Raw genomic sequence first — 144,179 nt, 5'->3', positions numbered from 1 at the left:
GGAGGCCAGGGACAGTCTGAAGAACTGGTCAGTGTCTTTCCTCATTATCCGTTCATTCACTCGGTCTGATTGAAATTCAGACGCTTCACTGGCGCTGTTGCCTCTAGTTCGGTTGCATTCCAAAATTTAGCATTTTAAATCATGTTGTTGTGATTTTACAATTGAGTATTTATTTATTTATTCTCCCCTCAAACATTTTACAGCCTTTCGAGATCCAGATGTGATCTGTAGCTAATCTGAATTGACTTTGTTTTGTGTTGACAGGTATGCAGCTAGCATCGAGAAGATCGACTATGACGACGAGAAGGTTTTGATCCACTACAGGCAGTGGAGTCACCGTTATGATGAGTGGTTTGACTGGAGCAGTCCGTACCTCAGACCCGTGGAGCGAATCCAGCTGAGGAAACAAGGTCTCTCTGAACGCCAGAGCGCTCCGGTAAGCACTTCCTGTCAAACTGTGCTGAGTCACTCACAGGCTGCATGGGCTCATAAAAGTGCATTATATATAGGTATGTTTCTCTTCTCAGGGCTTTCATGTCAACCAGAAAGTTCTTGCCAGCTGGTCAGACTGTCGGTACTACCCTGCTAAGATCCTGTCCCGGGACAAAGATGGTGTGTACTCGCAACACTCACATCATTAATGCGAAGTTTATCTTCTGAATGATCCAGAGGAAAACGGCAGCCGAAACATAATCGTGTACCACTGTTTTTGGCTGATGTTTAAAAATTAAATAATAATACTATATTATATTATGATTATAATTTCATAAAAAAAAAAAAAAAAAATATATATATATATATATATATATATATATATATATATATATATATATATATAATATTTTTAAAATAATTACTATCATACATATTAATTAATTAATAAACAATAATTATACTTCATTTTTTTAATGAAAGAATGGATACTTTTGAGTATTACATTGATCCATTTACATAAAAATACTAAGAAGCTAAATTTTTTCAACATTGATAATAATAAATGTTTAAATGATTGTGAAACTCAAGTAAATTACTGAAATAATTTTCACAAAATTAGAATAAAATAAAAACATTTTAAAATAATAATAAAACGTGTTAAATATTTAATTGTAGTTATATTTCACAGTATAACTTGTTTTTACTGTATTTTTAACCTTAAACTTTTGTACAGTAATACACACGTATGAATATGTAACATTGCATATGTAATTGTGCTGCTCATTTCACATATTTTTACATTGTAACCTTAGCTGTGACTACAACTTAACGAAACGCTAATAATTGAATAAGTTTTTAGGTTAAAAGATTAGAATTTTGAATCTCACTCTCCAAATAAATGTCTGTTTTTCATAATGTTTTTTATAATGTTGTGATTCCTACATTCACTTGTAGCATTTAAAACACTTGATTTAAGTTATGTTTTGTTTACAATATCATTTAATTTCAATATCCGACATATATCAGCATCGGTGCATCTGTTTGTAGCTATGTATTATACATGAACACACATGCCATTAAGAAAGTGTTGAGCAGTACAAATATCTGTGCTTCTGTGGTGTCCCAGGTTTCTACACAGTGAAGTTTTTTGATGGAGTTGTAAAGACAGTGAAGGGGATTAAGGTGAAGCCATTCCGCAAGGTATGAGAAGTGATTGCCTCGTCTCTAATTATTAAACCAGGCCATTAAAATGCAGGATTAATGAGTCTGTCTTTATCTACAGAGCTCTGATGACAAGACCAATCGGCAGACTCGAAAGCGGGGCGATCAAAACAGGAAAAAGTGGAAGGCCAAGGAGAACGGCACCAGCAGAAGTAACGACTCGAGACACAGCACGTCTGACCAGGATGGAGACAGCAAATCAGAGGAGGATGAAGAAGATGAGTCCAGAGATCTCCAGAATGGTGGAGAGAGTGAAAGCGCAGCAGCTCAGACATTGAACGAGTCAGAATCGAGTTCTGCAGAGCACAACCAAAAACAGCAGAGTGAAGAAAACAGGACAGAACCGCTTGAGAATGGAGACGCGAACAACCCAGAGGAGAAAGAGATGAATGGAGGACAGGAGGAGTCCCAAGCACTTCAAAATGGCATTGACCGTAACGACAGAGACCAGAAAGAGAAGGAAGAAGCAACAGATGAAAGCCCCAGTCTGCCCAGAAGGACACGGAGTAAGGTGGCAGATGGTGAGTCTGGTTTAGAGGAACATGGTAACTCTGAATATTTGATTTTGTTTTGATTCAAATCCGAGCTAGATTCAAGCTCACACACTCCAGAGGACAGCATTTGCTGAGTAGCTAATAGAGAGACAGTATCAAGAGAAGAGATATAAATATGATATAAATCTGTAAGACAAGGAGTTTCAGTTAAAGAGCAAATTGTTTTGTTGATAGAACATGTCAGTTTGTTAGCTGGACCAGTGTTTTGAGCTATGGAAGCTGATTTGTGATCCCATTGTTGTCAGTCTATTGTTGGTTTGACGTGGAGATTTGGTCTTAATGTTACAAAAGATTTCTGTTTCAAATAAATGTTGTTCTTTGGAACTCTCCATTCATTGAAGAATCCTTAAAATAATGTATTGCAGTTTCCATCAAGATACCATCTAAACTGAAAATAACCGGAGGGGGAAAAGACCAAAATTGCCACTAAGTTACTTATTTTTGCTGGTGGCAATGCATTTTTAACCAGGCCAAGAGTTAATTTAGTAGTTTGGTAAGTTTTTCCAGTAAAGACTGAAATTAGAGGATTGTTGGGTGATGTATCTTGTGTGTTAGACTCAGACTAGATGGTTCAATTTCTTGGCTTGTGTCTCTCACAGGAAAAGATGTGGAAAAGTCCAACGGTCCAGAACTGAGGAAGAGACGTGCATCAACGGGACAGATGCCACCGTCCAAAAGGAGCAGAGCCAACTCAAGCACAGGTTCACTCTCTTTTATTATTCTTCATTTTTGTTGTTCCAGCTGCTGTTCTTTATGCTAGTTGGTAATTAAACCATCTGACAGGACACTGTGCCTCTGATCCCCCCATAGACAGAAACAGTCGATCCCAAATCAAACCGGACTCTGTCCCGGAGACTTCAGAAAGTAAGGATGGCTCAACCAGTCCTGCAGAAAATACAGCACCCAAAGAGGAGGCAGGATCCACACCTGATCCCGGTAAACATCCTCCTTTGTTTCAATTTGATCATCAAATGTGTTTGCTTAGACTGAATCGTTATTGCTTTTGGGATTTATTGCATGAGGCACCACTTCCCTTTTCTTCAGAATATGTAAAAATCTTGTTGATTTGATGTGATGTGCTAACTGATGCATTGCTTTCTCAGCTGCAGCAGTCAAACAGCCGCAAACAATCCACCTTCCAACCACAAACAAGTATAGCAGAGAACCATGTGAGTACACCACCCTCACTTTCACTCTCTCTCACCGATACAGTACAAAGACCTGGCGGTATGTGACCTCATTTCCCGTTTTCCTCCCTCAGTGTACAGGGTCATCAAAAACCAGCCGCCCCCTATCCTGTCCATCGAGCTGGACCACAACCCGTTCAAATGCACGATCGCAGGCTGCCTCAAGTCTTTCCGCAAGGCGTCTCTGCTGCACTACCACATGAAGTACTATCACGCACAGAGCGACCCAAGCCCCCCTGACTGCACCCAGACGTGCTTCTCTGACAAACAGAACCAAAGCCAGGAGACCCCTCGCAGGCGCCGGACCGTCTCGTCTCCCCACCGTTAGTGCACACACTTCATCTATCAGTATTTACTTCAGCTGTTTGTGTGGGTGCTTGTTTTTGTTTGGGTTGCTGGTGAAGTCCGTTCACATTTTGTCCACATTTATGTGCATTTTTGTGCAAAACTCAGCATTATAAACATACCCATATAATGCTCATTTACAAGTTCATCACCTTGTTTTGGGGTCTGCTAGGAGGCATTTACATGCTTAAAAAAATATATATATATATTAGGGGTGTAACGGTTCACAAAATTCACGGTTCGGTTCGATACAATACACTGGTGTCACGGTTCGGTACGTTTTAGATACAGCAAAAAGAAAAAATTGGCAGATAAATTCCCTTGATTTTTAAAAAATGTTTTATTAAAACTAACAAAGTATGTTTTTTTTTTTTTACATTGAACATTGATGGAGCTATTCTTTACCCATCTTCTATGGTGTTTTCTTAGCAGCATACTGTATAAAACAAAAACAGCTCCTTATAAATAAAAAATGAAAATGTTATATTAGTTATGAACAAATACAAAGATGTAACTTTTTATATGGAACTCTATAACTCTATATCGAGTGTGTTTTTACTCAATTGGTTCTCTATAGGGCTTATGTTTTTTGGAACAAAGCAGGAATTACGGTCTGTCTGAAATGGGCTCGTGAAGGAATATTGTAACGGGGCTCAATTACATTAAGCATGTTCTTAAAACCTATGCGCTCGCTCACTCAGTACGCGCTGAAGGCTCGTTGCAAAATGGCTAATGTGTTTAACAAACCAGAAATAGAAGATCCTCCAATAACCAACAGGTCTGGTGTTTGGGTGCACTTTGGATTCCCTGTAAGCTATAATGGTGATGATAGAATGAATGGTAAATAGTAAGGTCTCATATCCGCGGCTATAACATAAATGTAGCCTACCAATCGCCGTGGTGATGTCTTTTGCCCTGTTTGAATCTGTTGGAAATGTCTGTCTAAATGCTGCGGGGATAGTTTGTTGCGTGTATGTTTCTCCTTTTTTCCGTCTTTTCCCAGATACTGACACACTAAGGTGATGTCGGCGTAAATGAGTTGACATGTTTCAAGTATTCCCGCCTGTTTTTTTTTTTTTTTTTTGTATTCCCGCTGGTGTACCCTAGATGCGACATATCGTTGTTGTTTTTATCCACCGCTCTCTTGCCATCACCATTATAGCTTACAGGGAATCCAAAGTGCACCCAAACACCAGACCTGTTGGTTATTGGAGGATCTTCTATTTCTGGTCTGTTAAACGCATTGGCCATTTTGCAACGAATCTTCAGCGCGTACTGAGTGAGCGAGCGGCTGACTGAGTAGCCTAATATAAACATATAAGTTGGTGTTTTTTTCTTCTTCGGGGGTGTCAGGGGCGTTGCCTGTTACGTCGTTTGGGTTATTGGGCTACCTTGTTGAACGCATATCATTTTATATTTCACAATTTTTTTTATTTTCCAAATATAATTAATTAGTCAAACGAACCGAACGGTTCAATACGAATACGCGTATCGTTACACCCCTAATATATATATATATATATATATATATATATATATATATATATATATACACATACAGTACAGACCAAAAGTTTGGAAACATTACTATTTTTAATGTTTTCGAAAGAACTTCTTCTGCTCGTCAAGCCTGCATTTATTTGATCAAAAATACAGAAAAAACTGTAATATTGTGAAATATTATTACAACTTAAAATAATAGTTTTCTATTTGAATATATTTTTAAAAAATTATTTATTCCTGTGATGCAAAGCTGAATTTTCAGCATCATTACTCCAGCCTTGTCACATACAACATCCAGTCTATCACATGATCATTTAGAAATCATTCTAATATTCTGATTTATTATGAGTGTTAGAAACAGTTCTGCTGTCTAATATATTTGATGAATAAAAGGTTAAAAAGAACTGCATTTATTCAAAATAAAAACAAAATTCTAATACTATATATTCTAATAATATATTTTCTTTACTATCACTTTTTATCAATTTAACACATCCTTGCTGAATAAAAGTATTGATTTTATTTTAAAAAAAAGAAAGAAAAAAAATTACTGACCCCAAATTACTGACCAGTAGTGTATATTGTTATTACAATATATTTATATTTTAAAAACATAGCTTCTTTTTTTTTTATTCATCAAAGTATCCTAAAAAAGTATCACATGTTCTGAAAAAATATTAAGCAGCAGAACTGTTTCCAACTTTGATAATGAATCATCATATTAGAATGATTTCTAAAGGATCATGTGATAATGATCCTAAAAATTCAGCTTTGCATCACAGAAATAAATGATAAGTTAAAGTATAATAAATTTAAAAACTATTATTTTAAGTTGTAATAATATATCACAATATTAAAAAAAAAATCTGTATTTTTGATCAAATAAATGCAGGCTTGATGAGCAGAAGAAACTTCTTTCAAAAACATTACAAATAGTAATGTACTGTATATATATATATATATATATAATATTTTTTCTCATAATGTGCATCACTGCAGCTCCTCTCTTTCACTCTTGACCTCAAATGCACTGTTTTAGTTCCAGACTCTTTGAAGCCAGCGTTTCCAAAAAGCCCAGTCTGTGATGCATGGCAAATATGAACTAAAAATGTAAAAGTTTGAAAACTTTTGTGTATGGATGACAACCTACTCAAAACAATTCCTGTCCACACAAATCTGTGAAAATGACTAAAAATGTTGCATTATTTATGCCACGTTACTAGTTGATGTAGTTCTTTGTAAAGAAACACTACACACCTGTGCACTCAACCTATAATACACATGCACATGATATTACTGTTATCAAAGGTTAATAACTCTTTTGTCGATAATGGTATCATTTTCAAAAATGTTCACTTTGAAACCCGTTTTCAAACGTTTGCATTTTCAGACTCTCAAAAATGCCATTGTCATGAGAATGAAATGCATGCAAAATGCATAAAAAGTTTTGGGGTTGTCTTAACTCCCTGAAGAGAAAAAATAGTAACCTTTATTTATTTGTGTATTTCTGTGGAAAAACAAGAAAAACAGAACTATGAGATGTAAACTCAGGATTCAGAGAAATTGAGGAAATTAAGATACAGAACAGTGAAATATAATTGTGAGTTAAAATCATAATTTCACATTTACAAGTAAAAAAAAAAATTAATTGTGAGATAAAAAGTGTGTGGGGAGGGGGATTGTGAGATCCAAACTCAGAATACAGAGGAAAAAAAAAACAGAATTGTCAGATGTAAACTTACAATTTTGAGTTCATAAGTCCATTTTCAGACAAAAGAAAAAAAATATATTAAAATAAACTCAAAATTACAAGAAAAACAATAAGTGACAGCTACCTTATTTATTTTGGAAATGTAAACTCAGAATTCTGAGATATTGAAAGATGTTAACTTTCAGAGAGATTGTGCGTTAAAGTCATAATTGCATATTTACATGAAAAATCTGAATTAACTGTGAGACAAGTGAATTGTGAGATGTAGACCCACAGTTGTTTGAATTGTGTGAAAATTTAGATTTGAACTGAATTCTGAATTCTGTTTTGATTTATAACTCGCATTGCAGTGGATTTTGTGCTTTGTAACTTTGCAAATTGTTTACATAGGGTGACCATACGTCCTCTTTTCATGTCCTGTTTTTGGACCTAAAAAATGTGTCTGGCCAGGATTTCTAAATCGCCCAAAATGTCCTGGATTCGGCTTTTGCTTTTTACAGTCACCATTCATTGTGTGCGCTGTTTTCTTAATCCCGCTCCGGCTGAATTTCTGACCATTACTGTGTGCTCCTGCAAACATTATCATATTGCACATAATTTTCGTTCTTCAGGGAACCTCTATCAATATGCTGAGTATTAAATCACTTTGGATGCAGGGTTGCCAAATGTTCATGTTTTGCACTGAATTGGAGAAACTGTTGTGGCAGGTTGATTTTCTCCCCTGGGTTAAATGTTTGAAATATTTTCCAAATTTATATTTGAGTGAAATGCTTGTTTTGAAACATTTTGCATTCTACCAATGATAAATTTGTGGTAGATGTCGCGTTTTGTGAAGGATGGCCACTGGTAGGAAGCCTTGCAGCTGGGTTTATGATCAATCTGTGACTAAAATAGTTATTTTATGTATGGAAATCCCATGTTTTGAGTTTTGATATTTGGGATATGGCCATTGTGCTACTAAGGCCCCCTCAATCCCGTCTGCATCCTGCCCCCACTTTCCTCTTTTTTTTTTTTTAAACTACAATATGGTGACCCTAGTTCACATGCACAAACAGCTATGTTAGACATGACAGGAAAAAAAGCATCAATAAGTGTGGGTTAAATGAACTTCCTCCCGCAGGTCACGCTCTGTCGCCCCCTGCTGTCGCCCTGCACCGGCAGCGCTCGGCCACTCTGGGCGCACAGAGGAGCAAAGAGAACCAGCACTTCAACCGCTCGCTGCATGACTACACAGACTTGCTTGACAAGGAAACAGGTATTGGAGAACATCCGGATCATTCCATGCATTTCTGAGCACATGCTCTCGCTGATTCAGGACATGACCGTAATAGAGATTGATTTTCTCATCTGAAGGAGTGAAAGAACGGGAGAGGCTGAGGGAGAAGCGGCAGAGGGATTTCTTCCGCATCAAACTGAAGAAAAAGAAGAAGAAAAGGAAGTCGAAGTCAGGTGAGACGGCTGTTATAGTGCAGTGATGTCTCTGTGTGTCTTCGGCTCTCTGCTGTCCCCTCTGTTTGTCTGCTCGAGCTGCAAACTTTCAAGTATTTCTCATTTCTGTAAAATTACTGCGGACCAGTAATGATGTCATGCTCTAGGGTTTCTGTTTGGCATAATAATAAACTATTTATGACAAGGTAAGTGTTTAAAAGTAAAAAAGTATATTTTAATGCCATGCTAAAAACATCCAGCTTTTTAAACGTAAGGTATTTTTTAAATAATTCTTTAAAGTTGGATTGATGAGAAGTTTCTTATATTTAATTTTTAGTTGGTGTTAGTTTAGTTTAGTTAGTTTGGATCCTGTTTGTCAAATGTCTCATGCTATGTGAATTTGCAGGTCTGAGATCACCTTCTGTAGCCTGGTTAAAACCAGACCCTTTTCAGTCGAAACTGAGTTAGGGTCTGGCAAAGCCTATTAGACGTCTCGTTTCTAAAGGGGCGTCACCGACGGACCTCGTTCAAATGCCTCTGGGCGCAATTGGATAGACCTAAAACCAATCAGAGCGATGAAGGAGATGACGTATGCAGACTTGAAGGCTTCAAGTGTTGTTCTTTGCTCGGGTTTTAATGCAAAGTTAAAGTTTAAATCACTTAAAACAGAACCTGTAAACTGTTAAACTGTACCACTGGCTGTAAATGTATTACTAAATGTATGAAGCCTTAAAAGACTACCCTTTGTAATTTTAGAATGAATTTACTTTAACAAGAATTAAATAGTTCAACAATACTTTGAAAACATAAATCCTTTTTTTAATGAACAAATTAATGAACATATTTAAGACGGTTTATTTAATTCATGATTTAAAATGTTAAAATAATAGTAACATTTTTAATGTGTTTAAATAAATAATAAAAAAAAATTCTATAAGTGTTTTAAATGCACATTTTAAGTAGCATTTTATGGAACATTTGCTAGTTGTTTTTGTTGTTGTTTATCATTTACCATTTGTGATAAAAAAAAATAAAAAAATTCACTGATGGGGGCAACCAATCAGCTTTTGATTCATTTAAGAGCCACTCCCTCTCCCACACGCAGACCTGCCAACATGTACGCATTTTTCGTACTTTGCACGCATTTTGACCCATAAGTACGCTTGTACGATTCTCTGCTCTCTAGGTACGCATTTTGTTGCATTTCGCCGATTTCAGTTTCTATGCAATCTATGACGCTTATTCTGCCGCTGAGCCACAGCGTGTAAGTGGAGTGAAAAGCTTTCGGCCAATCTGAGCGGTGCATGTTAACCCGCCGCCCACCTGCCCCTCCTATCCAAACGCTTAGTTGGCAGTTAGTAAAGTGGTGGAATGGCTTGAAATTTAGAAGGTTTTAGACAGGCCAGGTGCTTATTAACGTAAGATAAAGGTAACAGATAGGCTATGTTTAGCCTAATTGAATTTATGAATATTAAAAGTGACCTTGACCAATGATTATGGGCTCAAGTCCTTTCAGATTCTAAAAGATGAATTCTCTCTCCCAGGATTCTCCTTTTTCTTGTATTTAAGATTGACATCTGCATTGAAAGCATATGGTGTACCCTGGTCGACTAAACTATGTCCTCATCCTATGATAAACTGGATAGATTCTAGTATGGATTCTAGAGGTATTGTGAGTATAATTTATAAATCGCTTGTGGTGCGACAGTACTCAAATATTCCGATTGAGAGCTCCTGGGAGAGAGAACTTAACACTCTGATTGACTGGGACATTGTCTGGAGAAATTGTTTTGCTACCTCAAAGAACCCAGCACATCAAATGATTCATTATAAGTTAATCTATAAGGCGTATGCCACCCCCTGTTTATTACAACCCGAATTCCGGAAAAGTTGGGACGTTTTTTAAATTTTAATAAAATGAAAACTAAAAGACTTTCAAATCACATGAGACAATATTTTATTCACAATAGAACATAGATAACATAGCAAATGTTTAAACTGAGAAAGTTTACAATTTTATGCACAAAATGAGCTCATTTCAATTTTGATTTCTGCTACAGGTCTCAAAATAGTTGGGACGGGGCATGTTTACCATGGTGTAGCATCTCCTTTTCTTTTCAAAACAGTTTGAAGACGTCTGGGCATTGAGGCTATGAGTTGCTGGAGTTTTGCTGTTGGAATTTGGTCCCATTCTTGCCTTATATAGATTTCCAGCTGCTGAAGAGTTCGTGGTCGTCTTTGACGTATTTTTCGTTTAATGATGCGCCAAATGTTCTCTATAGGTGAAAGATCTGGACTGCAGGCAGGCCAGGTTAGCACCCGGACTCTTCTACGACGAAGCCATGCTGTTGTTATAGCTGCAGTATGTGGTTTTGCACTGTCCTGCTGAAATAAACAAGGCCTTCCCTGAAATAGACGTTGTTTGGAGGGAAGCATATGTTGCTCTAAAACCTTTATATACCTTTCAGCATTCACAGAGCCTTCCAAAACATGCAAGCTGCCCATACCGTATGCACTTATGCACCCCCATACCATCAGAGATGCTGGCTTTTGAACTGAACGCTGATAACATGCTGGAAGGTCTCCCTCCTCTTTGGCCCGGAGGACACGGCGTCCGTGATTTCCAACAAGAATGTCAAATTTGGACTCGTCTGACCATAAAACACTATTCCACTTTGAAATAGTCCATTTTAAATGAGCCTTGGCCCACAGGACACGACGGCGCTTCTGGACCATGTTCACATATAGCTTCCTTTTTGCATGATAGAGCTTTAGTTGGCATCTGCTGATGGCACGGCGGATTGTGTTTACCGACAGTGGTTTCTAAAAGTATTCCTGGGCCCATTTAGTAATGTCATTGACACAATCATGCCGATGAGTGATGCAGTGTCGTCTGAGAGCCCGAAGACCACGGGCATCCAATAAAGGTCTCCGGCCTTGTCCCTTACGCACAGAGATTTCTCCAGTTTCTCTGAATCTTTTGATGATGTTATGCACTGTAGATGATGAGATTTGCAAAGCCTTTGCAATTTGACGTTGAGGAACATTGTTTTTAAAGTTTTCCACAATTTTTTTACGCAGTCTTTCACAGATTGGAGAGCCTCTGCCCATCTTTACTTCTGAGAGACTCTGCTTCTCTAAGACAAAGCTTTTATAGCTAATCATGTTACAGACCTGATATCAATTAACTTAATTAATCACTAGATGTTCTCCCAGCTGAATCTTTTCAAAACTGCTTGCTTTTTTAGCCATTTGTTGCCCCCGTGCCAACTTTTTTGAGACCTGTAGCAGGCATTAAATTTTAAATGAGCTAATTAAGTGGATAAGTGTAAAATTTCTCAGTTTAAACATTTGCTACGTTATCTATGTTCTATTGTGAATAAAATATTGGCTCATGTGATTTGAAATTCCTTTAGTTTTCATTTTATTAAAGTTTAAAAAACGTCCCAACTTTTCCGGAATTCGGGTGGTATATAAAATGAAAAGAAAGCCTGACCCCTTATGTCACCTATGCAGCAGTGCAAGTCAAGGTACATAAATGCATATGTTCTGGGACTGTTCTAGAATTGAGATGTTTTGGTCCTATCTGCTGGACATTGCTCTTTTGGAGTGTACCACAGCTAAAGTGCATGGAGCCACCAGAAGGACAATAGTTTTGGTTGGACCTTGTTGAGACTTTATCAGACCTCTTGAAATCTTGAGAGGTATTGGTTATATCTCTAAACAATGATTCCCCTCTCTCTCTCTCTCTCTCTTTTTTTTTTTTTTTTTAATTTTTTTGTAAAAAAATTTTTTTATTATTTTTTCATTTTTTTTATTTTTTTTCTACTTATCTCTGTATCTTATGAATGTGGGCGGATCTTGGGCTTTGTTGTAAAGTTATAAATCTAAATTGTTTAAGAAAAAAAGTGACCTTGACATCATAACAAGCAGTCCATCTGTGACGAGCTCAGTTCAGTTCACGCGTTCTTGTAGGCTAACAAGGGGGGCGCTGCCAATAACGCACCTAAAAGCTGTCACAAAGAACCGGCAAAAGTAATGATTATGAATATTTTATGAATATAATTATTAATAAACAAGTGTTTTCTGTATCAATGTCGTGTTGACTGCAAAGATAAAGTTGACGATGCTGTCTCGCGATCTTCGCAGTAGTGAACGTGCCAGAGAAATGCACATTTCATACGGATTAACGTTACATACGCAGAGAGCAGTCTGTTTTCTTTCGTTTTGAATTGTTCTGTTCAACCCTCTTGAGTCGGTTAACGCGGATACGCGTTATGAGTCATTTTCATTAAAATGAACTGTAACTCCGTGAATACTCAACGAAGAGACATGAGAGAGATCTATAGAAAGCTTGACATGTCTACTTTTAAACCAAACAAGTGCTGCCGAAAACAAATAGTCTGTGATAAAGTAATCCATATGAAAACAACGCGATGTCTGTTTTTCATGTCTCCCTTCATTATCTTCTATTGTGACCACGCCCCCGCGCTGAACGCCCTATACAGATTCTAATGTTAAATAGTTTTTATTTTTATTTTACTGTTTGCTTCGCGATGAGAGGAATAAGATATAATTCACCCCAAAATGTGATTTGGTTGAGTATTTGAGATTTGGATTTCCTCAGAAAAAAAAGAATGAAGCACTTTATTCAGCAGAGATAATAAACATGAGTAAGTCTCTTTTTATTTATTTATATACTTGTACTAGTTTTCACATAACGTGTAAACATTTTACTAGTTAGACTTTTTCCAAACTATAATTCCTGACTAAATATATAATCAAGTGAAACATTATGAAGTTTCAATAACAATATACAATACTATACCATTCAAAAGCTTGATGTAAATAATATAAATGTAATAAATAAATGTAACTGTAACAAATGTAGCAAACAATGCAGTTCTTTCAATTTATTTCCCCGAAAAAACCTGAAGAAAAAAAATATATTCTCCGCTCTTTTCAACATTAATAATAATCTATTAATATGAGCACAGAGATGTTTAGTTCTCTGGTGACAAGAAAAGTCATGATTGTCTCCAAAGGCAGCTTTTGTTACAAAGAGACTTTCACTGATGCACTTCTTAAAAAAGCCAAATCTGCAACCTTTAACAACTTAAACAATGCAAAAGTTTGAACACTATGCATGGAAAATGATAAAAAAAAATTGTTGTTTGTTTTTAGCAAACTGATTTTGATATTGATAACTGCTGGTTTTGCACATTTATTTAATGTTTTGATTCATTTATTTAGAAAGAATGTCCTCAGTTTACTTTTATTTCTGACAAGATTTTCAGGTGGAAGAAGTTTCCATGGGCTATGCCTCCTGTACAAAATGTTTGGAGGGATTGCAGTAATTGTATAACATTTATGGTCTACTTGTATGATATGGAGTAACTAATAAATCTAAATTGGTGAAAGGATATTATGTGTATAATATGTATTATAGTGTTAGGTATCTCATACGTTTCTCACAGGTGTGTGTGCAACGGTGGAGCATACATTGGCATAACATTTAAATCACAGCAGTGTGTCAGCATTGGGACACCAACTCTGTGTCATTCGTCTTGAGTTATTAATAGACTCCTAAATTGCAGAGCTGCCCACACAATGAGCGTAATGTTTGCCAATCCCTCTTGACAACATCAAGAACTGAATCAGATCTAGAAGCTGCCTCGTCGGTGAGGAACAACTGTGTTTAACCCTGTGTGGCGTCTGCTCTTCCTCCTCTGACAGACTGTTACAGCACTGAGGAGAGCATTGGCCTAAAGCCTCTCCCCTGCAATCTGAATTCGGCCCACAAATTGCCCCTCTCCCTCACACACCAGTCCTACACGGGACACTGCCCCGAAAAGATGCTCAGCCAGGGTGGGTACCACAGAGCACAGGTCCTCCAAACTCACAGCTGCCTGCTTTGTTTTTCACCTGCTTGGATGTCTTTCAGTGTTTTGACTAATTGTCTCCGTCAGATGTGTCTAGTCATTGCCGCTCTGTAGATGTTTTTCTAGTGTGTGTTTAATGTGTGTGCATGTGTGATTAGAGTAGCTGATTGTCTTGCATGGATCCCTGTGTTATAAAATCAGCTCAAATCTGCTGCCTAAGTGTGTGTATTGTGGTCTACTTGTTTCCTCCAGGTGAAGACCGCAGCAGTGATTTGTCCTCGGACAGTCCTGTATGGAGTGAGGAGGAGTCTGACACGGAGCTGGATCTGAACGTGCCCCTCTCAGAGCAGGGTGTGGAAACACTCCCTCACAGCTCTGAAATCGTACGCTGTATTTGTGAAGTGCGAGAGGATAACGACTTCATGATACAGGTGAACTAGCAGCCTCTGCAATCTGACCAGACCTCCATTTGATGCATTTGTTGACCAAACTCAAATTATAAAATCTGTTTTGACCATAAACTCAAAAGTATTGCCTATAAAACATTGCCCTATGAAGTGTTTTATTTTTTCTTCACCATATGTTTTATTTACTTATTTGAATGCATAAAAACAACTTAATTTGTAAAAAAAAAAAAATCTTAAAATAGCCTTATGAAATGTTTTGTCCCCCTCTGAAATTGTGTATTTACATTTTTCTGGTTATCAAATGAAGGCATAAAACATCCATTTAATTTATCTTTTAATTATTGAAAATTAAGCCAGTTTATTTTTTGGTAAACAAAGGGGATTTACTATTAAAAATAAAACATGGAAGAAATATTGTGTGATTATTCCTTAAATTATGTTCATTTCATTAAGTAGTAGCAGGCTATGTACATTCTGCCGAACAATAGTAATAGATTTCTGGCAAATACTTTTATTTTGACTGGTTTACCTTTACAGTTCTGTGTATGTGATATTACAGTCTATGATGTGATATATGACGCTAGTTTTACTCAAATCAAACGGTCAGATGCTCATGAAGTGACTCTCAGAGCAGTTCTGGAGATGTTCTTCATGTGTTTACTACTTATTTAGTGAGACGACAGAAGCTGAAATCACCGCGAGCGTCACGCACGCTTCCGTGTGTTTAATGAATGAAGATGCGCTTCTGCGCCATTCATTAACACAGACACACAGAACATGCAGAATTCATATTTAAATAGACTTTTCCGGCTTAATATTTACAGATATTAGTTCATATCGCGATTTGATGTAAGTGCAATGACCTACTTTCGATTACCGTATTTTCCGGACTATAAGTCGCACTGTTTTCATAGTTTGGCTGGGCCTGCGACTTATAGTCAGGTGCGACTTATTTATCAAAATTTATTTGACATGAACCGAGAGAAATGAACCAAGAGAAAACATTACCGTCTACAGCCGCGAGAGGGCGCTCTAATGCTGCTCAGTGCTCCTGTAGTCTACACTGAAGACATAGAGCGCCCTCTCGCGGCTGTAGACGGTAATGTTTTCTCTTGGTTCTAAATAAATGCGACTTATAGTCCAGTGCAACTTGTTTTTTTTTCCATATGACGTATTTTTGGACTGATGCGACTTATACTCAGGTGCGACTTATAGTCCGAAAAATACGGTACTTCATTCAAAATTTGGCAAATTCTTTGCCATTCCGCGTTAAACTGTAAAATCCGTTTTTATGACTGGATTCCGCGATTACGTCCGTGCTTTCTGCATCGCGGAAATCATAGGGCCCTACAGTAGAAATCTGCCTGCTGTTCGTACAACGTCTTAAAACCGAGGTATATATATTTTAAATATCAAGATATCGCCCACCCCTAATATATATATATATATATATATATATATATATATATATATATATACATACAGAGGTGGGTAGTAACGAGTTACATTTACTTGAGTAATTTTTTGGGGTAACATACTTTTTGGAGTATATTTAAAGATGGGTACGTTTACTCTTACTTGAGTAAATTTTTTGGGAAAAATCTGTACTTTTACTTCGTTACTGTGGGCGACGCTCCTCTCGTTACTTTATCTTAATGCAATAAATGTTATAAATGTTTCAGTTTATTCCAAATGCCCCGTCTACTTTTCTCTGGGCAATGAGCGATGCCCATTCGCGAATGATTCATTCTTTTGAGTCAATTCTGTTCAAAGGCTTGATCAAACCAATTGGCAAACGAGTGAATTGGTTCATGAATCAGTTTGAATGATTCGTTCAGTTCCCTGTCGCACGCGCTGAGCGTCTGAAGTGGTTCACTCAGAGTTGTAAGGTTTAACATCAGCAGCGTTGAAAACTGCACTGAATAGAAAGCAAATCTGCAAAGGCTATTATTTGCTTGCGATGGAGATCCGTATTAGATGAACACCGCATGTGCTGTCTACTGTTTAACAGGTAATAACTTGGGCAACATTCGATTGCAGTAAACGATACCTGTGACATTAGTTTGTTGTACGTGTGGCTTATAACAGATGGGAGTCAAGTTGAATGCAGCTTCCAAAAGACAAAAAATAGCCAATTAAGATTTTATTAATTTTAATACAATAACACCGGTGCGAGTACGTTCAGAAAGTCATATCATCAGCTGCTAAATTCAGATCTGTGTTCGCTTGCTGGCGCTGAGCCAGAGATAGATGCGTTTATACAGTGCTGCGCATTATAACCAATCACACACTATTCTGTTGAGCTCTTGAAAGCATTGGCCAATCAGAGGCGTTCAGATGAGTCATCGCTAAAATGCCGGTGCTTCCTTCACTCGCTCACTGACTGAATACCTCTTTGTGGTGAATTCTCTCGTCAGAAACAACAAAGTGCAGATGTGTGTGTACGAATCTTTAAATAAGATATTGATTTCACAGTGTTAACAGTTTCAGTGATTTTAATGGGAGTTTCTGAGAGTGATTGAACTCTAGACCAGGGGTTGGCAACCTACGGCACGCGTGCCAACAGTGGCACGCAGAGGGATAATCGCTGGCACGCAAGCAATAAGGAAAACTGTATAATGACGTACAGTTTGATGTAATAACTTCTCATAGTCACACAGCCTGTTAGGAGCTACAAATACTATTAAAGTGTGAGAATTAACTTGCATGGATGCACGTGCAAACACTGCACATACTAGGTGCTTCAGATCAAAGCCTCGGTCTAACAGCACTCTTCAATGTCAAAATGACTGAGATGGCCAATCAGATCAAAGTAGCGTCAGTTTAACGTTAAAGAGAGTGAGGTAAGATGAAGCTGCAAATCAATTAACATTAGTCAACTTTTAATAATACGTTTTACCATAGAAATGTTAAATGACCTAAAGCTATATCCAGTGATGAAAAATTTTCTGAAATATGGCCATTTTGAGAGAAAGAAAGTGGGGGGGGGGGTAAATTGTCTCTCTCTGCAGACAATGAAGCGATTTTGCCCCTTTGTTGTTGAGAAATATAATGTAGCGATTCAGTATCGATTAATAAAAGTAGCGTGACAACACTCTGAATGCTACTTTTTGCACAGCACGATCTCAGATCTCTGTGTGCGAGTGGTGTGTGTTGTGTGTGTGTCTGTGTGTGCACGTTCATCAATTAAAGCAGTGCATTAACGTTGATTAAACGTTAAAAAACGTTTTTTTTAATCGTATAATAAAAAATGGTGTATGTACCGTTTAAATACAGAATTATATCGGGGTGTTGGGGGGGGGGGGGGGGCGGGGGCTGTGTTGGCACAGTGGTTAACCATAAAAATAAAAAATGGCACGTCATGCCGAAAAGGTTGCTGATCCCTGCTCTAGACTGTCAGTGAAAATGATCTTTAATAATGTAAATGTTATTTGCTTTCTGAACAACGAAAGATTAGTAGCAATTTATATATCACATTAAATTTCAATGTTAAATTCAAATTTAATATAAAGTCAGTCGTATTAAAAATGTTATGGCATGACACCTATATCTGTTACTTAAGTAAACAGTTTTATAATAAATTACATAAATTGGAGTAAAGGCTGATGAAATATATACATTTATACACACACACATTACATACATTTTATCTATATATCTAAATAAAAATAGGCTCAGTATATATGACCCAAAGTAACTAGTAACTAACTACTTGAGTAAAAGAGTATAGGATAAAAAATCTACTCAAGTAACTATTCAGACTAGAACGTTTACTTTTACTTGAGTAAATATTTCTAGAAGAACTTTTACTTGAGTACAGTTTTTGGGTACTCTACCCACCTCTGTGTGTATATGTCTGTGTGCGTGTAATATATATATATATATATATATATATATATATATATATATATATATATATATATATATATATATATATATATATATATATATATATATATATATATATATAATATACACACACATTCAATATTACATTACATATTTAGCATCATTGCTCAGGTCAGTTCAGTGATAATTCAGTTCAGAAACTAGTTAATTTCAGTTATAAGCAGTTCCAAACAAGGCAGCAATGTTGTCAAAGAACAACAGCTCAGGTCAGATTAATGTTGGTTCAGTTCAGTATCAGTGTTGATACAAGATGCAAATCAGCGGTAAATATTGAGCTCTGCAGAGAACAATAATCATACAGCTTAACAGGATAGTTCACCCCAAAATTAAATTTCTGTCATTAATTACTCACCTCCATGTCGTTCCAAACCTGTCCGATGTTGTCAGTTTTATGTTTCCTGGAAGCCATTATAGTATAACAACAAAAAAATCAGAGCACCGGCACAATGACTTGACTTATGTTGTGAATTATTAATTATTTAATGTGGTGATACAAGTTCAGCAATTGTGTGGGAGACTGAATGATGTGTCCTGTGCTCTCTGCAGTGTGATGAGTGTTTGTGCTGGCAGCATGGGACGTGTATGGGACTGTATGAGGACAGTGTGCCAGACAGCTACAGCTGCTACATCTGCAGAGACCCACCAGGTGAGACACCACAACTTCCCCAAACCATCTCCGCTTAGCATAATAGTAGCTTTGTTATCCATCTGTCTGGTCTGCGTGTGTGTGTTGGCAAAAAAGAACAAGAACTAAAATATAGCAACCACTTCTCAATACATTTTGTTGTCTGGCTTTGGGTTAATATTTAAATTTGCGTGTTTCTGTATGCAGCCCAGAGACAGAGTCAAAGGTACTGGTATGATAAAGACTGGCTGAGCAGCGGTCACATGTATGGCTTGTCTTTCCTGGAGGAGAACTACTCCCACCAGAACAGTAAGAAAGTGGTAACTGCCCATCAGCTCCTGGGGGACGTCCACCATGTGTTTGAGGTCCTGAACGGCCTGCAGCTGAAGATGAGCATCTTACAGTAAGTAATTCTTGTATGCTCTCGATGCGACCAGCTGTTTGATGAATAAAGTGAAAGATTGAGATATGAAGCAAAGCTGCACTCTTTTTAGGACACAAGCCCATCCAGACCTGAAGTTCTGGCGGCAGCCCTGGACACCTGCAGACAGCCTGCGGAGGAAGACAGCAGGTGACTCAGGCATAGCTACTCCTTTCCCCTCCTCACCCATTGGAATGGGAGCGAATGAGTTTGAGACATTGAAGAGCGAAGTCCCATCACCTGTGGAGAGGCATTGCTCTTTCCAGGACTCGTACATTAGCAGCGAGCACTGCTACCAGAAGCCCCGTACATACTACCCTGCGGTGGAGAGAAGACTTGTGGTGGAGACACGGTGCGGTTCTGAGCTGGAGGACAGTCTGAGGAGCACAGAGGACCTACTAGAGATGGCCGAGCAGAGGTACGGCACGCAGCTGGACCACAACCAGCACAAGCTTCAGCTGGCCGACCGCTCCTTTAGTAAGGTTAGTTACAAGCAACTTGTTAACTTTTCTGCCAAATGCACACTACAAGAAAGAAGCTTGTTGGCTAGTGTACATTTAAAGACTCACAGTTGTTTTGTTAGTGCACACTGTACACAACCAATCTGAGAATTCATGTTGCAGCATTGTCAGAATTAAAATGTTTTCAAGTCAGTTTGAGAAAGTTTTATTTTTACTGTTTGAAATCCATTTTCATACCAGTTGATGATCTATTTTGAAAGCAGTTTGAGGACTGTTTTAAAACCAATTAATCACCAATTCTATTTTCAAATCAATTTGTTTCGTTTAACCAGTTCAAAGTCTTTTTTTAAAATGGTTTGAAATGCTTTTAAACCAGTTAGAGATCCGTTTTCAAATCAGTTTGATATGTAGTCAAGGCAGTTCAAGGTCTTTTTCAGAATGGTTAAAAATATTTTTAAACCAATTTGTTGTCTGTTATCAAATCAGCTCAAAGTATGTTTTCAAACCAGTTCAAAATCTGTCATAGGGCCTGTTTACATCTGGTCACTACATGCATATTTTGTGGTTGGATAGCTATCTGATTTGTTAAAACAGTTCAATTTACTCACTTAAAAATGTTGGGTTAAAAATAACCCAACAAATAACCCAACTGTGGATTGGTATAGCACCTTCCCAACTGTGGGTTATTTTAACCCAATGCATTGGGTTAAATACCAGTTGGGTTAAAATAACCCAACAGTTGGGTAAATGTTTATTTTATTTTATTTATGACCTTTTTTATAATAAATAAAATAGACATTGTTTTCAAATAGATTTTTTTTTATTGGAGTATAAACACAATAAATGTTTTAACATGTTTTAAGTATTAAATTATTATTTTAATAAATATACATGTGTAAATAGAACAATTATGTGCAAATATTAAAATATGCATATTAAATTTAAAACATGCGTGCACATACAGTACATAAATCAAAAACATACACAGATGTGCCACCACAATAAAAATAAATAAACATACTTGTTAAAAAAGCTATACTGTTCATTAATTAAAAACATACACAGATGTGCTACAATGAAAATAAATAAACATACTTATTAAAAAGTTATACTGTTCATAAATTAAAAACATACACAGATGTGCTACAATGAAAATAAATAAACATACTTATTAAAAAAGTTATACTGTTCATAAATTAAAAACATACACAGATGTGCTACAATGAAAATAAATAAACATACTTATTAAAAAAGGCTATTATCTAAATAAATTAAAAACATAACATAGATGTGCCTACACAAAAAAATACCTGTACATACAGTACAAAAATTTAATAAAAAATAACCATGCTTATCAACCTTAAAAGATAAATATACATTAGTTGGCATATATAGTGACGAACATTCCATGGATACAATATATTTTATTTACAAATGAATCGCAGAAAAATTCAGCAGCGTTTACTGTGTAAAAGTAACACTGAAGCAGTATTGTAGTTAAAGGGTTAGTTCACCCATAAATAAAATTGAGGGTGAGGAATTAATGATTTTTGGGTGAACTAAGCCTATAAGTAGGTTAACTCATGGTTAGTCATGACACCTGTGGATAACCAGAATCACTGAAGGAAAGAGTAATACAGAGCAATGCAATTTAATGGGCCTATTTGGATTTTAAGTAATTACGTATTGTGTATATTATTAACATAAGCTGTTTGTGCACGTAAACTATTTGTAAAGTTACAAAGTATAAAGTCCATGTCAAAGGACTTTCTATTTAACAGAAAACACTGTTCCTGAACCACCTGCAACACCACATTTATAGTCCTGTCATTAGTGTGACTTTACTATGTTACTATGTCACATATTCTGTGCACCTGCCAGCAAACAGCTCAGACCTCAGAGGGTTAACTTACTGGTTTAATGTCAATGAAGCTGCGCTTTATTTCAGCATAAGTTGGACGGACCATTTTCCCATCTGTGCGGTATGGCGATGATGGCAGAACAGCAGGAAGGGTTTTAAAGGCAACTTCACCACGAACATCTTGAACGACAAGTTTACAGAAAGAATGCTTACAGTTTTTAAAAACCAATGGATCAAATCAAGTCTCACCCTACTTTTTTCTTGTTTAAATAATTACAGTATTCCTGAAGAAATGTAACTTTTTTATTCAATAACATGCCATAAAGAGAGTGCTTACCATAGATATTTAGATATTAAAAGTAATTTTGGAAATTTCATAAAGTGATCTGAAACTACATGTGCAGAGACTAGAAATGGTATACTTTGTGATTTTAATAGGATGTCCTACCATTTGACAATGTTTCCAGACTTTCTAGAAGGACATCAGCAGCCCTGGGTTCTTTTCTTGCAAAAAGTAAAATCCGGTCAGTGAAGACAGGAACCCAAAACTCATAAAGGCGGTTTGCATTGTCAGGGAATAAAACTCCAAAGTCCTGTGATATCTAAACAAAAACAAAACATTTAAATTGAAGCATTTTACTTTTCTAAATAATGTAGGATTTCTACTACAGGCCAAGACAACCCTTCAGTAAATTCCCTAAAATGCATATAATTATACTCACCATTCCAGGAAAATCATAAAGTCTGGGATATTCTCTGTTTATTTCCTCAACAGTTTTTGTACCAGAGGATCGAATCCACGCAGCACGATGAGGTGCTGTACGTATCATTAACTCCTCGACTTGGCTGTGAGGGCTTCTGTTGTTCTTTAGCCACTCAGTCATTGTGTGAAGTTCAGTCAAAGATGACTCAGAATCTACAGCAGATAAAACACACTAAAATTAGGGAAAACATCTAAAAAAAACTTGAGTGATAATAATCTATCTTAGTGTTTCCCAAACCTGGTTCTGGGGTACCCCTAGCAGTGCAAATGGTTTCTCTCTCTGATCAAAAACACCCGATTCAAATGATCAGCTTTTTAGGCACACACCAATTAAATTAATAATTTACAAAAAAAAATTTTTAATCATGTTTATCATTTACTAACCTAAAATAACAGTTCTGGCCCTTGTTTATGATTGACAGAACCACGTTTAAAGTTGTTGTAAACATATAGGCAAGTAATTTAGGAAGCTAAAATTTAGGATGTAAATTACTGAATTTGCTTATTTGAGTAATCCATCCCATTCAAGCACGTGTAGCCATAAGAGCATTGCTTCAGTTTTGAGGATTTTATTAGATAATCATCAAGTGTTCTAAAATAGAAGCAAATAAAGTGAGAGACTATACATGTAATATAGGCCTACATTTATGTAATTTTAATGCTCTGGTCTTTGCAGATATTTAAAGATGGCCATCTTTAAGCATGACTCTTTGGATTTATATGAAATGATAACACTTGCGTATGAATCAGCTGTCCTCAGCATCACCGAGCAGTCCTTCTTGCTGAGTCCTGTACTGGCTACTTGTCCAGTTGCAAGTTAAAATCTCACTCACTTGTTCCTTCAAAAATGCACTTGATTCGGACAATCATGACACATCCCTAGTTCTTACCTGGCAGTGGAAAACTTGGTCGGGAAGAGGAATTCTGTGATGGCTGTGGATGGCTGTGCTGTCTCTGACTGTGTGGGGCTCTAAGACGTTTCCTCACATTGCGTAGTCTTTCTTCCAGGTAACCTGTTGCAGGGTGACGATAACGACCAGGTGTATACCATGACTCCTGCAGCAAAGAAATATAAATAAATCACTCTTAAAAAAAAAAGTGGGGACGGATACTCTTTATCAGCTCTCAATTATCTTCTGATCAGAATCAGCACAACTTACATATCCATGTCCCTCATTGTTCTTCAGGCAAGGAAACTGGGCAGTTAGTGCCAAAGCCATCTCCTTTTTGATCTCAGCTGATTGGCTTTACAAATAAACAATAATTTAAATAGGCTAGTTTATTTATATAAATGTATTGGTCAAGTGATTTTAATTGTACTCACGTTTCCCCAAAACTTTCCATCAAATGAGAAACCAATAACCGCACCATCTGACGTCGCTCCTTGAGGCTTGAGGTGCCCGTCTCGGTCTAAGGATGTTATTAATGTTAATCCTCCAGATTTTCTGAGTATTTCTCGTATATCCTGTGAAAAGGAGAATGCATGAACAAAAACATTCCATTCAATTCATTCTTAAAAATATATATCATAAAATAATTGCCAAAAACTCAAGTTCGGGTGTATTAAAAGACATGTTATTACAAAGGTTGAGTTGCTTGTTGTTCTTGTCTGGCAGCTTTCCACTATTGTCTGAGTTGGGGTTATTGGGTTTATCCTTATAGGTGACTGATTGTGACATGACTGATTGTTAACAGGGCTTTGACCCAGAGACTGTAAAAAAAAAAAAAAATAGAGGTAAATATCAGATGGTATCAGCAAGTATCCTTTACCTGACAATTAACTTTTACCTGTATTGAAGATTCTATGGGTGCAGCTATGCAGAATTGGTCTCACCCTTTCTAATTCCCATACATGTGTATTTAAAGAAAAGAAAAGATCATAATAAAAATAAAAAAAACCCTCATTTAAAGGGCATGGAACACTTAAAAACGGCGATAACGTAGAGGAATATAGTAATGGTCATCATCACAGTCAAATGACCTGACTGCGTGTAATGGGTGAAAATCAAACAGTTCACTGACACTAAGTGCTTCCAAAACTTGGTCAGGAACAACAACATAGACAAAGTAATGATGACTGAAACAAACTGTTGTCCATCTCTGAACTATTAGCTTCATTTTCTCATCAAGAGTGACTATTTTCTTAATACACCCAAACTGAGCATCTCCATCTGTATTGCAGGACATGAAAACAGTCATACCTGGCCTATATACAGTGCCATTAACCTTGACCCATGAGGAGATATAAACCTCACTGGAATGAGGAAAATCTTCCAAGCTACCAGTAATATCTTGAACACCCTCGACTGACTGAAGAACCGACTTTTGACCTGAACCAATCTCGATTTCCTTCTTGAACAACCTGCCTGTCATCAGCTGAAAACACAGCATCATTTGGTGCCTGTATGCCATGGTTTTTGTGACATTTTTAAAATTACAAGTGACATGGCTTAATCTTTTAAAAAAGCTATGTTTAGCTTCAAATCGCATTGCCCAGAAGTTGACAAGTGGGCCTATCTTTCTGAAAGCAGATGGATAGTGAACCATGAAATGGTGTTTTGGTCGTAAATGCAAGTGAGGGAACAACTCTAGGAATAGTGTATGATGGTCTTGAATGAGACTTCGGAGGTATATTGTGGCCTTAGCAGTCATGGATGGGGAAAATATCATTTCCATACAAGACAACAGTAGAAGCAGCAGTTCCCAGTTCTTGTTGCCATGTGGTATTAAGTCACCTATTAGAAGGGGAAGAAATCGCAAAAGACACCACATTTGTGCTGCAGTCTGACGCATGGCACTGCTGTGGTTCTTAAGTTCATGACTTGACAGGACTGATGGTTTATTGCACCTATCAACAAAACCATAATCAAAGCTTGTTAACCTGTAGTTTACAGTATCCAGGCTAATGTGGCCTTCAGCTATAAGTTCAGACAGCACTAGTTTCACCTCCAGAGGGCCAACACCCTCCAAAATATCATGCATGATATCAGGTGTAACATTGTCAACGACACTGAAAAATGCAAGCTCGTCTAGGATACATCTCCGTTTTAAGCCAGTTTCTGTAGGATTGTTAGTCTGTAAATCCTGACTATAATTCAGTGCATTGCGCAGCAAATTTGGATCCTCTGTTGTCTGGCTGTGGAGAACTGGTTTGTGAATTTTGCACAAACGACAGACACTATTTGCTACAAAACTTTCTGAAAAACCAAGAAGAGAATTCAGGGCAAGATTGTCCCCACACACCTGTGCAACACCAACTTTTATGGTACCACTGAATTGTTCAGTCTCAATTTGAATGCCATTTTGTTCTAAATCCCTCAAATCTTTAACTATGCATTCAAGAACTGCATCAATGCCATATGTCTTGACGTCATCTGACTTGTACACCGCTAACAGAAAGCATGCTGACAATGAAGACAGCAGCTCAGGTGGTAGACATCTCATTTGGAAGTAAATTAGCCCCAGTTTGTCAATTGAAGTCTTGGAACCGATGGGATTTACAATTTCACAATCATCGTTATACAGGGACAGCGGAATGGAGAGATCTTTTGAAAACAAGTGGCTGGTTTTGTACTGCTCACCATCAATGTAATCAATGAGGGCACCATCTTTATGTTGCTTCTGAAAAAGGATTTTTTCCATGGTACCAGGACTTTCTAGTATTTTTTTAAGGACAGGCTGCAAAGGAACATATTGAAAGGTGTCCTGCACTGCTATCTGTCTCACACTGCCAGTCAGTGCATCCAAACGCTGGACATATGAATTGCCTGGAAAATGCTTAGTCTCTGGATTAATGAAAAACCCCGTTTGAGAAAAATATTTCATCTGTTTAAAGTCTGAATCCAGGTCCAACAATGGTTCAGCAGCTCTCTCAAAGTGATTACTCAAGGTACTAACATCAGGGTGATCTGAGTGACCAAGTCGATGCAAAAGAGCCATTGTCTTGGTCTGCAAGTTAACTACAATATCAGTGATCAAAGAAGATGTTTGCTTCACCATATAATAGGGATGGGACGGTATGAAAATTTCATATCACGATTATAGTGACCAAAGTTATCACGATTATCAATATTATCACGGTTTTGTTAAAATGAGATGGAAATGTTCAAAAAGAACTGATACACACTGAAAACATTTGAACAAGTTTTATTTTTTGAAAATCAACAAACAACAAATATAATTAGCAGCTATATGAACTTGTTTTAAGCATAAACATTAAATTAACATTAACATGGATCCCTGAGAGGTATAAGTTTTCCTAGTGCAGGTTTTAATGAACAGTACCTTAAATAAGAACATCAAATGCACACATAAAAACAACACAAGTAAAGCAATCTGTGCATCATGTAACAACAATACAACCATATGTAAACGAATCAAATGAACAGCAATGATTGGTTGTATGTCTGTTCTCATCTTCTAAAGAAAAAAGTACAGCTGAGCTGACCTAACATTAGTGTTATATATGCATCTTCGTTCACTTGAGATTGAAATGCAAAAATGTCAGCATATTTACTTTGTCTGGTTTAAGAAGTGCTCTTTGAGGAGAGACAATATGCCCGCTGGCACTGAACACTCTCTCTGATGGAACGCTGGTTGCTGGGATGCACAAAAGCTTCCTGGCAACCCTGGCAAGGTGAGGCAGCTCTGATGCATGACCCCTCCACCACACCAGTGGATCCTCTTCTGCTGGAACTGGGGGCAGAGACAGGTAGACTTTGATTTCTCCTTTCACACGGTCTTCTAGAGTGGTTGGAATCTGACCCTCTTCACCTCTTTGCTGCCTTGTTGAAGTTATCCTACTCAGCAACCCGGCTAGGCCTTTCCCCTCCGATGCTGCTGGTGGAGTGCTGGTGGAGGTGCTTTGTGGTTCTTCCCTGACTTGTGCAGCCAGCTTCACAGCTTCCTGGACACAGTCAGTTTCAATTTTTGAAGCCTCAGACTCATCTAAAGCGCTCCTTTTGAAGCGGGGGTCAATGAAACAAGCCATGTTCATGACTCTCTTAGCCTTCTCTGGGTATCTGCTTTTGAGGTCTTCTCTCATTAAATTTTTCATCTCCTTGGTCAGGGATGTATCTGTGTCCTTTTCCTCCAAAACATCAGAATTAATGTGGTCCAGGACAGGCTTGATTGCTGACAGCGTTACTCGTGTTTCTGAGGCAAGTGCATCTGTTAACTTGCTCAGAGGTTCGAGGAGCTGGCAAAGTTGCTCCATGACAGTTATTTCGGTATCCTTGGGCATTAAATGCCATGTTCCTCTTTCTCCAGCCAGTGTTGCACAGACTGGTTGCTGCTGACTAAGAAAACGCTCAACCATCTTGTGTGTAGATCCCCATCGAGTCACCACATCATGAATTAGAGCCTTCTGTGGCATGTTGAGGGTAGCTTGTTTTTCCCTCAGTTCTCGCCTTCTCTTCCAGCTCCTTGAAAAGCCCTGGACCAGATGACGGCAGGCCTTGACTGCTTTTTCAACTCTCTGAATTTTCAAAGCCTTTGAAATGGCCAGATTCAAATTATGGCCAAAGCACCCAAGCCACACTTCTGAGAAATCTTCAAATGCCTTTATCATGTTTGTTGCATTGTCTGTGGTTATGCAGACCAGGTCTTTTTTGTTGATCCCCCATTCTTCCAGCATGTTCTCAAAAAACTCGCTGATGTTTTGAGCTGAGTGATCTTCTGGGAAGAATTGAGTTTCGAGGCAGTTTGATTCCAGTTGCCAGTCTGGGGTGAGGTAATGGATAGTGACGTTTATGTAGGGTTGACCACCACCGCTTTCACTAGTCCAGAGGTCAGTAGTTGCAGCAAACCATGTTCCTTGAGCTATTTTTTTTACAACAGCAGCTTTGACCTGGTTGTACAGGTTTGGTATTTCAGTTTTGGAAAAATATTTTCGTGATGGCACTTTGTAGTGTGGTACAGCAACTTTCATCAGCCTCAGAAAACCAGGCCTCTCAACAATTTGAAATGGCATCATGTCCTTTGCAATGAAAAATGAAATGGCTGCAGTGAGGTCTTGTGCATTTTTTGATGTGGGTGCATAAGCAGTCTGCCTTTTAAATGCTTGTTCAAGTGTCTGTGTCACAACTGTAGATGAGGAGGGAGTCGAGGGACCAGAAGCATCACTAGGTTTGCCTGCTGCACGCCCACTCTGTAAACAAAGAAATAGCAAATGTATTCTTATTATTAATGATAATATTATTCACTCATGCATATGTGTTTGCATGACCGAATATTATTAATATAAATAATATTAATAATAAATACATTTCACACACACACACACACACATTAAATGAACAAATATGTTGGTTGGGTGACTAAACTATTAAAATACTTATTATGACCGTTATATATAAATAGCAACGCATTATAACACAGCGCGCCTGCATGTCTAGAATCACCGCGGGCACGACCTCTGGTTTCATTCATATGTACGTCTTGCGTATCAGTTTTTGATTGTATTGAAAATCAAATCAGAGTAATTTAATAATACTACAATAATAAATGTTGAAGTGATCATATTGTCTCGACGATTGTTTCTTACACTCACTGTAACGTGCATAACTTAATGGATTTAGAAACCGGTAAGATTTAAAAACATTCATCACAATTCAATATGTCCCTGAATATATTTCTGTGGTAATGTTTGTCCGTTATGGATCAAAGCCACTTGCTGTAACGTTAAACCTTTTTCACGGAAGCTTTGCGTTGAATAACAAGTGAGATAATGAAATAATATTTAATCTCTAATCATTATTTTTTGTCCGCTTATTTGCCCAAGTTAGTTTTGGTACTAAGGTAAAAGTTAACTCACCTTGCATTCGCTATATAAGAGTGGGTGGTTGTCACGAAGATGACTTAGCAGATTCGACGTATTTCCCCCTTTTGCAGCGATTTTCCTCTTGCAAGATCTGCAGACAGGGTGCCCATCCTCGATTAAATTGCCGTCAGGGCTCTTGTAATATCCAAAATACGACCACAACTCAGATTTTGTCCTCTTGGATGGCTGAAAAATCTCCCGTGCGCTGTCACTGCCTTCCGCCATGTCTTCTCATGCAAAACTCAATGTTGCTTGCGCGCTGCAGCGCGCGCCTGCGTCAAACTGATTCTGGCTGGACAGGATTTATCGCGAGTTTTCAAAATCACGATAATCAAACACGGTTGTTATGATAATTAAATTTGAAACGATAATACTAACCGTCAGGACATTTTATCGTGGTTAATCGTAAAACCGGTAATCGTCCCATCCCTACCATATAATTAATTGCAGAGTAGGTTTGATTTGATTGGGCTTTAAGCTTTGCAAGGAAGCATGCCACTCTGAAGGTTATATCTTCCTCTGCTAAATCATCCCAGTCCTCGGTTTCCTCATCACCCCCAGAATCATCAAGTGTTGTTGATATAGTCATGTTTTCTGATGGTGAGAGTGTTGGAATATGTTGGTTGTGCAAATCTGTATCTGTTGTAGATGATACTGTTTGACAAATGTGTTCTTTTAATATGTGTCTCTTATATGACCATAAGTAACTGAATGTTCTGTTACAGCCATTTCCACTACATCTGAAGTAGGAGCTAGCATTGTTAATGCCATGAATCAATCTAAGATGTGCAAAAAGATCTTTTGTTTTCCCTGAAATTGCCTTATTGCACTTAAAACATGTCAGAAAACACGCAGTCATTGTTTAGCTAGTGTAAACTTACTCCCAAAAATTCCGAATTTAATTTGAATTTAACACTGAGACCAATTCGCGGAATTAGCGCAGCAATGCTTGCGTCATCCAGTAGCATAAAGCTATCTTCATCGACTTCTTCCTCTGTGTTAAAATGAAGCAGAAAAATAATCATTTAGTCCATGAAAAGTAAACTAGTCTTTAATTCTCTTTTTTTATATTAAATCAAATTAATTTAATTTATATAGTGCTTTTTCATAATATATATTGTTTCAATGCAGATTTGCAGAAAGTCATAGACTCAGTTTCACAGACACAGATTAAGATTTTAGTCTGGGACTAGGCTTAATCCATGTCTCTGAGCAATAATGTTATGTTAATAATGATTTACAATAGAGCAGGATTTTAAGGCTGGGCAATATGACAATATCTTCTGAATTTAGATCAAGCCATATGAGTGTTGTTTAGAACATATATCAGTGACTTGGGCAAATGTCCGAGCAAGAGGGAACCAGTTCATTACCATTAACAAACAAAAACTTATATATATATATATATATATATATATATATATATATATATATATATATATACATATATATATAAATCAAGCATCACTGAATTAAATAGATTAACTTACCTTGAAATGTTTCTATTAAATTGCAGAGGTTCCACTGTTGTAGTTTGTCCCTAACAAATGAATCCATTTATCTAAAACAAGTATAAACACGTTTAGTACAAAACATTTAATACAAATGCAAAATTGTCATAACATATACTATAATTAGATGCTATTCCATTAACTTACTCCTTTATTACATTTAATACAACATGCATTAATATATTAAAGCAGCTGTACCTTGAAACATCCGTTTCAAACTCATTCTGATGGTAAACTGACTAACTTAACTTAACTAACTTATACAAACATGATGGTTAACTGACCTGACCCCACAAACGTCTGTTATAGCTAACATAATGTAAGTTATATGTTAATGTTATGTTTGAGTGGTGTGGCGTTGGTACGAAAATCCGCAGAAAGAGCAGATTGCTTTACAGCAGCGCCGCTTTCGAGTGGGTTTTTTGCAACTTACTTTTATAACAGCGAATTCAGTGTATCAAACGTTTCTCACTGAATCTCACAGCATTGTTGTGGTGTCCGTCATGTGATAATTTGAGGTGTGAGCTGCGCTATGTGCCGGTCCGAGCTGATAAATCGTCCGTGCAGCGTAATAACTGATTAACGTTAACTTACCTAACGTTACTTTAGTTTATCTGTATATTTCACCAGGCATTTTTATTAACGTTAGGTTAATACATTTCTGAACGGTTTCGCTAATTTTTCGGCTAATGTTTCAATGGTAACTTAGCCTAATAAACTGGGATAGCTAACAACAATCGCTCTGATCCGGAGAATAGGAAAAAAAGACAAAAGTAACGTTAAACAAAAACATAAAAAAATAGTTCTAAGATATATTTAACGTTTCAGTACACATTATTTCATATAAAAGTTACATATATACATCATAAAACCTCAAATTACTCACCTTTCACAATCAGGCTGTCGCTGATGTCCGTTGACTGTCCGTCACTGACTGATCCGTTAATATTTGAACCATCCAAGCGGCGCGAACTTTAACCCAACGGTTAGGTTATCACTAAAAATAACCCAACGGCATAAACAAATAACCCAACAAATTTTAATATAACCCAACATAATGACCCAACATGCATAAACCAACGGTTGGGTTACACAAATAACCCAACGTTTTTTACTGTGTACACTTGGCCACAAATGCTTCTTCACAAAACGGATATAAAACGCTCTCACACATTTATTATATGTATATTTTGGGAGGAGTGGTGCATTTACACTTGTTTGTTTTCATCTGGAATATGTCCTCCTGAAGTGGTTTGATCGGATTTTAATCCATCTCGACAGTGTTTTGGAGGACATTTACTACTGGTATTTGCACACACAGATAGCTAGCTATTTAATCAGAGAAAGCGCTAGGGGTGCACGATAAATATCGGCCGATAATTAATGTGCATTTCATCAGTAAAGCCGGTTCTCTAATCAGCGGTAAATTCCATCAGGTGTGTGATTTCACATAGAGCAGCTGTTACTACACAGAGCCGTTAACATAGCTGCTCTATGCTCTACTGCTGATTAGAAAACCAGCTTTACTGACGAGATGCGCATTAATTAAAGGCCCATATTTATCGTGCACCCCTAGAAAGCACATAAAATAACCAGGTGTAAACGGGTCTATATTGTCAGCAAATAGTTGCAGCATGCACACATTTCTACTTAGAAGATCACCATATTTTCTGCATTGTTTTGCTGCGCATTTAAAAAACTGAACTAATTTGTTTTGGACTGCAAACAAATGTCTCATTGATAACACATTTAGATTAATTAATTACTATCATGCTTCATTCAATCAATCATTCTTCATTATCAGTGACATGGGAACATCAGTGCACACCAAACATGCATCTCATTGGTTTCTGTTTTCAGGAGCTGGAGTGTCGTATGAAAAGACTGGTTTGCCCAGAGCAGGAAAAGAGTTGTGTGGGAGAAATCAAGGAAGAGGAGCCTGACCCTGTGACCCCTGACCCAAAGCCTGACCCTGACCTTGTGCTGCACCAGCAGTGGCAGCTGAACCTGCTGGAGCACATTGAAGCAGTGCAGGACGAGGTGACGCACAGGATGGACCTTATCGAGCGAGAACTAGACGGTGAGACAAACAGATTTCCTGGTTTAAAAATCAATAAACTGAAAACATAATTTCCGATTGATTTATTTGTAATAACATGTGAATATCATTCTGCAGTGCTGGAGAGTTGGCTAGACTACACAGGTGAGCTAGAGCCTCCAGATCCTCTTGCGCGCCTCCCTCAACTGAAACATCGCATCAGACAGCTCCTGACTGACCTGGGAACTGTCCAACAGATCGCACTCTGCTCCTCGTCCTCTTGAGGGCGACAGAGAACATACAAACAGTTCACACTCAACTGAGTTCCTTAAAACTGCTGAAATACTTACATGTGCCTGTGTTTTGAGAGGAACCCCTTCAATGATTCAAGCTAACGTCAGTGTGACAGTTTCTGTGGCACATACATGTTGGAGTGATGGGTCTGGTCAGCAGTATAACAGTAGTCACCGGCTAGACAACACTCATGATTGAGGGTAATGATACCTAATGCAAACAACCGGTTTTTTGTTTTGTTTTTTGTGGAATATAATGCTTCATTGTAGCACTTATCATAAATATCATAGCCTTAGGAGGTTTTTTGTTGTTGTTGTTGTTTTTTCATGTAATTTTCTCTGTATTCTTCACATGCCAAATAATTGTTTTATGTTAATTCATAAGTGTTTAAGTAATAATTTTGGACTCTTTGCTCTTTGGCACTTATTTGCTCTGGGTGAAGAGCTTAAGGACCCTAGTGGTATTTTACTGTAGTTAAAAGAAAAAACGTTAAATAGGAGTACAACAATATGAAAAAATATATTTTAATCTGAAAAGTGTGCATTTTACTTTTATATTTGTACTAAGAAATCATGTAAACTTGTAAATAACCCAACCAATTGCTTAAACTGTTGCACTTACAGTAAAGACTTCCTGTAAACTTTGATCTGATGTGAATACTGTAGTTGTGGGCCTATAACCCTCTAATTTTTTGACAATTGATGTTGCTTTCATTTCAAAGCAGTGAACTTTGTTTCCACTGGTACAAAAAACAAGCACAGAATGTTGTTCTCTTGCATACTGAATCTTTGTATATTTCTTTTTCTCCAAGGTTTCACTGTTTCTGATACCGTTTTGTTAGTTTCTTTCTGTTGTTTAAGTCTACAAGACTGATTTTGATTAAGACATTAGATGCATTTAAGTTATTGTAAATGTGAATTTAAGTTATTGATTCTGCCACCCTTTTACATCTGACTGAGCCTGATCTATTATTTCAGGCCAATCTGAGTGTCATTCACCCTCAAATACGCAAACTACATTTGTTATAAAATCCTGCCAACAGGTATTTAGAGGGCTTGTGTTTTATTGTTAACTTTCTCTGTACAGCTAGTGCGCAACTGACAGTCCATTGATTGTTTTTCAGTATTGTGTATTATATTTTTACATCTGCCCTGTTGCTTTCCAGGCATTGGATATCTAGTTATGATTCACATGTATTGCAGTCCTTTTATTTTTACATTAAATTTTTCCATCACTGGCATCTTTTAACGGTGGGGTCCCTAGGAATTATAATAGGTTTTGAAAAATATACACGTAATCCAACTGCAAGAAAATAAATGCAAACATTTAAACTCCCAAGTTGTTTGTTTTTACTCTGCTCATTCCTAGATTTTTTTTAATGATTTATTGCAAAGTTGTGGACAAACAGAATTATAGTTAACATTTAAATAATGTTTAAGTGATTGATTTTTAATTGTATACATCTACAACAATCCCTTATGAAAATTAACCATGGTTTTACTACAAAAAAACACATGGTTACTCTAGTTAAACTTTGGTAACCACAAATTAACCATGGTTTTGCTAAACTTTTTTTGTAGTAAAACTGGTTATACAAAAAGTAATCAATATGCCAAAAAACTAAAACAAACATGGTGACCATGCTTTTACTACAACAAAACCATGGTTAATAATCATAAATCAAATGTTTTTGTTTTTTGCTTAACCCTCTGGTGATCTTCGGTCATTTGGACAGATTTTTCTGTTTTGAATTTTTTTAAATCACAGCTTCATCGGAAATATATGAAACTTGGTGACTTATGGCAGACACAAAATGGGGGCATGATATGAGCAAGTTAAGGGGTCTTAAAAAAATAGTCACCCTTGTGGTCTTCAGTCAAAAATATGGAAGCCCGTTTCCGCCACAGTTGAGAAAAATATGATTTGTTAAGTCATAATAATGAGAACCTTTCTCATAATTATGACTTAGTATGTCATTATATTGAGAAACTTTCTCGTAATTTTGACTTAAATTCTCGTTCATGGCTTCTGATATAGAGAAACATATTCCAACAAAAATCATACGCATTTTATGAATGAAGCATCCCACACCTCTTCCTGCAGGACATGTGAATGTAAAAAAAATGTGGCTTATAGTACAATGACAAATTCAGGATACAATATTATTGATCATGCATATAGGCAAGAACAAAAGCCCAGAATTTGAACACCCAAAGTTGCACATTAAGCATTTTCCTATAGAAAACCGTTACAGAAAATGCATAAGCGTTGCTGTTTTGTGTTGCATTCATATTTTGGGTCCTCCTGAATGCCTGTATATACAATATGGATGTTCATTAATTTCTGTACTGAATTTGGTTCAATCTGTCTTTGTACTTCAAGTCACGTTAAGCATTCTTCACGTTAAGAGTTTGTCCTGCAAGAAGTGGGACGCTGAAGACCAAGAGATTGCCGTTTTAATGTACAACAATGCTTTGTGCTTTTGAAATGAGATGACTTACTGTATGATTGGGATCTATGTGGCCATGGGCTGAAGATGGGCAATTTATGTGGGTCCCATACGTTTGAACATATGGGACCTGCATGGGATCTATGTGGCCATGGGCTGAAGATGGGCAATTTATGTGGGTCCCATACGTTTGAACATATGGGACCTGCATGGGATCTATGTGGGCAAATGATTTCAAACTTAAAATACATCTTTAAACTAAGACACTTTTTAAACAAAGAATATAACAGTTTAATATTTTATGGATCTGATCAAAATAACTACTTTTTAAATGAAAATGTGTGAAATATTTCAATGTTACCCTGCCTATGCATTTATTAAAATGCATTTTTCTTTAACTGCACACATTTTAACAGGGACAATCACAAACTCTAGACTTTTTTTTTTTTTTTTTTCAAACTCTAGAGGGTCTCACACGGGGCCTACCCTCTCAAATTATCTTCTGACAACACCTTCCACTTGACCAAGTAGTCCTGTTGCATTCAAATTTTTGTTAGATTTTTTTTTTTTTCACATAATATTATATCAAAATATGTCATCAACGTTGTCAAAACAGTAGCTTTTTACGCTAGCACACAGATCTGTACAACAGGTTAGATTGAAATGAAATACGCAAACACTAGCCATGAAGAGGTCTATACTATGAAAGTTTCTCATAATTATGACTTACAGAATCATATTTTCCTCAACTGTGGTGGAAATGAATGGGAAATCGACAAAAATCTACAAATCTGCCACAATGCAGAAAGAAGTACACAGCAATAACAGAGTGAAACACTAAAACATCAAGAGTGCAAAACCACTCACACACAAGCGCACACATACACCTGTGAACTGGTGTGACTGTAACACAGCAAATATTTCAAATAAAAGCAATAATTCAACTACAATGCAGTAAAAAAAGTGGACAGCAAGGAAGGGGTTACACTTTAAAACATCAAACTTTAAAACATGTGCAGGGCTCCGTACAATCCTGTTCATTTTTGTTAAATTTTTATAGAATTGTAATGTTTTGTGTAAAAAAATGTTTCCCTGTGTTCAGGTTGTTTGTTGACTGTAGCAATAATAGTTCAAAAACTGATGCTTCAAATCAACATTTCAAACCAAAAAATTAAAATCTAAACCTTGTCTCTGAGAATGTCTAAATATATATCTAACTTAATAAAACATCTCTACATACAATTTAATAAAAATAAGTAAAATCAATTAGAGAATATTTTGGTCTTTTATATAGAGCATTATATGAATCTATGGGCAGCTAAACCATGGAATTGCAGGTGTTTTTTCTTATTTTACTCCCACCAGATGGCAGGATCTTGCTTAAAAAAAGATTTTAAAGGCATTGGCTCTATTTTCGCATGAAATACTGAATTAATTGAAAAGTAATTTTTAATACCATAAAATGATATTTTCTTGTGGCAAGAAATGTATCATAATTAATGCATAAATATTAATTAGTACCATTAAATTATCTCAAAATACAAAATAAAAAAAAGAATAAATATTATAGAACAAAAAACGTTTCAAATAATTTTATCGGGGGGGGGGGGGGGGGTCACCTTTGACCATGCAGATCACAAGCGTTACTCACAAATGAGGAGCACCAGAGGGTTAAACACATTTAAATACGAGGTTAGTTACATCTAGACACAGTAGCATATTACTAAAATGTAAAGTTATATGTTTCTTGTAAGTCGTAACGTCACCTGTCCAGAGGCTGCGCGCGCGTGAGCTCCTCCTCCGTCAGCGCCACTGTCTCGCGCTCTCTCCAGTGACCACAACACGCCGCACAAACAAGTCTCTCCGGCTGCGATCAGTGCCTATCCAGACAAGCACATTTTGATCTTCTTGAACGGTGAGTGGTGATATCTTTTCGTTTTTAAGTCCTGGTGTTTGAATGTATTTCCTGAAGTTGTCGAGTTCATCAGTTCTTGCGCGAGCGCTCCGTGCTGAACGCGAGCTAACAGCAGGCTAGCGTGAGAAAACGACCGAATGAGACATAACGGGACGCGCAGTCCAAAATACTTAAAAATAGAGCTGTTTCGTCGAGAACAGACGTGGAGGAAAGTAACTATTTCTTTGTCGCCTCTTTCCCCATTAACGTTTACATTAACGTTACTGCTTGATGCGTGGATGAGCAAAGTGAGTCTGATAAACGTCATGTAACGTTAATGGTTGAAAAAAACATACTAACTTATTCGATAAACTGGGTACATGTGATGTATGGTTTGGATGTTTTGTTTTGTTTGAACGTGTTAACAGCTGTTCAGCACTCTGAGGTTAGACTTATTTAGTCTCTTCAGACACGGACACACTGTATGTTGCTGAACATAAATCTTTATTCTATCTGAAACGAGTCCCTAGAAGATAAAACTGGGATCCGTTTTAAATAAATGATTGTGTTGCCGCGTTTGGCATCGCTGCACTTGTTTTATAAAAGGGGTTCTAACCCAGTTTCCCAAAATACTTCAAGTGAAACAACACAGCACCAGCAGAGCCATCTGATAAGTGAGGGTGCAGATGCTCTAATGCAGGGCTGTTCACAAACAACTGGGCCAAAATCACATTCCTCGGGTGGTGTTGGTCGAGCTACAGGTTTTTTTTTAAACCCACTGAGGGTTTGTATGTATGATATATTTAAGCAATAATACTATGTTGATATGTTCCTGTTGCTCAGTGATAGATCATTGTGTTAGCAGTGCAAAAGGTTATGGGTTTGATTCCCAGGGAACATACTGGTAAAAAAATTTAACTTGAGAACTGAACCTCTTTCCTTGAAGTTCTTGATGATCCTATAAATTGTTCATTTAGGTGCAATCTTAGTAGCCACAATATCCTTGCTTGTGAAGCCATTTTTATGCAACGCAATGATGGCTGCACGCGTTTCTTTGCAGGTCACCATGATTAACAATGGAAGAACAATGATTACAAGCATCACCCTCCTTTTAACATGTCAAGTCTGCCATTCTAACCCAATCAGCCTGACATAATGATCTCCAGCCTTGTGCTCGTCAACATTCTCACCTGAGTTAACAAGACGATTACTGAAATGATCTCAGCATGTCCTTTAAGGACAGCAATGAAATGCAGTGAAAAGGTTTTTTTGGGATTAAGTTAATTTTCATGGCAAAGAAGAACTATGCAATTCATCTGATCACTCTTCATAACATTCTGGAGTATATGCAAATTGCTATTATAAAAACTTAAGCAGCAATTTTTCCAATTTTCGATATTTATGTAATTCTCAAAACTTTTGGCCACGACTTGTACGTCATCAAGCTCAGTTTGAGTCTGCACAGTATGCTCGACCCCCAGGAAGTGCGTGCTTCTAATTGACTTCATTTGTCTCCGTTGAATCCAATGGGGTCGCTGTGTTCATTTCTTTTACGGTCTATGACCTATCCACACCCTGCACACATGTAGACAGTGAAGGGATCTTCAGGTCAACTTCTCGCGTGTTGGATGAGAAACGGAATGGACTAAACTGTGACAAAACTGAAATGCTTTTTTTTTTTTGTAAAGTAGACCTTGCATACACGTTTGAAAAGACAGAAGTAAACGTCAGTTCTGTATAGGATGATTATTTTTAACCTGCTGTAGCACACTGAAAAAAAAGTTTCATTCATCCAATTAAAAAATTTGAGGGTAATGATTCACATCTGTATTTTTTTAACTTGAGACAATAGTTATTTATTTTTCATTGGCTCAAGTAAAAAAAATATAGATGTGAATCATTACCCTATTTTTTTTTTAATTGGATGAATGAAACACTTTGCATCTTTGTTTTATTCACACCAACATTAATTGTTTTTAACATTTTCGAATAATGTATTTATATAGCATACTTTTATTTAGTATCACTGGTAAAGACCAGTTTTTTTATTTAAAACCAAATTTAAAAACTAAAACAAATACTGAATGCTGATTAAGAAACATCTTATTGAATGTGTTGATTGTGTTGTTTGGACTGTAGAACTATGCAGTTGTTGCCTTTAATTTCACATGGTTACAGTTAATCTTTTCATTTAAGGCCAGTTCTATGTAGTTTCAACCCAATTCAAAAACAAAAGCTAAATGCTGATGTCTGTACCATCTATGTTTGTATTGAATGTAGGCTACTTACTGCGCAGTTACTGCCGTTAATTTCAGATGGTTACGGTTATTGTTTTCAATAGCTAAAATCTATTTTGGCCTATTAAATACCAAATAAACATCTTTTTTTATGCACACTTTCCTTCTTTCTTGTTAGTTGCTTAAAAAAAAGAAAAAAGAAATCGGTATCGGAATCTGACATTTTGATTGTAAAAAATCTGTATTGCAATCGGCCAAGAATAATCATGATCGTGCATCCCGACTAAAAACAACACGTCATTCTTGCAGCACACTATCTTTTAATGGAAAGAGAAAACCACAAGTAAGCCAGTGGGTTTGTCCTTAGGTCTTTTTGCTGAAAATAGTTGGATTCCGTTTTGTTTATTAGAAGAGCTGAAGTTTCCCACAATGCTGTTGTTGTTTTTATGTAGATCGCAGGAAGGGGTTTCTGCATATGTATATCCCAAGCACATCACTGGACAGAACACATGTGTTTTCCCTGTTGTTTTATTGATTGGTTTGCTCTCCCTCCTCCCATTGCTATGCTTACAACTTCCCTGGGTGACAGCTGTTGTATGTTTTCTCTGTTTCCTTTATTTTCCTTTGCTCCCCACAGTCCTCCATCAATCCATGCCTGCTTCTATTTCTGGTGGCGTCCCCCATGGGATGACAGGGCTCACGGCCTCCACTGGATTCCTGGAGAAGTAGACTAGTGGAAACTGAGGTTCCTCACAGGCTTGTTGTTTATCTGTCAGCACCTATCTGATCACCTTCCAGGAAAAGAAAGGAGTTGTCAGTCAGCAATCCAGCTAGAAATGGAAGCTTGCAGGAATCGTTTTCTTTCATAATCCTAATTGTATTGATGGGCTGTTTTTTTAGAAAATCGCTTGATTTCATTGTCTTGGCACTCAAGCCTGCCGGCAGAATGCTTTTGTCTAATTAGCAGCATGTTCAGTTGTTTTAGTCTTTTAATTGACTTTATAATCCTATTGTTACAGACATACTCGGAGCTAACAACTAAAACCAGCTGGCACGATAGACCCTGTGGATCAGAATCTGTCTGTAGCAGCATATTTTTTCAGACATGAATGAGTGTCACTAAGATCTTGGAGTGGCTGACTAGGTGGTACAGCGCGTAGCAGTGGTTGGATCTTAATAGTTGCAATGAAAAAGAAGTAGAGATCATATTTTCTTCAGTATTTTTTGACTGTTATCCAAGTGAAGTAGTTTATCAGAAACAATAGGATGGGTCTTGTTTCAGTCTGTTGGTTGTTGTTTTGATCACAGATCTGAATGTGAGCTTTGCAATCAATTATAAGAAACCAGTGGCATTTATGGAGACAATAGAAGTATAGCATATGTCACATTCATAGAGAAGTCTGATGTTTCATTGAAAGATTAAGACTTGACTTGGGGGTGGCTTATACATGGATGAAATTTTTCACAGAATTCAATATCGGTAACAGAAAAATTTAATTTCATAATTACTTGGATATGTCTCCTTTCATGCTTGCAACTCATAATTGCTTTAGCTTTTCAGGAATGGGACCTCTCAAGACTGGGTCCCTTGGCAATATATCTGTAACTACAGTTAAGCCCCTTTCACACTGAGATTCCAGATAATACACGGATAATGTGTCCCGTCAATTGTTCCCGGGTCGTTCCCAAGATTTTGCTCCTTTCACACTGAATATGTGCGTGCATTTTCATTTACATGCAACCCGTAAAAGGTCCAGTAATGACACGTGACATCAGGATGTGACGTGTAATAGAGCTGCAACTAACGATTATTTTTTCTGTCGACTACGATTATTTTTATTACAATAAATAATTAATCTAATGTTCCTTTTTTTTATTAGCTAATGAATCCTTTAGATAACTTTACAAAAAAATATAAGTACAACTTCTAATATAATATTTCAACCTTTATTCATTTTCAACCAATCTGGTTGAAGTTTTTACAGTATACAAAAATAAAGAGGCAAAGAAAATTATTTTACTATGGTAAATATGATTTATGATAGCGTTTATAATTAAACCACAGTAGCCATACATTTACAGTTGTCTGAGACGTCATGAAATTTTCTTTAGCATCACAAACCATAAAATGTAGTCAGGGTTCTGCATGGTTTCCAGAGATCTGGAGCTGATTCAGGGTAGCTCGGTGGTCTGTGACTGTTGTCTTTTAAGGGGCCGTTCACATATCACGTCTTTTGCGCGCTCAAGTTCGTTATTTCCCATAGACAGTAAAATAATTATTTCCAATGTAGGAGTGCGGTATTCGCGCTCATAATGGAAGCGACGCGGTCGCGACGCACACGCGGTGCGACGCGCTCATTTTTTCCAGGCGCGTCCACACCGCATCGAGTTAAAAACATCTCAACTTTTCAGAATGCCGCAAGCGCACCGCAGGTCATGTTACGAGAACTAACCAATCAGCTTCATCCTTTCCCGTAACAACGTTGAAAGCTCAGCTAAGATGAAGGAACAGCTGATCATAGCTGTATATGGATTGCCATTTTTAAATAAATTTAGTAGCAGAGCTACTGCAATATCAGACCTGAACCAGGAAGTTGGTCACCAGATCACACGGTTACCAATTAAACTGTAACACTGGAGAGCGTCAGGATGTTTTCCTGACCACGTGGTGCTGGTGCATCGCATTTGTGCTGCCGTGGTACACCATATCGGTTTTGCAAAGGGAACAAAGGGCCATTTTATTTGGCCTCGGTTTAAAGAATTCCCATACTTTTGATAACAGTGGTCTCTGTTTTTGTGATAGAATGCAACTTTCTCCATTCCCACTATGCCATTACAAACAGTGTGACGCGTCGACCCATTTCACGCACGTCGACGTATTTTTGTAGTCGACGTAATCGATGACGTCGATGAGTCGTTGCAGCACTAACGTGTAATGAACGAGTCAAAAACGCTAGGGACATTAACTTTTCACTTAAGCTGGCGAACGATCTCAGCTTCAGGGTGGATAGTGAGGAACTAACCTGGGAACGATCCCGGAATCAATCCCGGGACGTATTTGCATTCACACAGAAGGCGATCTGGCAGTGTTCCGGGTCCAACGGTGCAGTGTGGAAAGGGGCTTTAGGTAGGCACTACAAGACAGAGTATAAAAAATGGGAAAGCAAATAAAATAAAACATTGTGGGAGCTGTAGTTTCATTAAACATCCCTCCTAATTTAGTGACCAGTCCCTCTGTCAATAACTGTGACTGTCCTTTCAGTCATCTTGCATTCCAATATCTTTTGGATGAAAATACAGTTATTAACTAGCTTACAGGAATTGGAGAACTAATTTCTCAAGAAAAAAACATATATTCTCATTATTTCAAAGGATTTTTTTGCTCACTGCTCGAGTGAGTTGAATATAACATGCAGTCCTAGCTTGTCCTCTCTCTATCTCTTTCTGTATTCCAGCCTGGCTGAAATTGTAGATGTGGCTGTTCTGAAAGGGCTGATTTACTGAGGTCCAGTTACCTGATCCTGGAAATACAGAAAGTAGATACTCGCCAACCAAGGAAGAGCCTCTGTTGCATTATGCTGCACATAAGCATCTTTTTCTCTTCGCATCTGGTAGACATCTCATACCACAGATAAAAAAACTCTCCCTTACTGTAGATCAAAAAGGATGCTTTGCCTCTGAGAAGAGCTTCTGTCCATGTGAACACAAGTGTGTTTGTGTAGTCTATTTTTAAGTGTCTCTGTAATAAAGGTGGTGAGCTAGTAACGTAATCATGATCTCTGCTCTGTAGTGGTTGCTGTGATGGAATTGGAGATAAGCTCCATTCTGTACAACTGGTTTAAGATTTTAACATTTGCACTTTTAAAAGAGAAAGTGAAGTGATGTGTGGCCAGGTATGGTGACCCATATACTCAGAACTTGTGCTCTGCATTTAACCCATCCAAGTGCACACATACAGTAATGAACACACACAAGACACTTTCACACTGCACGTTGGACCCGGGAAATTGCCGGAACATTGCCGGGTCACCTTCTGTGTGAAAGCAAACACGTCCCGGGATTGATTTCGGGATTGATCCCGGGTTGGGACCTAGTAACATTGCCGGGTTCAGTCCCGGAACGAGCGATGTGTGAACAAAAGCCAGAACCAATGCCGTAAAAGGTGTGTCGTAATGATGACGCATGTTATCACGTGACTCTTTTACCAGGTGTTTTGAAGGCAGATCAACGTTCGCCATGAAAAAAATATGTGCAAACTGTAACGAAGCAGAGATCAGTTTGTTCCTCAATTTCCGCGCTGACGGTGAGATCGTTTGCCAGCTTCAGTGAAAGTTAACATGCCTAGCCTTTTTTGACTTGTACATTACACGTCACGCTCTGATGTCATGTGTCTTTACGGGACCTTTACGGGATGTGTGTGAATGCACCCACATATTACGGGTAATCACTGGCAGTGTGAAAGTGCAAAATCTAGCGACCCTGGAACAATTGCCGGGACACATTACCCGTGAATTTTCCGGAATCACAGTGTGAAAAGGGCTACACTGTGAACGCACACTAGGAGCTGTGGGCAGCCATTGCTGCGGCGCCCGGGGAGCAGTTGGGGGTTCAGTGCCTTGCTCGAAGGTCTCAGTCAGTCGTGGTATTGAAGGTAGAGAGCATATGTTGTTATTAACTCCCCCCACCTACAATACCTGCCAGACCTGAGACTCGAACCTATCACCTTCAGATTACAAGTCCGACTATCCATTAGGCCACGACTGCCCCCATACCTAATTAAGATATATATTGAATTAGAAATAAGAGTGATCAACACTTGAAATTTCATTAACAAGGCTCTATTCTGTTTACTCTGCTGAAATGAAGTGGGCGTAATTTTAGAAAACACTAAATGCCTCCTTCCTATTTACAAATGCATCTGAAAGGAATAATTCACCCAAAATTAAAATGAAGTCAACACAGGTTTGGAACAACATAATTTGCATACATGCATGTTCCATATATACTCACCTAAAGGATTATTAGGAACACCATGATTGACCCCCTTTCACCTTCAGAACTGCCTTAATTCTATGTGGCATTGATTCAACAAGGTGCTGAAAGCATTCTTTAGAAATGTTGGCCCATATTGATAGGATAGCATCTTGCATTTGATGGAGATTTGTGGGATGCACATCCAGGGCACGAAGCTCCCGTTCCACCACATCCCAAAGATGCTCTTTTGGGTTGAGATCTGGTGACTGTGGGGGCCATTTTAGTACAGTGAACTCATTGTCATGTTCAAAAACCAATTTAAAATGATTCAAGCTTTGTGACATGGTGCATTATCCCGCTGGAAGTAGCCATCAGAGGATGGGTACATGGTGGTCATAAAGGGATGGACATTGTCAGAAACTAGGGCTGGGCGATATGGAGCAAAAAATATATCTCGATATACGATATATATCTCGATATCTTTACAGGAAAAATAACCCTTATTACATGTTTAGGGCCCTATGAAATTTTTTATTTTTTTCTTCACCATATGTTTTATTGTTACCTAACTCTTTGTTTTAGCATCTGTAATTATTTAAATGCATAAAAACAACTTAATTAGTTTTAAAAATTCTTAAAATAGCCTTATGTGAAATGTTTTTTCCCTTCAGAAATTCTGTGTATTTACATTTTTCTGGTTATCAAATGAAGACATAAAACATTCATTTAATTTATGTTTTAATTATTTAAAATTAAGCAAACTTTATTTTTAGGTAAACAAAGGGGATTTACTATTAAAAATAAAACATGGAAGAAATTTGTGATTATTTCTTAAATTATGTTCGTTTCATTTTAATAGCAGTAGTGGGCTATGTACATTCTGCTGAACAATAGTAATAGATTTCTGGCAAATACTTTTATTTTGACGGGTTTACCTTTACAGTTCTGTGTATGTGATACTACAGTCTATGATGTGATATATGACGCTAGTTTTACTCAAATCAAACGGTCAGATGCTCATGAAGTGACTCTCAGAGCAGTTCTGGAGATGTTCTTCATGTGTTTACGTCCTAATTTAGTGAGACGACAGATGAAATCACAGTGAGCATCACGTGCGCTTCAGTGTGTGTAACGTTAATGAATTAATCGGCGCTTCTGTGCCATTCATTAACACAGACATGGATTCCGCGATTCCATGCGCCCTACAGTGCCCTACAGTAGACATCTGCCTGCTGTTCACCCGACACCTTAAAACCGAAGTATCTCCATATAATGGAGCCAGTTGTCCTTTTTTTAGACGTTTTTTTTTTAGACTAGTTCTGTAAATGCGAGGGGAGGGGGGACAAAAGCAAGGGGGCGAGCAAACGAGGCCAGCACAGCACAGAGAAGGCAAACAAGCAAAGTGGCAGAATCAGAATTAAATATAAACAATATATCGATCTATACGATATGTCAAAATCCATATCGTGTTTAGAAAATATCTCGATATATTTTAAATATCGAGATATCGCCCACCCCTATCAGAAACAATGCTCCGGTAAGCCGTGGCATTTAAACGATGCCCAATTGGCACTAAGGGGCCTAAGTGTGCCAAGAAAACATCCCCCACACCATTACACCACCACCAGCAGCCTGCACAGTGGTAACAAGGCATGATGGATCCATGTTCTCATTCTGTTTTACGCCAAATTCTGACTCTACCATCTGAATGTCTCAACAGAAATCGAGACTCATCAGACCAGGCAACATTTTTCCATTCTTCAACTGTCCAATTTTGTTGAGCTCGTGCAAATTGTAGCCTCTTTCTCCTATTTGTAGTGGAGATGAGTGGTACCCGGTGGGGTCTTCTGCTGTTGTACCCCATCCGCCTCAAGGTTTTGCGTGTTGTGGCTTCACAAATACTTTGCTGCATACCTCGGTTGTAACGAGTGGTAATTTCAGTCAAAGTTGCTCTTCTATCAGCTTGAATCAGTCGACCCATTCTCCTCTGACCTCTAGCGTTAACAAGGCATTTCGCCCACAGGACCGCCGCATACTGGATGTTTTTCCCTTTTCACACCATTCTTTGTAAACCCTAGAAATGGTTGTGCGTGAAAATCCCAGTAACTGAGCAGATTGTGAAATACTCAGACCGGCCCGTCTGGCACCAACAACCATGCCACGCTCAAAATTGCTTAAATCACCTTTCCTTCCCATTCTTACATTCAGTTTGGAGTTCAGGAGATTGTCTTGTCCAGGACCACACCCCTAAATGCATTGAAGCAACTGCCATGTGATTGGTTGATTAGATAATTGCATTAATGAGAAATTGAACAGGTGTTCCTAATAATCCTTTAGGTGAGTATATGTTCCCACATATTTAATGGTTGTTTTCAATTAAACATTTAACAGTCCTGTGGTATAGTAGGAATTGGTTGACCAACAAATTTATTTCTGTTGCTTTTTTAGCAGTCGTAAGTAAAGTCAGATGTTAACATCCAGCTGTGTCCAAAGAGACACAATCCTCTATCAAGGGTTTTTTTTTTTTTTGACCCCAGGTTTAGAGGAAGACTCTATTTGGAATTTAGTCATATTGAAGCATTCCTGGCACTTGTGAACATGAAAGAGTGCTGAAAGCTAATCACAGTTAAAGTGTTTTAACACTGTCAGCTCTGTTTATAGCTATGTGCCTGTAGAATGAGTAATGCTGAACACACCCTACACCCAGGGATGCCACAATTTATCTTTAGAATTGATTTACACTAATTGCATACACTTGGAGAAGCTTTGGATTGATCTGGATTTATACATGAACTGCTCCTTAAACATGCTCTGAATTGTAGTTAGGGCTGGGCGATATGGCTGAAAACTGTATCACGATATAAGTGATTCATATTGGTTGATATCGATAATTATTGTATTTTTATGACCTATTTAAAATAAGGACCAGGAAAAAAAATATATTACATTTTAAACATTTTTATTTTAAACTTAAAGGATTAGTTCACACCAAAAATTTCCTAATCATTTACCCCCAAAATGCAATCCAAGATATCCATGTATTATTAGGGGAAATTAAGTCTTTTGAGGAAACAACAGCAACCATCTGAGTTTAAGTCCCTTATATGAAGAAAAAAACCCTGAAATGTTTTTATCAAAAAACTTAATTTCTTTTCCACTGAAGAAAGAAGGATATGGATATATTAGATGGCATTGGGCAACTCTCTACATTGTGAGTAAATCACTCGCATATGCGACTAAATTTTACTCTATGCAACTAAATGATGTCTATCGTTAGACATTGGCTAATAAATTCTTAGATTTTACTCGCCAGAGTGTGTGTTCAAGGCTATTATAAGATTAGCACATAATCACTCGCTGAACACTTAAGTGCTTCTGAGTTCTCTCTCCATCAAGCGATCTGCACTTTTCAATTCATCTCAATGGATGCACAGCGCACCTGTATTTGCCAAACTGTAAACTCTGTGTGAAGGCACTCAACTCACCGTCGCTTTGCTGATAGCACTGTTTCTCATCCATGCACAGAGAGAGAGAGTCTTACCTAGTGTTGCACGGTGCACTGATACTTCAAAAGTATCGCGATTCTCGGAAATTAAAAATGTCACGATTCCTAAATTTTTTTGTATCGATACTTCAAAGAATGACTGCGTTCCAGATTTGTAAGATAAGTATTTTATGTTGGTGTGTGCAACAAACGCTTCCAGTGCCTCCCTATGGACGTCTATGTGTTTTCTCCTCACGCAAGCAGCAAAAAAGCACTACAGCGAGATAGCTGCATTAGTGGCTTTACTAAACTGATTTGGCTTTACTAAAATGTGTGCATAATCGCATTAAATAGTTTAAATAAGTTATCCAGATGAACAAAGCACGTGGTTTTCTTGCATAATTAACATTTTAATTGTTTGGTCAGACAGTTCATATATAATATTCACATTAATCGGGGATTAAACGTGGAGTTATGTTCTGTATGCTAAATATGAAACAGGCGTATCTGCACAGCACCTATAACTGCGCTTTTTATCTGTTGATTGCTGATCGAGATTTACATGCTTGGCTCACTGACCCTGTATACTCATTCATTTCGTTCATAAACGAGATGTATCAGTTCATTCAACTCGTTCACGAATGAAGATCTCTCGATCTCGATCTGGGTTCACTACATTCAACAAATCACATGCTCCGTCACATCTTAAGTAACTCTTTGACAGGATGAAACCGTTCACAGAGCTGTTCATGAGCTGAGCATGCGCTGCTAATAGCGCCACGCTCGCGCTTCTCCGCCGGCGCGCTGCTGTGGTGGGAGGAACTTTAGTAAACGAGAAATATACGTCAGTGGGTTACCTGAACGTATTCGCTTAGCACACCGTTATTGTGAGTCCCGCCAACGTCTGTGCAGTCAGAGCGCGTTTTCTCCACGGCCGGCTTTATTGTTAACTGACTAAGGAACCGATTTTCACCCGATCATGTTTACATGCCCGTGTTTCTTAACAAGAACATGTAAAACAATAGAAAAAAAAGCAAAAAAGATTTGCTGACAGTTTCAAAGTTAAGTGTAAGCTACATTCTGTACAATAGCCTAATTGTTCTAGGCTGCTTTACATTTTTTCTTTTCACTTTTTTTTTTTTTTTTTTGCTTTTAATCTGTACAATAAATGTTGCTGAAAAATAACGTCTGTCTCATTAAACTTAAATTAAATAAACGAATATTCGAATATTTTTTGTGAGCTCAAATATTCGAATGTGATATTTGCGGAAAACGCCCTAACCCTAGGGTTGTGGGTTCGAATCCCGGGCCGGCAATAACACTCATTTCCGATTTTTTGAAAAAATTTGATTTTTTTTTGCAAGGCTGTTCACATTTCCAATTAAATGTAACCTTTTGTGATCTCCTGTGTGAACGTGAAATGACCCAGAAGTGACCCGCATGCGCAGAAGAGTACTCAACGGACAATGACGTCACTCGTTGTTTGCGGAAGTAGCTAACATTAAACATGGATGTCAACAACAGTGTAGTCAACAGCGGAGCTCTTTTTGCAATATTAAAGTTATTTTCCCAACGGAGCCAGCACAATTACAATCTTCTCGTTTTAAGAAGAAAATTACAAAGAAGGAGGAGAGCAAGGTTTTTGGCCATGGCGTTTTGTGGAGCAGTGTTAGCAACGTCGGTACAGAGAAACGTGTGGGTGCGGAGTCGCAGCCAGGAGTGGTGGGATACTGATGTGAGTGGCTTCACTAATACAGAATTCATCAGTTTACCTTCTCGTTCCCGCCTACTTAAACGCAGAATTATGACGTTTGTAGCGTATCAATGACGTACGGGTCGGATACATGTGGCCCGGCCGCTCAGACGGAGGTCGCATTTCAAAAGATCGGATACGTATCGGATTCAGGACCACATACCCAAGTGGCCTGGGTCACATTTGAAAAAATCGGATCTGTGTCGTTCAGACTGTCATGAAAAGATCAGATATAGGTCGCATAGGGGCAAAAAAAAATCGGAATTGGGTAGTTTCAGCCTGCAGTGTGAACGTAGCCTTTGGTGCCCTTGAGCAAGGCATCTAACCCCCAACTGCTCCCCGGGCCCCGCAGCATAAATGGCTGCCCACTGCTCCGGGTGTGTGTTCACAGTGTGTGTGTGTTCACTGCTCCGGGTGTGTGTTCACTGCTGTGTGTGTGTGTGTGTGTGTGTGTGTGTGTGTTTTCACTGCACCGGGTGTGTGTTCACTGCTGTGTGTGTGTGTGTGTGTGTGTGTGTGTGTGTTCACTGCTCTGGGTGTGTGTGTTCACTGCTGTGTGTGTGCACTTTGGGATGGGTTAAATGCAGAGCACGAATTCTGAGTATTTTATGCAATACCTTAAATCAAGCAGTTTTACGATATTGAACATTATTATTAAATATTTGATTAAAGTGATAGTTTGGTTTGCAGAGATCAAAGCTTAATCTAGCTCAAGACTGTTATGATTATCATAACCCAGCAAGGTATTTTAAGAGAGATTACTCTACCAGGCAAAAGTTTTTGAATGGAAACGTTAAGATTTTTTTTTTTTTTTTTAAATAACTCTCTTCTGCTCACCAAGCCTGCATTTATTTGATCCAAAATACAGCAAAACCATTAATATTGTGCAATATTTTTATGATTTAAAATAACTATTCTATTTGAATATATTTTCAAATGTAATTTATTTTTGTGATCAAAGCTGAATTTTCTCCAGTCTTCAGTGTCACATGATCTTCAGAAATCTTTCTAATATACTGATTTGCTGCTCAAGAAACATTTATTATTATTAGCAATATTTAAAACAGTTGAGTAAATTTTTTCAGTATTCTTTGATGAATATAAAGATTCAGAGATCTGTATATTGTAGAAATTAATACTTCTATTTAGCAAGGATGCTTTAAATTGACAAAGACATTTATAATGTTACAAAAGATTAGAGCTGAAACAACGAATCGATTTAATCGATTAAAATCGATTATTAAAATAGTTGTCAACTAATTTAGTCATCGATTCGTTGCTAAATAACTTATTTGCCATAAGCGGCTCATTTCGTGCATATTTCAAATCTGCGGTGACCAAAGTGTGGCAGTAATGAGCCACCGGAGGTTGTACTCAGCCAGTACAGCAGGAGAAGTAGCGAATAGCCAATAGCTGGCCTCGTTTTATGTCACGTGCTTCCCGAACAGCGTCTCTGCAGCATTCAGCAGGATGTGGGAGTCCTTTATTTTGAGCCTTCAAAAAAGAAGATTAACCTGTAAACTCTGCACTTCATATCGCGTCTTTTGCGCGCTCATGTTCGTTATTTCCTATGTAGGCGCATACTGCTCATAATGGAAGCGACGCGTTCGCGAAGCACCCGTTTTTCCAGGCGCGTCTACACAGCATCGAGTTAAAAACATTTCAACTTTTCAGAATGCGGCAAGCGCACCGCGGGTCATGTGACAAGAACTAAATAATCAGCTTCATCCTTTCCCGTAACAACGTTAAAAGCTCAGCCAAGATGAAGGAACAGCTGATCATAGCTGTATATGGATTTCCATTTTGAAATAAATTTAGTAGCAGAGCTACTGCAAGCGATTTTTAGAGCTGCAAATCCATTTATCCTTTGCTGAAATTTCCGCGTCTTCAAGGCGATGCACGTCATGGTTGCTTAGATTCTGCACGAGCGCTTTGGAAAGGAGGAGAAAGCGGCGCGCCTAGCGTTTTCCACGCATTTTTAGGCGCGATATGTGAACGGCCCCTAAGACTTTTATTTGTGCAGATTCTCCAGTACATTGTTGTTTGCAAATGTTTAGTTGTAAAAGCTGATAACATTGCTTTTTAACAGTTAACATTTAAAGCTTTACAAACATGTTTGTCGTTTACCAGTTCATAATTCAGTCGTGCAGCCTAATTATGACTGAACGAGAGAGGTAAATGTTTAAAGATATTTGAAATGCACTTTTTTTCTAAGTATTCACTGCTCTTTTTCACACAGCAGGTTTTTTTTGTGTGTCCGGTTTTTTTTTCTTTTTCTGGACAACCTTCTGATGGATTTTACTTTAAATTGTGAGTTCCATTCAGGTTTCATGCCATTGGCACTTTATTCGAAGGATTGTTTACAATTTCACAGCATAAGCTATAAAGCTGTTTCCCATTAAATAATAAAATACAACGCACTGCAATTTTATTCTGTTTTATCCTTATTCTTCGTGAAAAAATGTTCTGAAAGATTCCTTAATAAGCTTTGTTCAGGATGTTAAACTACTTTAGGAGCTCTAAGGACTGCCATGGTGAAAACATTATTTGAAATCTACTTGTGAAATTTGCTAGAGTATGGGTCAGTGTTTTGATTGCAGAAGAGTTCGACAAAGGATCACTAACACATAATAAAACAACTCCAGGTATATTTTTGATGAGGATATGACAATGCACAATGGTTAAAATCTCTTAAAAATCTATGCTGAATGATAAAGACCCTTTATTAATAATTTACTTGGGGGAAAATGGAAAAAAACTAAAGTATAAGTACATAAACCGATTAATCGATTAATCGTAAAAATAATCGACAGATTAATCGATTATCAAAATAATCGTTAGTTGCAGCCCTACAAAAGATTTATATTTCAAATAAATGCTAATCTTCTGAACTTTCTATTCATCAAATAAACCTGAAAAAATTTCTATTCAGCTGTTTTCAATAATAATAAAAATAATAATAAATGTTTTTTGGAGCAGCAAATCAGTATATTAGAATGATTTCTGAAGGATCGTGTGACTGGAGTCATGATGCTAATAATTCAGCCTTGAAATCACAGGAATAAATTACATTTTAAAATATATTCAAATAAAAAAGTTGTTTTAAATAGTAAAAAATTGTTCAAAATATTACTGTTTTTGCTGTACGTTGGATCAAATACATGCAGGCTTGATGAGCAGAAGATACTTCTTCAAAAACAATGTTACTGTTCAAAAATAGTGTATATTGTGAATAAAATTGTTTATCCAAAAATAAAACATCTAATCACTTACTTTTATTTAGTTTCTTATCCATATTATATACTTACTAAAGGAAATGTTAGGCAGAATGAGGTGACATTCAGTTAATTTTAGTAATTAAATATAAGTAATATAGTTATTAAATGTTAAATAAGAAGGTTTCTCTGTCATCTCATTTCGTGTGTCTAATATATTTATTTCTATAAATGAATTGTATAATAATTGTAATTACATAATATTATTTCCCAAAGCTGAAGTGATTAGACTATCTTTTATTTATTACATATAACAATATTTTAACTAATTGCAAGAGCTGAATAACCAATCAAATTCTACTGATTAATCAATGAAATAATCAACGATTAATCGTTCTAATAATCGTTAGATTAATCGATTATCGAAATAAGCGGTCTAATAATCGTTAGATTAATCGATTATCAAAATAATCGTTTGTTGCAGCTCTAGTGCCAAGCCCAATCAATGTTTAAGAGTTAAACATAATAATGTGGGGAGTGGTCCATATTTTGTCAGCAATAAAACTTGATTGGTGGCTTTGGCAAAACCATATAATCTTTAATAGGGAACCATTTTGTTGCGAGCCAAACTCAGTCTGTGATCTCACCACTAATGCAGTAGTCTCATTCTCGTCCTCTGAGTAATAATTCAGAAGCTTTGTCTTCGAACCTTAGTAGCTGCTGCCATGAATCGCAGGTAATTAGCTTCACGGCAGTGCCTCTTTTGTCTTTGGATCTCTGACCTCAAGCAGTAAAATGGCACCGCATTTCTGGCATTGTTTCTGTTCATCTATCGTAATACATGCCCTAAATCGACCCAAGTGGCCCAGTTTATGTTTGTGCCAGGAGACAGCCAGACTCTGCTCCAAAGCTTTGGTTAGCCCATAGGGGCATCACATCTGCTTGTTCTCGGTCCATGATGTTTCTGGTTAGAGGGGCAGGCGATCTCACAGCAGCTGTGCCATTCTGTCACTGGCAGGATTCCACTAATGAGATCGCTAACAGAATGACACCAGAGACCTTAATGAACAACAACATGCGCTGGAGACAAATGGGAGAGCAGACTCTTAGAAGAGAGCTTTGAATGTGAACAATGAACAATGTGACATGTGACATTTGTGTTCATCATAAATGTATTCCAGTGACAGGTGACAGGCGGTGCTGCTTTATGAAAAATAGAATGGATGGGAAGCTTTGCAGTCATAGGTTAAGGCCAGCAGGAGTATTGGACCTGGCCGCTAAATTCCTGCCATGCAGTGGGCTTCTCCCAACTAGTACTCTGCTACATGCGATGTGGATGCTGGGATGTCTCTGTGGCCTTGCACACACACCCTGGCCAAATGATTGCTTGGCTGACACTCTGCCCCCTTTGCCTGGTTTGCCAATGTATTACAGAGTTTATGCCAGGTCTCACACTGTAAACAGAGTGGATTGTTTCATTGCGCAATTTCTGTGTTATTTTTTTCTTTCCAGAGATTCAGTTTGTTCCTGTATGTTTTTTGAGTGAGTGCACGGTAGGGCTGAAACGGTAGAAAAAATGATTTTCTTCTTTTAGTCTTGTCTTAAAACAAGTCTGGCAATGCTGCTTCAACCAGCTGCAACTTAGTCTTTATACGGTAGTTTACGGTTCTGTTGTAAATGGGGGAAGAGCAGTGCTTCCACTTTTGGATCTAAAATATTCATTTTTATTTGTGCACTGGCATTCCTTAAGTGAGATCTGTGAAGTTTGCTGTCAGGATGCAATATGGACAGACTTTTACAAACATTTACAAATAATTACATGATCGTAAGATGTAAGAGATACAATGGTGCAAACAGGTTTGAAATGCATTAAATGGCACACAAGCTGCTTTAAATTGTAAAGTTAGTCAAGCACTTAATATAAAGCAGTTTTTGCAACTGAGCTGCATATTGCTAAAATTTAAATAGCTGAGTCATACTTCATAACCCTTATTGAATTCACAGGAAAATAACCCTTTACAGCAGAACAAGAGTAATGTCAAGTCTAGGTCAGCTTGTTTTTTTGCACACATTAAACAACATCTACTGTATAAACAGGTCACAGTTTATCTGTTGAAGAAGATGTAGTGTTGGTGTGGCTCACGGCAAGTCTGCTGAGAAAAGTGATGGCGGTGGTGGTAATTTTGCTATGATGGATCACAGTGATAGTCATAATGATGTTAGGATGGTTAATTACTGCCATTCCCTCTCCTCTTGATGAATTATAAGCTGGTTGTGATGATGGCAAATGGGTGGGCTTAAGCATGCTAATAATCAAATGGGCAGAGCTGAGGGACATGGACTTGAGAATAAGGCAGATGTTCAAACCAATTTTCTCTTGACACTAATAGTTTCTCTACTCAAGCCATTGTTAACAAGTGTTGTAGCAGGTCATGGAGAAAAACAGTTCATGTTGAGTAGAGCCCGACTGATATGGGGTTTTTTGGGGGCAGATACCAATATTAGGGAGTAAAAAAAAAAAAGGCCTATATCGGACGATATTCTTTGTGTATATTATATTTGTTCAACCGATCACAAATCCGGACTTTTATTTTGATGGGTTGCCGTAAATACCTTTACAGTTCTGTGTATTAGATATGATGCTTTTGCTCAAATCATTTGGTCAAATGCTCGTGAAGTGACTCAGATCAGTTCTGGAGATGTTCTTCATGTGTTTTAGTCCTCATTTAGTGAGACAGCAGACGCTGAAATCACCGCAAACATCATTCCGCGTTAAACAGTGATTTCCCTTTTTATGAATGGATTCCGTCTGTGTTTTCCACATCAAGTAAAACAATGGGCCTTACAATTATACCATCACAATGTATATTCTCACACTTTAACTGCTTCTATTCTTGAACACTTAATGATTATCTAATCAAAATAAAAGAGTAGCTGAGTCTAGGAGAACTCACCGCTATCTCACACACTCGGGACGGGTCGAGTTCAGCTTCAGCAGCGGTCTAAAACTGTTCATCTATTCACCAAACGGACACAAGTTTACTTCAAGAATGAACCATGAGGCATAGATAAGTTTGAAGTTCAGTGTTTAAAAAAAAAAACGGAGCATACAGAATGAGCGATCTATATTATAGCTCTATAAATGAAGCATACAGACTTTATTAAAGCCACAGAAAGATAAACGTTTTGATGAAAATGCTCAATATATAATTCATTACGTACATAACGAATCAAATATAATGTATATTTAATGGAAAACTATGTGAATGGCGCTCTGTGGGCAGGATTTTCTGTCAGCTGCATTTAAATTCAGGTCTGAAGTTTCTCGCTCTGTTCAGCGTGCAGCATCACGTGTCTAAACAAACAGCACACGTGATTTCAACCACTAGAGCCACTCTCACGCTGTATAATGAAAACAGAGCCTTCTCAGTTGCTTTAGGAACAGACGCAACCCAGAAAACTATCGGCATGGATTTTTGCCGATAACGATTGTTCCAGCAATCAACTATAGGTGCCGATTAATCGGCAAAACTAATACATCGGTCAACCTCTATTTGCAACTGTTACTGTTATTACACTTGTATACAAACCTTCGTATTATGTTTGCTATAGAGTGGTTGACGTCACCTGCACTGCACTGGTGGCAGTAGACAACCGTGGTGACGCGATTGTCACGCCAACCGTCAACAGCCCTAATTTTTGGGTTAACATGCCTTTCCTGATGTGGAGTGAGTGGGTGCAAATAGCTTTCTTTCTGATTGAGCTTACTCCATTTGAAATTGAATCAGGTCCATTTCAGTTCCAATCTTGCATAAGAACACAAAGCCTGTTTAAACTCCCGTCAACTCAAATCCGCTGTTGAAGGGTGAGATTTCCGTTTCTCCATGAGCTGATTAGAGCGCAGACAGATTAGTGCAGCTAATACGTACGCTGTTGGTTAGTGCAGTTTGTTTGCTTTTGTTTATTTGAATGCATTAATCAGGCTTTGTTTGCATTTCCTAGTATCATACTATGGTCAACACATTCTTTTGTTTGTTTGTTTTCTGTGAATACCTCTAATAACCAAGCCAGCAAACCTTAGGCATAGTTTAGCTTTGCATTTCTTTTTAAATGGATCTTTCTCTGTTCATTAATTTATTCCATATTTTATATTCCTCATTTGTATATCTGAAATTGCCCCATAATTCTGCCCATGAATAACCTCTGCTTACTTGTTGATGACGAACATCCGTAGTCATAGTAATGATGTAGCTGGAGGAGCAGGTCGGTTCTGTCTGGGATGTTGGGAGATTTAATCACCAGCTCCAGGCACTTCGATTTTATTCTGGGAATGACCAGGAGTGGTCTGACATGTCAACCAATAGCTTGAGTTTGAAGTAGAGACAGAAGAGGTATTTTGGATACCTGTATTGTTCCTATTTCATTATCTTTGTAATGCTGTATAATGTGGAAATATTCTACAAATCTTTCTGTCTCACAGAGCTGTCCCTATATCGATATTGTGGCACTTGTCCAGCAATGGACTGCACAAGAACACGGTTTAAAATGGAGTAGAAAAGTGAGACGTTTCTAAAAAAAAAAATGAATAGGTTGTTCTAGGTTGTTAGAAAAAACAACATTATTTTTCACATATTTTACAGTATTACAACACCTCTCTCCCCAGTCTGGCACGAACGGCTCGAATAGTTCCTGTATCAAATGAAGACCTTCTGAAATATGAAATGTGCTGTGATTGGTTAGCTGGGCCAGTGTGTGTTGTGATTGGCAGCATTGAGTGCCTGGTCAGGAAATGTCATGCCCCTTACCATAGCCACCTGCTGCGAGCTGCAGTGTAAATATTGTGTCAATATCAAATCAATTTGAGTGCGATTTAAACCCAGAAGTTTGTAAGCACTCTAAGTTCATCTGCCTTGGGAAAGCTAACGTGTCTCCAACATGATAACACTTATAGCCTTCTCTAATGCAGCTCAACCAGGTCTCGTCCCATTCGTCGGTATTTGTGATATCAGAAATTCCAAAGAAAATGCATTGTAGTCCAAAGAATTTGTTTGTTGTAGTTTAAAAAGTGATTTCTGTTAAATAAAATATCTCCTTTTGAATTGGACTTTGAGATTTGTAACTTTGCAGCTCTTTTTTATATTCAACCAGCTATCGTACAGACTAACTAAAGGTGAAAAAGAATAATAGGACCCCTTTAAAATTAGAAACCAGAGAGCCTCCGCACATTTTTCCTCCTGTTTTATATGAACCACCCACTGTCTCTTTGAAGCTACTCTCAAAACTGCAATTATCTCTCTCTATTTTAAAATTCTATAATGTCATTACTAATTATAAGAGTAAATTGCCGTTGGAATAGAGGACTGGGAGGCTCTTGAATGAAAGAAAAGAGGAAGGATATTTTTACTTTCTGCTGATTACGTGATGTATTCAGAGAGGCGCGAGGCAAGCAAGAATGGAGCCCTTCAGTTGTTTTCTATGACCTGAACCAACATACATTCACCAACGGCCTGTAATTATCGTTTCGCACACAGCCTGTAAAACAAAAGTATTCTTCTGCTAGCAAAGCACTTTTAGCAAATGAATCCAAATTAGCTGGAATAAAATAGATCCTAGTGAAGTAACATGTGCACCCATTTAAAATGTACATGTTTAGTAGGCACACTGTTACAAGATTTTTCCATTGTGTCAGACCCATGTAGGGCTGAAACGATTCCTCGAGTAACTCGATTACAAAAAATGATCGATGCAAATTCCTCTGCCTCGAAGCCTCTTTTAATTTATTTTAAATCTCACGTCAGGTTCTTTTGCAATGATTTTTTTAATGTGACAACGTGTTTATGTCACCCACAAAGCGGAAGGAGACACAAGGGCTGCGGCCGACATCGCATACTGCAAGGAGTCAGCAGTGTTTTGATTTGAGGACGCGGGCAAACGAAAAGAGAACGTCGTGGCGTGTGTCCATTGCAAGATAGAGCTGGCATACCACAACTAGGGCCCTATGATTTCCGCGATGCAGAAAACGCGGAGGGAATCGTCATAAAAACGGAATTTACAGCGTCTGCTGTCTCACTAAATAAGACGTGAACACATGAACAACATCTCCAGAACTGCTCTGACAGTCACTTCATGAGCATTTGACCGTTTGATTTGAGTAAAACTAGCGTCACATCACATACACAGAACTGTAAAGGTACGTCAACCCGTCAAAATAAAAGTCCGGTTAAAGACTATTGTTCAGCAGAATGTACATAGCCTACTACTAATAAAAATAAAAATAAAACTTTTTTTTTTTTAAGGTTTAATCACAACATTTCTTCCATGTTTAATTTTTAATAGTACTAATGGTGAACTTTGTTTACCAAAAAGTTAAGTTAATTTTCAATAACTAAAAGATACATTAAATTAATGTTTTATGTGCTTAATGTGCATCTCAGAAAATGCTTTATTTAAAACCCCAACTGAATGGCACTTAAATGCACTTTTTTCATCTGTCAACTTTCTTGTCATTGTTCACAGTACAAGTACAGACAGAGAAACAATGGGTAATAATTAAATGTTTATTTTTGATGTAAGCATTGCATTCTATGCATTTAAAAAAATATAAATATTTTTTTTTCTAAAAAAGGAAAAACCCAAGACCCAAGTCTATCACACACTCAGAGATAGAGAAAAAATTGACATGCTGCGTGTAAACAATATTCTTTGTTGTATTTTCCCGCCAAAATAACGGCGTTCCTTTGGAATTATTCCTGTAGTGGGTGGAGCTAATGCGCAAATGGCAGTCTCATTGGCTGGCACTCACCTATTATCATCCCTGTTTTGATTCCAGCAAATCAGTTTGAGCGGAAGCACAAACCCTTATAAATATTTATGAAACCAGTAGCTCAATAATCCTTAGTGCATTTTATAGTTCTTATTAATAGAATTCGTATCATTATTACCAGTTAAAATGTTCAGTTAAAATGACAAATATGCATTCAAACTTGTTTATTGTGTGTGTGTGTGTGTGTGTGTGTGTGTGTGTGTGTGTGTGTGTGTGCATATATATATCTCAATCTGGCGAGTAAACTAAAACATTTACTAGCCAATGATGATGCAGTTGCCAAAGTGTCCATAGAGGGTTGCTGTACTGCTGTATAAAGATGTAAGACTCTCAGGTAGTTGTAATGGATTTAATCTAACTAGCTTAATGTGTAATATAATTTTGTAGGGCTGCCTAAAAAAGTAGTCATTCATTTGAAGCATTAGTCAACTAATCACACATTTATTAATAAACCATTTAAATAATTATAATGAGCCTTTAATTTCCTACATAGCCTAATAAGCGCTCAAGTACATGCATAAGTTTGCCACAGCACACCGGCAAAAGTAATTATTATGAATGTGTCAGGGAAAAACAGTAAGGAGACTGCATTAACATTTTCATATTTTGATAAACTAGTGCTTTCTTTGTTTTCAGCTTAAGAGATGAAGTCGGCGACACTGACTCCTCATCTCCGCAGTACTGGATGTGCATGTATGCTTGTTTCATATTGTTTCATTTGTTCAATTTGTTTTCCAGTTGAAGTTGAATTGATTCATTTGAAAGTAGATATTTCACTCTCTATAGATTAGGGCTGCTCAATTATGGCAAAAATCATAATCAAAATTATTTTGTTCAATATTGTAATCACGATTTTGAGTGGGCCATATGACCAAAACTTTATATGAGTGATTTATTTAAAGATAGTGATGCATATCAAATATGTATTTCCTGTAAATAAGGTTGCTATGGCATCTACATTGTAGAGACCAGTGAAATTTCACAATTCTCAATACCACAGCTGAGTTCTAGGTAACTATTAGAAACAAACAAACAAGAAGTCCTCGAAATTATTGAAAATAATTGAACTATCAGTATTAAAAAAATTAAAGGACAAAAGCAATATAATTTTTTTTTAATGCAAGTCTCAAGCCGTTAACAACCTACTACAGAAATTAATAATCAAATGTGAAATGAAACGGCATAGTATTAACTTTAAGATTGAAACTTTCCTTGTTTCTTATTAAAGCTACAAAGGCCTTACCACGAGCAGTGTATGATTCTGAATTTGTCTAATGTTGCTTGATTATTAAGTGCACTCCACAGCAGGAATATAGCCCACTGTCACTTTAAAAGCCGCATGGATCCAATTTACTGTTACGCACATAAATTACACAGAAATCCCCATGAGGAAGCGCAAGTTATTTTTCACGCTTTTAAAAACATGGATAAATCTTATATAGCTCAATAAATCAAGCACGTCCCATTTTCAAAAGTCACGTTACATGATTTTACTGATGTGAAATTGGGCTCTTATGGAGGTACAAAAGCTCACCGCTGGAAAGGGGGAATAATGTGGCGCAATAATCGTTGTATCTTGATTATTGTAGTTTCATAATTTTTGCAGGCTAAAAAAATTAAACCGTTTTTTAAATAATTGCACAGCCCTGCTATAGGTATATTTTTTATGTCTGTAAAGGCAAAGATATATACTAGGGGTGGGTGTAGGAAAATATAAATACATGTGGTGGGTGTAAGAAAATATAGATACATGTGAGTATCGCAATATTTTGTTTGACAATATTGTATCGATTCTCAAAAATGGAATATCGATGTAAAAAAAAAAAAAAAAAAAGATTAATGGCAGTTGTTTCGTTTTGAGTATTTCCCGACCGCTAGATGGCAGTCTTCATCTCTGAACAAATCCTTAGTGACAGGAAATACTAGCATTAGAGCTTCCACTAATGTTAGCGTAAATGTAGTTTGCTGCTAGTAATGAAGGGTGAAAGAATTGTCCCAGTGGTTAACCAGAAAAAATTAAAAATGGCACGTCATTCTGAAAAGGTTGCCAACCCCTGGCTTAAAGGGATAGTTTACCCAAAAATGAAAATTGTCATTACTTACCATCATGTCGTTCTAAACCCTTAAGACCTTTATTCATCTTCTGAACAATAATTAATATTATTTGATTAAATCCGAGAGTATTCTGAGTGGGGATGGGTCCCGATTTTTGAATATTCGATTAGTCGATTTAATGACCGATTATCGATTAGGCTGTGCAATTATTTTCTAAGGATGTGAACCGTGCCCGAGTGCGTCTTACCCCCAAAGCCCGCTTCGGTTGACTGTGATTGCTCTGTGCCGCGCTCGGACGCGGTTGGTTGGAAGAAGTGGACCAGAGCGCTTCAGTTTAATTAGCTTGCGGTATGCATGCAGTGTGAGCACTAACACCGGAGCAGAGACGTGCAGCATGATTACGTGAATGTTTCTGAGTGGCAAACGCAATAGATTTATAAAGCAATATGTTGTGAGAGGGTCTACTGTGTCACCGCGTCCCAAATGACTTAAAATAATGAACCACAAAGTTAACAGAAGGATGCACTCCACTGTGCTGAGCGAGAAGCTTCCTGTTTCCCACGTATTAAATATTGATTAAGAGCTAGCTGCATTAAAATGATTTGTTATTTTTTGAAGGAATAAAATGTCAGGCTTCTGTCAATTTTAAGATAAAATACAAACAATAAATGTTTATACACTCTTTAATCTGTAGTGAAATACTTGCTTTCTTTCATGCGACATGTGAATCAATTATTTTCCTGTTTAATATTTGCAGCACGAAAATAATAACAAATAAATATTTAAGTGCATGTTGAAAAAAAAACAGAACAATTTAATACAAACTAGTTTCTCGTGAAATAAATCAATTCATGTTTAAATAATCGTCAGTAAGCCTATTGCTGTTTTTCGTTTTAAACGTGAAGAATGACAGGTGCCACATACTAAATAGGTGTAATATATCAAATTTTACTTCATGTAATGTAACATGATTTAATTGTCGTAATTGTGACTTAATCACTAAAATATTATGACGCTAATCTTTTTTTTTCTTTTTTTTTGAGAAGGATAAATTGACAAAAATGTTCAACTCATGGTCTTGCGCTGGACGCTCTGTAGGTTATTTAAAAAAACAAACAAACTTGAATTTAACAAACAAAGTGTTCAAAGTGTTCGAAACGAAATATGACAACTTTGCCATTAAAAACCAAAACTAAACTATTATAATGGCTGCAACAGCAGCTGTGTAATGAGAACAGCGACTCAGACAGAGAAATCTGATTAGCCCCGGGCCGGGCCGTGTAAGGCTCTATATTAGTTACGTCATTTCAATAGGGCTGGACGATTATGGTCTAAAATCAAAACCTCGATTAATTGAACATTTTACCTCGATTACGATTAATGAACGATTATTTTGTTTCTGTTTTGTTTTTTTCCCCTCATAGTTCACTGACAAGGTTTGTACTGTAAACAGGGCCGTAGCTGGGGTTAGCAGGGCCCCGGTTCAGGTTGTACCAGTGGGCCCTGTTTGAAAGTGTTTAAATTGTATGTTCGTTCTGTTTATTTGTTTGTGCTATTTACACAGTTGTTTAAGTTTTTTCAAGTTTGTAAGTGTCCAGGTACAGAAACCGAATAATTAAATGTAAAATAGCAATGTAAAAATTAAACATAGTCACCTTCAACATTTCTCACATTATAAGTTTATTTGCTATAGTTTAGAAAATGGTAATAAAATATGACAAGAACTCAGAGTTAAACTGTCAGAACAAATTCATCTTGATAATTTCAGATAACTTGATTGCAAACCATTACATATCTTTCTATCAAACAAAACTTCAGACAACAGTCAATACTTTGTTGGCCAATTACCAATCAATGATTAATTGTGTTCAGTCTGTGGTGTGAAAAGGTTGAATTGGCAATTCCGAAACGAGAGCTCAGTTCAGTGTTACCATGAGACGCGGCTCTCTCTTTCGTGCGCACCGAGCACAGCGCGAGTAACCAGCTTCTCAGTTCAGCTTTTCCGCTTCTTCTGTTTGAATGCTTTAAAGCTTTTTGAATGGTTAAATTTGCAAGTGGCAAGGCTTAATGACACGTGAAAATGATACGCTTTCATGACGACACGCAGCAGCGTTCTGTCAACTGTCCTGAGGGTATTTTTAGACTCAGATCGACTATTAAAGGTGGGATATTGTTTCCTATTTAAAGAGCGATCTGACATCATAGCTCACTATGAGCAGTTATTTTATCTATGTTCGTAACATTTCTTATAGCATATTGCTCGGTGTAAGAGATAAATAAAGATCAGATAAAGATAAATTTGCACAGTACCAGTACGAGAGATTGCGTGTGTGAATTAGTCATACTGTCTCTATATTATTGTGAAGCTGTGGGTTGTAAATAGCATAGTTACTTCAAAAGTAGAAAAATATGCTATAATAAGTTTTGAGATTCTAAGCTACTTTAATAATAAATCACAGAACAGCGCTGACAACTAGTTTCTGTGTTCCTCTGTGTGCGCGATCTTCACTGCTGTTTATATGAGTGTTCGTGCCACAATGCAGCTGCGCGAACATGGTAGCTCGATATAATAATACACATCCGACCGTCTAATCGCTTGAACGTCCAAACCATAAAACAAATAAAACTGACAAAGTTTAGTGAATACTCAAGGCTCATCACTATGTGTTGAACAGGTGTTGTGCTCAATTTTGACCCCCTGCCAAATTATTACCCCCCTCGTTCAAATTGCTACCTGATTGCCTAATCCTAACCCCACCCCTAATCTTAACCCCTCCCCCAAACCTACTCCTAAACCTACCAATACTAGGGGGGTAATAAATTGGCAGGGGGTCAGAATTGGGCACAACACCGGCGTTCACCTCCGTGTTTTGCTTTTATGTCACTGACTGGAGAACAGAGTCATGTGGCTACAAAGGCGGTAGTATGCTTTTAAGGGGGAAGTAATGACAGGATTAAAAAACTGAAATAACCGACATGGGAAAATTAAGTCGGTTAGAGGTTCTGAATTTCGGTTTTGATTACTTTTCGATTAATCATCCAGCCCTACGTTTCAATCAAAAGCTCCCCTAGGTTTGGCGGGTCCTTATAAGTACTACCTACTTTTTTCATGGGAGGTAGCAAAATCTGACAAGGTATCAGAGATCGACAGAACACCTGAGTACAGGCCAGCGTGGGAAGGGAGACAAAGCAAGAGGCTACCGCCAATAACTAGAACTGTGGACATGCTAATTTTTTTAAATAAAAATATGAAATATGTTATTGTTATTGTCTGTTCACGATATGTTTTAGCACGTAATGTTTTAAGCCTAATATTCATGTCTGAATTAATCTGTTCTAATCTTAATATGTAAACTTTTTTTTTTTAATCGGTAAAAAAAAATGCTATGAATGTTCATGCTCATTTTAAAAATAGAAATGTTCATAGTCTCCTACAGCCTTGTGAGCAGTTGATAATAGACGGACTGTTATGTTAATAAGTGTCGTCATTCGGTTATGTTTTATTAATGTGTTTCAGCAATCATACAACCATCATTTGGCTTGGGTTAGGATAGACCTTTCTCTAATATATTAAACAGTTTGTTATCATACAGATTCAAAGCCTGAATAGTCTCTCTCTTTCCCTCTCTCTCTTTATATGGGTGTGTGTTTATGCGTGCGTGAGTGCGTGGGTGAATGCGCGGGAGGGGGGCGATTATCGACTACTAATCGAATAATACCCAGCGATTATCCATCATTACTTTTGTGTGAAATGCACATCCATAATTCTGAGCCTGCATAGACCACAGGAGAACTACCACATTCAAGGCCTTGAAAGTTAGTAAGGACATCATAAAATTTTACAACTGATGACACATTATAGACAATTTTAACAATTTCCTTACTGGGCTTTGAACATGGTAGTTGTGTTGCTGTCTATGCAGGGTCAAAAAGGTTTCTGATTTAATTGAAAATATCTTAATTTGTGTTCAGAAGATGAACAAAGGTCTTAAGGGTTTGGATCGATATGAGGATGAATAATTAATGACAGAATTAAATTTTTTGGGTGAACTCTTCCTTTAACTTTATCATTTGATAAAAATATAAGACAAAACTCATGAGGAAAATGGCCTTGTATGTCTTGCTTTTTGAGGACTTGAATGGCATTAAAATAAGCTAAATTAAGCAGTGAGTGCATGCATGGTTTTGTTTGGCTGTCATAGTCAATGTTAGATGCATTGTTAAAACAATTATGAAATTATTATGGATGACACATAACACACTCCTAAGTAACTGCAACATACACAAAATAGCATGATTTATATGGCCATGAGATCTAATAAACAGGTTATATTTTTGGCAGTTACACTGTAAGGATGTATGTTTACTGATGAAGGAATTATTATTCAAATTCATTTTATTCAATTAATATATTTATATCATCATTCCGACCAGCCCTGGCAGAAATCGGTTCACATCCAGCACTCTGCCATTCATATTAAAATAAAATATTACTATTGGCAAGTTTTCTATACCAAGCACAATGGATAGAACATATTTTGTTACACTTCACCGGAAAGTTATTTGTTAGATAAGAACAGTCAGTGCTCTGATTGTTCTTTAGAGAAGCTCTGAAGCAGCTCATCTGGCAGCTCTCCTCCCAAAATGGTACACTCTGTTTCCATTGATTCAGGAGGAGATGCTAGATGTGTTCAAGCCATAATGGTAAAGCACCGAAGAATATCAAGGGTGAAAAAAAAAAAAATCATACAAAAAGAATTAGAAACATATAAGCATAAGGCTGTCTCTCTTGTCTCACTAAGTCTTTTGACAGATCACTGACCCTTCACACTGTGACAGATCGAAATTTTCCCTCTGAGTAACTCCTCTAATCCATCTAACACACACATGTGGCCTTCTGTCACTGACGTTATTTTTCTTATTGAAAATCCTGTTTTACTAGAAAATGAGTCACATTACAGCAGTAAAATCAGTTTCTGATGTTGTTTCATCTCTTTAAGTACGCCCAAAGGGACTGTTTGCTTTTAATATGTGGGCCAAACATTCATATCTGCCTGTGCTTGCTTGGGTTTTGCCCTAAAATGCAGTAGCACATTTGATCACGGATGGAGAGCAGCTCAGGAGACACAAAACCTTTATTTCAGCAGTAAGTCACAGAGCACCATTATAAGGGTGACAAAAGCCTACACAATGCCCTTCCTGAAAGTTGCATGCATTGACCTTCAGAATGGCCACAGCGAGTTAAACCATGAATTAAACATGAGCTCATGTGAATTCAGTTAACAAGGACAATGGGGGATTGGTGGCGGTTATTAGGCGGTATGTTAAACATCAATTATCTCTGTCTCTGTGTGCCCTGTTTAGTGTAATTCTGTAGTCTTGAGCATTTGGCATGTTCCCTGTTGGTCAATAAGTCAGTGCTGACTGTAATGATGTACTATCCATATCTGTCCTGTCTTTCTCTCACCCTCTCTCCCTCTCTCTGTCTCTCTCTCTCTCTCTCCCTCTCTCCCTCTCTCTCTCTCTCTCCCTCTCTCCCTCTCTCTCTCTCTCTCCCTCTCTCCCTCCCTCCCTCTCTCTCTCTCTCTCTCTCTCTCTCTCTGTAGTGACGGGCAGCTGTCAGGTTTGAGGATGGATGAGTTACAGGATGTGCAGTTGACTGAGATCAAACCCCTCTTGACAGACAAGGTGAGTTTGTACACATTCATCTGGTTGTGAACGCCAGTGCTTCCCTTCTCCATCTTTAACTACATCTCACTCTGACTCGATCCCTGGCTCCTCAAGGCGCTCATTCTAACTAGTGCTGTCAAACGATTAATCGCTTACAAAATACAATTTTATTATATGCAGTCATGCCCAAAAATATGTACACCCTTGGTAAATATGATCAAAGAAGGCTGTGAAAATTAATCTGCATTGTTAATCCTTTTGATCTTTTATTAAAAAAATTCACAAAAACCTAAACTTTCATTGGATAATAAGAATTTAAAATGGGGGGATATATCATTATGAAATGATTTTTTTTTTCTCTAATACACACTGGCCCCAATTAAGGACACCCTTTTATTGAATTCTTTTTGAAACCTCCATTTGCCAGTTTAACAGGTCTAAACGTTCTCCTATAATGCCCGATGAGGTTAGAGAACACCTGACAAGAGATCAGAGACCATTCCTTCATCCAGAATCACTCCAGACCCGTTAGATTCCCAGCTCCATGTTGGTGCTTCTCATTTTCTGTAGGGTTCAGGTCAGAGGACTGGAATGGCTATAGCAGAAGCTTGGTTTTGTGCCCAGTGACCCATTTCTGTGTTGTTTTTGAGGTTTGTGTTTGGATTATTGTACAGTTGGATGATCCAAGCATGGACCATTATAAGATTATAACAGTCACTTACTGATTTTTCGTCTGTTGATATTTGATAGAATCAAAGATGCCATGTATCTAAACAAGATGTCCAGGAGCTCCAGCAGAAATATAGGCCCGCAACATCAAAAATACAGCTGTATATTTTATTGTACACATGGGGTACTTTTTATCTCTGTTCACCAAATCCATATTGAGTGTTTGCTGCTAAAAAGCTCATTTTTAGTTTCATCTGACCATAGAAGCCAGTCATATTTGAAGTTCCAGTCGTGTCTGATAAATGAATACGCTTTAGTTTGTTTTTGGATGAGCTAGGAGAATTTTTCTTGAAACCTTCCCAAACAACATGTGGTGATGTAGGTGCTGTTTGACAATTTTTTTTTAAGGTCTGAGACTCAACCATTTTCTGTAATTCTCCAGCTGTGGTCCTTGGAGAGTCTATATCCACTCAAACTGACCTCTTCACCATGCATTAGGACGATATAGACACACGTCGTCTTCCAGGCAGATTCGTAACATTTTATGTTGATTGGAAATTCTTAATTATTGCCCTGATGGTGGAAATGGGAATTTTCACTGCTCTAGCTCTTTTCTTATAGCCACTTCACTAATTTGTGAAGCTAAGTTATCTTTTGTTGCACATCAGAAATATATTCTTTGGTTTTTCTCATTGTGATGGATGATTAAGGGAATTTGAGCTTTGTTTTCCCTCCTCTTTATATTTCTGTGAAACGGTTAGCCATGGCTGGATAATTTCATGTTTATAATCACGCTGGAGTACTCAAAATTGTGAATATGAATGGGAATATACTTAAGAGATATTTTACTCATAAGAATTTGAAGGGGTGTCCTTAATTGTGGCCAGTGTGTATTAGAGAAAAACATTCATTTCATAATGATATTTTCCCCCATTTTAAATTCTTATTATCCAATGAAAGGTTACAATTTTGTCATTTAAAAAAAAAAAAAGATCAAAAGGATTAACAATGCAGATACATTTTCACAGCCTTCTTTGGCCATATTTACCAAGAGTGTCCATATTTTTGGGCATGACTATTTTTACTACATATTTTACAATATATTATGTATAGTATATGTAAATACACACACATGCAGTACATATTTTAAACGTATTTACATGTATATTTACATAGCTATTTTTATATTCATATAATTTATATTATAAATAAATATATTTAATATATAAACATCCTTTTTTTTCCTGAAATATATACATGCATGTGTGTGTATTTATATATACATAATAAATATTTCCATATATATTACGTAAACAAAAACCTTTATTTTGGATGCGATTAATCGTTTGACAGCACTATTCTGTACATAAGTTCTTCAGAATTCAGTCCCAAAAAAATTCAGCATGTCACAAAACATGCCATCTCTGGAATTAACATGCAAAGTAGATTTGATAACTTTTTTATAAATTTCAATGTAAATTGTTCAAAAACATTTAAATTAACTTTGGGTAACTCTTACATGCAAACTCAGGCACAACAATTCAGGCAGGAGGTAAATCATCTCACAGAACTGTAATTTGTCCATTCTTTAACAGAATATAATTATGTTGTCTGTGCTAAGTATAACATGGGTCATTGTGTCTTGCATGACCTGGTATTTTAACATCACATGCTCAACCCTTTCAGCTGATCTCTTTCTCTCTCTTTCCGCACAGAATGGACAGAACTTCCAGGACTTTGATTGTCAGGTAAGAGTCTGTTATGGTCATTAGGCCTGTATGTACTGCATATGACCTCCTGAAGCATTCACCCGCAGTCATTAATATACTCCTCCTGTGCCGCTGGTTTAAGGAATAAAATGTCAGGCTTCTGTCAATTTTAAGATAAAATACAAACAATAAATGTTTATACACTCTTTAATCTGTAGTGAAATACTTGCTTTCTTTCATGCGACATGTGAATCAATTATTTTCCTGTTTAATATTTGCAGCACGAAAATAATAACAAATAAATATTTAAGTGCATGTTGAAAAAAAAACAGAACAATTTAATACAAACTAGTTTCTCGTGAAATAAATCAATTCATGTTTAAATAATCGTCAGTAAGCCTATTGCTGTTTTTCGTTTTAAACGTGAAGAATGACAGGTGCCACATACTAAATAGGTGTAATATATCAAATTTTACTTCATGTAATGTAACATGATTTAATTGTCGTAATTGTGACTTAATCACTAAAATATTATGACGCTAATCTTTTTTTTTCTTTTTTTTTGAGAAGGATAAATTGACAAAAATGTTCAACTCATGGTCTTGCGCTGGACGCTCTGTAGGTTATTTAAAAAAACAAACAAACTTGAATTTAACAAACAAAGTGTTCAAAGTGTTCGAAACGAAATATGACAACTTTGCCATTAAAAACCAAAACTAAACTATTATAATGGCTGCAACAGCAGCTGTGTAATGAGAACAGCGACTCAGACAGAGAAATCTGATTAGCCCCGGGCCGGGCCGTGTAAGGCTCTATATTAGTTACGTCATTTCAATAGGGCTGGACGATTATGGTCTAAAATCAAAACCTCGATTAATTGAACATTTTACCTCGATTACGATTAATGAACGATTATTTTGTTTCTGTTTTGTTTTTTTCCCCTCATAGTTCACTGACAAGGTTTGTACTGTAAACAGGGCCGTAGCTGGGGTTAGCAGGGCCCCGGTTCAGGTTGTACCAGTGGGCCCTGTTTGAAAGTGTTTAAATTGTATGTTCGTTCTGTTTATTTGTTTGTGCTATTTACACAGTTGTTTAAGTTTTTTCAAGTTTGTAAGTGTCCAGGTACAGAAACCGAATAATTAAATGTAAAATAGCAATGTAAAAATTAAACATAGTCACCTTCAACATTTCTCACATTATAAGTTTATTTGCTATAGTTTAGAAAATGGTAATAAAATATGACAAGAACTCAGAGTTAAACTGTCAGAACAAATTCATCTTGATAATTTCAGATAACTTGATTGCAAACCATTACATATCTTTCTATCAAACAAAACTTCAGACAACAGTCAATACTTTGTTGGCCAATTACCAATCAATGATTAATTGTGTTCAGTCTGTGGTGTGAAAAGGTTGAATTGGCAATTCCGAAACGAGAGCTCAGTTCAGTGTTACCATGAGACGCGGCTCTCTCTTTCGTGCGCACCGAGCACAGCGCGAGTAACCAGCTTCTCAGTTCAGCTTTTCCGCTTCTTCTGTTTGAATGCTTTAAAGCTTTTTGAATGGTTAAATTTGCAAGTGGCAAGGCTTAATGACACGTGAAAATGATACGCTTTCATGACGACACGCAGCAGCGTTCTGTCAACTGTCCTGAGGGTATTTTTAGACTCAGATCGACTATTAAAGGTGGGATATTGTTTCCTATTTAAAGAGCGATCTGACATCATAGCTCACTATGAGCAGTTATTTTATCTATGTTCGTAACATTTCTTATAGCATATTGCTCGGTGTAAGAGATAAATAAAGATCAGATAAAGATAAATTTGCACAGTACCAGTACGAGAGATTGCGTGTGTGAATTAGTCATACTGTCTCTATATTATTGTGAAGCTGTGGGTTGTAAATAGCATAGTTACTTCAAAAGTAGAAAAATATGCTATAATAAGTTTTGAGATTCTAAGCTACTTTAATAATAAATCACAGAACAGCGCTGACAACTAGTTTCTGTGTTCCTCTGTGTGCGCGATCTTCACTGCTGTTTATATGAGTGTTCGTGCCACAATGCAGCTGCGCGAACATGGTAGCTCGATATAATAATACACATCCGACCGTCTAATCGCTTGAACGTCCAAACCATAAAACAAATAAAACTGACAAAGTTTAGTGAATACTCAAGGCTCATCACTATGTGTTGAACAGGTGTTGTGCTCAATTTTGACCCCCTGCCAAATTATTACCCCCCTCGTTCAAATTGCTACCTGATTGCCTAATCCTAACCCCACCCCTAATCTTAACCCCTCCCCCAAACCTACTCCTAAACCTACCAATACTAGGGGGGTAATAAATTGGCAGGGGGTCAGAATTGGGCACAACACCGGCGTTCACCTCCGTGTTTTGCTTTTATGTCACTGACTGGAGAACAGAGTCATGTGGCTACAAAGGCGGTAGTATGCTTTTAAGGGGGAAGTAATGACAGGATTAAAAAACTGAAATAACCGACATGGGAAAATTAAGTCGGTTAGAGGTTCTGAATTTCGGTTTTGATTACTTTTCGATTAATCATCCAGCCCTACGTTTCAATCAAAAGCTCCCCTAGGTTTGGCGGGTCCTTATAAGTACTACCTACTTTTTTCATGGGAGGTAGCAAAATCTGACAAGGTATCAGAGATCGACAGAACACCTGAGTACAGGCCAGCGTGGGAAGGGAGACAAAGCAAGAGGCTACCGCCAATAACTAGAACTGTGGACATGCTCATTTTTTTAAATAAAAATATGAAATATGTTATTGTTATTGTCTGTTCACGATATGTTTTAGTACGTAATGTTTTAAGCCTAATATTCATGTCTGAATTAATCTGTTCTAATCTTAATATGTAAACTTTTTTTTTTTAATCGGTAAAAAAAAATGCTATGAATGTTCATGCTCATTTTAAAAATAGAAATGTTCATAGTCTCCTACAGCCTTGTGAGCAGTTGATAATAGACGGACTGTTATGTTAATAAGTGTCGTCATTCGGTTATGTTTTATTAATGTGTTTCAGCAATCATACAACCATCATTTGGCTTGGGTTAGGATAGACCTTTCTCTAATATATTAAACAGTTTGTTATCATACAGATTCAAAGCCTGAATAGTCTCTCTCTTTCCCTCTCTCTCTTTATATGGGTGTGTGTTTATGCGTGCGTGAGTGCGTGGGTGAATGCGCGGGAGGGGGGCGATTATCGACTACTAATCGAATAATACCCAGCGATTATCCATCATTACTTTTGTGTGAAATGCACATCCATAATTCTGAGCCTGCATAGACCACAGGAGAACTACCACATTCAAGGCCTTGAAAGTTAGTAAGGACATCATAAAATTTTACAACTGATGACACATTATAGACAATTTTAACAATTTCCTTACTGGGCTTTGAACATGGTAGTTGTGTTGCTGTCTATGCAGGGTCAAAAAGGTTTCTGATTTAATTGAAAATATCTTAATTTGTGTTCAGAAGATGAACAAAGGTCTTAAGGGTTTGGATCGATATGAGGATGAATAATTAATGACAGAATTAAATTTTTTGGGTGAACTCTTCCTTTAACTTTATCATTTGATAAAAATATAAGACAAAACTCATGAGGAAAATGGCCTTGTATGTCTTGCTTTTTGAGGACTTGAATGGCATTAAAATAAGCTAAATTAAGCAGTGAGTGCATGCATGGTTTTGTTTGGCTGTCATAGTCAATGTTAGATGCATTGTTAAAACAATTATGAAATTATTATGGATGACACATAACACACTCCTAAGTAACTGCAACATACACAAAATAGCATGATTTATATGGCCATGAGATCTAATAAACAGGTTATATTTTTGGCAGTTACACTGTAAGGATGTATGTTTACTGATGAAGGAATTATTATTCAAATTCATTTTATTCAATTAATATATTTATATCATCATTCCGACCAGCCCTGGCAGAAATCGGTTCACATCCAGCACTCTGCCATTCATATTAAAATAAAATATTACTATTGGCAAGTTTTCTATACCAAGCACAATGGATAGAACATATTTTGTTACACTTCACCGGAAAGTTATTTGTTAGATAAGAACAGTCAGTGCTCTGATTGTTCTTTAGAGAAGCTCTGAAGCAGCTCATCTGGCAGCTCTCCTCCCAAAATGGTACACTCTGTTTCCATTGATTCAGGAGGAGATGCTAGATGTGTTCAAGCCATAATGGTAAAGCACCGAAGAATATCAAGGGTGAAAAAAAAAAAAATCATACAAAAAGAATTAGAAACATATAAGCATAAGGCTGTCTCTCTTGTCTCACTAAGTCTTTTGACAGATCACTGACCCTTCACACTGTGACAGATCGAAATTTTCCCTCTGAGTAACTCCTCTAATCCATCTAACACACACATGTGGCCTTCTGTCACTGACGTTATTTTTCTTATTGAAAATCCTGTTTTACTAGAAAATGAGTCACATTACAGCAGTAAAATCAGTTTCTGATGTTGTTTCATCTCTTTAAGTACGCCCAAAGGGACTGTTTGCTTTTAATATGTGGGCCAAACATTCATATCTGCCTGTGCTTGCTTGGGTTTTGCCCTAAAATGCAGTAGCACATTTGATCACGGATGGAGAGCAGCTCAGGAGACACAAAACCTTTATTTCAGCAGTAAGTCACAGAGCACCATTATAAGGGTGACAAAAGCCTACACAATGCCCTTCCTGAAAGTTGCATGCATTGACCTTCAGAATGGCCACAGCGAGTTAAACCATGAATTAAACATGAGCTCATGTGAATTCAGTTAACAAGGACAATGGGGGATTGGTGGCGGTTATTAGGCGGTATGTTAAACATCAATTATCTCTGTCTCTGTGTGCCCTGTTTAGTGTAATTCTGTAGTCTTGAGCATTTGGCATGTTCCCTGTTGGTCAATAAGTCAGTGCTGACTGTAATGATGTACTATCCATATCTGTCCTGTCTTTCTCTCACCCTCTCTCCCTCTCTCTGTCTCTCTCTCTCTCTCTCCCTCTCTCCCTCTCTCTCTCTCTCTCCCTCTCTCCCTCTCTCTCTCTCTCTCCCTCTCTCCCTCCCTCCCTCTCTCTCTCTCTCTCTCTCTCTCTCTCTGTAGTGACGGGCAGCTGTCAGGTTTGAGGATGGATGAGTTACAGGATGTGCAGTTGACTGAGATCAAACCCCTCTTGACAGACAAGGTGAGTTTGTACACATTCATCTGGTTGTGAACGCCAGTGCTTCCCTTCTCCATCTTTAACTACATCTCACTCTGACTCGATCCCTGGCTCCTCAAGGCGCTCATTCTAACTAGTGCTGTCAAACGATTAATCGCTTACAAAATACAATTTTATTATATGCAGTCATGCCCAAAAATATGTACACCCTTGGTAAATATGATCAAAGAAGGCTGTGAAAATTAATCTGCATTGTTAATCCTTTTGATCTTTTATTAAAAAAATTCACAAAAACCTAAACTTTCATTGGATAATAAGAATTTAAAATGGGGGGATATATCATTATGAAATGATTTTTTTTTTCTCTAATACACACTGGCCCCAATTAAGGACACCCTTTTATTGAATTCTTTTTGAAACCTCCATTTGCCAGTTTAACAGGTCTAAACGTTCTCCTATAATGCCCGATGAGGTTAGAGAACACCTGACAAGAGATCAGAGACCATTCCTTCATCCAGAATCACTCCAGACCCGTTAGATTCCCAGCTCCATGTTGGTGCTTCTCATTTTCTGTAGGGTTCAGGTCAGAGGACTGGAATGGCTATAGCAGAAGCTTGGTTTTGTGCCCAGTGACCCATTTCTGTGTTGTTTTTGAGGTTTGTGTTTGGATTATTGTACAGTTGGATGATCCAAGCATGGACCATTATAAGATTATAACAGTCACTTACTGATTTTTCGTCTGTTGATATTTGATAGAATCAAAGATGCCATGTATCTAAACAAGATGTCCAGGAGCTCCAGCAGAAATATAGGCCCGCAACATCAAAAATACAGCTGTATATTTTATTGTACACATGGGGTACTTTTTATCTCTGTTCACCAAATCCATATTGAGTGTTTGCTGCTAAAAAGCTCATTTTTAGTTTCATCTGACCATAGAAGCCAGTCATATTTGAAGTTCCAGTCGTGTCTGATAAATGAATACGCTTTAGTTTGTTTTTGGATGAGCTAGGAGAATTTTTCTTGAAACCTTCCCAAACAACATGTGGTGATGTAGGTGCTGTTTGACAATTTTTTTTTAAGGTCTGAGACTCAACCATTTTCTGTAATTCTCCAGCTGTGGTCCTTGGAGAGTCTATATCCACTCAAACTGACCTCTTCACCATGCATTAGGACGATATAGACACACGTCGTCTTCCAGGCAGATTCGTAACATTTTATGTTGATTGGAAATTCTTAATTATTGCCCTGATGGTGGAAATGGGAATTTTCACTGCTCTAGCTCTTTTCTTATAGCCACTTCACTAATTTGTGAAGCTAAGTTATCTTTTGTTGCACATCAGAAATATATTCTTTGGTTTTTCTCATTGTGATGGATGATTAAGGGAATTTGAGCTTTGTTTTCCCTCCTCTTTATATTTCTGTGAAACGGTTAGCCATGGCTGGATAATTTCATGTTTATAATCACGCTGGAGTACTCAAAATTGTGAATATGAATGGGAATATACTTAAGAGATATTTTACTCATAAGAATTTGAAGGGGTGTCCTTAATTGTGGCCAGTGTGTATTAGAGAAAAACATTCATTTCATAATGATATTTTCCCCCATTTTAAATTCTTATTATCCAATGAAAGGTTACAATTTTGTCATTTAAAAAAAAAAAAAGATCAAAAGGATTAACAATGCAGATACATTTTCACAGCCTTCTTTGGCCATATTTACCAAGAGTGTCCATATTTTTGGGCATGACTATTTTTACTACATATTTTACAATATATTATGTATAGTATATGTAAATACACACACATGCAGTACATATTTTAAACGTATTTACATGTATATTTACATAGCTATTTTTATATTCATATAATTTATATTATAAATAAATATATTTAATATATAAACATCCTTTTTTTTCCTGAAATATATACATGCATGTGTGTGTATTTATATATACATAATAAATATTTCCATATATATTACGTAAACAAAAACCTTTATTTTGGATGCGATTAATCGTTTGACAGCACTATTCTGTACATAAGTTCTTCAGAATTCAGTCCCAAAAAAATTCAGCATGTCACAAAACATGCCATCTCTGGAATTAACATGCAAAGTAGATTTGATAACTTTTTTATAAATTTCAATGTAAATTGTTCAAAAACATTTAAATTAACTTTGGGTAACTCTTACATGCAAACTCAGGCACAACAATTCAGGCAGGAGGTAAATCATCTCACAGAACTGTAATTTGTCCATTCTTTAACAGAATATAATTATGTTGTCTGTGCTAAGTATAACATGGGTCATTGTGTCTTGCATGACCTGGTATTTTAACATCACATGCTCAACCCTTTCAGCTGATCTCTTTCTCTCTCTTTCCGCACAGAATGGACAGAACTTCCAGGACTTTGATTGTCAGGTAAGAGTCTGTTATGGTCATTAGGCCTGTATGTACTGCATATGACCTCCTGAAGCATTCACCCGCAGTCATTAATATACTCCTCCTGTGCCGCTGGTTTATTTCCCAGTGCTGTGTGATGGTGAAAGACTCTTGACCTGTGCTTCACTGTTGAGCAGTGATATTCACTCTGGTGTCTCTTTGTTGTGCTGTGGGTGTGTGGGAGGGTTTGTGGGTGGTGAGTTGAGCTGGAGGAGAGCAAGTCGTGTACACAACTGTGTTATTTGTAGGACTGGACCAGAATATTCAATTATTCAAATATTTGTTTGGTGGGTGGGCATTTGATTTCCAATTTTGAGATCTGAATTTTTATTTTCTATTTTCTATTTAAACGGTTCTCATTCGCACTTGAATATGAATCGTGAATGAACGCCATGAATGTCTTGATTCAGTTCATCTGGAAGAGAAGAAAAAAAAAGGAAAGACCTCAGCTGTGTGAGAGCAATTTAAATTGAGTGAAGACAAGACAAAGGCAGTGTGCCAGATATGCCATTTGAAACTGGCCTACCACAACAGCACATCAAATCACCTGAGTTCTGGAAGTAGTACGCCTATAGTATATTGTTGGTGTAAAAAAAACAAAAACAATTAAACTTACTGTAGCCTAGTCTAATAATAATTTGTCTATATTAAAAGTATTGCTCTTAACAGACCAGTGTGTTTTTATTTTTTTCAACTTTTTTTTTATTTAGACAAAAAAAAATCTGTTCTACATTCACAGGCCACTATTTTAAGAAGACTATGGATCCAATACGTTTTCACACATGTGCAGTGTAAAACAGGTTTATATTTGTTTATTGCAGCTGTAAAACAAGCAAACATTTATTTTTATACAGAAGCCAGAATCATCATTAAAAAAAAACATAAACTTGGCTTAACCATGTAATAAATTTGTAGTAAAGAGGATAAAACAAAGTGTACTTGTGTCCACAGGTTATTGGCAATAAGACACTCCCAAAACACATGAAGAAAAGTACCTGATGACGCAGTATTGACCGATCTGTTTTGTATCACTAGTGCAGTGTCTGTTCTCAGAGTATATAAGCCCTGCCCGTGTGAGGTGCACCACTCACGCCGTTCTGTCGTTTATTAAAAGTTTATTCATTCTGAACGTGTCTCGTCTCCATATTGTTCCAAAATGCGACACTACACTCCCTTGGGTCCGCAACAACACACTCGCCACATGTGAGATCGATTGGATGAACGGTTCTCCACATAATAAAAATCCAAACAGACAGACACGCCGCACCACAACAGCTAAAGTATGTCTATGCTGGATGCGACAAAGCGATATTGAAAATCATTTGAATTTTGTGTCAGTACATCATACATAGAATGCAGCAGCAGATTACTGTCGGGTATTTGTGGCGCTTCGCCGCTTGCGTCCGGTGTAGACGCGGTGTTGAGAGGAGAATATGTTCAGCCCCCTCCATCCAAAGCGTCGAATATTCAGTGTTGATTAATGCCAAAGCCTCAAAGCTCAAAAAATGGTATTCGGAACAAACCTAGATATTCGCTGAAGAGCAAGATTTGACTCGGGGATGTTAGCGCACTTCATTTATCTTAAGTTTATTCCACTAATATTGGAACTTTTTTTTTTGACTGCCACTGGAGAAAATGCCAATTAATCAGTGATTTATATATGGAATTTTATTTTTATTATGCTTTCAGCGCATTTAACGGCCCATAAAAAAAATAAAAAAAATCGATTAACCGTTTTTTTTTTTTTATGACGTAGATTCGATATCGATTCTCAAAAGCCACAAATCAATCTTTTCTGGTATTTATTTCAGAAAACATTTAAAACAAGATCTGATTAATTGTGAATCTTGTCATTAGTCTGGCATTTGTATAAAACTATATTCAATGAATGTAATAAAAAAAATAGAGAATCGAATCGGAACATCTGAATCGATACTCAGCCCTACAGTCGATTCTGTTTGCTCTTTTGCCATGGGCTCTACAAGTGTGAGAGGTGATCCTGTCTTTTCCAGACCACAGCACATTGCTGCTCACCAACTCTTCACTATTCAGTGCCCTCTCCATCCTCCATTGTCTCAGACCTGATCAGATTGACATCCAATGAAAAAGACTAGGCCAGGAAAAAGAAAGTCATCTTAGGGGACTTGAGGAATTGCTCAAGAGAAGTAAAAGTGTCTCTTTTTTAAAGGTGGAACCACAGGCATAAGTTATTTTGTTTAGATTTAACTAATTAAATTTTCCACAGTGTCTTGTAGATTCCAGAAAAAACTGTCAGTTTTCAGAAAACTTGTTAAATAATATTTACTGCCAAAAGGTTTACTTTCAAAAGTTTGGGATCAGCAAGATCAGCAGGATCTTTTGCTCATCAAATCTGCATTTATTTGATCAAATGTAGAGAAAAAGAGAGAGAGAGAGTAATATTGTCAGTAATACAGTAATATTAAGACAGTAATATTGTGAAATATTATTGTAATTTAAAACAACAGTTTTCTGTTTTATTTATACATTAAAATATAATTTATTCCAGTAATGCAAAGCTGAATTTTCATCAGCCATTACTCCAGTTTTCCGTGTCTCATGATCCTTCAGAAATCATTCTGATTTATCAAGATGCTGATTTATTATCCATGTTGGAAACAGTTGTGCTGTTTTATTGTATTTTCTATTATTTTTTGGGCCATGTGATACTTTTTTCAGGATATTTTGATTGATAAAAGTTACAAAGAACAGCATATTCAAAATATAAATATTCTTTAACCGTATGTCTTTACTTCCAGTTTATATCAATTTAACACGTCCTAGATGAATAAAAGTATTAATGTCTTTAAAAAAATAATAATACTGATCCCAAACACTTTAATGGCAGTGTATATTAGTTTTCATAGCTCATAAAACAATTTTATATTTATATTTATTTAAATTATTAAATTGTATTATGTTCAAATTAAAATATTGATGTATTTATTGTACTTGTATAATTGTTTTCCCCTTTTTTCTGGTAGTTAAACTTTTTTTAGTTATTTTACATAAATGTATTTGCATGGTTTCTTCGACATAAAATGCATAATGCACGGTTTTCATATTTTATAAACTGTCTAGGTAATATCACAAAAAAAAAAAATGAATATGAAGAAGTAAACTGTAAAGTCTATATACCTATAGTAATTCCCTTTAAAAGTTCAGTCTCAGAGTTCAGGTCTTCAGCTCCTGAAGTATTAGAAAGGCTCATTTATCTGGGGTTTGGTCTGTACCCTTTAGTGAAGCTTTGGAGTATTTTTAGAGTGCGGTAAATTACACCGTAATTTAGATTAAAATGTGAGGATCTAGGATCATACCATTGTTTACAGGTTTAAATCTATCCTCGGTCTGCAGGTTTGTCAGCTATTTGAATGGATCCGCATCTCCGGCGAGAATTACATCACCACACATGCACACACCTGAGAGGAAGCTGAATGTGTTCGTAGTCACACAAATCAAGTTTAAACAAGAGATGAGTGAATAGTCATGAACTAGTGATTCTACATGTGCCATTTGTCTTCTGTTGCAGTGTAAAAGTTGTTTTTTTCCCCTTCATTTCCTTTGGATCTATTGGTAACTATGCAACAGGATGACTTGAACTATTACATAATGTAACTCTCTGAACTGCAGCAGAGAGAGAGAGAGAGGAAACTGCTATATAAGTGAACTAGAGGAACTCGATTGAGAAGCTAAATAACTGCCTGAAGAGTCCAGCCTTAATGGTTCCCTGAATCACCATAATGTCTGATCACACCTTTTTTTTTTTTCGTTTATAGATCTTGGCATGCTAATGTCATTAGGCTGAGCAGTTGCTATGGTGACGGTGTGTGGATGATGTCAGCTGGCTCCTGTTGGGCTCCTCCTGAAGAGGGCAGTGTAGATACACACAACAGTCAAAAAAAACATTGTTTGATGGTTGTTTGTCTCGGTTTGGTTTGTTCTGTATGTTTCAGATTTTTTATTAAATGAGCAACTTTAGCTAAATGGTGCTGTTTGGTCTTCTGGCAGTGTTCTTTTCTCTCTCGGTGTCTGGGTTATTAATGTGTGATGGTGCAGCATTGGTTCTGTAGGGGTATGGCGTTGGGTCAGATGGCACACGGGGCAGCGCATGTGTTTATTCAGGCGTGACACTCACTCTGCCGGAAAAGGACAGACATGAGGGATGACCATTTACTCTCATTTCCATTCAATTTGCTGTATGCAAATGTTTTTTACTCACTCTATTGCTTGTAAACACAAAAACATGTTTACAGGTTACACAGTTAATCTCTAGCAGGAATTATATAATTCACAAAGCTGCTGATATAAAGGGTGATAGACTGCACTTCGTGCCTTCACAATTTGTCCCCTTAATATTTTATTTATTTATTGAACATTTTCATCATAACATTTTTACTTCCTTTTAGGGTTGCATGATTTAATGTAATTTTATTATCAATTATGGTTTAGGCTTCGAATGATTATGAAACAGGATAATTAAGTGAAAAGATTTGTCGTTTTTGTTTTAAATCCAGCTCACCCTTTTCCTTTAACGCAGTGCACTTTCATCCTACCTGATTTATTTTTATTTTTAATTTATTATCGTTCCGGATTAATTTTTATATACTAACATAAATATAACGGTAAATATAAAAACGAATATATACATACATGCATATATGTATGTTTGTATGTATATATGTATGTGTAGGCTATGTATGTATGTATGTATGTGTGTGTGAGTAGTGAACAATTGAAGTGGTTCAAAACCTTTCATCAAAGTTGTCCTAAACCAAAATGTGTAATTGTCGTAGGATGTATATGTCTGTGTGTGTGTGTATGTATGTATGTGTATATATATATACACACACACACACACACACACACACACACACACACACACACACACACACGTTAATAACTATAGCATGAACTAATGTTAACAAATTGTTGTTTCCAAGTATGCTTGGCTCAGTAGACATATTAATGAAGCAGTTAGACAGGATTGTGGAGATACACACTGCCCTCTGTGGGTCGTGAGTTGTATTTTAGTTGTATCTTTTAACATTTTTGATAGTTGGCAGACAGTGTAGAGACAGAGCTGACATTTTAATATCTGAGATGAGATCAAAACCCTCTGCCTCTCATCTCTGACAGCGTAGCAGATTTGGAGCACCCTCAACTGCTGCTGTGGCAGGATACACCTGCTGCTTGATGTGGCCGCTCTCAAGCACACACACTTGCATACAGTTACACTGATCAGGGGTGTGTTCCTGCACTGGGGTGTACACGCGTGGGACGCTGCACGGGGGGCTTTCTTCACACATCACAATCACTGGGAAATCCTTGTTCCCCTTCACCCACTCTCTCATCCATCAGAACCTCAGGTGCATCCTGGGACAAGGTTACACTGTCTGAAATGTCAAGGCTTAACCTGTGTTTCTGGGTTATGCTCGTATGTATTAAAGGTAGGCATGTTCAAAGATCAGGGAAGAATCTCACTGCCACTTTTATAATAGATAAATTCAACATTATTATACAGGTTTTATCTTTGTGTGCTTGGGATCCTCATTGCTTTGTAGCAGTTCAGCATCATTTCAAAGTAAAAAGCAGATCTGTAAGAGGATTGCGAAAAAAAGAGAGGAGAGAAAAAATACTGACATTTTATATAAAATGTCAATAAAAAGAATATTAAAAAACTAAATAAAATATACTTTTATATTTTTTACATTAGTTTTTAGCTTCAGGTTAAAAGCCTTTGCACATTCATTAAAAATAAAAAAAACTTAATTCCATTGCATTTCACTGTTATCTGGGACCGTTGAAATTTAGCTCAGGAGCATTCATATTTTTTGTATATGTTACTACTCTTCGAGTGAAGTTAACCTGTGGCAAATTCAATTGAAAGGGTATGATATGGACAGGCACACATATTTTAAGAAAAGGTCTAACAGCAGAAAAGGCATATCAGAGCAAAAACCTAGCCCTGAATTCAAAAGAACTGCCTGTAGAGCTCATAAACAGGATTGTGTCAAGCCACAGATCTGGGGAAGAGTTCAGAAAAAATCTGCTGAATTGAAGGTTCACGACAGGAAGTCGTGGCCTAATGGTTAGAGAGTCAGACTCGTAACTGAAAGGTTGCAGGTTCGAGTCTCGTACCAGCAGGGATTGTCGTGGGGGGAGTGAATTTAGAGTGCTCTCTCCACCTTTAACACCACGACTGAGGTGCCCTTGGGGAAGGCGCCGAACCCCAACTGCTTCCCTTGCACTACCGCAAAAAATGGCTGCTCCGGGTGTGTGTGTGTGTGTGTTCACTGCTGTGTGTGTGCATTTTGGATGGGATAAATGCAGAGCACTAATTCTGAGTATGGGTCACCATACTTGGCTGAATGTCATGTCACTTTTACTTTTTTCACTTTCATAAGCATGAAGCTTCCATCATCTTGAATGGAAGAAGAACCATTACTCTTCTTAGAGCTGGCCTCCGGGCCAAACTGAGCAATTGATGGAGATGAGCTTTGGTTAGAGGAGACCAAGAACATGATGGTCACTGTTGACCAGTTGATTTCCAGGATCATATATGCAGATGGGAGAAACCTACAGAAGGACAAACATGACTTCAACACTCCTCTGAAAGGACCCTCAGACTGTGAGAAACAATATTGGTTTAATGAACTCTGGTCTGATGAACCTCAAATCCAAACATGTTTGAAGGAAACCAGCTCTGCTCATCGCCTGCATAGTACTATCCCATGAACACTGAACCCAATATGGAGAAAATGTGCATCTGCACCCATCCAACCTGACCGAGCTTGAGAGCTGAGGAAGTGAGGTGAAGAATGGCAGATCATTGCCAAATGCTGATGTGCAAAGCTTGTCGCATCATACCAAAAAGACTCGAGTCTGTAAAGATGCTTCAACGAAGTACTGAGTTAAGGTTATGATTACTTATTATGCAATGGTCTTATTTCAGGTTTTTTTTTCTTTTTTTTTTCTTCCTATAAGTTCACAAAGTTTTGAAAATTCAGTTTTTGTTTTGACATTATGGTATATGGAGTTTATATTAATGTAGTAAACAAGTAATGTAAAGATTTAACGTAAAAAAAACACAACGAAGGTGTATGAATACTTTCGCAAGGTACTGTATGTGTGTATATACGTGTGTGCTTGTTTATACACATATAGTTTCTGCTTTTTGCAAAGAACATGAATAGGTTCACGTACACAGCTTCATCTCTGTTATGCTGTTCTTATCTCTTGACTCAGCATTGTTGCACAACCTTAATGATCTAAGATAAACCATTTATCTTGTGTTGTTGATTTGCGACATGCACAATCTGATGTGATCTAGGTCAAGTTTACCTTGCCTGTAGCTTTACGTTTGTATGATGCTGTGAACACTTCAGTGTTTCCACATATGAATGACAGTGGTATTTGTCTATAGATTGATAATATCTAAATCTTCCTACTTGTGTTACGGTCAGTTTTCTGTCTGTAATCATACTCAATCCTTCACCAAACAGCAGCAGTATGAGAAGTGGTTGCATATGTTTATCTAACACTGATGACTGAGTGTGAAGCCAGGATGACTTCATTGTTGAATTGTAAGAACAGCATCATTCTGTGAGAGCTGGGAATGAGATTACACCCTTCACACTTACTTACACACTCTCCCTGTAATCTTCCCTCCCTCTGTCTCCGCTGACTTGTCGTCCTCACAGTGACCCATCATTCCCTGTTCACGGACAGTTCTCGTCATCAGAGAAGAGCACACTCGTGTTCTTTTCACCCTTGGCACCTTTGACTTTGAACTGGAGTTTAATTGCTTTGATGCCTTTTCATTTCTTTCATGATTCTGATCCACAGTATGGTTGCAGAATGTTTTTGGCAATGGTATGAATGCTGTTTCTAGGCAACAAATCATACAGTCTGAACATTAGAGATGGAGAAAAGTGTTTCTTGGGTAGTAACCTGAAGAAAACTATTTTTTATTCAGGGGCAGAAGAACCGTGTAGTCTGCTTAATTTCTGCATTATATGTAAGAGATAAGCTGTACTTATCCATTTTAGACATACAAATTGGGCAATATTTTGACATTCAGGCCATCCTTAAAAATATTTTGGTTTGCAGTAACAGTAATTTAAAAAAAAAAAAAAAAAAAAAGGGTCTGTAGGTCGGTCTATATATTTTTTTTTCAAGTTTCAATGTAAAAAAAAAAAAAGTAATTTTTTGTGATGTGATGACGTCGGTATGAATTTAAACAAATTAGCATATCGTGACGTCACTGACTGGGTCTTCAACCTGTGCCTTCAGGCGCATCATTGCAAACCTCATTTTGATGCAGGCTATATAGACCACAAACAAATTTAAATATTTGTCAAAAACATGTTTATTGCATGAATTTCAGGTGAGAAAAAAATGAGGTACTGTTTTACTTGCATCCACCGCTACGTATCAATGCAACCTACAAATGAGAGAACGTTTACTTTGCTTTCTTGGGTTGTCACTTTTGTGAAAAAAAATCCTGTTTGATTTGAGTGACGAGTGTTCATTGAATCGATTGTAAAATCGATTTTGCATGTCTAGATGCATTTTATACAGCAAATAACACCAAATATAGGTAAATCCACGGACAACAGGCAGGAGGAATGTAAAGATTCAATATATTGGTAAAGACCAATATTTCTGATGATTTAGTGGCGTGAAGTTACGTGCAAAATGACAAACAGGAGTGCAACATTTTCGAAAAACAATAAGCAGAGTGGACTGCCATAATGCAAAACATTTACTGCAGGCTTCAACATGGCTGTGTTTACGATTAAATTTCAACAACAACAAAAAAATCGCATAGGCGATTTTCTTAGGCTGTCAAAAAAATGTTTTTAGAATATTCGTCGAATTTAAAATAAAAATCCACATTCGAATGCGCATATGAATTTTAGGTGTGCATTAAGGAAGCTGCCTTATGAGCCCCGGTCCGTGTTCCATTCCATCTCGCCGCGCGCACAGCTGTGTCTACACAACTTTTAAAGGCGGACGAGCTCGACACGCAGTATCTGTTTTTTCATCTTTCACCTCATGTACGCGCACGAGATGCGATGACAATATATGTGTCATTGCATTATACGGTTATGTTAGCCTATCCAGTTGAAGCCACTACAAAAAGAGAGAACATCAATGTGGAGAAGATCTTGTTTACATCAAAACTGAAACCAAGCCGTTCACACAGAACGAATATTTCGCGCATTTTCTAGAGGGACACCGTTGGACTCGCGTCTCGCACAAGAGAGCCGCATGTTTAGAAAGACATGTAAAATTTATGTATTAATTTAATTTTTTAAAAATATCTCGAGACTTTATGTTGGGTTTTTGTTCCCCATCCCACTGCATCTCATGTTTTTAAATGAAAAAATGTATCCTGTGTGACTGGTTTTCCGCCATTTTTATTTATTTAACAATGCATGCTTACATGATGCTGTTTTGTTTATAGTTCTTTAAGCAACTTAATTAATAATAATTGGTTCATAAACATTATTTTAAATGTTTTTTTCACAGTCATGTATTCTAATGCTTTGAATAAACGATGCGCTATCTTGAGCCTCAGAAGAGAAGCAAAAAGCTTTTCTTCACCCTAACTGAAATTATACAATTTGAATTTTGATCATTTTTAAGTAAAAAATTCGAATTTAGTTTTTTCAGGTATTTTGACAGCCCTAGGCGATTCAAGCCCGAAACTGTATGAGACTGAATACCGGCTGAATTCACATTTCTGTTGTAAAAAGAGAAACATTGTGCAGAAGTATTATTTGCTGTTATGCGTGTTTTTCCGAAGCTGCAGTTGCTGTGTGACGCCTGTTCAAAAAAAAAAAAAAAAAAAAACCTGGACGCGCTCCGAGAAAAGGTCGTTAAAATCATTTTCTTATTTTCATTCTCGAAACTTGTGTTGGTTGATTCGTGCTTGATTCGTGCAATAGATTTTCGAACATAAAGTGACAGTCGACACGGTCACGGTTTTAGACTAGAGAGGAGAAGGGATGGGAAAAGATCTGGGCACAGTTTTTCCAGAACTTTGTGCCAAGTTAAAGCAGTGTCGAGCTGTTTTAATGAATTTTTTTAGATTTATTATGGTGCCCGCACCCGTATGACTTTGAACAGTGACCACGAACATTTAGTTTACTGCAGCCGCAGCCATCATTACCAAGCGCGAACCGTTGACTCTGACAGTGAGTGAGAGTATGAGACGAAGCGAACGCACAGGCCATAGTGTGACATCCGTGTAAACACAGATGACGTCAAGGGTTTTTTTTTTATTAAAGAAGATAGCCTTCATTTGTATGTAGGCCAAGGCAATTTATATATTTAGCTACAATACTTAAATATAATTAATAGTATTTTATTGCCTTTGTATTAGTTGTTTGAAGAGTAAAAAAATAATTGGTCGGTCTTAATGCAAATTTACAATCGGCAAGTCGGTCGGACTAAAAGCAAAAAAAAATAAAAAATTGAGTCGTGCTAAATTGACAGGGTCGGTCGGGTTACGGCAAACAAGAATATTTTTAAGGATGGCCTCAGGAGACTTATTTGGAGGCTCAGATTTAACCACCCATAAATGGCACATAACTTGTTGGTCACTGAATGTTTGGATATTCTTGTTCACTTGGCAGCTTTCTCTGGCCAAGACGAATGTTTGACTCACCAAGACTTGATTACATGGTTATGCCATTTTTAAAAGTCCTTGTAAAAAACCCAGGGTACTAGAACTCAAAGGGAAGTATTGTACTTTTTAAAAGAATATACTGAAGTGTGAATGCTTTAATTGCATGTTAAAATGCAGTTAAATGAAAATAAACTATAGTTTAAATTGACATTTAAATGGAACTTTAGACTGCTTTTTAAAGTTATCTTTACATTACATTTTTTTAATGACACTTATCTTTGAAAAAATTATTAAATGTACTGGCAAGTATTTGATGAATTAAAATACACTTTAATGTAATTGCTGAATTTCTAATTACACATTTTTAACACTGTTGTAATTTAGTATATTTAAACTATTAAATTTAAGATGCTAATTGGTTTAGTATGGTAGTCAATGTGTAATATAAAGTATGACAAAAGATTAAAACATGAATTAAACAGTGCAGTGCACATTGCACTTAAATGTATGCTTAAGTCTGTTAAGCTAAAGTAAAACTACAAAAGTCATTACTTTAAAATGTACAATCAAACATCTGAGTTACTTTTTTTTTAAATTACAAGTTACTTACTTTTTTCCTTTTTTCTCTGACAAGTGAGGTGTAAAGACAGACACGCACTCATCAGACTAAGGATTATTAATTTCACTTTTTTTCATGGAGTAACACATTATTGTAATGCATTACTTTAAAAGTAACTTTCTCTAACTCTGATTTTCAAGCATTTTTTATGTACTTAAAGATTTGAAGTACACTCAAGTGCACATTAAAAACAGTTAAGTACATATTTTCACAAGAGCACTTCCACACTAGTCAGAAATAACCTGTTCCACTGTCAAACTTTAAAATGATCATTTTCCTAAATGTGTTGGAAACTTTAGTCACTGTAGAGAGTGATGTTGTGCCTAAACTTTCATTGTAAGTCCTCGTTGTAATCCAGAAATGGTTTTCTATACTAATGCACAATCTCTGAGGTTATCCAACAGCAGAACAGATATGCTTGAGATATTCATCTCTGTAGTATCACCTTGTCATCTGGTCTTGCCTTGGTTAAATCGAAAGCACCGCTTCCTTTTTCCTCCTCACACTTCCCCATTACTGCAGCCAGGCTGTGCTCTCCAGACAGGAAAATCAGAAGAGGTTAAGTTTAGGATTACAAAACTGCACTGTTGCAGATGATCCCACATTTCCCACAGCAGAGCCTCGAATATCCTTTCCTTTCACAGTTTCTATCTTGAACCACAATAGCGGAGACATTTGGAAAAATTCATGCATGTTTTGTCACCACATGGAGCTGTCCATGCCTGTCACTATGGCAACAGCAACTTGGATGTTACCGCATGTTGCATTCACTTTTGGATGGATTTATACACTTCTATTATTTACATTTCCCAATAATCACCCTCATCAACTCACCCGCCGAAAAACAAAAGCAGAGATTTACACACCCCACCCCCTCCACCTGACCCTGTAAATCCAATTAGAGCAGCTTGAGTGCCCTTCTCTCTCAAAAACACACTCTCCAGGCATTTATACGTCTGCTTTGCTTTGGATCTCTCTTTTATCCTCTCATTTTACCAACGTGGGCTTATATTGAGATGGGGAAAAGGCTTTTATTTGTTATTGGTGAGCGTTCAAAGCCATCGGTCTTGCTTCTGTTTATCGTGGCTGTGCCCTCCCTTACCTCGTGCCACCGCCCCTCTCTCTGAGGAGAGTGAGAAGAGGGACCTGGAGAAAGCGTCTGTTCGGTGATCGCTTGATGAAACATGACGGCAGTGCTGGACATCAACCAGGTTTTGTGTGCAGTGAGCAGTGTGGTGAGTGTTAACAGAAAGACTGTTTTGTGTCGAAGTCGCCTGTTGCTTTTCCTCCAAAGCAGCAGCAGGAACTTTGCAGACGTGATCTGCTCACGCTCTCACGTCTGTGCTTGATTGCTGATGGAGTTTGAGTCGTATCGTAGGTAGTGTGGGTGAATGATGGGCGTTATCTGTCTTTTGTCTAATGATTGTTTACGGATGTGTGTGCCATTATGTGCTTTTGTGTGTCTGTAAGTGTCATAGAGAGAGAGGCCTTTGAGTGTGTGTGTGTGTGTGTGTGTTAGAGTGTGTATGTACAATGTACAATTTGTACATTGTACAAATTTATGTACACTATGTACAATTTATGGTACATTTTAGTAGGCGTTGCACATCCAAACCTTTGGGTAGCAATGTCTTAAAAAGAGGGAGCAAGGATTTTCCAAGAAGAATTTGTCCCTTTATGTAAATTGCACTCCCTCTTGTTACTGTTAATAATAGTAATAATTATTAGTAGTAATAGTATTATTGCATGGTGTGAACCATCTGCCAAATGCATAAAATAAATAAAGAAATGTAGAGAAATGGTTATTAATAATAATGTAATTTGTTGGCATTAGTTAGCCATGTTAGTAACAATACTTATACACCATTTATTAATCTTCGTTCAGCATTTAATTAATGTACGAATACATATTAAATTAACAAATAAAACCTTATTGTAGTGTTACAATTACTACTGCCACTGATAATGTATAGCAGGGCTATTCAATTAGTTTCATTCGAGGGCCGCATTATCAAATCGAAAAGTTGAGGTGGGCCGGTGGGTTGGTTTGGGGGTTTATCTTATTTATTGAAACATAACAGTTTCAATAAATAAGCTAAAGTAACCCTAAAGAAGTGTGGTATTTACTTGGAAATGTGGTACCCAACAGTATGCAAATATATAAAACCATAATAAATAAAAACTTGATAATTTACAGCTGTGTACAACTATTTTCCTTGGAACAAATAAATTATTTATACAAACTTATAGCTGTTGGTGAGAAATAATAATTATTTTATTTATAATTGTTATGCTTAAATGAAAATATTCTGACAGTGAGACTTGTTAACCACAGGCTCCCACTGTATAAAAAATGCCTAAACACAAGTTAAAAACTATACGCACCTTTACAAAGAAACTGATATAATTTCCTAACAAGCATTAAATATATATTTCTCTACCCACCTAATAAAACTAATGCAATATAAATCACTATATTTACTATTAAACTATATAATATTATAGTATATATTTACTATATTTATTTATTACTACATAGTATTCAATATAAATATTGCACATTTCTGCCCAACCATGGTAAATTACTACAGTAAATGTGGTAAATGTTTGTAAGGGTGATTAGGGGATTTAAAGTCTTCTAATTTCGGTCATGCCACAATGTTTCTCCTGCTTTCCTCATCAGTCTTGTTGGGAATGTTGAGGCTGTTTCATCCGATTTAATACTAATTAAATCATCGAGTGATTTGTGGTTTGTAACAGAAATGTTTCTGTCGAACTGAAACGCTTCCACTGGTTGTCGCAACGCTGTTTAATATTAGTGTGTCCGGGACCGGGAGTAAACGCAACTCCGCGCTGGGCCGTGTTTAAACAACTAGTGAAACAACTGAAAACATCGCTATTTGTTGTAACCGTACTGAACGAGAAACCGCTTCAGATGATTCAGTTACGGAGCGGTCCGAATGAATCCGAATAGTTTTAGACCGTTATGCAAGCGCGTTTAGAAAGAATCGAACCAAAAGAATGATTCATTCACGAAGGATTGGTAGCCTATCGCTGGTTCAGTCGACATAAATTCGGGACACATATAATAACTGCTGAAATATTCACACGTAAAACGTTTCTCAGGTCAATCGGAGCGAAAAGAGGAGGAGGGAGGTTGGTGCCGTCGGGCCGCATGGAGATGATTGGCGGGCCGCCAATTGAATAGCCCTGATGTATAGCATATGTCATTCATAATGCATATATAATATAATTAGCTTGACACACATTCCAGGTTTTTGTTGTGCATCTTATAAATAATCTGCATAATTTTTCTTAAAAAATATATATTTTAAGCAACTTTGCTTTTGGTTGGCATCACAAATCTGTCTTATCTTCAAGACAGTAATAATTATTATTATAATTGTGATTCATTCTTTCCTGTATTTCAGCAAGCAAACAATATGCTAACAATCATGAACTGATAGTGTATAGCTGTATATGCATTGTAATTTATATTCAAATCAAAATCTACAAACTGCATAATAGTAGTAGTAATAATAATAATATAATAATGTGTAATATACAGTAGTCTAATATATTTAACCATATAATAATATATAATTAATATTAATACAATTTCTTGATTTGTTCCAGGTTTTATGCACATTATGCATGCATCATTTTTCTTTAAAAAAAATTGAATAATGTTCCACCTTTTAAAGGGCACCTATTATGCCCTTTTTACAATCGTACTTACGAGTTGACAAGTCATAATTACGGAGTCGGGTGTGTTCAAGTCAGTTTAGTCGGCACAAGATCGCGGTGTACCTTCTTTTAATAAATTACAAGAAAATACAATAGGGTTTGTAAACTTAACTACGTTTTAAAAAAAATTAAGTAATTTATGAAGCCCCTTTAATCTGTATCGCATAAAAATTTATTAATTGTTATATTGGAATCCTGTCTATCAATTTCAACTAAAAAATTACCATCAACAACAAACGTTGCATCCATCGATTCTGTCTAGAGATCAACCGATATGGGTTTTTCTATAGCCGATGCCGATGTTTAGAGGTCAGAGTCAGCCGATGGCCGATATGTGCTGCCGATTTTTAGGGCCGATATCTTAAGTTTTCCCCTTCATTTGCATGCTAAAATGAAACACTAATAATAAATGGATGCACAACATTTCTAAACTTATCATCATTTATTGAGCACTGACTTGAACCATCTCTCGAATCTTAATTTTGTGCACTGCACCGTATTAAAATAAAAAATGTATCCAAAGTTAACCAAACAAAATCAATAAACTGACCAAGTATTAAATATATAAAACAGGTAATATATATATATATATATATATATATATATATATATATATATATATATATATATATATATATATGTCAATCATTTACATAAAAGTTTTAGAGCATTTATCAAGTAGAATTTTTCAAGTTTGTTGGAACATAAATGTAAACTTAAATATACATTTAAATAAATAATATTTTAGAAATAAAAATCAATTAAACTGAAAAATATAAAAAAATAAATATATAAAAAATAAATAACAGTAGTGCTGCAAACACACTAGCAACCAGCAACATTTGTGTTTGGTATAAATGACACAGAACATCTAAAGTGCATTCTAATTTCAAACTTACATCGCAGTCTGTTCATTATTAAAATAAAGTACAGTCAACCAAACGTTTAAAAGGTTACACTGGTCAGTTTAAATAGACCGTAGTATACCGGTCCATTCTGCTGTTATGCCAAGGAGGTTTTTGCTCATGTGTAGAGGATGATCTTTCCGTCTAGTTTACATTAAATAAATAAAAAATATTATAGTTTAACATTCAGATACATTGCGAATATGGAAACATTTGGATATGTGCAGAACGAGACGTGAGCAATAACCTCCAAATACATCTCGTCAAACCCGCGCTCGCTCGTCCTCGTATGCATCGGATAATTTTTTGGATCAGCAAAAAAAAAAAGGCCAAGACAAATAAACATACGTTTTGTCTTTTTTTTTATTATCATTAAATTATTAAATTAAAATATATGAAATCAACTTAAAGTGCACATAATATCTTCTTTTTAACATAATAGCCCGACTTCTCATCTCCCAGTGTGCTGTGATGAAGTGAGCAGTTCACAGAGCTCGCCGTCCCCCTGGACGTCCACCCTTCTGTCGTGTGCGCAACAGAGAATGCTCGGGATAGTTCATCCACAACTTTTTTCTTCTCCTGTTCATAAAGATCTGGCACAATCTTTTCACTCTAACCTCTTTCCTTCATCATAATATCTGACAGGGAATCCAAAATGCGCGGGGCGTTCAAGCTCCTCCGTTCCTCCGCTCGCCATGACCACTGAGTGTGGACTGAACATGCGCAACTTTTTTTTTTTTCATAAATCAATCCACGGGTCACGTGTGCGCCGAACCGAAGATATTGATCAATGATGATCCGTTGCACCACTACTATAGTGTGTCATTTGAAAACATTGCAGTTGCGTTTTAAAATACAACAACAAGCACCACGAAACCATTTAAAGAGGCGCATTCAGTGGTCTTCCTTGACGGGAAAGAGTCAACAAAGTAAAATGATCTCCAACGTATGGCGCGCTCTCTTCATTTTATCAAATGATCATAATCACATCTATTCATTTTATAGTCCTGCTACTAGCATTTTATTCAGACTAAAACCCCTTTAATTCGGGTGAGAAAGCTTTTTTCCAAGTGGCTTTTGCACATAATAATAATACCGCTGCAGACGCATTTTGCAGCATTAAGGTAATTAGTTGATCATTAATTTAAACGACGATCGATCATGGAAATTGGATCAATGGAAATCACGGGGCGGAGTAATGTCAGAGACAGTTTACTTTGGTAATGTCACGCTGCAGTGTTTGTTAGAGCTGTCAACTTCTCCATCCCATTTACAGAGTGAAATTCTCTGATTACCTTTATCTCCCAGGACTGTTGTTGAATCTTCCAAAACTTTTGGCTTGGGGTGCTTCACATGCTGCTGCAGCAGCACTTTCCACCGCACCAATGACACGGGGCTGCCCGCCGACGTGCCTGACTTTAAATCGGCGCTACTAAACACGGATATCGGTAGATGCCGATATATTAAAAAATGACAAATATCGGGCAATGACAAATGAGCTGCTGCTTCCCGCCCCTCTTTTCTAGAATAGGGGTGAACTTACAGCTTCTAAAAAAAAAAAAAAACTCCTGTAGCTAATTTTACTTAATGATTACAAAATTTGTGTAATTTTGAAAAATTAGCCTTATTAAATGAACAATTATTTATTTAGGCCTGTCATGGATAAATAATGTTGACAATAAAACCGCCAGTAGGTGGCAGCAAGTCCATGTTTTAATAAATGATTTATTGAACCATTAAAATCAATGCACTGTTGTATAAAATAAATAGCACAATTGTCTTCTTTTTAAAGAACTTCAAAAGTTGCGCTTGAACAATTTTGCGCGAAAAATAACAAAAACTTGCTTCCGTTTGTGACCAGCATGTTACAGTACCCAGTTCTGATTGGCCAATCGCCGCTATTTAGTTTGTGAATTATCATAAGTAGGGAATTTTAACATTTAATTTGGATGATTTTCAACCAGGGGGATGCCGCACCCCCCCACCCAATTCAAGCCCTGATACACAGATATTAGATATTAGATATTAGATCTGTGTATTAAGTGACAGCAGTGTAATATACAGTACCTGCTGCTGTCTGTGCTATTAATATGACCTAAAGAATAAAATAAAAGCAGAGAATTACTCACTGCTCTGGACTGAGTAACGTCTATAGCAGGGATCAGCAACCTTTTCGGCATGACGTGCCATTTTTTATTTTTATGGTTAACCACTGTGCCAACACAGCCCCCCCCACACACACACACACCCCGATATAATTCTGTATTTAAACGGTACATACACAATTTTTTATTATACGATAAAAAAAAAACGTTTTTTTAACGTTTAATCAACGTTAATGCACTGCTTTAATTGATGAACGTGCACACACAGACACACACACAACACACACCACTCGCACACAGAGATCTGAGATCGTGCTGTGCAAAAAGTAGCATTCAGAAGCTCATAAACCTATGAGTGTTGTCACGCTACTTTTATTAATCGATACTGAATCGCTACATTATATTTCTCAACAACAAAGGGGCAAAATCGCTTCATTGTCTGCAGAGAGAGACAATTTACCCCCCCCCCCCCCCCCCACTTTCTTTCTCTCAAAATGGCCATATTTCAGAAAATTTTTCATCACTGGATATAGCTTTAGGTCATTTAACATTTCTATGGTAAAACGTATTATTAAAAGTTGACTAATGTTAATTGATTTGCAGCTTCATCTTACCTCACTCTCTTTAACGTTAAACTGACGCTTCGCGCTCTGCTTCTGTGAACAGTAAACCCTGCCTACTTTGATCTGATTGGCCATCTCAGTCATTTTGACATTGAAGAGTGCTGTTAGACCGAGGCTTTGATCTGAAGCACCTAGTATGTGCAGTGTTTGCACGTGCATCCATGCAAGTTAATTCTCACACTTTAATAGTATTTGTAGCTCCTAACAGGCTGTGTGACTATGAGAAGTTATTACATCAAACTGTACGTCATTATACAGTTTTCCTTATTGCTTGCGTGCCAGCGATTATCCCTCTGCGTGCCACTGTTGGCACGCGTGCCGTGGGGTTGCCAACCCCTGGTCTATAGCCTCAATAAGAAGATATTTCTTACTTGAATGCTGCATTAAAATGCTGTAGCACCACCCTGAGTGAGCTGTGTGCGGCTCACTTAGGGTGGGGTCCCGGCTAGATTAGGGAGATAAATTGTGATGTCTCAATTTACAGATTGTGTGATCGGTAAGCTCTGAGACGCTGCTAATGATATATGGAGATTACAAAAAAAGAGCGGGTGGATTTTTATCATTATAGTGTGGTTGTGTACACACTGCCAACACACATTTGTCAAAACAACATGTGAAAGTGAATTTGGCATAATAGGTGCCTTTACGTAACTTAGTTTTTTAGCAGTGCATGATGATGCAATAAGAATTTGTTTGTTATATTGACTATTTACAAAGCCACATCACTTCAGTTACTAAAATTAATTGACTTGATTATGTAGACAGTAACTTTGGGACAGTCACATTTCCTATTTAAATCACAACTTTTACTGTTTTACTTTTGAACAGACTTTTAAAAAATGCCTTGCCGAATTTGAGCGCACTGCGCAGGTGTAGTCACTTCTTAATAGCTGATTTTGTCTCTGCTGTTCACAGTCAAACAGATGAGATTTGAACTTTTTACTGCTGTCAACCTCTTCATCAAGTTCACCTTGTTCTCTTTCTTCCATCCTTATCAGAGCACTGCCGTCTCTGACAGATCCCTGACAGGTTTCTGAGCTGCCCTCAGGCACATCTACCTTTAGCTCGATCCAAGCTGCCTGCTTTTCCATCTCTGTCCTGCTGCTGCTGGTTGGCTGCTGTGGTGTTGTGTTGTCTTAGTAACGAAATCTTATTGTTGCTAGGTTCTTGGATTAAGAGGAAAAAGACCAATAGCAAGTGACCATGCGGTGTCAGAAGTGATTATATTGTTGCTGTTTTAAGTACTTATGCTTTAATTTTCCTGGTTACACAAAAGAGTGACTGTCCTGTTTGATAAACTATAATTTTTTTAAAGTAGCAAAACAATTTTATACGATGTTTGTATTGCATGCATACATTTTTGTTCAAGCAATTAATACTTTTATTTAGAAAGGATTGCTTTAAATCGATTAAAAGCATCTCAACTGGAGTTATAGAAACATATAAAAAAGGAAAGCAGTCAGTTCACAAATGCTTTTTTCTTTTCTTTTTTTTCTCAGACAAAAGTTTTATTTCAGATGGACGAGTTGTTGTGCAGCATCAAATAGAAACCAGGTGTCCTTCAAATGATTGAGCATTGCAACGGCTGTTTCCATCGTAGGCTGCTTTGATTATAAAGGGGAGTGATCAGGTTTTGTCATGTCACAGTGTGTTGCTCACGTCCAGTGTAGAAATGGCAGCACTGTAGAAACACCTGTTTCTGGAGACTGAACGGTGCATCAAGACATCACACAACAGTCACCTAACATGAGATCAGGGAAAGCAATATGTGTGTGCACACAAACATAACCGCCTCGTCTATTTTTAAATCTGCTGCTTTTAGTGGGTACTGTGTGGTTTGCTTCAGGTGTCAGCTGCTAGTATGATTTCTAGATCTGCTTAAGACATAACTATTCTACACTACATTACTTGTGCAGAGAGAGATGGTTTTCTTCTTATATAAACAAACATGCATGCTATGTCTTCGGTAAAGGTCACTATAGCCTTGTGTTTATGTAAGTGTGTGGAGTCTGCAGGTTTGCATCAAAACAGTGTCCGTCTCCTCCAGTGCAGGTCAGAGCTGCATTTGGTCCTCATGCTGTGTGTGGAATGAGATTAGAGCCGGACCTGCTGCTCTTTTCTCCTTAGGAGTCCTTGAGTAGTGCTGTTAGCCTTACACCTCATTCTTGTGGTTCAAGCCTCATCCTGTTTGTTGTCTTGTAGCTGAGCTGTCCATTTCAGATTTTTTTTATTTGACGTATAGACGTGATGCTGTGGTTGTTGTGGTGATGTGCAACAACAAACAACATCAAGGGTGGGCCAAAACCTACACCACAGTGAAACACAAGGGGGTGATTAAATCAGACATTGATGTGCATATTTTTATTTTTTTTTGAAACCGGCTAAAAGAACCTTTGAGTTAATTATTACCTGTTTTAGAGATGCTATTTGACTGGATGAGCAGATATTTCCATACAAAGAATAAGTTTAAAGGCCACTTATGGAAACCTTTCAGTCTGTGTTTTAATGCAGACATTGCAGGAATGAATTCAAACAGCTCTATGCTCAAACAGTTGACTCCTTTGCACTTCTGTTATTAATTCATGTCATCTTCTGATTGGTTGCAGGAGCATGACATTGAGACTCTTCACGGTGTCCTTCATGTGACTTTGAGAGGGACTCCTAAAGGCAACAGACCGGTCATTCTGACCTATCATGACATTGGACTCAACCGTAAGTTGTCCCATATATTTTAAAAGTTCCTGTCTTTCAGTGGCAAAATGTATCATTATACAGCTCACCTACTTAAAGCGGGGAGAGGTATTGTTTGTTTTTTTAGATGAGCATTTCTCAACCTTGTTCTTGGAGGAACCATAGGTGTAAAGTAGTGCTGCATGATTAATCAAATGTGATTATCATGCACATTTTGTAGGTAAAGCCGGTTTTGTAATCCACAATAAATCATCATCACGTGCTTTCAGATGGAGTAACATTTACTACACACAGCCGTAGTTCAGTGACAAGTTACGCAAAAACTGTGCGATCAGCATTGTGATCATATTTCAGTGTAATGTTTGTATTCGCAGGCTGATATCACCAAAAACGGCACCACCTCTCTCGCGAATTGTCAGAAGAAAAAAAAACGAACACCCGTGTGGAGACTAGTGGGACTCCTACAATTACCGCATTTTTCAGACTATAAGTCGCACCTGAGTATAAGTCGCATCAGTCCAAAAACACATCATGATGAGGAAAAAACATATATAAGTCGCACTGGACTATAAGTCGCATTTATTTAGAGCCAAGAACCAAGAGAAAACATTACCGTCTACAGCCACGAGAGGGCGCTCTATGTTTTCAGTGTAGACTACAGGAGCACTGAGCAGCATGGAGCACCCTCTCGCGGCTGGAGACGGTAATGTTTTCTCTTGGTTCATTTCTCTTGGTTCATTTCTCTCGGTTCATGTCAAATTAATTTAGATAAATAAGTCGCACCTGACTATAAGTCGCAGGATCAGCCAAACTATGAAAAAAGTGCGACTTATAGTCTGGTATCTTTGATTTAAAAAAATGTCCCGCAACTGAAAATGCTTTTCAAAAGAAGACCCACCACTTCTGGTTGACTTTGCACTGGGGCATTCTCTGCAGACTTATTTAAATATTGCGCGGTAAAGTCAGATCAGATCAGTTATCCAGAAAGAAAAGTCAGTTGATGTTGCCAAGTGTAAACGGGCCGTGTTCTGATTGACTGATGATCCGATCTACTTGATTGGATCATGGTGATCACATGTCAATGCCAAATGTAAACGCACCCAAAGTAATCACATGCATCTGATTCTGGTATGCAGGGTACCATTTTTCTCTTTGATGATAATTTATGAAAAAATGCTTGAATTGTCTTTTTCTCTTGCAATGTAGATAAGTCATGTTTCAACACACTGTTTAACTTCGAGGACATGCAGGAAATCACCCAGCACTTTGCTGTGGTCCATGTTGATGCTCCAGGCCAGCAAGAATCTGCCCCTCCATTCCCGACCGGGTAAGGCAAACTACCGAAAGACTTTTTATATCTGTATGTAGCATACAGCGTGCAGAGCAGTGCTGTATAACTGTGTGTGTGTATATATATATATATATATATATATATATATATATACATATATATATACATATATACATACCTACCTACCTACATATATATATATATATATATATATATATATATATATGTATATATATATATATACATATATATACATATATATATATATATATATATATATATATATATATATATATATATATATATACACATACACATACACATACACATACACATACACATACACACACACAAACACACACACACATATATATTAGGGATGGGCGTTTTCCACAAATATCACATTCGAATATTTGAGCTCACAATAAACGAATATTCCAATATTCGTTTATTTAAATTAAGTTTGAGACAGACGTTATTTTTCAGCAACATTTATTGTTTCCGTCATTTTGAACAAGCTTACACACAATAAGCTTGAACATTACACATCGTGTTTTGTAGCTGAAAACCTTTAACAATGCGTGCAAACAGGGGCGCTGCACAAGATCCCGGGCCCTATGCATAGGCAGTCCTAATGGGCCCCCCCCCCCCTTGAAAATATGTATTCCAGACTTTTCAGGGGTCCTCTCTTTCTCTGGGGCCCTGGTAATCAGTACTAGTTTTACCCCCAGTCCGACACCCCTGTGTGCAAACAAACAAATGTACAGATCAAAAGCAAAAAAAAAAAATGAACAAAGAAAAAATGTATAGCAGCCTGCAGCAATTAGGCTATTGTAGAACGTAGCCTACACTTAACTTTGAAACTGTCAGCAAATCTTTTTTGCTTTTTTTTCTATTGTTTTACATGTTCTTGTTAAGAAACACGGGCATGTAAACATGATCGGGGGAAAGTCGGCTCCTTAGTCTGTTAACAATAAGGCCGGCCGCTAAGAAATCGCGCTCTGACGGCACAGACATTGGCGGGACTCACAAATAACGGTGTGCCAAGCGAATAAGTTTTGTGAAGCGCTTCGTGTTTTCGTTTCACCACTGAATGGGATCCTCATCTGATCGAATACATGGCTCCAGCAAGAACTGTTTCCACTCGTCTCGGCTGGACTCTCTGTATAATCATCGCTGGAGAACTGGCTCAGCCTTTTCCGACGAGTGGGCATTGCATCCTCTTCATCGTTGGATCCTCTACATCCGCACCACTCACATCAAGGAACATGTTCTGATAATGTTCAAAAAAGTTTTTTTCTTACTTCTCTCATGTTTTCATCGAGAAACCTGAGATTTTTGTGCCGAGGGTCTAGGGCAGACGCAGGAAGAGGAGTTTTCACTGCATTCTCCAAGTTAGCGGTGTTTATTCGTTGCTTGAGAGATGCCGCAACAATGTTCTTGAATTCTGTCACTTTCTGTGATTCTCCACGGCATATTTGAAGTACTGTAGAAGACCGCCGTTCAGGGCCGTTCACATATCGCATCTTTTGCGCGCTCAAGTTCATAATGGAAGCGTGCGCATCGCCCGTTTTTTCCAGGTGCATCCGCACCGCATCGAGTTAAAAACATCTCAACTTTCAGAATGCCGCAAGCGCACCGCAGGTCATGTGACAAGAACTAAACATTCAGCTTCATCCTTTCCCGTAACAACGTTGAAAGCTCAGACAAGATGATGGAACAGCTGATCATAGCTGTATATGGATTGCCATTTTGAAATAAATTTAGAAGCAGAGCTACTGAAAGCGATTTTTTTGTGCTGCAAATCCATTTATCCTTTGCTGAAATTTCCGTGAGAGAGCGCGTCATTGTTGCTTAGCAACAGTAGACGCCTCAGGAGCGCTTCTGCCGAGCGATTTGGAAAGAAGCAGAAAGCTGCACGCCTAGTGTTTTTCACGCGTTATTAGGCGCGATATTCATTAATTAATTATTTTTTGCTTGCATCTTCAAATATGCTGTGGAGAATCACAGAAAGTGACCAAAGTAGGTTTTATTGTGAACTTTTTTTTTTTTTTTTGCGAAATTCGAATATCATTTTTATTTATCGAATAATTAGAGCAGAACGAATATTCGAATATTCCACTATCCGTGCACACCCCTAATATATATATATATATATATATATATATATATATATATATACATATATACATATATACATATATACATATATATATATATATATATATATATATATATATATACATATTACTGTTTTACCTTCACTGAATGTAGTGTTGCTGGAAGGTAGTAAGTAATGTTGAGTAATGCTAGTCAATCAATCACATGTGCTTCAAAGTTGATGTTTTTCACACCATCAGTAACATTTTGCTTTTCAAGCAGGAATAATCTGGTTGGCCAAATAGTCCCTTGAGGGCTGAGACACTTGTTAATTTTCCTAAATCAATGAACTAAAACACTTATACTTACAACCATGTGCATACTCTCCATAAACCCCCCTATTTTACAAATAATAATGCAGTCGGGAGATGGTGTGATGCAATGAGTGGTTTACACATTTTCAACCATTTAAAATGCATGAAAATAAATATTTTCTATCACTTTATCACTCTTGAAATAACCTGTACACTAAATAATCTAACCCTTATACTTATATAAAAATAGCAGTCTATTTATTTAGTGGCAGCAGGTGCAAAAAGACAAAAAAACGTGCACAAAAAGACGTGCACAGTTATCAAAGGTGCGAGTGCACGTACAGTTGTGGGAAACTAGGGTTGCCAACCCTAGTAATTGTAGATAGCATGCAATGCAATGCAATGCACTGATGAGGCTCCATCTATTCAACCATGTTGAAAACTCACACATTTACTACTGACAGTGTTTTCACCCTCACAACAAAAAATGATTTAAGATGGACTAATTTGTCACTCTCACCTTCCTCTTTTCATCAGGTACCAGTACCCAACCATGGATGAGCTTGCCGAGATGCTGCCCTCAGTTCTGACCCAGCTAAAGTGAGCCCAGACCTCAATCAGTCTGTACATGATCACTAACTCAGTACAAATAAATAAATAAATGCCACATGTTTAAAAAAAACATGGCTTCTATTAAAGCCTCAAATGATTTGTGTAATTTTATCAGAATATATGCCAATAAATAAGCAATATGAATGATTGTGCTTTAAAAGGATCAACAGTGTGATTGGTATCGGTGTGGGCGCGGGAGCTTATATCCTCACTAGACTGGCTGTAAGTAAAATATCTTCCCTTTTATTTTGCTGTAATGACCGATCAGTCATTGTATGTTGTAATATCTAACCTTTAGTTGGAGTAGCTTGTAAAAAATGCACCATTAGGTGTTTAATTGAGCAGCTGAAAGAAGATCCTTGAAGTCCATCTGCAGTAAAACCATCTGTCGTCAGTCTTCAATAAATCCCCTACACCTCCTTTGAGACTCAGTTCACGCATGCATTCACACTCTCGCCCCACACAAAGCTCTTATTCACCATCTACGCACAATCATGAACGCTGAGGATAGATACCTTCATAAACACAATCAAACACACACTCAGTCTCATGTCTCCTGCTGGTTATTATCAAGGTATAAAGTGATAAATGGTATTTTTCTCAAATGAACTAAAGAATCTTCAGTCCAGCTCCTCACACTTTCATGCAGCTTGCATTGCTCATTTATAATATTTCTGCCACTTGCTTATTGGGTTCAGAGCTCCTACACAGCTCTGCAGAAAAACTTTGGCACCATAAACTTAAAATCGTTTGTATTATAATTTGCTTGTCACATGCTCGTCCGTAGACATGTGGTCATGTGAGTGCTGCCTCGAGGGCTTGCATTTCTCTGAATGTCTGGTGCAGAGCATTATGCTGAAAGGAAAAAGAAGAGGTGTGAAACCTGAATTTTTTTCCATCACGATCACTGTAAAAAGACTTGATTAGTTCACATGGCTGCCTGTAACTGAATTTCTTTGGTAAAATCAAGTGTGAGCCCTTGCAGTAAGTTAGTGTTTTGGACACTGAGATCTTAAGAACTTAAGGTGTTGATATATAGGTCACGTGTAGGTAGACATTTTTGCTTGGTCACTTCTGAGGTTAAAGTTGACTTTCTCAGACCTGTAAAGCAATTTATAACGTGATCCCTTTCCCATGTCTTTACTTTGTTGAATTCTCAAGCCATTTTCTGTAACAGGCTTATTTCAATGGTAAAACAGAGTACTAGGGGTGGGCAATATAGCCTCCAAATTATATCACGATATTTCACGAATATTTGTGATAATGATATTCATGACGATATACAAAAAAATATGGAACAACATTTTATTGATGATTGAAGCTGGCAGGCAGCAACTTTTATTAGTGCAAACACAATGAAGGGCATTTGCCATCATTTTCCAGTGAGCAACTGTTATAATGACAGACTACCTATTTCAAAGTGTAAATCTAATGCCATAAGGTGGCAGAAGCAGCGTTATAAATAAATCTATTAATAAATCTAATAATATCATCATATATTGACCTTCATTTGTTGGAAAACTGTATGACTTTCTTCGGGGGAAATTTATTAATTCATTCATGCATTAAAGGGGACACCAGATGCCCATTTTCCATAAGTTTATATGCTTTTTCAGGGTCTTAGGGTTAGTTTAACCAAAAATGTAAATTAGCCTGTGATGTACTCACCTTCGAGGCACCCTAGGTGTATATGACTTTCTTCTTTCAGAAGATTCCAATTGGAATTATATTAAAAAATTCCCCTGGCCCCTCTAAGCTTTACAACGGGGTAAGTGGGTGCTTTTTGTAATGAGTCCAGAAGTCGTGAAATAAAGTGCGCACATCTGTAATGTGCTACAGCAGGCCTTTATTCACCCCCCGAAGCTGTGTGAGGCATGTTTTATTACAGTCTTCATTATCTTTGTTTGTTCAGAATAAGAAATTAAGTCATACAGGTTTGGGACAGCATGATGCAGCCAAGGGCAAGAGTTTTCATTTTTGTTTGAACCTATCCCTTTAAACAGCTATTTGCCTGTTAGCATAATTGAACTTTAACCAGTAACAAGCAAAATTGGTAATGTCCACCATAAAGGAAAGATGTTGCAGATGCAGAAGTATTTATACCTATTTGATGACAAAAATTGAAGATTACTCTTTAGAATAGTATGCACTGATGCACAAGAGAAAAGACTGAGAATGAGTATTCAGAAAGAAAATGGGACATTTTTTTTTTTTAAATCAAGTTTTCTGTGGTATTTTGTGCTCCTAGGCCAATCACAATGTGTTCGACTGCCACATGACACTGACAATAGGAAGCAATACCACAAGAAGTTAAGAATCTGTGTCATTAGACTGTTCGATCATCTACATGTCTAGCACCTAATCCTCTCAGTCAGTAGTCAGTATGAGCCATAATGATGGACTAATCCATGTAATCTTACCATTCTCTTAGCTGAATGAGCCTGCTCTGGTGGAGGGGTTGGTTCTCATCAATGTGGACCCATGTGCTAAGGGCTGGATTGACTGGGCTGCCTCGAAGGTAAAATTTTCAAAATTCACTGTCTAATCAGCATGTTTATTTTGTGCAGAAAATTATTAAATGGTTAAATAAATGACACTAAAAATATGATACTCGTACTGCCCCAGCAACAAGCTGTTGTATCTCCAAAGGTACAGTTTTTTGTAATAGGTACATTATGCTTTAGTCTGCCACAGTAGTTAAAAAAAGATACAATTTTAGTTGCATTCGCATTTCAGTGTTATCAACAGTGCATGCAATTAATTTTATTTTTTATTTTCTTTATACACTATTATGTGTAATTAAGATATCCTGTCCTTTCATTTTTAGCCAAAAGTTAACCCTAACCGTTCCTCCATACTTAAGATTTCTCAACAGATTAGCATAGTTGATCTTCTTAAAGATTTCCCTGTTGTAAAGCTCATAATAACCTTACAGGTCAGAATGCTAATGCTACAATAATAAAAGGTGCTCAAATCAGTGGAGGTGCTGGGAACAAAATTTATTTGATCTTCAAACATTGTGCTTTTCACTAAACATTTGCATGTGTTTTTCTGTTGTAGTTATCTGGATGGACCAGTAATCTAGTAGACATTGTGATGGAACACCATTTCAGCACGGTAGGCATTAAATATGACACTCACCTCCGCATCTATAAGATGATTCACTCAGAAACAAAACATTTCTCTTAGAGTCTGTTCATGAGTTTTTGTTCCTCAGGACGAGCTGACAGAGAACCAGGAGATCATTCAAACATATCGTCTGCACATCGCTCAGGACATCAATCAGGACAACCTGGCTCTCTTCTGCCACTCCTACAACAGGTGACATTATCAGTTCATGTACTGATCATTGTCATATGAGCTGATCTTGATAGACATTTTCATTTGCATATCACAGTCGCCGAGATCTGGAGATTGAGAGGCCTGTCCTGGGACTTAATGAAAATACGGTCAAAACGCTGAAGTAGGTTGTTTGGTTGTCTGTTTTTGTCCATTTTGGCTGTAAATCATTGTGCCTTCTCTTCCTTAGACCTTTATGTCTGTCTTCTCTTACCGTTTAGGTGTCCTGCCTTGCTAATAGTTGGTGACACGTCACCAGCAGTAGAGGCTGTGGTGAGTGACTAATCAAAAACATTGCCATTGCATCTATGGGCAATGGTAGAGAACACAGTGTGCTTTCTAAAAGGCCCATTATGCTCATTATCTCTTTATTTATGTTCAGAGTATACCAATGACATCACATCCTTAAAGTGGCTGTGCATTGTAAATTACTCCTGAATAACTTATAATATGGTTCTGGTCTTGCATCCTGATTGTCCAAAATGGCAATTCTATCTGTTCTAAAATCCTTAATGCAGTAACAGTTTATTGTGCACTTAGTGAACACCTTCTGAGTTTGACTAAGTGTGGCACTTTAAAGTGAGACTGACTAGTGTTGTCAAAAGACCCGGTACTTCGGTACAAAAAAAATGAAAATGTCACAGTACCAGGTTTCTTTAAGTACCGATGGTACTGAGTACCCGGTCAACCTGGTTTTTGACGCATACAGCGCTATGATTTCCGCGAAGCAGAAAACGTGGACGGAATCTCAAATCCCCTTTATTTACCAAAAAATAAAAGGTTTAAATTAGATTAATTAAAAGACAAATTAAATTTGGGTGAAACTTGTTCACTGTTTTTCATAATTATATTACTTGTAGAAAAACTTTAAACACAATTGTAAATAAGTATAAAGAATGGCATTGGTTTTATTTTTAGTGATAAAAAAGAACTTTTTTTTTAATTAGCATATTTTTGTGTTTTGCTTTGGTACCGAAATTGGTAACGAGAACCGTGGATTTTTACTGGTATCGGTACCGAATACTGAACTTTTGAGTAAGACCTTTTGGTTTAGTGTAGAGATGGACATTTTATCTGTCTATACCTTCCATTTTGTTTCTGAACTCACCAGGTGGGATTTTATCTGTTTTTTTTTTTTGCAGGTTGAATGCAACTCAAGGCTAAATCCAACCAAGACTACTTTACTCAAGGCATGTCAGCTTTTTCCTCCTAGAGCAATGTTTTAATTCAAGGATGCAAACTCTCATCTTTGTGTAGACTGAATGTGGTTTTTAGTTGTCAAGAAAGTGCTGCACTGAGCTATTTTACTCAAAAGAGAGAGTGGTTTCCAGTAAATGTAGCACCACAAAAAACTCCATCTCTGCATGTGGTGGGAGTTTGGGTCGCTTGTAAAATACATTTGAAAATGTAATTTTTTTTATTCTAAATCTGTCAACAAATAAAATGCTTGAGGTCTCACCATCGCTAATCCTGTCAGAAGTCAATCAGTCATGAAGAATCTTAGACAAAATCCAGAAGAACTGTGGCAACATCTCCAGACGTTTGAAGAAACCCACCTGCAAAGCTACCTGAAAAACAATGTGCAAGTGCACCTAGAATGAAAGCTGTTTTAAATGCAAAGGGTGGTCACACCATATGTTAATTAAATGTAGTTAATAGAAGTTAATGTCTGACATTTACTTCTGAAAGCCTTCTCACAGACTAAAACTTTTCACAGTACTATAACTTTGCAGGTAGGTTTCTTCAATCAAGTGTCTTGGAGACAATGCCACAGTCTGGTTTTAGTCTGACTCAGGGTTTTTTCTTTTTCTTTCTTATTCTAATTCCAGTCAGATCGAAGATCCAAAGATCAGATCTCTGTGTGGAGCACTGGCTGTTGTCAGACTCCTTGTGCAGACAAAATCTCACTAGATTATTACGATTAATGGCAAAAGGAAATGTAAACTGATACTTACTACTGACACACTTAAACAAAAGATAAAAAATAACTGCCTTTTTTAAATCCTATCTTGTGCTAAAATCAATTGTAAATAATTCTTAAGCTATATTTTAAGGATCTGGGGTCACATCTTTGTGACATTTCTCGAGTTTCCATCTCTGTTGATTATTGTTCCCTTCCTCTCTTCAGATGGCAGATTGTGGTGGACTTCCCCAAGTTGTCCAAGTAAGAATAAAAGACAACACTATTGTGTCTAGCACAGCATCAGTTTGATGTCATTTGGACTTGTATTAAATGTGGATGTTTTCTATTTTCAGCCGGGTAAACTCGCTGAGGCTTTCAAGTACTTTGTCCAGGGAATGGGCTACAGTAAGTATCTGTCCTCTTTCTGTCTTTTCATAGGTCACTTTAATGTTAAATGTTTAATCGTGTCATCTTCCTCTGTTATATACCTTCACTTTTTATATGAATTTGGTCTCTTGTTTGCATTTTTGTCTGAAAGCATCTTGTTGTTAGAGAGATGTCAGCTTTGTCATGTTGATCAACGACTTGCATGCTGTATGTCTGCGGTGGTTTAATAATGTACGTCATAAATTCTCACACAACTCAAACATCTAAAACAGCAGCAGGAATATGACACATTGATGGGTGTAGGTGTGAGAGAGAAAACTGCCTGTTCAAAGCAAGAACACAAGGCATCAGATGTTAGGAATCTTGAAAAGAACTGTAATTCATCCACTGCTGATCTGGCTTTATTACTCCAAGCATCAAGCCAGTATTCTTGAGTTAAGCAGGTTTCAGATCAGCAACCCGCTGCACTAACATATGATTTATCTCCTGTGTGGCTGTGCAGTGCTGCGTTCTTCAGCGTGTAAGTACACTAGTCTTCCTCTAAGAGCATGCTGTGTGGCATGAGCCCTGTGTGACAGATCCTCTCTGATCTTCAGGATAAATATCTCTCTTGCCCTAATCTAAAGATCCTTTGACTGAAAAGAGGTTTGAATAGCATGTAAACTTTATTGCTGTAATACCTCACACCTCCATGAATCTGTATCCAAGGCCTCAGCTTCATTCAGCTCTAATGTTTATATGGTTATTTTCAGAGTAGCCTCTTATTACATAATATAATCATTAAATGAAATGTGTGTGTTTGATTGTATTTAAATGTGTGTGATTTCTATTGGTGCAACGGATCCCAATCACTTGGGATTTCTAAACCACTTTCAGCACTGAATTATTGCAAGTTTTGGCAAGTTTGTCTATAAAGAATCCCAACAGCTCTCTTAAAATCCTCCCCTTTGTTAAACATCATTTTGGGCTTTTTAAATATGCATTCACTACTGAGGGTTTTAACACAAAGTCACCAGTACACTAGTGGCATTTACAGCTATGTATTACATATGTGAATTGTAGTTACAATTAGTGCCTGCCACAACAGCAGCAATATTTTAGACTTTATTAGCCATTTAAAAAATTTACCAAGAAAAGGAAGTCAAAGTTCAGAGTCATGAATGCATCTCTTCCTGAATTAAGTACACTACTGATCAAAAGTTTGGGGCTGCTAAGATTTTTAAGTATGTTTTGGAAATAAGTCTCTTATGCTCACCAAGGCTTCATTTATTTGATCAAACATAAAGTAGATTCTGTAATATTGTGAAATATTTAATAAGAACTGATTTGATTTTAATGTTTTAAAATGTAATTTCTTCAATTTTCAGCATCATTACTCCTATCTTCAGTGTCACATGATACTTCAAAAATCATTCTTATATGCTGATTTGCTGCTTAAATAGCGTTTCTTATTATTAATGTTGAAAACAGCTGTTTCTTAAAATGTTTGTGGGAACCATGTTCCGTTTTTTTCCAGGATTTTTTAAATAGAATAGCATTTATTTGAATTAGAACTATTTTATAGCATTTTAAATGTCTTAACTGACACATTTGATCAGTTTAATGCATCCTGAATAGAATAGAAGTAGTCATCTTAACAGTAATCAAAAATCTTAATCAACCCAAATTTTTAGTGTACCCATGTTAAGCTGTTGTTCTGACATTCCAGGAAGTGTTTCTGACTTACTCAACACAATTACACTAGCAACGGTCACTTGTTATTTTGTGTGCTCTGAGAGTGTGAGGAATGTGATCGAAAGCAGCTTGACTCATTTGAAAATGCTCACATTTTAATGTGATTTGTCACATTCCTCCTCCATAGGTCAATAATCTAATCCTGAGATCTGTTGATCTTTTTGTAAGTCTATTCTTGTTTCTCTTCTGAAAAATACAGCCCTCCCTAACAGAAACACGCGCACACACACACACACACACACACACACACACACACACACAATGTAAGATTTGTGCCATCTAGACCATTTAATTCAGAATGTAATCAAAAACACTTTGGTTCTGCTGTGGTGTTATTTATAAGGGTTAGAAGTTTAAAAATGGCTCTGACTTCATAGGTCTTGAAATAAAGTGTTCTCAAATTTTAAGGTTTTTTTTTTTTTTTTTTTTACAATTCATGGTATTAACTATTTAATATATGTACGCTCACCTGCCACTTTATTAGGTATACCTGTTCAATTGCTTGGTAACACAAATTGCTAATCATCGAATCACATAGCAGCAACTCAATGCATTTAGGCATTTAGATGTGGTGAAGATGACTTGAAGTTCAAACCGAGCATCAGAATGGGGAAGAAAGGGGATTTAAGTGACTCTGAACGTGGAATGGTTGTTGGTGCCAGACGGGCTATTTCAAAAACTGCTGATCTACTGGGATTTTCACACACAACCATCTCTAGGGTTTACAGAGAATGGTCCAAAAAATAAAAAAAATCCAGTGAGCGCCAGTTGTGTGGACGAAAATGCCTTGTTGATGTCAGAGGTCAGAGGAGAATTGGCAGACTGGTTAGAGATGATAGAAAGGCAACAGTAACTCAAATAACCACTAGTTACAACCAAGGTATGCAGAACACCATCTCTGAACACACAACACGTCGAACCCTGAAGCAGATTGGGTACAGCAGCAGATGACCACACCGGGTGCTACCAATTGAGCACCGTTTAATAAACACCACAGCCTACCTGAGTATTGTTTCTGACGGTCACAAAGCTCAAATCATCTCAGACTGGTTTCTTGAACAGGACAATGAGTTCACTTTACTCAAATGGCCTCCACAGTTACCAGATCTTAATCCAGTAAAGCAGCTTTGGGATGTGGTGGAACGGGAGATTCGCATCATGAATGTGCAGCCGACAAATCTGCAGCAACTGTGTGATGCTATCATGTCAATATGGACCAAAATAATCTCTGAGGAATGTTTCCAACACCTTGTTGAATCTATGACTCAAAGAATTAAGGCAGTTCTGAAGGCAAAAAGGTGTCCAAGCCTGTACTAGCAAGGTGTACCAAATAAAGTGGTCACTGAGTGTATATTGACTAAAACAGCAGACTATAGGTTTTTATATTTACAGTTTATGAATTTTAAAAGCAATGCATTTGGTAGAATTACAGTAATGATCAACTATTACAATTCATAATCCGTTGCAACAGTGCATTTTTACACCCAAAATGTTTGAAAGGTTGATTGTAAGATATCAGTTTTTTTTATTTTTTTGGTTTATTTTATGATGTCTATTTTTGTACAAAAAAAAAAACAGAAAAAAACACAGAACTTCCTACTCATTGACAAAGAAACCCTGTTCTACATGTTGCCGATTAACAAATAGATTAGAAATTAGGTACTTCTGTACTTATTAATCATCCTTTTTTCATTATACAGTAAAGTATTTGTTAGTGCAGACTTTTTAAATTGTAGGTTTAGACAAAAAAAGCACCTAACATATTGTATATGATTGTGATTCTTCTTTTGTCTCGGTGGAAATATTAGTGTATGCAGAATGAGTCATTAGCAGAGCATAATGATCATTGGCTGATTCATTGACATTTGTATTTCAGTAGAGGTAGGGTATCCGGTAATTTCCACCTTGTGTTTCGAGTCGGTTAAGTGTGTTTGTCAGTCTTTTTTTGTTCTGTTCTTTGTTTCTGTTTTGGGTGTGTTTCATCTTTAACAAACCCACAAGTGAACGCTCTAGTGAGGGACTATCCCAGAAGACCGTTTCCCTTCTAGAGAGCTTCTCTCACTTTCTCTATACTTTCAAATGTTAACTCTTTCACCACGGTCTTAAAATTATATTAACCAAGACTACTATTTAATGGTTTGGGTTTTTGTCTTCTCCATCCACATGTTTGATTAGTAGTGAATATCCTTGACACTTTGAGGCAGTGGTCACCAACCTTTTCAAGCCTAAGATCACATACAAAGTCCAAATGTAAACCAAGATCTACCACTTGCAAAAAATTATGAAAAAACAAGGCCACAATTAAGTTATACTTTTACATTCTCTGTTGCCTGTTAGTCACTAGCAAAATATTTATTTAACTATACAAACTGTCAACTATAATTCAACATTTTCAACAGTAATACAACATTAAGTATTTCCACAGGCATATTACTCATATATATAATCACAATAATCAGTCAATTACAGGCCTAAGCCAATAATGTACTGTTTCACTTTCCCTTTTAAAACATATTCCAAACACTTCAAAATGAAAATACTTAGGTTAGTGAAACTAGCATACAATATATTATGACTTTGAGCCGAATCTGCCCGAGCAGATGGATATTATTGGTACATCTCATCACACCGGCACCCAGTTTGCGCGTCTAAATTACTTGTATGGTCTGGTTTTCAGTCTAAAACAGTTGTGTCAAGTATAAATGCCTCATCTGTTTTGGGAGGTGCGCGTGCAGTCAGCGGAGGCTCGCGCTGCGGTGCCAGGCGAAAGTATAAAGAAGGCGGTTGTTTTACAGACATTATATGTAAACTATAGGCTATTTGATTGGACAGATATACCCCTCTCCCTCCCCTAGACACCATTTACTACACACAATAGGCTCACACATTTTAAATTAATAAATAATAATGAATAGAAATATTTTTTTTGTCTGATTTTGAAAACTCTTCGCAATCGACTTAAAATGCTTCCAAGATCGACTTGTCGACCGTGATCGACGGGCTTTAAGGATATTCCCCTTAAATCTGTTATGTCAAAAAGAGAACCATAGCCAGCCAAAAAAAAACAAAGAAAAAGTTCACTTTGCCACTGGCTGCCACTTGCATTTTGAATAATTTAGACCATTAACTTACAGTCAAGGCTATTCCCATCACCTGGTCTACTGTCCCCTACTATCCTTGCGTGTTCTCCTGTAGCTTCTGCTTAATCTTTCCTTTTCTCTATCCTCCCTCTTTTAGAAAGTACTATCAAATAATCTCTCCCTTTCCTCTGTCCCATCTTTTTCCTCCTTTCCCTTTCCCCTTTCTTCCTTCTTGACCCTTACATCCAATGCAAACAGTCCCTCATGTGCTACTCAGCCACCTGAACAGCGAATCAGGTATCATGAGATCAACCAGAACCTTTAGCTGAGCCTAAGCTTGTCATCTCAACCTCCCATGCTTCCTGTCTGTCTGTCTTTGTCCCTCCCATCCCAATCACATACATACCAATGTCTTTTTGTCTGCATCACGGCGTGTAAAGCATGGAAAATGGACATATCTTGTCTGTTTGTATATTATTAGTCTGAGAGAATGTAAATTTGTCCAACAGATCTTATTATATTCTTTTTATGACTTGCATAGAAACATAACTGTACTTTGCATGCCATATTCTGCACTGAAGTTGACTATTCATTTTGCTGCAATGGTAAAAATAAATTTGCGCTTGATCCTCACCAGAGGATTATCTTTCCTTTATGGGAGAATAATGACTGCAGTGTCCAAGTGGGGCGGTTGTGTCACCCCAGGATTCAGAGATTTATTAATGGAGTAATGCAGGAATAAGTGCTTAAACCCAGAAACCAGTTGGCATTATCATTGTCCCAATATCAATGGGGCTTTTGAATGGGCTTTTGATTAAATGCCTGAAACTATGTCTGTGGTTAACACAAGTAATAAATAAATATATATTTCCATAGATTACAATATCTACAATACACCACCCATAATTTGGTCATAAAATGGTCAACTCATTTACTAACTAGTCCGCATTTATAACCTGGTTTTTTAAAATAGCTCTTGCAAACGATTACAACTCAAATTTTAAAGATTGAAACAGTTGTTGAAATTTTATTGGTGGTGACGTTGAAGTCATGAAACTATGAAGTTTGCTATAGCCCAACTTTAGCTTTACCTCTGCCAGTTGTTTTCATGGTGTTCAAGTTTGTGAAGAACATCTTGATGAAGAAAATGTGTAAGAATCATGAACATTTGTTAGTCATAGAGCTTATTTTCTGCAATAATCCAAAAGCCAAAGGAAAAATCCTATTGGATTTGTCAAGCGAACCATGGTGATGTTACTTCCATGTTGGCCTACAAAAATGCACCATCCCTGCAGCATTAAGAAAAGAATTCGCTCTTGAGCCCCAAGTATACTTCGTTTTTGTTCACCTATGCTAGCATATGAGTACAGTTGAATGCGTAGCCTTTCAAAGTATACTACATTTAATGTTGTGTGCAAAGTCGACAAATGTGCTCTTTAAAGCTTCATCCATGGCGTGTCTGCTCTATTTTTCCCTGTATATTATGACCGATAAAATATTTTTTAACTCTTTTAAACCAAAGCTAAGCTCTCTTGAGGGCATGTTGTTGTTGCAAAAATCAGGTGGTGCGCATACTATTCTGATGGCACAATTCATGTCACATGCACTGTACTCTGTCCCTCGCGCAGGTGTAAAAAGTGAAGTATACTTTGGGCTATGGCTGAATCCCAATTTTCAGACTTTTCATCCTGTATAATACATAAATAATATACAAGACAAGGTCACAAACTGCAGTGCAAAAGTAGTGATAGTAGTGTCTCAAAGGGGGTTTTCTCACTAACATTTGGTGTGCACCCGGGTTCATTTGACTTTAGAGTTTGGTTTGTTTTGGATAATGAACCATACCAGAGTTCACCTAAAAAGTGCTAAAGTAAGCAATCGTATTAAAACACTGAAGTGAACCACTATTAATGAGATATATCTGTGTATTTATTTACTCATTTGCTTTCCTGACAAGCGTGACTGATGCACTGCAAGCAGAGAGAATTTATTTCTCCTTTCAGCTCGCAGGAATTGACTCCCACATTCTTTTGAACCTTTACATTACAGACGGAACAAATAGACGCATGTGCCATTTTGTGGTGGCACTTTGGAGACTAATACCTGGCAACAGGCTAAACAGTTGCCACTCTGATGATGCAATTGTATCATGGTTTAGAACCGAAAACTACTGTGTGAACACATCAGTGGGGACAGGGGAAGGGGGACCAATCAAACTCTGGATCAGACCAAGACCTGAACCAAGTGAAAGCATCCCAATAGTGTTATTTGTGAGATATTTCTGTAATGCGAATAAAAGAAATTACATACAACTAGTGTAGTTTAGTTAATAAACAAAAATAACTTTGAGACAGTATTTTTATAACAGTACTTTTACAGTATAATAAATAACAGTACTTTTTAGTGGATCAAATAAATGCATCATGCATAAAATAAGCAAGTTATCTCTTTGAAAAGATACCACCTGCATTTTTGATGATTTTCACTACAATTTCATGGCCCCCAGAATACATTGTTGTATAAATATATGCACATGCAATACATCAAAATAAAGAACAGACCACTTTTAAACTAAATCGGTTTTATTTTAACTTCAAGCCTTCTTTTTTCATCAACACTTGAATGTAGGTAAGACTCATAAAAAAAAAATTTGCAAAAGGCTGAGAAAATCGCATTTTTATCAAAAACTACATCTGGATCACATTCAGTATGATGATCAAAGCAAAGATGCAGTGGATGGCTTCCGTCAGCACTTTCAAAGCTTGCACAGACCTTTACCGCTTCCTGGATTGATATTTTACTCTGAAACATTAGGCCGTTTACATTTATATGCTGTTTTTGTTGACAATCGCATTATTTTTCATATGCATATACTTCTATACGAGATCGCTCATTTCTGTCTTCCTCGCCTGTGTTTTTGATCGGGACAATTCTAGACTCAATCAGAAGATGCGTAATGGCGCAATCGAGTATATAACAGTGAAAACAGTAAATTCTGTGTTTGGCAGGGAAATAGTTAAAGGTTTGAATCAGTCTGAAACATATGAAACAAATTCTCTCTCTGTGGCAGTATTTAATTTAATGGCCTTTTATCCATAAACCTCAGAATTTAATTGAAACAGAATTTGATTGAATTTGTCTCAATCCATTTTGCAGCAAATCTCAGTCAATGGTGTGCATACTTTCAGAAGTATGTGAATTGGGATTCAGCTTACTATTCTCATTAACCATAAGCCAAATTGCCATCATAATTCAGTCAGTCCAGCTTTAGTTAAGCAGTGTGCAGATGTGCTGGAGTCGCTCAGTTTGAGGAGACTTCATTATTCTCCCTCTCCTGGATCTTCATATGTTTGGATCCGAATGCTGAGAGTGCAAAACTGGCTATCCTGTGAAGCACATACCCCTCACTCAGGATTGTCCCAACAGTCATGCCTCAGTCAAAACAGCAGCAGCAGCAGCATTAGTGCGTACATGTTTTCACCTCCATTCGATTTCTCTCTTGTCTCTCTCAGTGCCCACTGCCAGTATGACCCGATTGGCTCGATCTCGCACTCACTCTGCCTCCAGCATGGGTTCGGCGGACAGCTCACGCAGCCGCACACATACCAGTTCACAGATGGAGGGCGCCACCGGCGGCCCTGTCTACGACAACCAGAACAGACCGCAAACCATGGAGGTGTCCTGCTAAAGCACCCAGAACCAAGCCACCATTTGATCTGGGATCATCTGCTTGTTGAACCTCTGCTCCTCAGGCGGCTTTCTTTATACCTTAGGGTTTTGTTTCCACTCCGTCTTTGTCTTTCATTCCATTTTTTTTTCCTCTTGTGGCCAGGAAGAGCTGGTCTAATGAAGGGATGCATTGTTTGATGTCTCGTAAACCATGTATTTTACATATTGGAATATCTTTCCACTGCATGCAAGCATACTAATCTTTTGCTGATGTTTTTACCTTGAATTTGTTTGGCTTAGTACTTTACTACTCCTTTCTTTTATATTTGTCATCCATTGGAAATTAATTTTCACTCTCGATGTGCTTCTCTTGTGTATATTTTGCTGGAGGCTGTTATATATTGAACATTTTGGAGGGTATTCTCGTCTGTAGCGGGAGAGTTTTCGTCCCCTCTCTTACTCTCTGTAAGGTCTTCCTGCCCCTTGTGTTTTCTACAGAGATGACCAAACTAATTAATTTCCTCTTCCTTTAATTGTTTCTTCAGTGCTTCATTTTCTAGACTGATTTCTGGCTCTTTTAGAGGGTTTCTACTGCTCTCACTTTGTCATTGGCTATTATGGTATGATTTTAATGGACTGTCTGCTATTCATAGCCTTTCTAGAATAAAATCTAATGATTAGCATGTCCCTATTTAAAGTGTACAATAGACATTTATATTATTATGTTATTATTATGTTAAGATATTTCTTTAAATGGTTAATTCAATTTGATTGAATTTAATCAATCTGATTCTGTTTACATGGAGAGTTTTAGACCAGATACCCCTAATAACCAATACTCTGCGTAGATTTGCACTTAAGTTCATGTAAATGATTTTTCACAGCCTGTGCTTGGGAGATGAACTACACCAAAACCACCAGTGACTGAAGATAAGATCTGTAGCCTGTTCAGATAACAGTTGTATTTACCCTAGAGGTATAAAACAGCATGATTCCTCTAAAGGCACTGTACACTAGTAACTGGTAAATGATCGGTATGCTTTTGGCTTAAGATTCTTCATTCTTTGATGTTCCAGTAACCTCTGTTAGTTTCTATAGTTTTATTGTTCTTGGTCCTTATTAGTTCAGTGGATGGCAATTCCCTGTTGATTGCTGACTGTACCACTGCCTTGAGTGAGTTTGTGATAATGCCTTGTGCTTTGTCCTCAAGCATTTAGAGGGCGCTGTACTGCATACTACCTGCTGAGTGTATTGATTTGTACGAATATTGAAATAAAGTAGTTGTAAATTAAAATGGTATCTGTCTTTATTTGGTACGTTGATATTTACGCAAGACACTTCATGGGTAGTGTACTTTTTGTATGATGAGATTTGTGAAATTTTACGTTTGTGAATGCACATGATTCATTTAATAGTTGTATGCCATTTTTAGTCTTTCTAGAATAAAATCTAATGATTAACATGTCCCTATCTAAAGTGTACTATAGACTTTTATTTATATTATATTAATTGTTAAGATATTTCTTCAAATGGTTAATTCAGTTTGATTGAATTTAATCAATCTGATTCTGTTTACATGGAGAGTTTAAGACCAGAAACCCCTAATAACCAAGTTCATGTAAATTATTTTTCACAGCCTGTGCTTGGGAGATGAACTACACCAAAACCACCAGTAACTGAAGCTAAGATCTGTAGCCTGTTCAGATAACAGTTGTATTTGCTTAAATTTCCAGAACATAAATCTGAACTTTGTCTGTCTGTTAGTTTTTTTTTTGTTTGTTTTTTTTGACATAGTGTTTTCTACACTATTCCTGTAGCTCAAGTGGTAGAGCATTGCGTTAGCAAGCGCAAGGTTGGGGGTTTGAATCCCAGGGAACACATGTTAGGAAAAATTGGAAAAAAGCGTCTGCTAAATGCATAAATAAATACACTGGGGATTTTGGATATTTTTTCACTCCATTAAAAATACAGTGGGGTAAAAAGAGAAAAAAAGTAATATTGAATATATTATTTTAGGAATAAAGTCTAACATCTGGGGAATCTTATATGAACACTTTATCTGATTATAAAACTGAAAAGACTCAAAGACTGAAGGTGGAAAAAAAAAACTTTTTAGAATTGCCTGAAAAACCACTTCATATCTTCTTTTGTGTTCTGTGAAAGAAAGTCATACTAGTTGTGAAATGACATGAGATTGAGCAAATAACAGCGAGTTAATTTTTGGGTGCCTTTGTAGAGCTGAGAGAATGAAGATAACAGTCAAAGAATACTAAATCATGTTTTGGGGACAATAAAGCCTTAACTAATATAATTGTACCTCAGGGAAAAACAAAGTATAATGTGACCCAAAAAGCACTTCATGCACTGGTATTCAGCTGATCAACATGCAATTCTGTGCACTACACATCACAGTTTTTCTGTCACATCAGCCAGCTGTGAAAGTTTCCGATCAAAAGCCAGCTTAAAGGTTGTATTGATTGCATGTGGTCAGAGATGACAGATCTGAAAGCTATTTATAGAAACTGTGGCATACGCAGTACTTAACACAACATTGACCTCAGTAGAAAGGATCAGTCGATAAGAGATTTGTGTCGTCTTTCCATCTGATGTGCAAAATCATTAAACTAGATCAAACACAACTTACATGTTTTTCATTTTCACTTACCGTACAGACTTGCTGATTTGCTTCTTGTCTGAAATTGGCACATGGTGAACTTTGGTAACCTGGTAGGATGACGGCCTACTACGAGTATAATTAACTCAGTCCATTTGTCATGGAAATTAGCAATGGAACATCTTCAGTGATATCACTTTAACGAACACCATTTTCAAATGAAAACAGCAAACAATGTATGCATTTGGGCCATTCATCTAAATGGCAATGGTGTTTTGGGAGCCTGAAAGTGCAAACTTGTGTAAAGTGAAAACTTTTAAACTGCAAGATTCTGCGAACTTGTGAAAACTGTCGTCATGTGCGTTCATAGTATGTGTTCAGTCTATAGGTATGTGTGCAGCTGGGATGTCAAATAATAATTAGAATTCCGAATATTCATCAAATTTAAAATAAAAACCCTGATAAGACTGCCTTAATGCACACTTAAATTTGAATGCAAAAACACGTTGCATATGAGTTTTAGGTGTGCGTTAAGGCAGCCTTATCAGTGGCGCATGGGACGCGATCTAAGTGTCATTTCATTTTAATGTTTATGTTAGCGTATCCAGTTGAACCCACTAGATACTGCGCTGCTGTATTGTTCATTCAAAATATTTCAGAAAAAGAAAACATCAGTGAGGAGAAGATCTTGTTTACTGAAAACTGAAACCAAGCCATTCTCACAGAACACATATTTTGCCCCAAACTGAAATAATGGCTTTTAAATTTGAATACATTGCTAATATTTAAGTACAAAATTCAAATTTAGTTTTTTTAGCCATTTTGACAGCCCTAGTGCACAGGTGTGTAGTGTTTTTCGTTACAGTGTCATCGCCATCTACTGGCCAGGCATGCATAATACAGCGTTTTTAGAAATTTTCACGGATCCTTGTGAATGGGGATCATATTAACGGCATTGCGGTCTGTACGCAAATATTTTCAAAAACAAAAAGAAAAGTTTTTCTGTGTTTTTTTTTTCACTGTCATTGTTGCGTAAACGTACCTTAACATGCAAATTTCTGTGAAACGGTGCAAATTGTGCATCTCTGTCTTTTTGTGTGTGTTTGTTTGTATGTTTGTTTTTTGCAACCAGAGTATAAAATGTTAATGAGCTCTCATGATTTGCAACAAGACTTGTTTTGCAGCTATACCAGGATCTGATCTGATGATTTAGTTTCCATGGCAGTTATTGCTGTGGCGATTGGTTTTGGTGCATTTGGGAATATGTGAAATTAAAACTAGCACTAGACCGTTTCTGAACCTTTCTGAAACCTTCCTGAAATTTCTGAAGCTGCTTCCGTTGGCGTCTGTATTACTGCATCAGTGAGCCCATGACATCATGACATCTCCACTAACATCTGTGTTGTGTATTAGTACAGTTTGAGCTTTCAAAACACCTTCTCCAGTCTGTTCTCTCTGTCAGGCATCTGTGCGTCAGCAAAGGAGTGACAGTTAGACCTGTTCGTCACAGGAAACTACAAGTAAATAAAGCTGCCTGCCTCTGTGTGCAATGCTAAAGCACTGACACAACCACAACAGCATCCCGCAGTGACACTTCACCTGAAACTGAGCTCAACTTCTCAGCTCCTCAAGAAAACAAGCCTTTGATCTTTACTGAAATCACTCCAAATAGTTGTCTAACTTGGCTATCTGAGTTTTCAGGCTGTTGCACGTTCATAAGCAGATAAGGATTGTGCTCACAAATAAGGATTGTCATCATTGCAGGCCTGAAGACCATGAGGTGAGTAAGAGACTTTGTCCAAATTTCTCTCTTTAAGGTCTTTTTGCAGAGTGCTGTGAGCTTTTATACATTTCGGAGGTTTATCGAAAGAACCTTGCACAATATTGTAATACAAAGCAATGTTTAATGTTCATGTGTGAATATATAATATTTATAGTAATTAAAATACTATTTGTGGTTGGGATAAAGACTGGCAACAATTTTAACATTTACTTCAGGAAAATATTTTAAAATACTGTGTCTGAAAGTATATATGTGTGTGTAATGTTGAAACAAGGAGCTCTAAACTTCAAAGTCGTAATCTTGAAGCTTGAATCAAAGTCAGAATCAGCTTGAAAAGCGTGCGCTTGCTTCAAAGGCATTTCAAAGACGTTTTTGTTGTGAAATGTGTTTGCTATGATTATTAAAATGTGTTTGGTATGAAACTTTCGAAACTTTTATCAACCTTTCTAGCAACAAGTTTATAATTCAGACTTGAGAACTCTTAAAGGCGTATTAAATAGCTTAAGAATTGAGGAAAAAGACATTCAGTGCCCTAGTCGCAACAGGAAGTTAGTAACCTTGCTCTAATCTCTGACCAAATGTGCCTTATCTCTAACACCGAGAAAAAATTTTTTACTCAGAAATTGCAAGTACATTTCACAAACGATTTCAAAGAAACAGCAAGTAACACTGGATTTAAATTTTGAAGTAGAAGCACTGATATCCTGTAAAATGTACTCCAATAATCTACAACGATCTCTAATAATCTACAAGTTTTTTTTTTATTTTTTTAAATAAAAGTGCACCTATGAAATATGTTAAACATTATTCAGAAATGTTTATATATCTTTAAATGGCTTTTGTTTAGCTGTGGGTTAGTTAGTTTGCGTGTGATCGAGCCTGAATGATATACTCCAGTAAAGCCGTGTTCATATGTAGCACATTTTAATCAGTTGCGCATGAATTATTTTGGTATCCGTTGTATGAGGTCTATAATTTGGACGTGGAGACCTTGATAACCTAGTGAGACCCATCTGTTTCTCCAACTGACCATCTGCTTCATAATAATCTCATATAGCTGTGGGGCCCATGCCACTGCATTACAATATGATATGGAAAAATGTCCCTCTGAGATCACTAATGAATACTAATCGAACATTAGGCTTATGACAGTGTTGAAATCACAGCCTTGGAGACATCATGTGTGTTTATTGCAATTATTAACTTATTAATAGCAGCCATTACAGGGTTATTACAATGTAATAGTGTTATTACAATGTAATAACATGCAATAAGATTATAGATTCAGAAATACTAAAGAAGGTAGATATATGTCTTGATGCTATTTTAGCACATGAAAAAACCATTACGCATAAATGTTCTTGGAAAATATGTAGCTTGTTTTGATCAGACTATCAAGTCATCAAACCAGCTGATTTCCTTTAAAATGTTTACAGTGATCATATTTCATATCGACCCCGTGGGAAGGCAATGGAAGACTTCATCAGAGTCATATGAGAATATGAGTCACATTATATAATGGTTTTATCCAAGCTAGTAATATTTGACCTGTTATTTGCATACTGAATCATTTTAATCTGTTGATTTTGCTCTATATGTCTATTACTCAGGCGCACGTGTGCTGCTTAAATAACTGCGGCTTGTACTGCTGTGATGTAACAGCATGATAGAAAATAGTAGAATGTTCTCAGCGTTTACCAGATCTATTTTTAGAACAGCAACTCCTTTTTTACCCAAGGTAAATAAGTGCGTGATACTGAAAGTGCGGATGGAAAGTTTTTCATCAAAGTACACAAGTGGTTTGTCAGCATCCTTCCTCCTTATGGTCAAAGTGTGACAACAGAAAGCCCTGGCATGATCAAACTCTACATCAGATTTGATTGTTTTTTTATTATTTTTAGATTGTGGTTCCCATCAGCACTGTGTGCCTGAACTCTCCAGAGCAGTCGGCCATGGGCAGTCGTCCCAGTAAAGACCCGCGTGGATCCAGCGCACATGCTCTTCTCTTGGACACGGAGGAAAGCACTGAACCCCTGACCATGGGTGAGTTCAGCACTTTATATCTGCACACGGTGATTTTAGAAATACAGCACTAATCGCAAAGAAGTCTAATAGTGAAGCTCATCCAGATGTGCATATGGATTCACTAGCAATGTTTTATTGACTTTTTATTGGCTTTACTAGCGCTCATACTTAAGAATTTAATCTGAAGGATAATCTGTAAAAATACCTTGTTAAATGTATTGTTAAAAAAAATGACAGCTGAGTTTGCCAGAATTTCACTGTCAAAAATATGACTTGGGTATTATTATTAGTTCTTAGGTATTACAGAATGGCAGCTGTATATTTTATGAACTGATAAAATATGAATACATCAGTTCAATCACTTGAACTACTAAAATCTGATTTGTACATTTAAATGTACTGATAACCACCATAATAATACTCATACAGTTTAAAGACTTGCACAGGGTCATACACGCATGATAAAAAAAATCTCATTTAAAATGTAGGAACCAGTGCTAGATCAATAAAATATTTGATTTCAAACAAAATTATAATGGTGTTATTATCATTAACTAAAACTGAAACCATAAAAGCAATCCATGGAATGAAATATACATTTTCATTTGGTTTGTGTGCTAAAATAACTCAAACTAAATAATAAAACTAGATGGACACTTAAAAAGACACTAATAAAGAATGAAAAAAGCTCAAACTTAATTACTTTTAACTAAAATTAAAATGCTAAATCTGATGCAAAGTCCATTTAGTGGTTTTCCACCATCAACTGTAAGGTGGCTCATATTTTAACTTATCAAAAATAATAATAATAATAATAATAAAACATATACTGTTAAATTATGTGCATTAAAACTAAATTAAATGATAAATCGCACATGTAATTTTCACTATAAATGTTAAGACAACTTTGTTTTAAAATGCATTTTTAATCCTGTGGCTTGTTGAGGAGCTCTCTTAGTATATTATAACATGGTAAACCAGCTGGCCTCAAGGTGATGTTGTGATCTGTGTACAGACAGCGGTAGATTCGTGGTGGTGTCCCTGTACGACTATCCGTCCAGAGGACCAGGTGACTGCGCCATCAGAGTAGGAGAGAGACTCAACATTTTGTCAGAGTAAGTGTACTGCTGTTGCAAAGTGGCCCCTCATCATAGCCTGATCGGCTGATTATCTGATGATATAACGTGTGTTACAGTGAGGGAGAGTGGTGGAAAGTCAGTTCATCAGCCACGGGAAATGAGAGCTACATCCCCAGCAATTACACCGCCAAAGTGTACAACAGGTAAACCTTGAAAAGCGCCTCTTTCTATTGGTTTAGAGTATGAGTACAATACATCATGACATCACACCCACGGTCAGGTGGTCTGGTGGAGTGTGTTCCATAAGTGACATCACCGTTATTCCTCCAGAGGCGGTGATGAAGACAGTTTTAGTTTCTGTAGAGTGGGCTCACGGGGACGTACTGTACGCACAATGACCCTGCTGATCACTCACTCATCACATGATGCTCTGACTCTACCTACTACTTTTCCCTCAGCTCTGTCACTCATCTGTGTGTGTGTGTTCGTACAGGTGGCAGTTTGTGGGTCTCAGCAAACAGAAAGCAGAGGAACTGCTGATGCTCCCCCATAATCAGCCCGGATCCTTCCTTATCAGAGAGAGCGAGACCTACCCAGGTACCTGTCTGCTAATGCTAGTTACATTGCTAGAATTATTGTTTTTCTACGAGTTGCTAAGCCACTTACCACTTTAACAGCTATTTGCAACAAATTGCTGTGATTAATCTAATTATCATTAAATCGATTAATCGTTGATTTTAGAAACACTTAAGTATAGGGAACAATTCTCAATGTTAACTACTTGATTTTATTAGCATGCCTATTATTAACATACTGGCCTTTTTTTTAGTGCTTAAAAGGCATATATTGTGCATGACCACATTCTGCATCCCTACACCTAAACTTAACATCTACCTTACTAACTATTAATAAGCAGCAAATTAGGAGTTTATTAAGGCAAAAGTCATTGTTAATAGATTGTTAAAGGCACAATATGTAAGTAATAAAATATCCAAACACTACTTGCACACTGGGATTATATATTTCATGCAGTTGTATATTTGTTATCCCAAAAGTTCCCAAGGATTTGTAAATCCAGAGAAATTCCAGTTTTTGTCAGTGATGTAATATCCGCACTATCCTCAGTTTCCGCTTGTAGAAACAATGTCAACACACACACACACACACACACACACACACACACACACACACAAATCCTTTATGGCAGTCGTGAATAAAACTAAAATGAAATTAAAAGTGTTGACCACAGCATTAAATTTAGATCAGCTTTAATTCGTTTTTACAGTGCTGTGCATTATAACCAATCACACACAAGTGTGTTGAGCTTATGAATGCAATGGCCAATCAGAGGCATCCAGATTAGTTTTTGTTTGGTGCACATGCTTGCTGACTGAATTCAGCTCTCAAGTGGATTCTCTAATCATAAACAACAAAGTGCAGATGTATATGTGATGTAAGAGATTCATTGACCGGACCATGTATGGACAGCTTTACTGATTATAAGAGTTTTTGGAGAGTGCTTAAACTCATGCTAGGCTTAAGTCAGTCATAATGTTCTTTGCATAGCAACACCCAAGAAACAACCCAGAACAAACCAGTATTGATGTATATGTGTTTTTTTTTTTTCTCAGGTAACCACACTCTGTCAGTGCGTAGGAGCAGCTCGCAAGAACGCGCTTCTGTCAAACACTACCGCATCAGCTGCATCGAGAACGGCTGGGTCTACATCTCTCCTGGTCTCACCTTCAGGACACTCTCAGACCTGGTTGCACACTATTCAGGTACACACACACACACACACAGCAGTAACTCATTACTGGCACCCAGTGATGGCATGTGATGTTGCTGGGTTTGTGCTTGATGCTAATGAGAAGCATGGTACTGACTAATAGATTTGAGGAGATGTTTAAATCATGTAGAGAGGTGGACGCCATGCCAGTTTTATTCTAGATCATTTTCAGTGGTGGAATAAATAATGGATAAAATATTTGCTATGAATAGGGTAATTCTACAGCTAACAAACTTTATGCTCAATCCAGTGTCAGTTGTCAAAGGCCACTGGTGTATCATCAGAAACCAAACAAATGAAGTTAATTATGTAGTGCGCTGTCAAAAGATGTAAAAAGTACTGGCAATCACCCAAAACTCATTAGCTACCACACAGCAACATTTTAAAATAAACATATTTTTGCTGAACGTTCAGAAATGAGTGTAAGTGTTGTGGCCGGAGTTTAATTGTGAACCGTCCCTCAGAAGTTTCGGACGGGCTGTGCTGTACTCTGGGGGAGCCATGCTTCATCATTGGATCCAACAACGTTCCTGTGGTAACCGGCCCGCCTCCGATTGCCGTGAAGAGGCCTACTATAAACTGGAAAGATGTTGACAGGTGCGTCAAATGCATCCAGTCACCCAAAATAAAGTGACTTTCAACACGTCACCCAATATGAAAATTTGCTCATCATTTACTTACCCTCAAGTTGTTCCAAACCTGTATGAGTTTTTTTCCCCCCATCTGTTTAACACAAAATATATTTTGAAGATAGTTGCCATTGACTTTGTCATTGGCTACCATCAAATGTTTAGTTTCATTCTTCAAAATAGCTTTTGTGTTCAACAGAAGAAAGGAATTCGTACAGGTTTGGAACAACTTGAGGGTGAGAAAAGGACAGATTTTACATTTTTGGTGAACTATCTCTTTAATGAAACACCTCGACTTTTCAAAAACTAGTAGAGCAGTTTCTAAACGAGTTTTCTTCACAGCTCCATGATCTTCGGGCAGAGCAAAGAGGGTGCAGAGGACTCGGTGGTGAGCGAAGGCCTGAAGGAGGCCATTAACTCGTACCTCTACATGACGGAGGAATGTGAGGACTGCTGTCAGCTCTGGGACACATGAGTAGAAGACTGACGCCAAACTTGGAGGACGAGTGTTTGAATGACTTTGGACTCTTGATGCCGTGATATGGGATAAAACACTTCACAGAAACCTAGAAACTCTTTTTTTTTTTCCGTGACCCGGAAAATTAACCAAAACGCATCTTAGCGTCTTTTTTCATTCGTGAATTTCTGCGTAAAAACTGTGTAAGAGCGAAAGCGGCGTCGGATGAAGTTCCCAGACGCGTGCACTGACTCATTGCTGTTCTTCCAGAGTGGGTGCTAGAGACAAAGATGTCACAGTTTCCTGTGTGGACGCGCTCCTGGCGGACATAAAAGAGAAAACGACTGAAGGAAAGAACGACAGAGGAGTGTGCGAGTGGGAGGGGGAACACAGCTGGGTGGCACACACATCCATTTCCACTCCACACACACTTACTGGAAATTTATCAGTCAAGCTTAATACAAATGTGATCACAATCAGAGATTGAAAGAAGCTTCAAAGAAGCTTTATTAATGGTAACGGAGTTTGATGTCATTTTTTTTTGAAAATTCCAAACAAAATACATATTTATGACTTGGAACATAAATGTTGTGTGACTTTGTAAATCTATACCTGTTGCTTAAAGAGACGATAAAGTCCCAAAAATGAAAATTGTCATTCCAAACCTGTTTGAGATTCTTCTGTGGAACACAAAAGAAGATCTTGTGAAGAAAGTTGATTACCAAATGGTTTCAGTTCCCATTGACTTTAATTGTCTGGTTTATAAATATGGAAGTCAATGGGAATCGCAGTTGTTTGGTTTTCAACATTCTTTAAAAGATCTTCTTTGGTGTTCAAAGGCATACAGGTTTGGTCATTTTAAGGTGAGAAAATATCACTGTTATTATTTTTGGGTTAACGGTTTCTTGTGACTTATGGACATCAGTAATGTTCTTTTAAATAAACTTGAGAAAAAACAAGGCCACTTTGTATTTCTAGAAGCTGACAAAAGCATCTTGAATGAGGTGTTTCCTGTCAGTATTTGCACCTATTGTTTAGAAAAGAACCACAGTCTTGAGCAGCAGGAAGTGAAGGGTTGTGCATGTCTGCGTGTGGTCTGCTCTCAGTGTGCAGGGCCATATTCATACCAGCTATGTTCTTCAACAACCTTAGTGTAGCACTGAGTCGTCAAAACATATGGCTTTAGCTATTAAAAACGAGAATTGATTTGAGAAGTTCAAGGATTTCTATCAGTTACATCAAACCAGTTTCTCCTCCACACAACTTTGAACTAAAGATTTCCATTTTATATAATCTTGCCAGGCTGCATGTTTGATGATACAGGTAGAGCTGTTACTCTGCGGTGCCATCCAAAGGCTGTGTATGTACTGCAGAAAAAAATACTATACCGTTCCAATAAAAGCGTTTAGACACTAATGTCAATAAGATATATTATCAAACCAAGAAATGTTTCAAAGAAGGTTGGCACAAGCACACTTTAATGTCTCAAAAAGTGTGTAGGTTTCGGTCATAAATCAACAGATTGCACCCCTTTCGCTCGTCTTGGGGTTTATAAAAGTGAAGGCATGCCTCAACGGAAAAATGTAGGCTACTGTCAGTAAAGGGGCCAACATATATAAAAAAACACTTAATTTGAAGTTTAGCCTACCTGTTGAGAAGAAACGCAGCAAGTTCATCACATCGATTGAAACTAACACATTGGTGAAATCCACCATTTTGCAAAAACACTTTCTTTTTTCCTGATGTTTGTCTGTTTTGTCAAGTCTTTGTATTTTGGCTTTAGCTTTTCTTATTTTTTCAACACCGTCTAAACTCACTGTCTAGCTCTGGCTCAGCTAGCTACATTAGCATGCAAATCATATCATTGCAATCGGACCGAATCGAGCGTTTGGACGAACCTTGCCACGGATCACTTCAATTCATGAACGCTATCAGGATGTGAAGAGAATTTCTACCAGTGTAACAAAATATATTTCTGGAAACAACACGTCTTCCCTACCTTTTAATTTTGCAATGAAATAAAATATCCTAAACATCTAAGCTTCAAATAAAAACTTAATTTAATGAAAAACGTTTTTAAAATCTCATTTTAATGATGGATCAAATACCACAAATTAATGTGTACAAGCACAGTCATGACAAATAATTCAGTCTGCAAAAAATATCAGTGTTACAAAGAACGCTTTTTAAAAGGAAAACAAAGCCATTAGTTGAAGACTTCTATCTCTTGGGCCAGTTGTGACGAAAACCTCTGCAAACAGAAATAACAAATAGTTTTATTTTGTTGTTATCCAGCAATGATTCATTTCATGAGTCTATCTGTGTGTGTGTGTGTGTGTGTGTGTGTGTGTGTGTGTGTGTGTTACCTGTCAGATTTGTCAGGGACATAAGACATGCTCCTGCCTCCCACAGCGTTTTTCTTCGGTCCTTTTTTCTGAGAATTAAAGTTGGCAAAAACTCAGAGATCCTGCACAGCTTAATCTGAGATTTGTGTGAGAGTCAACACTTGTAGATTGAAAACAGGTGAATACCTTCTGCTTGGGTCCACGTGCTTGTCTGTTTGGATCAAACTGTGAACTCTCTTTTGATTTGCCTGTGTGGATAAAACACAAGCAATGAAGACAGTGCACTGAACCAACAGGAAAAACACGAGAGAACAAAAGGCAGAAGCCTTACCATCAAATATTTTAAAACTTGACTGGCTGTAGTCAAAAGGTTTAAAGTCTTGTTCGGGAACTTCCGGCTCTTGAGCTTTTTTCTGTTTCTTTTTTTTCTGAGCAGGTTTTGTCGACTGATCGGCCACAGATGTCTCACTGGCAGTCTTTGAGACTTTCATTTTTGGTTTAAGACTCTCTTCTCCAGCATCACTGGCAGCTCGCTCTCTTTTCTGCCCAGCCTGCTTTGCTTCCTAAGAACACAAGAGCAACAAAACCTGTTAGTGTAAAAGGAAGAGAAGCACATACAGCTTGTAAAGTGTGTGAGCTGGAGCTTCCTCACCGCTACTTGCTCCCGGACAGTGTGAACGTTTTGCAGCGACTCCTGGTAACTCAGTTTGGCTTTCTTCCGTTCCTCTGAAAGACCAACACAGACATTCATGCACAAATAAATCACCTCAAAGTTAGTGTAGTAAAACAGCAGACTACACAGAGTTTCTACAGAACGGTGTTTGTACCTTGAGCTTTCTTGGCCTGTTCTTTCGCCTGCTGTTTCTCCTGTGCCTCCTTCTGCTGCTGCTCAATACTCTGTAACTTCCACCGGTTATGAATCTGTTTTAAACAGAACTAAATTAGTCAATATAATTATGGATCTATTACTTTTCTCTCTACATAATGGAACATTAATATATATAATTATTATTATTCATAAAGGTACGTAAAAAAGAAAGTATACCTCATAAATCTTTGAAGAGGGGTCATACTTGGCATTCTTGGAAATGTGAATGTCCTTTGATGGTAAATACTGAAAACGAGTGTTCGTGAATAAGTATGTATGCAGTACAGCTTTGGCAAAAGGCATGAACTAAACTGAAGTACTGTACCATTCTGAAGGGGTTCTCAAAGGACCCCATGATGCTGTGAGCTTTTTGTTGTGCCACAGTCAGATGAGCAGGAGCCGCCTCCTCCTCCTCCTCAAATACAAGTGACAAAAAACATCCTCAACTCACAGAAGCGCTCCCAAAACAAACTGACGAGTGAGACATTACAAACGTTTACAGATCAAACTTCTGCTAGACTTTACAATGCATGCAGACACACATGCCGAACAAGAGACACTTAGACAAGTTTCTCTGAATTTCTTTTCAAATGTCCTTCCTACCGCGAAGAGGCTGATTTTTGCTGAAGCTATCAGGCCTTGCAAGGCTTTTTCCTCTTGGTTCATGCTTTCATCCTCCTCCTCTGAAAACAAAACTCCCGCTTTGGTTGGAGTTTCTAGATTTGTGGAGAAAATGTCAATTGGTGGTTTTAAAATAACACGGATCACTCAAATCACGAGGTCTTCATAATATCTAGACCTACCAAAAGAGGAGAGGTCCAGGAAATCACTTTCAGACGAGCGGGAGGTGTCATGCGGTCCGAATAAAATCGTCTGCGGCTAGAATACAACAGCAAGAGGGGCACTTAGAAATAAACACTAACATAGCTTCTTCTTCTACCAGTTTGGATCCTCAGAAAACAAAGCTGAAGATCAGTCAACACACCTTTCTTTTAGGGGTCATCGATTTCCTCTTTTCAGCGAGTACCTCTGCCTAAAAAGAGAGAGCGTTCAAATTCATGTTCTAGTATTTCATATCACAAACTGAAGTGAAACAAGCTGAGTCTATGAGTTAAATAGAGCGCACACCTTGAGTAAAGGGGTCTCTCGAGCCTGTTTGAGCAGCTGATGAAGCTCATTGATCTGCTGGCGCACTAGAGGTGGAGTGGGGTTACAGCAGGCGATGATGCCCTGAGGTTCCCTAGAGAGGGGATAATAGATAATAATAATAGAAATGCACTAGTCCACTAAAAACTAAGCTGACCAAACTTAAGCCCACCTTCATTCTGAGAGTTAATGCTCACAAAAACCTAAATTACATTCAATTATTTTAGTTTCAAGAAAGCAAAAGGCCTCACACGTGCGCATCTTTAGATGAAAATGTAATTGATCTTACTTTGGAAGCTCCTCGGCGATCTTCATCATCATGTGGTTGGGTAAGATATATCTGTGGAGGAACAACACTCATGAATCCCAGCAGCTACACACACAGTAACTAGTAATCTGTGAGCGGACATTACCCAGTGCTCTCATCTTCCTCCCGTCCCAGTTTATCTCTCCAGGCGTACAGCAGTCTGAAGGCCGCCAGCTGCTGTGTGTTGAAGCTCTTCTTCTGCTTGCGGTACAGCTCCATGTACGAGTCCTCCGTAAAAATAGGCTTCACATATTTCTAAAGAGAAAGACGAGATGGGCGTGGAAATATTCAGAACTTCATTTGAAACACTGAATCACTATATTGAGCTGGTTCCTTTAATTGATTCAGTTGAACTGATTCAAAGTCATTACCACAACAAAATAAACATTGTTTTATATTTTCTGTGCATTTGGGGTGTTAATTTAATTAATTAATAACAATTCCTCTAATTCTCGTATGCTCTTTAAAACACTTCCCTCCCTCCCTTGTCCTCCTACACCCCCTCCTTCATGTTGACTGTTTATCAATTTGCACTGGCTACCAATAGCACTTCGCATACAATTCAAAGCATTAATGTTTGCCTACAAAACCACTAAATGCATTACTTCAGAGATATGTGCCTCTAGAAGCTTTATTGCACCATCCCAAAGAAGCACAAAATCACTTCCACAGACAGATAAATTAAATGTTCCCTCCTGGTGGAATGACCTGCCCAACTCAATCGAAGCAGCTCAGTCTTTAGCCATCTTCAAGAATCGGCTAAAAACCCATCTCTTCCATCTTTATTTGACCCTCTAACTCTGTATCAGACTAACAGACTTATTATATACCTTGTGTATCATTGCTCTTTTGTTGATTCTTCATTTGTAAGTCGCGTTGGATAAAAGCGTCTGCTAAATGACTAATTGTAATTGTAATTAGTTGGTATGAAGAAAGCAGTCCATACCTTGAGCGACAGGTCTCTGCTTTTATCCCAGACTTGCTGAATGAGGGTGGGTTTGCCGTTGCCTGTATCATACAGGTCAGCTCGGACTCGATCGTACACGTACAGCAGATAGTGAGTGTCTGCCTGAGCGTACTTCAACATCTCATTCGGCAACGGTCTACAGACACACAACACACACACTAGTATTACCACAATGACTGTTACAGCTATCAGACAAACAGAAAATGAGGTTTTTTGTCTTACATAATGAGATTAGATCAAGGAGGAATGATATTGTACGGATCAATCTGTGCTAAATGTATTGAGCGTTGGGATTACCGTATCCTCCAGTCTGCCAGCTGGTAACGTTTATCAGAGTTCACACTGCAGTAGACTTTCAGGAGATGGTCAAGGGAGTTTCGGCCGAGGTTTAGGCAGCGTGCAGCATGATGGGTGTCGAACATGTTGACCACATAAAGACCAAAGTCCTTCTGCAGCCACTCGATGTCAGAGTCGGCCCCGTGAAACACCTGCAGGAGCAACACGTGAGGCATGCAACAAACAACATGAACCACAGCAATCATCACACGGCATTCACAGCACATTTAATATCCATAATGTGACATTTTATGAACGAATGAAAATCGACCTTCAGCTGGATTTGAAAGTGTAAGATGGGACATTCATTTGTTTGATGGATGAAACTTGTTGGGCTATGATTTAAAACAAAGTTTTAGTAATTATGTTTTGTTTTTACTTCTTTTAATTAAACAAATGGTTTACTGAACAAATGTCTCTTTTTTAACAAATTAAATAATTAACATTTTCTTAGGGACAAAAATCTACCTCAGCTTCTGTTGTAAACTACAATTAACAACCGAGCCCAAACCTAAATTCAATTACTTTTTCTTTTTAACTATGAAAATGAACTCAAATTGTATGCAAACATGTACATTGTTTTTAAATTAACTTCTAAATTATACAGCTCCTATTTGTTGTTGAAATATAATAATTTACAGAGTGGCTGTCATAACAAATAAATCAGAAAAGATTTATTTAAACAACCATTAAATAATTAAGACATCACTAACAGGTAAAGTGTAACATTATGAGTATAGTCTAATATTTTTGTATAAACATTTTGTTTACAACCTGTTTAAATGACATCTACACAGATGAAACTAAATATTTACACATACACACATTTTTTTATTTTAGTGCAGTTAATGTTTATTTCACTTTAAGCATCAAAAACTGTATAATGTAAAATTAAAAATATATATTTTTATGGTTTAATTTAGTTTCATACACACACGCACACACACACAAATCCAAGTGGGTAGATCTATTAGAGGAGCATAGTATTAAAGTCCGTCACCTTCACGATGGCAGGGTCGGTGAAAGTCTCGTTTAAGATGTACATTTGACTGCGCAGCTCCAGCGTGTCTAAGATGAAATCCTCCTCTCGTGTGGATATCTGCATCAGACACGTGATTCCCAGAAAGCTTCTGTAGGAGTGATGCTGTAGACAGAGAATCGGTGCGGATTGAACACCTAAAGTGATACACAACGACTAAACAGCATCATGAAAAGCTGAATCCGTCATACCTCCAGGTCCACAGCGAACTCAGACACCTTGGCTAACTTCTCGTTCAGAGCGACGAGCTCATCTAAAGTGTTGATGAACTGACAAGTGGACTCGGCAAGAGGTTTATACATCTAAGACACAAAGAAAATGCCTCAATGATTGAAAACACTCATCACAGTTCCTGAAAATAAAACAGGATGATCAAGACATTCACCTGAACATCAGGTTTACACTTCAGACTCTCCGGCATGACCAGATGATCCAATTCATATTGATAAGGGTGGGAAAACCTGGAAAACAGCATTACAGTCCATTTAAAACAAGACTAATATTAAACACTGATGTCAAATAACTAGCAAACACACAATGGAGCTCTTTAAACGGGATGAATCACATAAGTCTGGTCTTACATGTCGTCCACATGCTCCTGAGTTCTCTGCTGATGGATGAAATCAGCCAGCGCAGCAGGAACGTCCAGATCCTCCGGTCGCTCCTTACGGATGTGTTTGTTGGCAAAATCTAGGCATACATTTGATCACATTTTAGAATTTGAACACATTAATGGAATTCTTATGTAATATTAAAAATCTTTGAAATTCCATTAAGAATTTTAATGCATGTTATTTATCTTTTTAAAATGATATCAGTATTTAACATACAAATTATTTGAATAACATCAAAACTTTTGTGTATTATTTTTTGTACTGTACATTTTTTATTAGCACTGGTCAACAATTTATGTTAATTGCATCCAAAATAAGTTGTATGTAAATATGTAAACAATTTTTTTCTAAGATATATACATGCATGCATGTGTGTGCATTAATATACACAGGACACATATACAAAATGTAACGCTCTGATGTAAACAAGCACGATTGAGAAGCACATGGGGAACATGTGAGATGCACTGAATGAAAGCACATTCACTCTCTGTCAGCAGATGGCGCTAAACTGCAGAAAATGCAGTCCTTACACTCGAAACCCCATAAATAAAGCAGCTGCTACTTTCTGAAGCATATTTAAATAATTTTAAATATCCATTCAGATTTGTGGATTTGCAATTGTGTTCATCACAGTGCCAAATAATTAAATATTTAGACTTAATAGGCTATTTATTTTCAAACTTTTTTTTTTTTATTTTAATCCGGAGTACAGCATGCCCTAGAGTTTTGATTCTTTGTTAAAGAATCACTTTACATTAAGGCTTCATTAGTTAAGATTAGTTAATTCATTAGTTAACAAACTGCCAATGGAAAATTCTTCTGAATATTCATTAATCTTAGGTTTTCCGATATTTAAGAACACGTTGTTAAAGTTGCAGCTGTTATTTAATGAGCTAACATGAACTAAGAATTGTATTGTATTTTTTTTTAAGATAACTTCCGTAGCAAATGTAACTATTGCTAATTGTGAATGTTAATAGTTAACTAATGAGATCTTATTGTAAAGTGATACCGATTGGTCTTTATAGTTCTTTTGCACTTTTGTATATTTTTCTGTATTGCTTTATTGTATTTAAATGTTCAGTTATTTTTGTATGTATTTTTTTTTTTTACCGGTATATCCCTAATATATATATATATATATATATATATATATATATATATATATATATATATATATATTATTCCCTGGACCTCCAGACACTGTACTTATACTAAATGTTAGAAATATGAATATTAGCAATAGTGCTGTCAAATGATTAATCACGATAAATCACATCCAAAATAAAAGTTTTTGTTTACATAATGTGTGTGTACGGTTTATATTTATTATGTATAAACACACGTTTTACATGTTTATACATTTATATATTCATTCTTATATTTTATATTATATATAAATATATTTCAAACAACATTTTTCTTAAATATATACATGCATGTGTTTGTATTTACATATTCATAAATATACACACATGTATTAAGTAAACAAAAACTTTTAGTTTGGATGTGATTAATCGTTTGACAGCACTAATTACAAAGGCTGTGAAAATCTAAATAAAGCGATGTTATCACTGAGGGTTTCTCAACACACTCACATGTTGGCAAAGGCTTAACTGCATTGGGTTTGATGAAAATTTTGGAGACAAACGGAGTGTTGCTGTTATCCACTTTCTCCTTGAACTTGAGCTGTGGCCGCTGAATGTTTTTAGCATGTAGAAGGTGAAAGGTCTCATCCCTGCGCTCTCCTCCCTGCAAGGAGAAGACAAGCTGCCATCATGCCGGGACGGGCTCCTCTATGACCAGCCAGACTTTATCAAGACATGTGATCAAGTTAAACTAATCTCCCTCCAACAAGGATGAGCTGAGAGACGAACCCTGCGGTTCCAGCTGGACACCACGATCTTTGGCGGCTGATATCCTGCAGGCATCACCGGCTGCTGTGTGCGGCTCACACCAGACGCCTCGTCCAGGAGGATGCCCTGAACACACATTACATGGCATTTAGCAGGTTTACACACGTGACAGGACAGAAGAGAGACTTGCAGCGTGAGAATAAAAGAATTGAGACCTTTTCATCTTTTGCAATTCCTACAGACACAACAAAATTACTTCAAATGGTTGCCCACACCAAGAATGAGAACTATACAGAATATGCATCCTCTATATTAATAGCACACTCTGCTGTTATATTGCCTTGCTGCTTTAAATGCTCAAACTTTTTTTTAAAGCCAGGAGGATTGTGATTGGCTGTGAATGTGTTAACCACTCATCAACTGTGGTGTGGACTTCACTGTCCTCATAGAACTAGAACGATTATTAAAACTTTGATAGCCACCGTTCTCACTCTTGGTGTGGATGGGCATGATGTACAGACATATACAGACAAGATCTGCATAAACTTAGCCTCTATAGTTAAGACAGTGTCTGAAGAACCAGTTTGACCAACTAGCAGTTAAACGAGGGGTAATCGATCTTAGATTTTGGATTCAGCTACATTTTTATGTAACCAAATTTTGACCTTGAATCATAAAGAACAACATTAGATGGCTAACTTTAAAGACTAGTCTAAATCTTTTAAGCAACCGGCCCCTGAAGCATGAAACTGTCCCAGTGCAAGCCTCGTACCACTTTCTCAAGGATGGCATCGTTTGAGTCCACCACCAGGTCAAACCTGTCCTCCAGCCCAGTCAGTCTGTTCCTGTCTCTCATGTGAGACCGACAGCCATGATGCTGCATGATCTGACTCATACTGTCAGAGAAACACACACAGAGAGAAGCCTCCAGTTAATGAACACTAATACTAGAATAAACATAATAAAGCATTTATTCATGTTTCATACATGCAATGTCTGGGAGGACAAACAGAAGTTATGTTTCTCTCGCAGAACTTTTATTTCTGTTAATAGTCCTATAAAAGAAAAAACAGATCTGATAGAAAGTTTATCCAGTATGATATAACTGGAATAAGTATATTGCGTTCTTATAGACTGAATAGATTCGTATATCCCAGATAAGCATCTTTTCATTAATATAAATTGTAGAATTATCTTATATTATGAATTATTCTGGGCTATTGTGAGCTAGCGTGCATCAGGCATGTTTTATGTTTGACTACTAGAAGAACATTCAGGTTAGGACTGCTTAACTAACAGGGGTTTCTGTTTTAGTAATGTATATTTAATTATTTAAAACCTTTTTAGGACCAAGTAAAGAAAATCTAATAAACACAATGTGTTGGATTAGAAGATAGATAGATAGGTGTGTGTGTGTGTCGCAGCAGTGCTGTAGTAAGTGTGTTTCACCAGTGTAAGAGCTGGTCTCCCTGTGAGGCGCAGAACTGCTGGAAGGAAGGGAAGCTGCGGTACAGATCAAACTCATCCCCGGCTGCTGGAAGAGCTGCAGACGCTTTCGTGGCAGAGACCACCGCTCCCAGACCGTGCTGTCAAACACACACCAGCGAACAGCACTTTAACATCTCGAGCGTTACTGCGCGTGCACACATGGTCGCTACGTGTTACAGTTAATTACAGCGCTGACGACCACATTCACACATTCAAACGATCCACCGACCTTGACAAATGCATCGACATCCTTAAAACCCGGACAAAACTCCGATTCCTCCTCTGTTTCTTCAGCTGGTGAAGAAAGATCACTCTGTTTAACAGTAGCAGCACTACTCGAAGAGGCAGCCATATTGGAAACATTAAATCGCGAAGATGGCAGCCTCGCGAGAATAGCTCTTCTTCTGTGTCAGCACGTGTGTCGACGTCAGACAATACCGCCACCTGGAGGACAGATGTGTGAGAAGCCCACAGAGCAACTCCGACTCGTGGACATAATAATGGCATCATTTTGTTGAAAAGTACCTGCAAAGGGGTCTATTCAGACATGGAGGCAAATGTTAACACGAAAAACCGACCTATACTGATTCAGATATTAATGAAATAAAGAGATAATTGTGCATAATTAATCTTAGCATCGAGTGAAAATGGTAAGTTAATCATAACTCAGCTACATGAGCTGTGTGCTGGTTGTAATGTCCTCCAGTCATCTGCACACACTGCTCTGATATTTACATCACTACAGTGTGTTATTGTGAATAGTCTCATAGGGGTGTTGATGAGGACCAAAGAGACGCCAAACTCTCCTGAAGTAAGAGCACCTCACTGTATTGTGTGTCTGGAAGAAATGTCCTTTAGACATTCACAAGCACTAAAAAAAACACTATAAACATTTGTTTCGCTTTTGGAGCAGGAAAGGTTGTCTTGTGGAACCCATTCCCATTCCTGCATTATATTTAAATAAATTAAATTCAATTAATTCATGCATTTAGCAGACGCTTTTATCCAAAGCGACCTACAATGCATTTAGGCTAACGTTTTTTGCCTAACATGTGTTCTTCATATTTATAATGTATAGATATAGATAGGGCTGGGCAATATAAGCTTCCTCTATAAATTATAACAAAAGTTTAATAAAAGGTCAATATAATGTTTATGCACTATGCAAATAAAAAACAGTCACACTGGTGCCAATATCGTTCTGTTGTGTGAGAAACATTAAAGCTATTGTCAAATGTGGATTTCTAAGAGGCATAACATAACAGTCATATTAATTTGTGAAATGTTTACCTGTTTGGTTCAAACACTGTCATCTGATGATTATAAAACCCACAATTAACTGGTTTCTACAACTTTCACTCAAGCAAAGAAAGAAATAAAGAGTTGACATCAAAAACCGCTATTAATTTTCACAAATATTTACAAAGAAACGGCAAGTAACATTGAATGCAGTGTGAAATGTTGAAATAGAAAGTCTTAATGTGAAACGTATACGCTAATGATCTTTTATTTACAATTTTGAAAATGTATTTTTCACAGTGTACCCTACAGGAAAATGAGATGCACTTTCACAGGTGAAATGTGTTTTTTATGTTAAAATCTGGTCTTTTCTACCTGCAAAATATGCAGAGACTAAACATTTGAGACTAGCTCTCTTTCCAACCAATGAAATTGATCAAACGTCATTTTATAATGTTACAAAAGTTTGTAATTTCAAATAAATTCTCTTCTAAATCCTGAAGAAATGCCAGTTTCCACAAATATATATTAAGCTGCACAACTGTTTTCAACATTGATAATAACTAATGTTTCCTCAGCATATGATCAATTTCAGCTTTGCCAACAAAGGAATAAATTACTTTAAAAACATATTTTAGTATTACACATTTATAATAGACAAGATCCTAATTTTTCAAAAGAATCATACATATGAATGGTAGTGACATGTACAGTATCAACAGTGCGTCTCCTCTTCCATGAACCACAGCTGACTACTCATAAATATAAAAATAAATAAAAATAATATTAATGCTATTGTTTTGGTGGTCTTGCTTCATGCACACCGGATGTCCATCAGTAAGTCTGAGCTAAATGCTAAAATTAAAGCTCCAAACACAGCACTGGTTTATCACTGAATTACTGGATGATGATTTGTATATAGAGGTTAAGGTCAGTGCTGTGACACGCACAGAAATATTCCTGTAATAAGAAGACATCCAGATCCCTGGATGAGAGCAAGAGGCTGTTTGTGTGAGTGTTTATGATTTACACATTTCCCATCTGTGTAACACACTTATTGTGGAAGACTAGGAAATGACAGCAATGTTCGGCCATTACCTGACTATTTTTTTTCCAACTTCAGAAATCTACACAGTACATAAAGGCCCTGTTTTTCTATTCAACCTGAAGAGATGGTCTTGAGGTCGCCATTGTCTACTTCTGTAACAGATACTAACCCAAAACTACACCTCAGAGAAGGCAAGGACACATCTTTCCCATAGTAAAAAATATATCAGTTTTAGGTGTTTGCTGGGAATGAAGCTCATAATAACCTGATGCATGTTTCAGAGCTGGGAGGGCCCATCTGATGATGGAGCGCTCTATGGCTGTCAAGTGTCCAGACATCAGTACCCGTTTAGCCGGGACTAGGTGCAGCAGGATTTGGCCCGGCCAGGGGTTCTGAAACGCTTCTTCCCTGACAAACCTGAAACAGTTGCTCAGATTCGGACCACTTTTGCTGGACTTTACACCCTGGACATGTTGGAGGAGCAACATTTTTAACTGGGTGCTGAATCCTGCTTGAGGAGATACCCTACAATTAGATTTACAATTAACTCTAATGAAGCACTTGAAATAAACTCAAGGGTTACACAGGAATGACCATCATAAACACACTAGACTTTGAGCATGCAACATTTCTACAGACACTTGGAAGTCAATGGAACAGAAAGTGTAGTGTGACTTTCCCTTAAAGGGATAGTTCTCCCCAAAATTAAAATTACCCCATAATTTACTCTCCGTTAAGCCATTCTAGGTGTATATTACTTTTTTTTCTTCATACAAATGCAATCAGAGGTATATTAAAATATGTTTTGGCTCTTCTAAGGTTTATAATTGCAGTGAATGGCTGTTGAGATTTTGAAGCCCCAAAAAAGTGCATTCATCCATCATAAAACGTGCTCCACACAGCTCCAGGGGTTAATAAAGTCCTTCTGAAATTAATCAATGCATTTGTGTAAGAAAAATATCCATATTTAAAACTTTATAAACCGTAATCTCTAGCTTCCATTTAACTCTCTTACACTTCTTCACTAGAGAGTGGTGTTTCAGTGGATGACATAGGTGTAGCGTGAGCTCTGGGAACATGCTAGTCTCACGAGAACCAAGAATCATAAATATCTAAATCCTCCAACCTTTTAATTTGTTTTAAACAAATCCCTGTTTTGTACTTATAATTCATGACTAGTATTTTGTTTAACTCCCTTCTGTGCACTAATGTATAACTAATGTATACTGTATGTATAATTTAAAAAAAAAATGTAGTGTGATAATAATTATTGTTAAAGCAAATTTTTGTAAATGTATACTACCATTAAAGAAATAGGTAACCCAAAAATCTAAATCTCAGACGATCCAAGATGTAGATGAGTTAGCTTCTTCATGGGATTTGTAGAAATGTAGTATTAAATCACTTGCTCATCAATGAATGCTCTGCAGTGAATGGGTGCCATCAGAATGAGTCCAAAAAGCTGATAAAAACATCACAACAATCCACACTACTCCAGTCCATCAGGTAATGTCTTGTGAAGTGAACAAATGCATGTTTGTAGTAAATAAATCCATAATTAAGGTTAATCTCATGTTGTCATTTTTGTTTAGAGCGGTTTTTGCTTGTAAACTGCACTTGATCTGTGCATATTTCTCTCCTGATTTAGACTAGACAACTTTTCATTGGAAGAAGTGTCATTATGTCATAGACTCAAATTTTGTCTGAAGCAATGGTTTGAAATGAAAAACTTCTTGATTTTATTATGAACTTGCAGCTTTTTGCCTCACAATTTATTATTGATGGACTGGAGTCTGTGCATTACTGTAATGTTTTGATCAGCTGTTTGGACTCTCATTCTGACGGCACCCGGGGGTGCCCAAGCTTCGCTTCGATCCCCTTTGGTCATCGTGGGGCGGTGGTGGAGACGCTGTTAGGAAACTGCAGTTTGTGGCCGACCTCCCTGACCAGCGATTGGCCGCACGACACCGCTGGAGACCACGTGACTGTACCAGGTGTTTGCGGCCACTACAACTTGCTAATAAGGAGACCCGTCTGCCATCATCGCTCCGTTTAGCGCTGCTCAATGCTCGTTCCCTCACTAATAAGGCGCATGCATCAACGATCTTTTCACCATGGAAAAGATGGATTTTATGTTCCTTACAGAAACGTGGCAAAAGGATATGGAAGCTGTTCATTTAAATGAGCTCTGCTCTGCAGGCTTACGAAAAATAACCATGGTTTTATTATAGTAAAACTGTAGTAAACCATGGTTTTTTGGCGTGTTGACTACCATTTGTATAACCACAGATTTACTACAAATACCATGGTTAAACCATGGTTAATTTGTGGTTACCATGGTTTAGCCATAGTAACCATGGTTTTTTGGTTTTATTTGTAGTAAAACCATGGTTAATTTTCGTAAGGGTGACAGATTTTTATGCAGAGAAATCCACTCTGAAACCTTCTCCTCTTTTGAGTCACAGATGATTAAGGTTGGTTCTGTTAACATATTTCATTGTGTGTTAATTTACCACCCTCCTGGTCCTGCAGGTATCTTCCTCACTGATTTTACTGACTTTTTAACCTCTATGATCAAGCTGGAGAAAGTTTTAATTATTGGAGATTTTAATCTTCATATTGATGATATGTCATGTATTGCAGCGACAGATCTCCTATCCATTACTGACTCTTTTTAATTTTACCCAACATGTCTCAGGACCTACACACTTAAAGGGGCACACCCTAGACCTTGTTTTCTCATTAGGTCTTGAGATAGTAAATGTGTGTGTGGAGGATGTACATGTGAGTGATCATAGTTGTGTTTTCTTTAACCTGAACTTCCCTCGGGACCC

The 144,179-nt window shown here is 37.3% G+C and overlaps 4 protein-coding genes and 1 long non-coding RNA gene across 13 annotated transcripts in view; 4 read left to right on the top strand and 1 right to left on the bottom strand.

Annotated features, from left to right (window-relative positions):
- LOC132117967 (PHD finger protein 20-like) overlaps positions 1-34,714 on the top strand; it is a 37,082-nt gene extending 2,368 nt beyond the window's left edge. Inside the window, exons 2-19 of one of the 2 annotated variants that reach the window (XM_059527379.1) lie at positions 1-27; positions 265-436; positions 528-612; positions 1,562-1,635; positions 1,718-2,177; positions 2,810-2,911; positions 3,021-3,146; positions 3,314-3,379; positions 3,472-3,720; positions 8,077-8,211; positions 8,310-8,405; positions 14,121-14,252; positions 14,519-14,697; positions 19,129-19,228; positions 19,415-19,610; positions 19,702-20,110; positions 32,905-33,124; positions 33,221-34,714. The exon at positions 1-27 is cut by the window's left edge and continues 81 nt beyond it. In XM_059527379.1, coding sequence (XP_059383362.1) covers positions 1-27; positions 265-436; positions 528-612; positions 1,562-1,635; positions 1,718-2,177; positions 2,810-2,911; positions 3,021-3,146; positions 3,314-3,379; positions 3,472-3,720; positions 8,077-8,211; positions 8,310-8,405; positions 14,121-14,252; positions 14,519-14,697; positions 19,129-19,228; positions 19,415-19,610; positions 19,702-20,110; positions 32,905-33,124; positions 33,221-33,366 — 2,974 coding nt within the window. In that variant the 3' untranslated portion in view covers positions 33,367-34,714. The remainder of the gene's footprint in view (positions 28-264; positions 437-527; positions 613-1,561; positions 1,636-1,717; positions 2,178-2,809; positions 2,912-3,020; positions 3,147-3,313; positions 3,380-3,471; positions 3,721-8,076; positions 8,212-8,309; positions 8,406-14,120; positions 14,253-14,518; positions 14,698-19,128; positions 19,229-19,414; positions 19,611-19,701; positions 20,111-32,904; positions 33,125-33,220) is intronic. The other variant, XM_059527381.1, reaches the window with a different exon arrangement.
- Positions 34,715-37,582: 2,868 nt separating this feature from the next.
- On the top strand, positions 37,583-70,373 carry LOC132117684 (uncharacterized). Its single transcript, XR_009425821.1, has 3 exons — positions 37,583-37,740; positions 67,867-67,948; positions 70,315-70,373. It is a non-coding gene; the product is annotated as an uncharacterized LOC132117684 (long non-coding RNA).
- A 5,001-nt stretch (positions 70,374-75,374) lies between these two features.
- LOC132117966 (protein NDRG3-like) lies at positions 75,375-119,007 on the top strand. 7 transcript variants are annotated; one of them, XM_059527372.1, is made up of 17 exons: positions 75,375-75,520; positions 77,887-77,919; positions 99,200-99,305; positions 100,491-100,611; positions 103,527-103,589; positions 103,763-103,823; positions 106,033-106,119; positions 106,662-106,718; positions 106,819-106,922; positions 106,999-107,064; positions 107,162-107,213; positions 108,083-108,130; positions 109,069-109,104; positions 109,197-109,248; positions 109,733-109,750; positions 114,303-114,341; positions 117,557-119,007. In XM_059527372.1, the coding sequence occupies exons 1-17, from the start codon at positions 75,464-75,466 to the stop codon at positions 117,730-117,732; spliced, it is 1,176 nt and encodes a 391-aa protein (XP_059383355.1). In that variant the 5' UTR covers positions 75,375-75,463; the 3' UTR covers positions 117,733-119,007. The 7 variants fall into 7 exon arrangements, with proteins under 7 accessions (XP_059383355.1, XP_059383356.1, XP_059383357.1 ...); XM_059527373.1 differs by lacking the exon at positions 109,733-109,750; XM_059527374.1 differs by lacking the exon at positions 114,303-114,341.
- A 2,001-nt stretch (positions 119,008-121,008) lies between these two features.
- LOC132117965 (src-like-adapter 2) lies at positions 121,009-128,554 on the top strand. Of its 2 annotated transcripts, none has more exons than XM_059527369.1 (8): positions 121,009-122,107; positions 124,012-124,153; positions 125,151-125,250; positions 125,331-125,417; positions 125,708-125,811; positions 126,846-126,995; positions 127,468-127,600; positions 127,975-128,554. In XM_059527369.1, the coding sequence occupies exons 2-8, from the start codon at positions 124,063-124,065 to the stop codon at positions 128,105-128,107; spliced, it is 798 nt and encodes a 265-aa protein (XP_059383352.1). In that variant the 5' UTR covers positions 121,009-122,107; positions 124,012-124,062; the 3' UTR covers positions 128,108-128,554. The 2 variants fall into 2 exon arrangements, with proteins under 2 accessions (XP_059383352.1, XP_059383354.1); XM_059527371.1 differs by having other exon boundaries at positions 121,012-122,107; positions 127,471-127,600.
- A 1,607-nt stretch (positions 128,555-130,161) lies between these two features.
- Positions 130,162-139,490, bottom strand: LOC132117964 (exosome component 10-like). The gene is made up of 25 exons (XM_059527368.1): positions 139,288-139,490; positions 139,020-139,156; positions 138,343-138,466; positions 137,592-137,696; positions 137,313-137,466; positions 135,679-135,787; positions 135,483-135,558; positions 135,289-135,399; positions 135,059-135,202; positions 134,020-134,210; positions 133,702-133,858; positions 132,862-133,010; positions 132,738-132,788; positions 132,431-132,542; positions 132,288-132,335; positions 132,106-132,181; positions 131,906-132,018; positions 131,628-131,717; positions 131,480-131,548; positions 131,262-131,355; positions 131,087-131,160; positions 130,766-130,997; positions 130,621-130,682; positions 130,456-130,523; positions 130,162-130,340 (listed from the first exon to the last, which is right to left on the bottom strand). The coding sequence occupies exons 1-25, from the start codon at positions 139,408-139,410 to the stop codon at positions 130,310-130,312; spliced, it is 2,700 nt and encodes an 899-aa protein (XP_059383351.1). The 5' UTR covers positions 139,411-139,490; the 3' UTR covers positions 130,162-130,309.
- Between the last annotated feature and the right edge of the window lie 4,689 nt (positions 139,491-144,179).

The sequence above is a fragment of the Carassius carassius genome, chromosome 37, assembly GCF_963082965.1.
Source record: "Carassius carassius chromosome 37, fCarCar2.1, whole genome shotgun sequence".
Lineage (NCBI taxonomy): Eukaryota > Metazoa > Chordata > Actinopteri > Cypriniformes > Cyprinidae > Carassius > Carassius carassius.
The sequence above is the reverse complement of the archived record's forward strand: the minus strand, read 5'-3'. Positions and strand labels throughout refer to the sequence as shown.

Excerpts from the sequence above, each read along its gene's own strand:
- LOC132117966 (XM_059527372.1), top strand. The coding sequence starts at position 75,464 with ATGGATGAGTTACAGGATGTGCAGTTGACTGAGATCAAACCCCTCTTG. Across the intron at positions 77,920-99,199 it reads TCCAGGACTTTGATTGTCAG|GAGCATGACATTGAGACTCT; the intron begins GTAAGAGTCTGT and ends GATTGGTTGCAG. Across the intron at positions 103,824-106,032 it reads ATATCCTCACTAGACTGGCT|CTGAATGAGCCTGCTCTGGT; the intron begins GTAAGTAAAATA and ends CCATTCTCTTAG.
- LOC132117964 (XM_059527368.1), bottom strand. The coding sequence starts at position 139,410 with ATGGCTGCCTCTTCGAGTAGTGCTGCTACTGTTAAACAGAGTGATCTT. Across the intron at positions 135,203-135,288 it reads AGTTCGCTGTGGACCTGGAG|CATCACTCCTACAGAAGCTT; the intron begins GTATGACGGATT and ends CTCTGTCTACAG. Across the intron at positions 130,998-131,086 it reads CTGTCCGGGAGCAAGTAGCG|GAAGCAAAGCAGGCTGGGCA; the intron begins GTGAGGAAGCTC and ends TTGTGTTCTTAG.
- LOC132117965 (XM_059527369.1), top strand. The coding sequence starts at position 124,063 with ATGGGCAGTCGTCCCAGTAAAGACCCGCGTGGATCCAGCGCACATGCT. Across the intron at positions 125,418-125,707 it reads ACCGCCAAAGTGTACAACAG|GTGGCAGTTTGTGGGTCTCA; the intron begins GTAAACCTTGAA and ends GTGTTCGTACAG. Across the intron at positions 125,812-126,845 it reads AGAGAGCGAGACCTACCCAG|GTAACCACACTCTGTCAGTG; the intron begins GTACCTGTCTGC and ends TTTTTTTCTCAG.